The 142,070-nt window shown below is 43.4% G+C and overlaps 5 protein-coding genes and 1 long non-coding RNA gene across 44 annotated transcripts in view; 2 read left to right on the plus strand and 4 right to left on the minus strand.

Annotated features, from left to right (window-relative positions):
* Positions 1-6,991: 6,991 nt before the first annotated feature.
* LOC107203984 (leucine-rich repeat and calponin homology domain-containing protein 2) lies at positions 6,992-14,147 on the minus strand. Of its 15 annotated transcripts, none has more exons than XR_004497273.1 (6): positions 13,832-14,144; positions 12,995-13,032; positions 11,831-11,894; positions 11,153-11,325; positions 10,782-10,930; positions 6,992-8,759 (listed from the first exon to the last, which is right to left on the minus strand). XR_004497273.1 is itself a non-coding variant. In XM_033514087.1 (5 exons), the coding sequence occupies exons 1-5, from the start codon at positions 14,109-14,111 to the stop codon at positions 10,862-10,864; spliced, it is 624 nt and encodes a 207-aa protein (XP_033369978.1). In that variant the 5' UTR covers positions 14,112-14,144; the 3' UTR covers positions 7,739-10,861. The 15 variants fall into 15 exon arrangements, 4 of the variants coding, with proteins under 4 accessions (XP_033369978.1, XP_015482202.1, XP_033369979.1 ...); XR_004497272.1 differs by having other exon boundaries at positions 6,992-9,026; XR_001521433.2 differs by having other exon boundaries at positions 10,782-10,887; positions 13,832-14,143.
* Positions 14,148-16,201: 2,054 nt separating this feature from the next.
* On the minus strand, positions 16,202-28,330 carry LOC107204006 (UAP56-interacting factor-like). Of its 3 annotated transcripts, none has more exons than XM_033514084.1 (9): positions 28,213-28,330; positions 25,780-25,923; positions 21,894-22,036; positions 20,485-20,609; positions 19,574-19,655; positions 19,093-19,133; positions 18,937-19,011; positions 18,175-18,286; positions 16,202-17,418 (listed from the first exon to the last, which is right to left on the minus strand). In XM_033514084.1, exons 1-9 carry the CDS (start codon positions 28,292-28,294, stop codon positions 17,323-17,325), a joined length of 900 nt encoding a protein of 299 aa, XP_033369975.1. In that variant the 5' UTR covers positions 28,295-28,330; the 3' UTR covers positions 16,202-17,322. The 3 variants fall into 3 exon arrangements, with proteins under 3 accessions (XP_033369975.1, XP_015482238.1, XP_015482239.1); XM_015626752.3 differs by having other exon boundaries at positions 19,093-19,136; positions 28,213-28,329; XM_015626753.2 differs by lacking the exon at positions 25,780-25,923 and having other exon boundaries at positions 19,093-19,136; positions 28,213-28,309.
* Positions 28,331-36,713: 8,383 nt separating this feature from the next.
* LOC107203934 (leucine-rich repeat and calponin homology domain-containing protein 2-like) lies at positions 36,714-77,475 on the plus strand. Of its 5 annotated transcripts, XM_015626590.3 has the most exons (22): positions 36,714-37,008; positions 49,925-50,069; positions 52,163-52,289; positions 53,112-53,217; positions 53,328-53,464; positions 53,709-53,842; positions 53,967-54,054; positions 54,336-54,447; positions 54,756-54,853; positions 54,959-55,026; positions 55,257-55,361; positions 57,028-57,105; positions 60,481-60,549; positions 61,894-61,942; positions 63,064-63,180; positions 65,162-65,206; positions 65,609-65,659; positions 66,722-66,779; positions 67,438-67,550; positions 68,719-68,856; positions 69,155-69,232; positions 70,453-77,475. In XM_015626590.3, exons 1-22 carry the CDS (start codon positions 36,729-36,731, stop codon positions 70,570-70,572), a joined length of 2,316 nt encoding a protein of 771 aa, XP_015482076.1. In that variant the 5' UTR covers positions 36,714-36,728; the 3' UTR covers positions 70,573-77,475. The 5 variants fall into 5 exon arrangements, with proteins under 5 accessions (XP_015482076.1, XP_015482077.1, XP_015482078.1 ...); XM_015626591.3 differs by lacking the exon at positions 65,609-65,659; XM_015626592.3 differs by lacking the exon at positions 57,028-57,105.
* Positions 77,476-84,510: 7,035 nt separating this feature from the next.
* On the plus strand, positions 84,511-105,456 carry IL13RA2 (interleukin 13 receptor subunit alpha 2). 3 transcript variants are annotated; one of them, XM_015626450.2, is made up of 10 exons: positions 84,511-84,576; positions 93,568-93,694; positions 96,445-96,599; positions 98,627-98,780; positions 99,280-99,400; positions 101,165-101,349; positions 102,327-102,439; positions 103,271-103,415; positions 104,059-104,161; positions 105,103-105,456. In XM_015626450.2, exons 1-10 carry the CDS (start codon positions 84,574-84,576, stop codon positions 105,143-105,145), a joined length of 1,149 nt encoding a protein of 382 aa, XP_015481936.1. In that variant the 5' UTR covers positions 84,511-84,573; the 3' UTR covers positions 105,146-105,456. The 3 variants fall into 3 exon arrangements, with proteins under 3 accessions (XP_015481936.1, XP_015481935.1, XP_015481937.1); XM_015626449.2 differs by having other exon boundaries at positions 84,513-84,576; positions 102,327-102,484; XM_015626451.2 differs by lacking the exon at positions 84,511-84,576 and having other exon boundaries at positions 93,239-93,694; positions 102,327-102,484.
* Positions 105,457-108,981: 3,525 nt separating this feature from the next.
* Positions 108,982-142,070, minus strand: part of HTR2C (5-hydroxytryptamine receptor 2C) — a 140,111-nt gene continuing 107,022 nt past the window's right edge. For 3 of the 17 annotated variants that reach the window (XM_015626446.3, XM_033514023.1, XM_033514024.1), the window contains 3 exons: positions 130,188-130,388; positions 117,893-118,698; positions 114,684-114,957 (listed from right to left, as the gene is read on the minus strand). In XM_015626446.3, the coding sequence (XP_015481932.2) occupies positions 114,922-114,957; positions 117,893-118,698; positions 130,188-130,388 (1,043 nt within the window). In that variant the 3' untranslated portion in view covers positions 114,684-114,921. The other 14 variants (XR_004497227.1, XR_004497233.1, XR_004497231.1 and 11 more) reach the window with 14 other exon arrangements.
* Positions 136,809-142,070, minus strand: part of LOC117244341 — a 5,694-nt gene continuing 432 nt past the window's right edge. The window contains exons 2-3 of the long non-coding RNA XR_004497236.1: positions 139,659-139,752; positions 136,809-139,258 (exon numbers count right to left, since the gene is read on the minus strand). This is a non-coding gene — a long non-coding RNA (uncharacterized LOC117244341). The remainder of the gene's footprint in view (positions 139,259-139,658; positions 139,753-142,070) is intronic.

Below are 142,070 nucleotides of genomic sequence, written 5' to 3' on the forward strand. Positions count from 1 at the left end.
CTAGCAAAGCAACTGGGGAGGGTGTATTCATTTCTTATAATTCCTGGAGAGAAAGAATATTCATAGAAGACTTAAAAGACTATTTACTGAGGGCAGAAACAAACTTGGAATGTTTCTCTTTTCCTCAAGAGAATAAGTCTTCAGGCAGTCCTTTTGATGAACTTAACTGAAATATAAATCAAATACCAAAATAACCACATTCTTTATTTCCTATGGATTTTAGCTTCTTATACAGCCCTATTTATTTCAATATGTCTGTTTAATCCTTCTTGGCTTTTGCAGGGACCTTCAAGGTGCTTTTTTGTCATAGCTTAGTTATCAGGCTTCAACAATATGCTTTGAATTATTCCAGATCCTTTCAGTGCAAGTGCAGAGCTAATATAAATCAGGTGATGAAACTGTGAATCAAGAGGAATGTTAGCTAGTATTCTTGGGGTTTTTTTCTTTGCAGCTTCTAGATTATTATTTTGTTTTTAAAAGAATCTTAGATTTTCCTGGAGGGGTGTGGGGGGGAAGTAATCTCCTTGAAGTCCTGATGGAACAGCTGGTGCAGAATTCCCAGAAAAATAAGATATTTTTTCTTTATATTTTCTTTGCTTTTAAACCAAGAAAAGTGTTTCATGCATTAGGGTCTTACAGGAATGAAGACAAAGAATTTTTTACCTTTTGAGATTGCAATGAAAAATCAGTAATTAATAAAAAAACAGCACAGAAAAAGGAACAATGTAATTTCAAAGTACATGTTAAGGTAAAATACTGATCCTTTTGAAATTACATCAAATTTGATGAATAGAATGAATAGAGAGGATATTAGTCCTTATTTCCTCATTGCCAAACAGACAAGTAGAATGAGATTGGCCCAGTATGATGAGATAACTAAAATGGAAGGCTAATCATGTCAGGCTCTCTTTGGAATTACTAGGGAGAAAAAAAGAATTCAAACTCAATCTTTGGAGGAGCTCCTCTGTTGTTGAGCCTAATGTGACTTCATGCCCACCCAGAGACCATTTAACAGGTGTGCTTGAATTAGAGGGACTCTGACTCAAAGGTCGTAGACAGAGGATGATCCTGGAGATTTCAAGGCAGGACAGTGCCTATATTTATTGGGACTGTGAATAACTAAAATTATTGAAAATATGGGGAGTCATGTTTCTGATAACTATAGGGTGTAGAGTCCAAAAGGGGTCATAGGTTAAATTTTGCCACAAGCTGTAAAAATAAGCTTGCAGATGTGCAACTGAAAATATGATTGTTCTCTAAAGATGCACTCTCAAATTGTGAACATCTGTACTCATTTCACTCTGAGAAACTGCAAAGTCTGTATAAAGTCTTTGTGAAGACCTAAATGTTCAAAGTATATATTGTGCACTATGGTGATATTTTGAAATGGTGGGAGTGAAATATTCATAACTGAGAAAACTTTGCCTAATAGAAGAACAAGACAAATAATGACTGTCAGTAACACAACTGGTATTTAAATCCTAAGCAGGTGAGAGTGCAAGGTGGAAGGAAATGCATTTCTCAGCTTGTGGGTGCCTCTCTTGAAGCTGAATGTTGCAGGCAATGACTACAGACTTACCTAAGTAATATTTTATACATGCTGCTACTGTCCCTAGCTCCCGTAGCCTCTTGATTACATTAGTATTCTAAGTCTTCTGCACTTCCTTTGTACAGGAATTGCTAACTTTGGCAACTGCAGTTTCCCAGCTCTAAGACTAACGAAAAGGGAGTGCAAGTGAAAAACCTTTCATCTGTTGTGTTTCTGCTGCTGAAGAACCAGCAGAGGGAGCTTAAGTAACAAACCCACTTCCCAGGGCTTATTAATAATGCAAAGGTACATAAACAAATAAACAAAAGTCTGCCATGATAGCCTATTCCCTGCGGGAAATGGGAGGAAAAAGAAAACCAGTAGCTCTTGACTGAAAAATGGTAAATTCAGTAGGAAAAGAAAACTTTCCTAGTAGACAAGAATGCACTAAAATTAACATTAAAAAATATTAGTGATTTCAAATCTATAAATCTTTGTCAGATGTACAGAGAATAAGTGGTATTGCTATGTTCTTAAGCTTTTATCCATACCCAAGAAATTAATTGTCAGTCTTGTTTACTTTAGCTTTTTTATGAATGCTTGAAGTTTTAAAAAGTCTTGACTTTTTCCTTTACACACTTTAGCCTTGCAGGTGCTGTGACTTTAGGAAAAATAGTTGTGAAAGATTTGCTACACTTTCTAACACAGTAAAATAATGTCCAAGGAATTCCTAAGTCCTTTTATCTCTTTACCTATCTCAAGAGGACAATCAAGTTGGTAGAAAGTAAGCAGCAAACAAACAGGAAAATAATGTCCATTGCTTCTTCAAGAAGCTACGTAAGATACCTCAGTTGGCTTTTTCAACTTATACAAGCTCTAGGATCACTTGGCAGAGCAGTGACAGGGAAACTTTAGTTCCTGGTCAGCTGAGGAGCCTGGGGTACTTTGTTACAATGTCATGAGCACCTTATCTCAAGTGTATAAATTTTGCCTTTGCTGGCATCTTTGAGGAGCATAATTTTGGGAAACAATATAAAGGTCTGGAAAAGACACGAAGGAAATGTGTTCTCAGGTGTTTTTTGTTTCCTTGTTTTGAAATATGTATATTTTTGTGCTCAATATTTATGGCACTATTAGTTATAAAGGGTTGGGGTTTTAAGGAAATTATATCAAAGATTTCCTAAGAATTGGTGGCTAGAAAGATTGGTTAGTATTGAATAAGATTTTTGTAATAACAACTTTGCTGTTAGAGCTCAATATTGATTGTGTAGCTTGTGGCAGACAGGACATCTTACAGTGTCTTGTGTCCACAGGGCACACTGTAAGGTGATATCCTCTCAGTTTCTTTCACTTGTGGCGTATTAAAGAGCAGCTGCTGAAACAAGTGTCAGTGATCTATAGATTCGCTGAATGTATAGTTAATTTCCAGCTACACACACATTTATTTCACATTGCCACTTCTAAGTGCCAAGTTTGGGGGTGCTCTCCTTGAAAATGCAAGACTTTCAAGTTATGCACACTGTTCTGATTTGCTTTTCATCTCCATAAATAAAACTAGTTTATGGCTTTGACCACAGGAAAGCAGACCCCTCAATAAAAAATTTCAGAGTTCCTTTCTTCTTCTTGTGGGTCAATACAGCATTTGGCTGCCTGCCTCTGCAGCCAAACAATCAATCCCCTTCAGAAAAGACCTAGACCAATTTCACACTTGCTGTGTACTTTATAATTGGCCCAGTTCACTCCAGTGTCAAAATTATTTCTTTTGCCATGATGATAATATATTTCCAGTAGTCCTAAAGTGTCACCTTGTGGCTTGTGCTGGTTATGATTTTATATCTTCAAGAGAAAACATACTTAAGAATCAAATATGGAAAATCTGTAAGTTCCTCTCCAGGTATTGATAAAATTAATTTGGGGAGTCAAGATTAGTTTGTTTTAACCAAGATTGCATTATTGGAGTTTACTTTTGAAATCACTGGTGATAGTTAAGAGCAAAAATCTCCCAAGTAGTTCATAATCTATTTGGAAGCTACTGATAGATTTTTCTATGGTTAAATGCAGTCAAATGACTGCAGGATGTGTGAAAAAAAAAATGTAACAAATCATTAGATCTTTAAAATGCTGACCACTGAGTAATAAATCCAACACACTACAATGAAAGAAACAGAAATGTTTATTTTGAGTGGAACATGTATGCATTCCCTGACTGTTTTGCTGGTGGGTGGGGTCAGAGACACACACCAGCTTAAGGAACATTTACTATGGCATTTACTATGAAGTAAAACTGCAAAGAATCACAAAAGGATAAGCTAAGCAAGGCACCTAACCATGAGCAAAGATTTCCAAAGGGATAAGCTGAGCAATGCTAATCACTGCTACAAAAGAATGTCTACAGTGATGAAAAATACATCACTAGTGAAGATACATCACCCAAGTTCAAGAGACATCAGCTGTGGGGGGAAGCTGTCACAGGCAAGGGCTGGAGAACCACTCCAGTAACTGGGAACTCCTGCAGTGCCTCCACCTTTGCAGGTCACGAGGCTCCTCCACTTTGCTCTGACAGTGGTCCAGCTTTTACAATGCTAAACCAGCTGATATGATTTCTAATATAATTTTCCTGCCAGCTTTCTCCTAAAGCCTGGCCAGGGCTCAAGAAGGATCCAAGGGAATTGTCTTTGATCCTACACTGCCTAATTAGGCCGGATGTGGCCTTATCCTGTTTCTAGACACATAAAGGTGAACATGTTTTGCCAGTAAGTGAACACATATAACAATACTTTGTTAATGAACAACTACATATATAACATTTAGTTGAAATGTTCATCTAGAGGTCAGCTTTGGCTTGAGCCTGTTGTTCAGGCCTTGGTACTGCACTAACCCAGAGAACACGGGATCTAAATTCATTTGCACTAAGGGCAGTGGAATTAATGCATAGACAAGATGGTCTTTCTGAGATGAGAGTTGCTAATGAAAAATATTCCTGTTGTTTTGAGCTCATTTGTGTGTAATAATTTATACTGCATAACATGTCTTTAAAATAGATTTTTGAGTTATAAGTTGTGAATGAGCTAGCACAGATACCTGCTTTAGTGATAACTTCCAATGCTTCTGAACTACTGCTAAGGTAAATTAGATATTGATTTCTGACAAAAAGGAAGATTTGTCTCATTGCTGCATTTTGAACCTTACATATTAAATAAGAATTTGATAGCTGATGCTAAAACTTATTGTTTTGTTTGATATATCCAGAGTCCTAAACTGAAAGATGCCACTGCACAAATGCTCAGTCTAAAAACAAACAAACAAAAAGAACTGTTTACCCAGTCAACTCTGCTGGAACCTTGAGTGATGACTCTGAAGTGTTTTCTTTTTTTGCCAAATCATTTTCTTGGGGTGTCAGGTTATTTCTGCTACAAGCAGTAAATTAATGACAGCTGTGACTGGCACTGTCTGTGTTCACACACACACAATGACATTCATTGTTCACTGGCTGACATTGTTCACTTGCTGCATGGCTGTTACTGAGAGCAACATATTGAATTCATTATTACTGAAAATATGTTATTTGCAATTCTTATGTGCTAAACCAGGCTTGCTGATATAGCAAGAGATACTGCAGAACCAAGAAGTTCAAGAAAACAATTACTGACAATTTAGCACAAACAATTTAAAAATTAAATATGTAGCAAAAAATATATCTTTTTCTTCACCCTTTAGTATTTAACTTCTCTTTTAACATCAAAGTTATAAACCCTGAGTCAGAATATGTGATGAGATTCTGCTGAAAGTCACTAGCAATGTTATAACAATACTAATATTATTTATGTCAAGCAACATAAAGTTAAATGAGCTAGACCTTGGGTTCAAAGAGAAGATAAGGTTTTATGTAAATTAAAACAGATTTTTACTGGCTGCTAATCAAGTGTTTACCTGTTTCCATTAAAATTACATTGAGTTTAATCAATATGCCTTCTAATGCATGCATTTCTCCCTAAATAAGGAGCATATATGTCATTAATATTTAAATTGGATTTTAAGTCCATGAAAGTTTAATTCAAATAAAAAGTGAGGTGGTTTTCTCAGGGTTGGAAGTTAGTATCCTCAGATCCTATTCAAAAGTTGTAAACAAATTTTCAAATTAATGGTCTCCAAAGACTTCTTCTTAGCATTTGGGATTAAATGTCTTTAATTGCAAAAGGCTTAAATATAACTACAGTTAATGGAATTCTATCTGTACATAAATATAAAGGGTTTTTTTTCTTGTAACTAAAGAGAACTATTACTGAATAATTCAGAAATGGGCAGAATACAGAGTGTTCTAAATATAAAACGCGTAGATATAACTGCACCTTATGCAAATCTCTGTGGAAAGAAAGGCCTGTATATGTTGATTTCTATAAATATGTATTGTATGTACCCAAACAGAAGTGAAGCATTTCATGCTGTAAAGAGAAACCAGAACACATGGAAGCAGGAGTTGACAAATTATGAACTTATGAATGAAGAGCATAAATAATTTTATCTTCTCTAGCAATTTAGAGCACAGCCTCTCCTGATTTCTCCTGTCTTTTCACAGGAAGCAAGACAGACCACCAACACCTCAACTTCCTGTGAGTAACTGATGCTTTATGGCCTTTGAAGTTAAGCCCTTAATAAAACCCTGGCTCTGTTGAAGTTGATTTGACAGTTATCATGGACTGGAATAAAGCCAGACACCCTATTATTCCAAAAACAGAGCTATGTTTTTGTTGACCTTCAAGGTTTATCTCAGATAAGCCAGCAGCAATGGAGCTGTATCAAAGGTGTAGTATTGCTCATGATGCTCTTTAAACAAGCCCAGAAGTCCACATGAGAAAGGCTGTCAGCAGGCTGGTTATCACTGCTCGTCACTGTCACGGGTGTTTGGCAGTGCTGCTTAGTCACTGAGTCAGTTAAGTGATGCTGAAAGATGAAGGGCTGGATAGAAATGATGTAAATGTTTGTGAATGGATGCACTGTACTGTGATACTTGCTGTCACTCAGATTCAGAGTGTAGAAAATGTTATTCCTTGCTGGGGGAGCTTGGTCTCAGCAGTTTGAGGGGATTTCTGTTGTGTAGAATAAATCCTAACAGACAAGATGAACTGCAAAGACATTACCTGAGGAGAAAGTAACAAACAGGCCAGGGATAAATGTTGACAGAGGTCGTTCACACTACATGCAAGAAAGATCTGGAAAGCCGTGGAATTGAAGGCAGAATTCCCTGAGGCTTTAATGTAACCAGGGTTTCACTCTTGATTCCTAACCTGGACACTTGCTGTTCCAGGTTTTTACATGTATTCTCCCCTGCCCTGCCTTTCAGCAGTTTTGGTATGATAAACAGCCTTGACATTGTTAAATTGATTTCAAGTGTTTTGATCAAGACTTGGCTTAACAAGGTGTAGAATGTAGCCCCCCTTCTGTTGAAATGTTACCTCTGTAAGATGTGTAAAAATTGCCTTTATTCAGTAATTACATTATGTTACAGACAGGTAAAAGATGTTATAAAAGAAAGGCCTTAGAAAATCAGGCAGTGCTCTGCTACATTACCAACTGGCTTGTTACTTCTTCTGTGTGCAGCTAGCTAAGTTCTGTGAAAAAATCTTGAGAATGAGAATTTGTTTGCACAACAGTCTATTCTTAGGGAGAAAAATAAGTGGCACCTTAACAATGAAACTATACCATGAGAATCAGTGAAGGTATGTAAACAATGAAAGAACCAAAAGACTTGATGGACAAGCAAAATGCCTTTTACTAACCAATAGAGTAAGTGGTAAGAAAACTACTAACCAATTGGAGTTGAACACAGTCTGTAAAAACTGTATAAAAAGAGTTTTGTGAATAAAGAATTGGTTTCTCTTGCATGAAGAAACTCAGTCCCAACTCCTTTATTGCAACAATATTACCTCATATTTTGATGGGTAATTTCTCTCTAAAAGAACTTTTCCTGTGAGGCATCATTGGCCAAAATTGAATAGATTTCCTCCACTGGCAAGAATGATGGTGTAAGAATCAGACAGGGAATAGCAATGGAGAGGTAGGAATGTTCTTGTATTCCTGCTCTTAAATACACTCACTGGTCTCCAGCTTTTGACTCGTGTGTCTCCCACAAAAAGAAACAATAAACGGAAGTTCATTACTTTTTAACAAATAATTCCCAAAATACTTAGCATATGTTTAAGAAACACAATCTCAATTTTTGTCTCAATTTTTATTTTTGCTTTTTAAAACAAACAAACCAGAAACTACTGTGTAAAATAGCCCTCCTGTGTCAGAGAACCCTAGCAAGTTAAAAGGCAGAGAAAAGGAATAGATTCAAAACTATTTTTAATCTTGAGAAAAGGAACCTAGATTTCATAAAATGCTTCTCGTAAACATTCGTTCCCCATCCCAGTGATCATAGTTTGGTTTCTCCTGGTGACTGCCTCGCTGGAGTTGTGAGGTATGAGGTGCCTAATGCAGTCATAACTTGCCATCTTGCGGCAAGTTTGTGCATTACCACGGTTAAAATTCTTGCAATCAATTAAGGATTTTTATATTCAAGAAAATGTGGATCAGCGTATGTAGGCCCTCATAAAGGTATCTAGCCTAGCCTCCCATTAGATAGTTAAAACCTAAGGGGGACAGGGATCCATTGTCAATTATCAATTACGGCGTCTTTGATTGCATAAATGATGCAGGGATGAGCCTGGCGCGTCCCCCACCCCGCAACTCAGCGGCCCCGCGTGGCCGGTGCTGCCCCGGGGCTCAGCCGGTGGGGACCGGACTGACGGAGCAAGGGACACTCGGACCAGCGGACAAACGGCCGCGGGCTCCGGCAGCACGGCGGAGGCGTTAGCAGTGACACTCCGGCCCCGCTCCCGCTGTTACTCCCGTCCTGTCCCTGCCGGTGTCCCGCTCCCTCCCCGCCCCGGGCCGTCCCGCCTCCGCCCGGCTCTGGCCGCTCAGGCTGCGGCGCTGCTGGGCAGGCACCAGCGGAGCTGATGACCTCTGGAGCTGGCCCACTGTCCCGGGGCTTCGCCTGGCTCGCCGTCGCTCCATAGGGGACACGAGCCGCGAACACTCCCGCGCCTCCCGAGGTCCCCGGCCCGAGCTCCGCCGCTCGGCCGCCGGCACCCGATAGAGAAGCCAGGCCATGGGCAGTCGGGGGCCGTCCCTGGAGCCAGGCCGAATGCTGCAGACGCGTCTCGCCACACGGAAGCCGAAGGAAGCCCTGCAGGAGCAGTACAGAGTGGGATCCCTACTGGGGAGCGGCGGCTTCGGCAGCACCTGCTCGGGGACCCCCGGAGAGTGGCGGGGTGGGCAGCGAGCTCAGACCGATGCTTCTCTTGGCTCGCAGGTGGCCACCAAATGTGAATTGCTGGGATCGTATCTCCCTGCCAAGCTTCCTGGAAGCTTCCTTCCAGCTTGGCTTTGCAGATGCTGAGCCTGCTCCGGGCTCTGCCAGGGCTCAGCTCTCCCCTCACATTGCCCCGGTCACCTGAATCATAGGGTGATAAGGAAGGGATACTTCAAGGGAGTTGAGGTTTAAGAGTTTTTATTCAAAAAACGAGCATAAAAAACTAATTGTCCTAGCTAGCATAACAAACTAGCTGTCCTAACTAGCTTAACAAACTGGCTGTCATAACTAGCATATCAAATTAGCTGTCCTAACTACCAAAACAAACTATCCTAACAAAAAGCTGTCTTCTAGTGCTGCATCTCTGCTGCTCCCTCAACTGCTTTGCTGCAGTGATCAGAGGGGTCAGGCTGGAGAGAGGCTTGGCTGATAAAAATGGATGCTGCCCAAAGAATAAAGAAATTAAGCGTTCCTTTCCAAACTCAAGCTCCTTACAGGCCCTGTTGCAATAGGGCAACAAGGGAGAGTGGTTTTAAACTCAAGGGAAGGTCAGCAGACTCAGATAAGATGTAAAGAAAAACTTTTACAAGGAGAATGTGGTAACTGACAGAAGTTGCTCAGAGATGCACAAAGTGCCTCACCCCTGCAATCACTCAAGGTTAGGTCAGGCAGGGTTCTGAGCCACCTGATCTGCTTGAAGATGGCCCTGCTCACTGCAGGGCACCTGGTCCAGATGACCCTGAAAGGCCCCTGTCAACCCAAACCAGTCTAGGATTCATTCTGCTTGCTCTCAGTTTGCAAACCACCAAGACTGCAGATTACAGGACGGGGGTCAGACAGGAAAACCCCACTATTGCACCGCTGTTTGCCCTGCACTCACCTGCAGCAGCTCCCAGGCAGAGCAGCACCGCTCCTCACCCAGCTCCAGGCTGTGCTGCACAATTCCTGCAGCAACGCCGGGTCCCGTTCTGCCCCATCAGAGCGTGAGCTGGGGGAAAAGCCAACACAACGCTGCACCAGTTCCCTTCACACCCACAGCTGCTCACAGCAACCCCAGGTCCTGAGCCCCAGGCTCCAGGGGCAGTGTCCTCCCAGGCAGAGATGCTGCTCAGAAATCGTTTTTCTGTACCAGCAATAAAACCCAAACCCTGATGCAGCCAAGCTTCATGTAAACGAGCTTGCCCTGACAGCCAATTTCATTGAGTGCTCTGGGAAATTCTTTCCATCGTGTGCACAAACATCCAGTGGCTCATCCCAGTGCAGAGCCATCCTGGGCACACAGGCCTATGCAAACACTTGGACATCTGCCAGTTTGTCTGAAGTAAGGAGGTTCTCCTTCCACACACTGTTGGGTCACTATCCCTAAGGACCAGATGTCTACCTTGGGGCCATAAGGAGAACTGATCAAAACTTCTGGGGCCATTCAGTAAACAGTGCCCACCATGGAGGTCTGATGATCCTGCTCAGGGGTCAGCTGAGTGCAGAAGCCAAAATCAGCTGAGGACAAAAACAAACACTGTCAAGAGTTAGCTGGAATTAAAAATCAAAAGAATTCCCAGCTATAGGTCTGAGAATTTACTACTGAATCCAGCTGCAAAAGTCCTCTGAGCCAAAGAAATATGCAACTGGCCACTTAAAGATACCCTCAGGTTTGAGGCAGTGGCTTTTATTTATTCACTTGAAGCTTTAGATTCTTACTCCCTCCCCTCTGGAAGGGACATACACAAAGCCAATCCCCTCTTGACACCCTGCTCTTTTCCAGACCTCTCTGCAACGTTGCAGCTGCTCTCAGCTGGCAGCAGGGTCCAGGCACTCTCACCAGCACCACTGGTCATCACTGGGACACAGCCCCACACCTGCATCCTGGGAACACTGTGCCTGACCAAGGATACCTACCCTTGACAGTGGTTACAGCACTTGACAGGGCCATCCATTCCCAGAAGGATGCTGGAGCTTTTCAGATTTCTTTGGATCACCTAGTTCAAATGAAGGAAATCCAGGGCTTGCAGACACAAAGAAGAAACACGAGGGTAAAAATTAACAACCTGAATATACAACAGAAGAAAGGACAGTTTACAATTGTACCATCAGCAACTTTGCTTTGACCAGCAAGGAGTGCAGTGCAGACAAGCTCCAGGCAAAGCTGGAGAGGCTGTGGCACGAGACCAAACAAACATGCAGCAAATCTTTCTGGAGCCAGGCTGTGCCAAATTGCCTTGGGATGCACACCAGAGCTCAGTGACATTCCCCATTCAGGGGCCACTTACAGGACACATATCCAGAGACATCTGGCCTTGGAAGCTCTGGAGAAGTGATCTCTTGTCCATTATCCACAGAGCTCTAATGACATTCTCTGCACCTACATTCTCAAATGGCCTTAGTTTATCACCACTATTATTAATATTCACACACATTTTGCAAGCAGGAAGCAATTCTGGTCCTGTGATAATAGAGCAAAACAGTTGGGAAGAGTTTGGTCATTATTTCAAGTACCACTGCTGTTGTCTGGGATTGCATAAAGAGCAAGCATACAGCATACGTTACTAATATGAGTCGTGGGTTGTCACTGACACCAGACCTAAACTCAACTGTACAGTTTAGGAGAGGGCTTTGCTCTTGACATATGTCTTCTCATTTATCTTGCCCTCTCTATGAATTTGCTGAAAATTAAACCCAAAACTGATCCCAAGCAAGATTTTTCCTTAATTAGGTCTTGCAGTATCCTTTGAAGATGAAATGCAGGATGGAAAAAATGCTAAAGTGTTACTGTCCTAACCTGGGACTAAGATAAATTTGGCCTCAATAATGACAGTCTCTACCAGCTGACATATTTCACATTTTTAGAGATTAAGATCACACCAGTATGTCCTGCTCTTAAAGATATTACTGCCCTCCAGCAAAATACCTGGCCCCTGCTTGTGTAAACAACAGTATCTTGAACTTACCCTTGGCCAACTGGCTCAGCTTCAGTGTGTTTCTTGGCAGGCTCCCCCATGCTGACAGTGCTCCCTGAAAGAAACAGGAAAGGCAGTCACTGCAAGATGGAGATCCCACCTTGCAGCAGAGCCAAAATGCAGCCCCACTCTCTGGGGCTCTGTGCCCCTTGTACTCAGGTGGGCAAGAGCAATAAACTACTCTGTGACATTCAGCTGCAGAGGAACACTAAATACAGCCGATGCTCACACACACACCACACCCTGCTCTGGCAGACAAGACAGGGAGCAGACGTACTCAGCTGCATCAGGCACTTCTCTCCTCTCCCCTCTGGCTGCAGGGCTATGCTGCTGTCAGAATGCTTAGCCCATGATGCCTCAACAGAGGAAGGTTCGCTGTCCTCTTCCCAAAATGGTGGTGCTTCACCATCCTCTTCCCGAACACTGGGATGTTCATGGTGCTCTTCACATGCAGAGAGATGTCGTCCCTCCTCTCCCACATTGCTTGATGCTTGCCATCCTCTTTACACACCACTGGATGTTTGACCTCCTCCTCCCACACTGCAAGATCTTTGCTGTCCTTTTTCCTGCACTGCAGGATGTTCCCACTCCTCATCCCACACCACAAGACATTTGCCACCCTTGATCCACACTGCTGGAGCTTTGCTGTCACCTTCCAGAATGGGGAGAAATTCACCACCATCTTCAAGAACTGTAGGAAGTTCACCATTGTCTCTGAGAACAGAAGGAACTTCACTTTGTCCCTGCTCTCCAGCCTTCTTTGGAGAAGAGGAGACCCAGCTTCTGTGCTTTGTGGACAGACAGTAGACTGAGGGACAGGAAGTTGTATCGTATTTATGGCCTTACTTATCCTCAGCTATACAACCATTTGCACCAAGGAGAAATAGCATTCTGGAGTGTTTAAACTAACAGTGGGCTAAAATAGACATTGCCACTTATGCTTGTGAATTTGATACTCTAAAATGGCTAAAACCAGCACGCAGTCTTCTGGCTACAAAATCATTCTTGCAGCTGTTCAAAAGTTCTTCAAGAGAAAAGGAGAAAACAGCCAGGGATCCCTTAGCTTCTGCTGCTGCAATAAGACTGACAGGAACTTTCTCTCAGCCCACCAGGCTGCATGCGACTGGAACACACCAAAGGTTTCTTTCCACTCACCAATGGAGGAGATTCTCGGTAGCCATGCATGAGGTGCCCTGCAACGGGAGAGGGAAAATTAACCAGATGCTGTCAGGAAGATAAACTGTCTGTGTAGGAAAATCCTTGCAACAACGCAAGCCCAAGACACAGGGTTCTATTTTCACAAAATTCCTGAAGGAGTTCTTACATCGAAAGCGACGCCGCGCATACGGGGAGAGCAACCCCCAGAACACATGGAGCATCGCAGTGCGCGGTGAGCTCGGACACGCACAGCCCTAAGCCCCCGCACACACAAACACACACACGGAGCCCTGTGCCCTTCCACACTCACTCACACACTCCCCTGTGCTTTCGCTCAGAGCCGCTCACACAGAGCCGCTCGCCCCCCACCTCCCCAGGCACCTCCGGCTCCCCCGTTCCGCTCGCACACAGCGGGCTCAGCGTGCCCCGCTCACAGCCCACACCTGCACGGACGCTCGCCCCACACTCGCGCGGCAGAACCGGCCCCCAGCGCGCCCAGCGGGGCAGCCCCGACACCGCAGCCCCGCATCCTCCAGAGCCCGTCCCGGTGCCTGCAACGGAGAGCCCCGCAAACGCGGAGCCTCCTCACTGCCCTCGCACAGCGCGGTCCCCGCTCCTCACCCAGAGCGGCCCCGCTCCCGTGTCACCCCCTCGCTGCCCCCACAGCCCTCCCCTGACACCGCGGGGACCCCCCCCGCTGCATCCCCGCGCCCGCCACCGCCCGGCCCCGGCGGCCACCACAGCGGCTACAAGACCCCCGGCCTCAGCGCCGGGCCCGCAGCGGCCCCGCAGGACGCCCAAAGCCCCGGGCCGGCACCGCCAGGGCCCCCTCACCTGCTTGCGTGGTGTCGCTCAGGTCGCAGCCGCTGCCGGGGAAGTCGCGCAGCTTCCTCCCGCTCAGGCACAGGATGCCCGAGCTGCCCGCCTCCTCCAGGGCCCGCTCCAGGCTGCGCACCGTGTGCGACTGCGGCAGAGCTGCCGCGCCCCAGTGCGGCCCGGACGAGAAGGAGAGAGTGAGGTGCGCGGGGATCCCGAGCCCCGCCGCTCCGCTCCCGGGCGCCGTCCCGCTGCCGGTGCCGTTGTTGCCGCCACCGCCCCCCTGCCCGGCCGCCATCTTGACCGGCCCCTCCACAACAACGGCCGGGGCCGCTGCGCAGGCGCCGCGGGGCCCGCAGGGGGCGCCGCGGGATGGGGCGGGGCTTCCAGGCGCCCCTCGCCCGCGACAACCAATCCGCGGCGGCGACGGCGCCGAGGGGCGGGGCTTCACGGGGATGGGGGGGCGTACGGCTGTGTGCCCGACGGCTCGTGTGCCGCTAGGGGGCGCTGCGGGGGCTGAGGGAGCGGGCCCGGTCTCGGGATCCTCTTGGCGACGGGGGCATCCCGAGAGCGGAGGGAGCCCGGGAGGGAAAGTCCCGCAGCCGGGACCGGAGCGGGCGAGGGCGCGGGGGACCCGTTCGGGAGGGCGCGGCTGCGGGGAGGCTTCGGAGCCGAAGGAACACGGGGTACATCGGCTCGGCAGCCCCGGCGCCGCTGCGAGCGCGGCTCTGCCCGCTGCCCTCGGGTACCGCTGGGCCCTGCCCGCTGCCCTCGGGCACCGCTGGGCCCTGCCCGCTGCCCTCGGGCACCGCTGGGCCCTGCCCGCTGCCCTCGGGCACCGCTGGGCTCTCTCGGCGCTGCGCTCGCCCCTGCCGGGACACCTCACTGCATCGGCCGCGCCTCAGGCCCGGAGCTCTCCTGCGCCGGGAGCATCAGAGCCTCCGTGGCCTCTGCNGCTGGGCCCTGCCCGCTGCCTTTCTGCCTTGGCTCCACGAAGTGCTGTGAAATCCAATGGTACAAGTGGCTAAAGACACAGGTCATTGGTCCTGTGGGTTCAGTTCAGTGACCAAGCAGGGCCACAAATTTTTGCTGGTGTTCCTCCTGCCCTGGGATGCGCTGTGGGGACTCTCTTCTAACCCTGTGCAATTGCTTCTACATTTTTAAATTTCTCAGACACCATCAGAGATGTTACTCTGGAGGCAGTGTTGCCTGGCCTAAAACAGAGTAGAAGTTTTCCAGGTCACAGAGCGGTGCCTTCACAGTGGCCCCAGCCTGTGTTTAGCCATCCTGGCCGGGAGCTCAGCCAAAGGCAGCTGCTGCCACTCCCCAGGTGCAGAACTGCTGGGTCACCTGTCCAGCACAGGACCGTGCACAGGAACTGTCAGACACGGGATGGGCACAGGCCACATGTGCCCCTGGCAATGGCTCAGGAAGCAGCTGAACTGTGTCACACAAATACCCTCCCCAAAGGACAGGCAAGCACTGTGCAGCAGCTCACCCTGTGCACAACAGCAAGGGTAATTCTGTTAGAGACAATTATTCTGTGGGTTTAGTACTCAGTACTTAGTGACAGAAAGGGGTATTTTATGCCTGTTGGGCTGAGCTCACACTGTGCCCTCACCCTGTATGTTTTTAGTGTAATGGTTACACATTTTGTCTACTTGTGAATTCAGTGCAAGGCCTGTTTTATCTCCTGCTACATAAAAAGTCTCCCAGCACTGCAAGGGAATCAAGCTCGGGAAAAAAAAAAACAGTTTTTATCACCTAAGCCCTCAATATTAATTTAAGGAATGGTTAAAATATTATAAAGTACAGATTGCTAAAAAACATTTATTTGGCAAGTAGAATCATAGTGTGATCTGAACAGCAAGAGGATGTTTCCCACTCAGACGTTCTTTCAGGACTGAATAGCTCCATCCCTTTACAACCTGGTAGAAGTGCTCAGTTTTCCTAGTGAGTCTGCCATCTACTGTCCATATTTATAGCCAGGAGGCAACTGAAATCAGGGATGCTGCTATTTGTGATCGTGTTTCTTGCTCAACTTTTCAACTTCCATGACGTACAGATTATTTGCATGAAGGGGTGGTGTCTCCTCCAGAGTTCATTAACCTGGGCATTGGGGTGCATTTAATTTTGAACATATTCAGAGCCAGGACTGCTCTGATAATTTTGCCAGTAACATTCAAGGCATAAGAGATCACAGCAAAGATTTTACAAAATACCTATTGAAAACCTCACATTGCTTTGGAGCCAGCTTTTAAAGCAGTAAACTCCCTGCAGGTAGGCACCAATGGGGACCAGTTTCCCCCAAAGCACCAGCCCATGCAGTGTCACACTGAGAAGCTGAACTCACCAAAGAACTGTTGAAGGAAAGAAAATAACCAGAGGTGACATTTGACAAGTTAAGTTTTTTATTCAGTGCACTGGACTCATACATCACTGCTTTGTCAATTAACAACATTTCACACATTCCTATAAAACCAATGCCAAGTCCAGTCTCTTGTTAAAGATGCTCAGTGTAAAATGTAAAGCAGTCTATCAAATATTTCCTTTAAGTATACCTTAGAGCCCAGAAACAGGCTATGTCCAGCATGTTCAGTGCTGAGTTCCAGCAGTGGATAGAGAATGGAGCTATTACTCAGGTTTGATGCAGGGCTTCACTAACAAATGTCTAAACCCAGCTCAGTAACATTTCAGCCAATGTTTATCAGAGTGCTGCTGCTGGTTTGATTATGCTGCTGCTTTGAGCATGGGTGGAGCTGCAACTACAAAAACCCTAATGCAGAACTAATCAGCACTGGAAAATGTGATCTGGGCTGGGGCAGCCTGTCTGTGCTCTGTGCTGAGGACAGTGACTCCAGCAGCACAGCATGGCATGTCTCACCCCGTCCCTGCAGCAGCAGTCAGAACAGCACAGCAATCCACAGAGAAATGCAAGGTGCTCAGCCTGACTATCAGGGCAAAGCAACAGGTATTCAGGGTGGAGTGGTCTTACACTGCAAACCTCTGGGCAGGGATGCCTGCAAGCACAAGTTTGGCAATTAAGTGGATGCTGGGGAGTGTAGGCAGCTGTAGCATCCCTGCTTCCCTCTATCTCCTATGTGGGCAGGCACAGCATCCTTAAACCCTGTCCCACCCACTGGATGATGTAGGGAAGGCTCCGTGGTACACCCTCCTACTATCAGCCATCACTCTGGCTAGCACAGAGTGCCCTGGCAGGGAGACAGAGCTGGTGCTAGCCCTACAACTTCCCAGCAGAGAGCTCTCCAGCAAATCCATCTCTGCTCATCCCCTTCCACCACCCTGCCCATGCCCCACCTGCCCTGTGCTCCAGCCCAAATTCTCATCCTGCCTCATCCCTGCCCTTAATCACTCATTCACTCTGTGTGTAAGGAAGGAGACAGCACATTGCCAAATCAGCTATCTCAAAGGGAATCTAGCAACTTTTATTGAGCCCTTGTCATGGAGCCTGGACTGTCACAGGCAGTCCCTGTGACGAGCACGCAGTCCTAAGGCATGGTGACCGTCCGTCCGGCGCTCCTGGCTGCTGTAAAGCGCCTCTTATTCCTCAGACCAGAGAACCTCTCATCCAGCGTCAGGCTGGTCTGCAGGGGAAAGCGAGAGCGAGTCAGTCCCTTGTCTTGTGCCAAAGCACAGCCAAACTTGTAGCGGGGTATTGATTAGAGCCCATCAGTCAGGCTGGTGTTTCACAGCTGGTTAGTCAATTAAACCACTCAGCACACAGAGACAGGGAGCTCGACAGACTGTGTGTGGCTGGAAAACCTCCAAGCAGCTCCCAGCCCCAAGACACAGGGCGTCCTCGGCAAGAACAGGAGCAAGCAGATGGCATTTGAGCACAAGGCATCAGGTAAAACCAAACCGTCCAGACAAGAAACGCCGGCAATGAAGAAGGTGGAGTGGGATTTCTCAGCTGCCCCAGGGCTCTTGGACCATACTTCAGTGTAAAATGTGACACCAAGAAGGGCACCAAAGCAAAGAGTGAGCAAAGCCCAGAAGTGCCACGTGTCTCTGAGGAATGGGAAGCACTGACAGTGAAACAGTCCCCTCTGGCCAGGACTACTCATCAGCAGGACCTCCCTGCTCCAAGCAAGCACACGGACAGGCCAAGACAGGCCATCAGAGTGGGAAAAACTGGGCCGAGTCTGTAGTTGCTGAACAGTCTTCTCAAGTGCCTTCAGTTTTGTGAGCAACCTGGCCAACACAGCTATGGGACATTCCTCCCAGGTTGTGTTAGATAAACCCAGCTGGCAGCCCCAGAAACCTGAGTGTGACATTAACAGCTCAGTGGCAGGGCTGCTGCAGGGAGCCAGGTGCCTCCTGTCCCGTCGATAATCCTCTACCTGGTTGGCCATGGCACGGAAGTTGAATCTCAGCAGCACCCCCTTGGGCTGGGGCTTGGCCACCCGTGCCGGGGGTCTCTGGCTTCGCAGGAATGGGCGCTTGGATCCAGGCCTGGGGAAAGCACAGAGCTGCAGTCACTCAGGATGCTAAGACAGCTCACCTCCCATCCTCTGCAAACCAGCACGGAGTAAAGGACACACTCACACACTCCACCCGTCCCCGTCCCCCGGCAGAGTTGAAAGCCAGTCAGGAGAGCAGCAGTGCAGGCAGAGTTCTAGCACAGGGGACTGTCACATCCAGGCTATTGGGGGGTGTTCTCTGCACCCAGAACACGCACAGTGCCCTCACCCACCCTTCTCTCTGTCCCCAGCTGGGTGCCAGGTCCTTCAGCTGCCCCTTTCCAGCCTCTGAGCTCCTCTTACACAGCAAGCACGAGGTATCCCTTTGGGGCGCACTGTTTCTCCTAACACCCCACAAACAGCATCTCACCTCTTCCCACAACTGTGCTTCCATTTCTCCTCACTCTGCATTTCAAATGAGGGCACGGTAATTACAGATTACCATGTAATTACAGGTAAATACAGGAGATTTTTATCTCCTTCTGATATGCTGGGAAAGGAACCAGACATCATTTGCTAACCATTTTGGGTCTGAACCATTCACTGCACACTCATTACAGAAGTGAAGCTGCAATAATGCTAAAGGGATTTGCAATGGCTTTTGTAGGGCTCCCACCCTAACAAATCACCTCATTTACTTACGGGCTGGTCTGGCCCGCCTGGGGATTAACCACAGAAACCGTGAGAATTGCTCCCGGGCTGGGTTTCACTTGCCACCTGCCGAGACAGGGAGATTTATCCAGCTGCAAGCGTGAAAGAGCACATCGCATTTGCATTGTGCCTTTGTTCACCAATTACCTTCTCATCCTTGGCGGTTTCCCTTCTCCTCTAGAATCCATCTGCTGTAAAATATATTTAAAAACAATTACTTAAAAGAATTAGCTCTCAGAAACGGAGATTTCTTTTCCAGGATTTTGTTTGGTATATCTGAAAACCTCCTTCCTTGCAAGTTGTCAAGAAAGAAACGTGCTAATTTGGGGTTTCCCACTGGCACAGTGATGTGTATGGGGTGGCTTTACCTTGCCCTGCTTGTGCTGCTCTATAAACTGCAAAGTTTATTTTTATCACTCTCCCAGGATTTACTTCCCAGCTGCCAGAATACCAAGCTGCATTACAAATTGCGTGCAAATACTTTCCTACCAATACATGCAGCGTTCAGGTCATCCACGTCTCTCCCCCAGTTACTTTTGGAAGAAAAGCTACAACTGGGCAAAGGCTGATAAAATGTGTAGGTTTGTCACTACCAGCAAACTGCAGAGGAAATGTCTCGAATACTGACCCCTCTCTGGAAGCGGGCTTTGTAGAACCATTGCTGCACCCGCTTCTGCTGGAACACTGGTCCCCTGTTCAGCAGGAAAGGCCTGATGGCAAAGGAGAAAAAGAGGTGAGGATGATACCAGGTCTCTCTAATGTTAAATGCCAAAATACCTAACCCAAGCTGGTCTTAAAAAGCAGTGTAAGAAGCAAATGAGGCTGTGTGTTACTGAGTTCAGCCCAACAGGTTTTTCTGCCAGCAAAGGATTTCAGAGGAACTTGATTTTCCACTCAAATGAGGCAACAGCTTGTGTGTTCTGAGCTTTGCTCATTAAAAGCAAAAAAAACATGGGAGGAAAATCATAGAAAAAAATCAGGTCAGAAAGGACCTCTCGATGTTATTCAGCCCCTGTTCTGCTCAGAGCAGAGGAAGGATTGCAAGGCGCTTCCTTTCATGCTCAGAGAACATAACAATCTCGAGGAGACAGGAACCCAGACAGTGCCCAGCACCTGGCACACTGCCTTCCTCACAGCTCCTGGGGCACAGCCTGCTCCTGCAGCCCCTCATTGGGACAGACACCCTGTCTCTGCCCATCCCTTATGGCTGGAATCTCTATTTCCTGCATGAAAATAAATACTATTTCACCCTTCAAAAATGTTTCCCAAAGCGACGAATTTTAATAAAAATACAAAGGTCACATTTTCTGTGCTTCCTGAAATAAAATTACAGATTAATATTGGCATTATTAACTATAAGCATGAGGTTATTTTCTTTCCAGGTGCCTTCCTAACATGCCCAGGGGTATTTTTCTGGTGCTGCACAAGCACATGGCTGTAGCCACGCCCAGCTGGCACACACAGAGAGCAGAAGCCCATGAGTTGAACAGGTGAAAACCACTGAAAACCAAAATAACCTGGAGTTACCAAAGATTTTACCTTCTCCCTGGGGCTCGGACACTGGCAGCATCTGCTCTGAATCTCTTGGGGCCTGGAGATGGCTGTGGCTGTTCCTCCTGTGGCCCATTGCTGCTTTTGGCAAAAGCACTGCTCTTCTTGTTGCCCTGAAAGAGCAGTGTGAGACCTCAGCAGTTGTCACCTGCAGCACAATCTTGGTTCAAGAACAGGGGGTGAGGGCAAGGGACAGCACACACGGCTCTGCTGTCCACTGACTGCTGCTGACCCTGCTGTCAACAACCACTCAGGGGGTGTGTCTCACTTCCTGGACATGGAACTACAAGTGCCAGGGAGAATGTTTTATTCTAATGCTGCAGAAGTCAAAGAAGAAAAGAAATCAGTACACACAGAGCAAATATCGCAGAAGCCGTGCATTACAGCCCTGCCCAGGTTTCATTTTGGTCATCAGCTCTTCCTTGTCTGGACACGTGCACTGCCTGGACTGCACCCTGATGCATGAAACACACCAGAGGACTCCTCAGCAGTCCCTGTCCTGCAGCTTCCACACAAAGTGCCCCAGGCTCCAGCCTGGTGATTTCTGTGCTACAGCTACCTTCACTGTTAGTACCCACTAACTGAGCTGTGTTTCCATATTCTTCCCCCTTGGTTTATTCCCACAAAGTGGAAGCAGCTGTAGAATTCTGCCTCCTAGCAACTGCTTATTACTTTTGGTAAATACCAGCCACATTCAATATCTGAGTCATCCTGGTCTTTCTTTTCAGGAATAACCTCACTCCTTGCACAAGCATGCTCAGTTTAGGGCTTCCTTATTTATACCCCTACAACACATCCACTAAATGTGCCATTTTGTTCAGCACTTGCATTTTTTAGAAAAAGCTTACTGAATATCTATGACCTCCTGAGTGGATTTCCATCAGTGCAGGAAAACCCAGCTGCCTCTCACCCTCTGTCACAGTACTGGGAATCAGTGTCTCTGGTGGAAAGTATGTCTCTGAACCAGAAGCACCTGACAATTCAGCAAATCTGTCCTTTGACTTCACATGAACTTGGAAAATGCTCAGGGTGCAAAGATAACAAAGACTCTTAACACACCTCCTCTAAATGATAATAGTAAGATGAGATGCCATGGAATTAATTTTTATGGAAATTTCTTAAACCTTGCAAGACCAATTTTTAAAAAATAGTTTTTTTGCAAAACCCAAGGGAACCGATCAGTAAAATTATGCTAAGTCAGAAGCTTATAAAACCAACTGGAAAATTGCTATTCCATATGCATAGATGTCTGCACTCACCTATGCATACAAATGTGCACATGCATTAAAAGATTGTGTTTTCTATGTAGATTGCTCTTTGGAGTGATCCAGGATCATAGAATTGAGCAGATTTCTACATGACATTTGGGAAAAGCTGTACCTTCCTTATTCCCCTACCTCCTGAGCCGATGCCTGGCGATTTAAAGGGCTCACTCCACCGAATGCAGCAGCTGCTCTTCTCTTGTGACCAGGCAAAGTATTCCTGAATTGTCTCCGATTGAATTGTTGCTGTCCAAACCCTCTTCTGAAACGGTTAGGTCCTAAAAACAAAGCCCTCTTATTTTAGCATACTTCCAAATTCAATTTATGACTACAGTTCTGTAAAGAGATTACAACGTTAACTGAATGTGATACATGAGTATCTACACAAATAGTGGAGCAATTTCGTATTAAATAATTAATTTTTCTAATGTCTCTCTTGCATTCTTATTGTATATAGGACTGCCATACACATTATTGATGTGAAGGAACACAGAAGAGAAACACCTTTCACAATTCTGATTCCTCGTAAAAGCAGGAACACCCACATCAGGACACGTGTCAATCTGTTGTCAGAGCTCACACTGCTATGAATTAACTATGAAACAGAAAAAGCCTTGAGATACAGATATACACATGACTTGAACATCCCAAAGCCAACCCCATGGCAGCCTGAAATACCTCTGAGGGCCCACATCATAGTATAATTATTATTCATATATATACACTTTAATTTTCTTTTAGCTTCACACACCGTTACTTCTCAGGGACATCTCCTGCTGCTCTTCCATGATACTCGCACACTCGCTGTCCATCTTGCATCTCACCTTTTCCCCTAAGCCTGCTGATGATTTTGAAAAGTGCTGAAGTGTTGAGTGAGAGGAAAGCCCTGTCAGACTGAGGCACAGTGCTTCCAAACCTAATTAATCCACAGAATAAAATCCTGTAGTCGTAATGAGACAGCAAGTTTCTGAGTGAGTCACTGTGTGAGCTGACACAGGCACAGCAACAACAATCACAAACTCACAGCTGGAATGCCAAGAGGGGATTTATTTCTGTTACCTCACAAACCAGCAGATCCCTGAAGCAACACCTACGCAGAGCCACTTGGGCACAGTCACCACCCCATTAAGCTTGGCTCAGGGCTGAGGAATCACCAGGCTGCCCTTCACAGCAGTTTGTCAAGGGTTTGCCTGCACAGAGTCACCACCATGCTGCGTTCTGATCTCTGTACCGAGGCAGGGAGCTCAAGCACATCCAGAAGGATCCCCCCACACCTACCCAACACCTCCATTAGCTATACCCAGACATTCTACTTGGCAATGCACACAGAGGGTAAACAGCAGTAAATGTGTGTTGTCCTTCACTGCTACTTCAGACTTTGCGATCCCCAGCTGCAAGGTCCCTTAGGCATACAGGCCCTTCTGTTTTCAGCCCGTTCCCAGCAACAGCTGCTGCAGCAGTGAGATGTGCCCACACCCTGGGGGTGTATAAACCAGGCACAGAGCTGTGCATGGCAGAGGGCAGTGAGAGCACACTCAGACCCTGGATCTCACAGCAGAACCTCACTGACACAAACCACAGAGCAGTGAGCTCCATATATTGATCTGGCATCATCGGCTGCTATGTGGCAGCAATTTATACTGACTTGGAGCAACTGGAAATGAAGTGTTCTGAGGCATTCTGAGCAGTGGCATTGCTGTGAGGGCCACCAATGCCACAATGAATGAAGGCTCCAGCCTCAGGGTGTAACACCAGACAGCACCAGCCCGAGCTGCTTACACCTGAACATGTGTGGAGATCATTTGACCTGCTCTAGCTCTATAACAAAAGGGCACCAGGATGGGCCCTTGGAAAGCAGATCCCAAACACCATGTTGGGCTGCTGCGTGCCCCATGGCCAGAGGTGCTGGTTGGGAATGTGCACAAAAACACAACACAGTTCACAAGCTCTGGGGACAGTTATTTCCTTTGCAATGTCCTCTCATTGCAGAAATGCAGGTGTGTAAATGTTCTTCTCATGACAAACTTTCAATTTTGGCAAACTGTTTCTATTTGACCAGATGTGGACTTGCTGTAGTCAATGTCCCTTTGATTTTTTCTCCTGCTTCTATTCCCCCAGTCTGTTTTTGCCCTGTCTTGTTTCTCTTGAACCCCCACCCTAGGTCTGTCCCTATCTCTTGCCTATTTGCTGGGCTGCTCTCCTGCTGGCCACCAAGCCTTGCTACACAGCTCTCCTACACCCTGGAGAGGACAAGAGACTGAGCTCAGCTGCCTTTCCTGGATACTCCATCAGGGCAATGGGAGGGACTGCTGCAGCAGGCAGTCCTGACTATAAAATCGAGCCCCTGTCAGTCTGTTCCTATTAGAGAGCCTGTGCTCAGCAATGCACTCAGGCACAGCTCACCCAACACAAATAACACATGACAGAGCCATCAGACTGCAAGGGAGACCCCATCACACCAGCTGGGGACCAAGGCCTCGCTCTGTCATCTGTGTCCTGAAGTGTGACACATGGGAGGCTTCATGTCTGCAAAAGGTCTGGCAGATATTTAATAATGTAAGAGCATTTCAATAAAACCCCACGGTGTCAGCAGCTGGGGAAGAAACACACACCCCCTCCCCCCATCCCGTGTTTGGGTCTGTGCTCAGAGCCTGGTGCTGAGCACACCTGGGATGGCCAAAAAGCACCTCTGCTCAGCCAGTCCAGTCTGGGCACAAGTTCCCATGTCTGACAGACTCTTTTTTCCAAGGAGATTTGAAATTCAAATTTCTCGTCATTAAAAATCATCTTTCCCCCAGTAGGGATAAGGTTTAAGCCATATTCCAAGAGGGATTAGCAACACTCTTCTTGCTGGTTTAATCAGCATAATACCCTTCCCCCTCCTCTGTCATTACAGTGCTGGGCTCCTCAGATCATCATTTTGATAATGGTTATCACATCTCAGCCCAGAAAGGACTGCATTTGAGGAGGGACTGAAGTGAATGGCGCCCCTGATGAATTATGGGCTAAATTCCCAGTCATGCTGAGCTTCCCCAAATTGCTACTGACAATCAGCACCACACAGCATGGCAGTCTCTGCAATTGGCAGGGCTGAATTCAGACTCACTGAAAATCTATGAAATACTAAAACTACAAGAAATAATTCTATAAATTAACAAAAAGGTTCTCCCATCTAAGGAACAGAGAAAAATATTTTATTGGATTTCCCTTTGGATGCAGTAATTGTTTGAGTGCGGGAGAGTATCAAAGCCTGTGGGTTTTGACAGAAAAATCAATTTGCTAAGGGCATTTATCATCATTATGTTTTGAACTGGAACAATCCTCAGTAAGACACTGTGTGGTGGATACCAAAAACACAAAGGTGGGAAGCAGAGCAGAGACAAGCAGCATTTCTCCCAGTGATCCTACTGTCCTGATGTGTGACTGCCATTCCAATATAAGACCGCAAAGATATTTCTGCAAAATATCACTAGAATTTAAAGGGAGTGACTTAGCAGTAATTAAAAAAAATAAGTTCATAGAGATGGCATTTCATGCATCAGGTAGCTTTGGTTTGTAAGTAAAAACCAGTGGAACAAAACAAAGGTGTGATCACTTGGTATTATAAAAAAACCTCACCATAAAAATAGCATGCTTGGCAAAAGTGAAAATTTACCTTCAGTAACTGAGCTATCAAATACAGTTACTGGAGGGGTAATTTGGATAATTTAAGTCTGCTCTGGGAAATCGAGGATTAGGAAGAGGCATAATTAAAATACGCAAAGCCAAGGGGAATAGAGAATAGATATTAAGTCACTTTAAATTAGTAATTCATGAGAGAGTGGAAGGGAGAGAAATGGATGAATTATGCTCTGAAAGGGCCCAGATTTTCCATTGTTACAGGGAGAAGAGCTAATCAGGGTCTGAGCGCATCTTATACGCGCACAGGAATTGGACAGGAGAAGGATTTAAGAGCTGGATTTTGCTAAAAAAATGCGTTTTCCAGCCTGGGAGGCCTCTGCTGTCTCAAGTGCCCATCTACCTTGCAAATTCCTCTGCTTCCAGGCACGGTACTGGGGCCGCCCATACCCCGAGGCTGAACTCCTGTTCTTGACCTGCTGCCTTCTGCTGTCGCCCGCAGCGCTGGCATCTGTCTGCTCCTTCCTGTGGCGCTTTATGATGTCATCTAGAATGAAATGAGGAGAAATCCACAGAAACTGCACTTTCCACCACCAGTGATTCCCTCTTTGGTGCTTAGAATTGTCCGCGGTAAACACAGAGCTCGCTGCTCTGTGCGCTACGCTGGACAGACAATGAAAGATTAAGCTTAGCTTAGAAAGTATAGGATCAATTTACTGGGCTCCTGCAGGCTGGAGATTAGAGTGCAGCAAATGATTCACAAACGTGCCAGCATCCAGCACGTTCCCACCGCGGGCAGGCCAGAGATTTCAGACCCCGTCCACCGAGGGATCTGATCCTGCAGGCTTCCCCCAAGCCTAAGGGAAGATGTTTTTGCAGAGGCACCAGGAGCTTAGTGCTGGGCAGAGACCTTTTCTGAGAAAGTCTGACTTGAGTGGCTGTAGGAAAGGTGGCCAAAGGGGGGAGGATGTGACAGCTGTTGAGCTACTTGGATGCACAAAGTTGGAGCTCCATCAAGAAACAGCTCAGGCCCCTCCATTCTCAGTCAGCTGGTCTGCAATCAATGGGATCTTCTTAATTCAAGCTGCTCTGATGAAGAGGAATGGCAAAAGCAAAGTGATGTCTCTTCATTAATTTGTATTTTCCAACATTTTCTTCTTTTAACCTCAATTCTTCCAGAAAATACTTTGCAAATAATAAAGGCACATCTGTGAAGCTGCAGGCAGAATGTTTTAACTTAAACAAATCAGCAAGAAATTAAGTGTCCAAAACAGGCCAGGTAGCAGGCAGCAGCTACTCCAGCTCCTTAATGTATCACTGAAGTCAAAGGACAAAAAAGTACCATCAGCTTACCATGAATTATCAGACCTCCAGCGCTAGTCCCTTGTCATTTCCTATCAAGAAACTCTGTGTCCAAATGAATACAAAGCCCGAGGAAAAGAAACGAGAGCAGATGTAAGAACAGGCTGCTTTTGTGATTTCTCTTTCAAGTCTGCCAGGAAAAGAATAGGCTGGGAGATACTGGGCCATGTTCTTGGGATGAATTTGCTAATGGTCTCAGCTAAATGTGCCTCTGGGACACGTGTGATTTGGAGCAAAGGATGCTTTGAAGCGTTTTGGAAGCATCCTTGCATGCTCTGCACGGAGGTGACCACACTCATCCAAGGGTGGGCTGTCCACAGCATGAGGAAATGAGAGGGGCTGAATGCTCAGGTGCCTGATCTGTCGCCTTTCAGTCTTTTTTTTGGGTATGAGTTGTTACCCTGCCTTTTGTGCCCCTAAACACGATGGGGTTAACAGAGCGATGTATTGGACTACTACACAAGGCAGCAAGGGGAGACTGAGAGGTCATTTATGGTACATCTATGCCCTCGAGGCGGAATTAGATCTATCAGGGCATCTTTAAAGCAACTCCTGCTGTTTTTCTGTGACTGCTAACTCATGTAAAGCACAAATGTATGTGAAAGCACAGAAAAGCCACCTGATGGAAAAAGTTCTTGACCAGGGGTCTCTTGTTTTCCAGTTCTCTTCTACCTTGAGTAAGGTGTATTCTGGATGGAATATGTTGTTGGACCACAGAAGGACTGACTGGGAGAAGCACTAAGGGAGTGCAAAAGCAAAGGTAGTGTCACACATCAGCAACGAGAAAAAGGGTGTGCAACACCATAGGAGAAAAATAAATCAAAAATGAGGGATCCACTGTTGCTATAGCTTCTCATAGAGACATTAAACAAGGGTGCATATGCCAAGGGATCAGTTGGAGTTTGCAGTGGAAAATGTTCGCTGTTCCTACCAAATGGCTCTTTGCTGGGAAGAAATGACACAAGGCTTCAGTTAGGAAGCTGACCCAATAATAAAAGGTGCTGATGAACTTCCCTTCCACAGCAGAGACGCCAACACAATAATCCACCAAGATCTCTCGTCCATGCGTCAGAATGCAGGCCTGGGGAGCTCATGACAGGGCGGTTGTTGGTTGTTTATGCACAGTCCACGTTCCCGTGCCAAAGGAATGGCGAGCGTCGGAGCAGTGCTAAAAATAGCAGCACGGCGAGGCCATGGTTCGCCTTCCCTTGCCACAGGGGCTGCTCTGCGTGAGCCCCCTGGCCGCTCTCCCGAGAGCTCCGGGCTGCTGCCAGCCCAGCGCCGAGGCCGGGACCCCGCACACGCCTCCCCCGCGGAGCCGGCCGCTGCCTCCCGGGCACGGGCACTCGCACGGCGGGGCCCCGCACGGCCCGAGCCCGGCCCGAGCCATCCCGCACTCGGCCGCCCCGGCTCCCCGCCCGCACGGAGCCCCCGCGGGGCCCGGCCCCACCGCCCGGCAGCGCCCCGCACCTACCCAGGGACATGTCGATCTCCTCGGCCCCCGGCTGCGGCCCCGCCGCGGGGCCCGGCGCGGGCTGCGGCCCCGCCGCCTCCATGGGCCCGGAGCGCTGTGCGCTCACTGCGCCTGCCCGGAATGTGCCGGCCCCGCACCGGCCCCCGCCCGCCCCGGCTGTCCCGGCCCCGCCGGCCCCCTGTGCCCGGCTCCCTTGTCCCCGCCCCGGCTGCCCTGTCCCCCTGTGCCCGGCTGCCCTGTCCCCCTGTGCCCGGCTGCCCTGTCCGCGCCCCGGCTGCCCTGTCCGCCCTGTCCTCCCTGTCCCCCTGTGCCCGGCTGCCCTGTCCCCGCACTGAGCGGCCCCTGCGCCTCCTGCAGCCAGCGCTGCTCCCCCGCCTGCGCTCAGCCCTGCCCTGCCTGCTCTCCGCACCCTCCCCGGCAATCCCTTCCATCAGCGCCTCCCCTCCATCTCTCTCTGCCTTAAGCACCGTTCCCCAGCCTCTGGGCTGACACTCGTCCTCTTCTCCCCCCGAATCCTCCTCCTCCGGGGTTTATGCCGGCAGCACATGTATCTTAACAACCCAGCGGTCAATTCTGAGCCATGTGAACGACGGAATGACATTGCTTCGTTCTGAACACCAGAAAAACAAGACAACTGCAAACAGAGATACTCGTGGCTCGTACTTGTGCGTGAAGTCTGTTCTGCTATTTGTGAGCGCCCGGAGGAGGAAGCACCCATTTGGCATTGGTCCTGGGGCAGCATCCCGATCACTCACAGAACCCAGATTCTTCAGGGGATCTTTCCGTCTCTGTTACATTGGTCATGGCACCGAAACTATTCTACAGTTTGGATACAAAATGCAAGCTAAACCACCTTCCTCTACTTTTAAAAACAGGTGAAAAAATAAGACGAAATAGGAGAACAGTTTCTTCCAAAGGGCTGCCATGCATCAAGTGAGGAGTATACTTTTCTCTGAAGTTTCCATATGATAAATACTGTGAAATAAACTTTCTCACGACTTATGTAATAGGGGCCACATAAATAGTGAACAATGTCTGCATGTTTTGCGTTTTCAGGACAGGGTTTTTATTTCACCTTACACTTCAAATGGGAGAGAAATTTCTACATGCAGATGAATCAGGGCAAGAATTGCCTCCTGGTATGTGTACAGCTCTTGGAAAGATCAAGTGCTTCTGAAAGTGTTGGTTTAAGGGAGGTGTTCTTTCATGAAAGAAAATAATAGAACAGTGCTGGGGAGCAACAAATAACCTTTGCTGTGTTTTGCAGTGACACTGCAGAATGACCATGGAAGCAGACTGATGTGAGATGCAAGGAACCAGGATCCTTGTTTGCAGTGTCCTGTGGTACACAAGGTGTGCTGGGGGCTCTGCTGTTCTCTGAGGAGCCCTGGCTCTAATGCTGCCCTAGTCCAAGAGCTTTCCCCTGAAGAGAATCCTTGAGATTTCCCAGCAATTCAGCGAGTATGCAGAGAAGCTGCTGGGAAAGGCCTGGAGGTATCCATATAGGCCCAGCTTTTAGTAATACACTGGGAGAGGAGGTTTACAGCGGTATGATTTTGTAGCACCTAAGGAGGGTGCTGGAGCAGGGCTCTAGGCAGTGTCCAGAGACACAAGGGAAGGACTGCAGCAGGGGTCTGGAGTCTCCTTGGGTACAGGCCCACTGTGAGCTGAATAACCCAGGTTTCCACACAGGACAGCAGCTGGAGTTGGTCACTCCGTGAGGTCAGTGTTATGAAAGCTTTCCTGGCTTTCTGTAAAATCTTGCACACTTGTATCTTCAGAAACTCTGGAAGCAACAGCTGAGAGATTTCCAGCAGTGTTTCTATTTGATTACATTTAGTGAAACAAACATTTGTGACCAAAGAAGACAAAGACCGAGTTTAGAAATGGCAACTACTAAAATATTCAAAGGACATTTTTTCATGAAACTACAGCACAGCTGTTACAGCAAATTCCACTTCACCAGCTGAGAGGTTTAATTAGCTGCTTTCCTTCAAGTGCATGGCATTAAGGGCAATGATAAAACCTTTCCAAGCCATATTTCTTCATCTGGGAAGTATGAGCTGATATGTTCTCTTATCTCTCAACTGCCAGTCTGTGACCTCTTAACATCTTGGCAAGTGTCCCATTTGCTTCGTATGTCTCAGCACTGCCATCGTCGCAGTCCAGAGTAATTTCTCACATCAACAGTGTAGGTGACACATGCTGGAGCTGGTGAAAAGGCCTAAAGAGCCAGAACCTCCTCTAAAGCACAATCCCCCTGCACTGGAGGTGTCTGGCAGACAGACTTGACCCTGCATCCTAAAAAAGGAATATCAGGAATGTGACTTGCACAACTAGAAAGTGAGATTAATAAATGAACAATGAAAAAAAGAAACAAAGAAAGGGGGGGAAAAATTATTTATGTACTGGGGCACCTCTGCCAAGGGCACCAGGTATTCCTTCCCCTTGTTAGGCAGAAGCAGGATCAACTTGTTCCAAAAGAGCAAGTGTTACTTTGGAGCACTGGGCCTTTCAATTTATCAGATGCTCTCTTCATGTCATATAATGAAACCTCAAGGAACCCTAGAAGTCTTTTAATTAAAAGTAAACAAAAATAAACTCAGTGAGGGAAAGGAACGCGTGCCAGCAGTCAAACACTTGTATTATCTGAAATGTGTCCTTGGTCTCTTAGAAGATTTAGTGAATCTTCTGCATGTTAAATTACTTGTCATGATTTATTGTTGTAACAAATCTTACACTGTGATCTCAAAATTAACGCTGGTCGCTTTGTCTTTTATTCCCAGGGGCACCTCATATCACAGTAATTTAATACAAAATTGCAAAATATATGACTGTTCACTTTCAGTGAAATGGACCCAAAACTACATGACTCAATTGCTAATAAATGTTTGGGTTTTTTCTTGGAAACTAAGCTCAGGTGGTTGTAGGAATATGTGTCAAGGAAAGGCTTGGAATCTGCATGCACACATTTTTCATCTGAGGGTAAGGAAGCTTTCCAGCCTCTCCCAGAATTGCTCAAAGCATAAACAATCACTTAATTCAACGGGCCAAAACCCTGATCACTTTTGTGACACTGTATTTTGCTCACAAGGGGGATATTTAGGCCTTTTAATTTATGAGAACCCCAGCACCACCATTCTCAGCTCTTCACAAGGAGCACTGGTAGCAGTATAGCTACAATACCTTGCTCCAAAATTGGTGAACCACCACTCAAAAGAGCTTATGTTTTATTGTTAGATGCTGAACATGGCCTTTTAACCATATGGTACCACTTGAAAACCATCTTCTTGAGAAGATGGAAGAAAACCAAACACTTCTTCGGGCTCTTTGAAGATAATTCTAGTTACACCAATATTTCTTTAGGTTAGCCATTCCCAGAATGAGCTGTATTGATTATGATAATTCAGTTTTTATGCAGAAGGTTGCTGTGTATACTTCAGCCACCATATGCTATAAAGTGGCTGAGCTCAGGGAAAAAAAGATCAAACACGGATAATGACAAAATCCTTGTTTTGCTTCTTACAAATCTAGCAGATGCAACCTGCATAGAGCAAAACTGAGTTTTTTGAAAGAGGAGGTACTGGCTTTTTCTCCTCCTCTCTCTATGCATATTAGAATTGTAATCTCAGCCTGGGACACGCAAAACCACTGCTACAACACCCAGAAGCTGTACCTCTGGACTATGCAGAGTGTCCCACAGTCATCCCATAAAAAAGCACAAGTACAGGATGACAGGGAGCTGGAAGGCTCAGTGCAATCTGTAACCAGCCAAGCAACATTCCAGCAATGGAGATCCCCAGGTACACCACCCGTGGCTGTGCTGCTTGTTGTCCTGTAGAAGTAGTTTCAGTTTATGCTGCTTTTAGGGATCTCTCAATGTTAAAGTAAACCTTCACTAAAAAGACTACATTTCTAATCTCTCCAAGAAATAAGCCAGGCAAGTATGCTACTGCACAGCAAGCAAGTTACTCAAAATAGAATAAAAAGACAAATCCTGTCTGAATTCACACCAAAATGATCAGTGAAGGACAAAGGCCTATGCAGCACCACTAGAAGGTATTTCCAGTGCATGTAGCTGGAACAGGTGGGGATTTAAATAACATCTTTAAGGAGGGATGCTTCCCTCCCCACTACCTTCAGAACTGTGTTTCCTCATGCTCAATGAAGCACTGCTAGCTGTGCAATGAATCACATGCTGCCAACGGGAAACGTATCGGGAATATTCTCATTAATGGGTCGGCTCTCTTATTGTGGTCTGTACAAAGAGATGTTAAGAACACATATTGCTTGCCAAGGCAGCTAGACAGAATCCTGCTTGCTTCTTTTCTATTCAAGCATCAGATGCTGGAGTATTTTGAGCTATTTCTAGCTCTTTAAAATGGTGTTTCAGATAAATGACTGCCCTTTAGCAGAGATAGAATGGCATTTGCCTTTTGATCTAAGAAGGAATATATGTATAATTTGCTTGCTTCACTTTCAAAATGGGCCAGATGGTGCCACTTTAGTATGAATCTTGAATTCAGGTATTTGGAGATTATTTTAACTGCCTGTAGGAAGCTGTGCACACCTGCAGGTGTCGAAGAAGAAAAGCAATATCCATGACACATAGAGCATGTGCTGATAAGCAAAGTAAACACAGAGGATTTGAAGAGGCATCAAGGAGATGGCAACAGGATCATGGGAGTGTTGAAGGAACAGTGACTGTGTTACCTCAGTGTCTCACCCATGGAGGAGTACTGAGTGTGCTTACAAAGAAGCACAGCAAGAACAGTAGGAAAGCTCTCATTTGATTGCTTAGAGCAAAAGGAAGTCTCTAAAGGATGCAGAAAAGGTCCATGCTGACATTTCAGGAGGATTTAATTTCTCTAAGCAAATGGCAATTTAGACTGACAAAGCCCTGCTCTGTGTTTACCTCGAGTACTTGACTCAGGAGCATGGAAAGCTTCAGAGGTCTCCCTGCTGTCGACAATCCCTGTTGCTTGGCCATAGGTGCCCAGAGCTTGTGTGGCCTGGCAGAGACCTGCCAGCACTGTGGAGTGTCGGGAGAGCATCACTCTGCACAACGCCCTGGGCAGCCCCTCGGCTTTGTCACTGTGCTTTGATGTCCCCACCGCGGCGCTGGCCTGCCCTGGGACACAGCCTGCAGCACACGCTGCAGAGTGACAAAGGTACATGAGCACTCCGCTCTTGCTGTCCCTGCTGTCACAATCAATTTCACAGCTCTGTCTGGCTCTCTGCATTAGGCGGTGCCCTGGGGAACTCCGGCTCTGTGAGTGATGGTTGCTGAGCAGGGCTGAGAGGAGGTGCAGCAGTGCAGGCAGAGCAGCAGTGCAGGCAGAGCAGCAGTGCAGGCAGAGCAGCAGTGCAGGCAGAGCAGCAGTGCAGGCAGAGCAGCAGCACAGGCACACAGCTCTCGCTGCCTTGTTCTGAGCACGGCTTGGGCCAGCCGTGCCAAGGGCTACCTCACTACAAGGGTTGTGAGTATCCACATCTTGCATTCCATGTTGAAAGTTAGATGGATCAAAGCCTGATCTAGATCCCATTCCTCAAGGCATTAACATGAAATTTGTTGAAGTTGTATCTTTATGAGTTCTCATCTCATCTGGAGCAGATGTGGGTAATCACAAAGACTTTCAAAGTGGAAGCTCTTCATGGAAGTGTGAGATTTTCAGAAATTTTCAAACTCCTGAAACTCAGCTCTGTCTAGCATGGCTGCAATAAAATATGTTTGTCTTGTGCAGTTTCATGACAACATCTGAGTATTTCCACCTCTTCCTGTACTAAACTTCTATAATAAATTTAAAAATGCAACAATCTCTGTTTTATAGGCGAAACTGAGGGATGGCAGAGCTATGGCTTACTGGTCATTCTGCCAGGAAAGTTGGTTTGGGGAGCCTTTTGCAACTAGACTAGTAACTAGGTCTTCCTTGTGAAATGACAAAGAACGAAGGGCATGGGGAAAAGGAACTGTTGAAAGGATGTGAAATCCATTACAATTAAAAGTAATTAGACTTTAGCATTCCAGACATCTGTTCTGGTTCTGCAGCTACTGGAGGTGATAAATGACCCCCACAGGTAAATCTGCTCTACTACAGGAACACGGAATCAGCTTTCAAACTTTTGCCTGAGAAGGCAGCAATTTCCTCCAGACAGGTTGCAGATTGGGAATTTTTGGTGAGCTGTTATGAAAAACCTCAGCCATTGCTTCCAGCCTACTGTATGGGAAATCTCTGTTTCTTTGAAATTCCTTGAAGATGTGAGAATGTGTCTGAGCAGACTGAGCAAACTTGGCTTGCTTTTTGTAGGAGCAACTGCAGGTGTACAGTGAGTATTTGGTTAAAGATAAAAAGGACCCTCATACCTGAGAACTCTGGCGAAAAAAATATGTTTTAACCCTTTGGCAATTTGTCAGGCCTATTTCATACGAAGAGAGCTTAACCTCTGTCTTACTTGTGCTCTAAACAGTGAGAGGCTAAGTGATGTAGCTGAGAGAGAAGACAACCAACCTACATCTCTGAGATGGCCCTGTGCCCAGCCACATGCTTTAGAAACTCAGAGCAACTATCCCTAATGTTTAGTACAATTTATGTGCTGGAGCTGGTCCTGGCTCCTGCTCTGCTTCACTCTTGCCAGCTGCAGAGCCACCGTGGCTCCTGCTCCATGTCTGCAGGCAAAATCATCCTACACACTTGGCCCAACACCAGCCTGACGTTATTCACCCTCCACTCTCTCTACCTGGAACCTCAACCAAGGGCAGCAGTCAGCAGTGTTTATACAGGTTTGCCTTGTATTTTCTTGTTGTGAATCCAGGGAATGATTGGCTTTTTCAGAGCAAGAGCAGAAGCTCTGGCCCAAGCAGACTGACATAGATATTAATCTTTAAGCTTGAATCCCACAGCCCCCCACAAGTACCCACAGCTCAGGCCAGAGGAAGCAGATGGCCACAGTATTTGAAGGTGACAATGGGACCCCTTCCCCCGCACAGCTGCATTTTGCACACAGAGATCTTTGCTGGAAGGGCAGTCTGTGTGCCAGGACAGGCTGATCCCCAAATCCACACAGCACTGCCTGCTGGACTGAACCCTTCACTCTTCAGGACCTGCTCTCTGATCCTGGCTGTTTGGTTCTACTGGATTTCACACAGACATCAGCCAAATCATATTTCAGGTCTGCTCCTTTTGTGATCAATAATGGCTCAGCTGTCTGTCAGTGACGTGTTGCTGGCTGATGGCCAGTCTCTTCCATACCCCATGTAGAGGGAATTTCCTTTAGATCCCCAAATTAGGCATGACATATGTATGGAAAAATAAACAAAAAACCAACCCAAACCAATTCAAGAATGCAAGGACCTTAAGGAGGTTCAAGGCTTAAAAGCAGATTCTGCTCATCAAACACACTGCAATTGCATTAAAATGTGGGGTCTATGAGGCTTTCTTTGGCATTTCCTAATCACAACTCCAGAGCAATTCTTAGAAGATAAATATGCAGCATTTAACAAGGACTGATTATGTGATAGAGGAGGCAATTATCCATCCATCCATCCATCCATCCATCCATCCATCCATCCATCCATCCATCCATCCATCCATCCATCCATCCATTCATCCATCCATCCATCCATCCATCCATCCATCCAGTATCCCAGCAGTTCTGTAGCATTTCATTGAGGTAACTGGGCCCTGGACCTTGCAACGGGCTTCTGATTCTTGTCTCCGCACCGGCCTTTCGCATTCCGAGCTATGGGCATTCGCGTCTTTGGGGCTTTTGTGAGTGTTCCTTCACCCATTTCAGGGTGAGCCGCTCGCTCGCTCTTGTTGCCTTTGTTCTGGCACGGAGGATTCCCTGGGTGATTTTTGTGGCTGCCACACGCGGTGATCCGGAGTCCGAGCCCGGCTCCGCCGGTGCCGGCTTTGCAAGGCAGAGGCCACGGAGGCTCTGATGCTCCCGGCGCAGGAGAGCTCCGGGCCTGAGGCGCGGCCGATGCAGTGAGGTGTCCCGGCAGGGGCGAGCGCAGCGCCGAGAGAGCCCAGCGGTGCCCGAGGGCAGCGGGCAGGGCCCAGCGGTACCCGAGGGCAGCGGGCAGAGCCGCGCTCGCAGCGGCGCCGGGGCTGCCGAGCCGATGTACCCCGTGTTCCTTCGGCTCCGAAGCCTCCCCGCAGCCGCGCCCTCCCGAACGGGTCCCCCGCGCCCTCGCCCGCTCCGGTCCCGGCTGCGGGACTTTCCCTCCCGGGCTCTCTCCGCTCTCGGGATGCCCCCGTCGCCAAGAGGATCCCGAGCTCGGGCCCGCTCCCTCAGCCCCCGCAGCGCCCCCTAGCGGCACACGAGCCCTCGGGCACACAGCCGTACGCCCCCCCATCCCCGTGAAGCCCCGCCCCTCGGCGCCGTCGCCGCCGCGGATTGGTTGTCGCGGGCGAGGGGCGCCTGGAAGCCCCGCCCCATCCCGCGGCGCCCCCTGCGGGCCCCGCGGCGCCTGCGCAGCGGCCCCGGCCGTTGTTGTGGAGGGGCCGGTCAAGATGGCGGCCGGGCAGGGGGGCGGTGGCGGCAACAACGGCACCGGCAGCGGGACGGCGCCCGGGAGCGGAGCGGCGGGGCTCGGGATCCCCGCGCACCTCACTCTCTCCTTCTCGTCCGGGCCGCACTGGGGCGCGGCAGCTCTGCCGCAGTCGCACACGGTGCGCAGCCTGGAGCGGGCCCTGGAGGAGGCGGGCAGCTCGGGCATCCTGTGCCTGAGCGGGAGGAAGCTGCGCGACTTCCCCGGCAGCGGCTGCGACCTGAGCGACACCACGCAAGCAGGTGAGGGGGCCCTGGCGGTGCCGGCCCGGGGCTTTGGGCGTCCTGCGGGGCCGCTGCGGGCCCGGCGCTGAGGCCGGGGGTCTTGTAGCCGCTGTGGTGGCCGCCGGGGCCGGGCGGTGGCGGGCGCGGGGATGCAGCGGGGGGGGTCCCCGCGGTGTCAGGGGAGGGCTGTGGGGGCAGCGAGGGGGTGACACGGGAGCGGGGCCGCTCTGGGTGAGGAGCGGGGACCGCGCTGTGCGAGGGCAGTGAGGAGGCTCCGCGTTTGCGGGGCTCTCCGTTGCAGGCACCGGGACGGGCTCTGGAGGATGCGGGGCTGCGGTGTCGGGGCTGCCCCGCTGGGCGCGCTGGGGGCCGGTTCTGCCGCGCGAGTGTGGGGCGAGCGTCCGTGCAGGTGTGGGCTGTGAGCGGGGCACGCTGAGCCCGCTGTGTGCGAGCGGAGCGGGGGAGCCGGAGGTGCCTGGGGAGGTGGGGGGGCGAGCGGCTCTGTGTGAGCGGCTCTGAGCGAAAGCACAGGGGAGTGTGTGAGTGAGTGTGGAAGGGCACAGGGCTCCGTGTGTGTGTTTGTGTGTGCGGGGGCTTAGGGCTGTGCGGACAGAGGGCTCTCTGCACCGCCCGGCCGTGCACCGTGGTGCTCGGTGTTCCGGGCTGTGGAAGTCCCTGTCCCTCGGCGTCGTGGGAGCCGTGCTGGCGCTGTCGGTGTGCCCGGGCTGTGCGGGGAGGAGAAGGGCTCGGTACGCGGCGGAGGGAAGGTGCTGCGGTCTGTGTGCCTGCGGGGAAGCGGTCTCAGGGAATCGGCTATCTGTCCCCTGTGTCGGTCTGTACGTGCCCTCAGGATGGAGAATTGCAGCTGTTGTGGCCGGAGCAGCGTGAGGGGAGCGCTTGAGTTCGCGCTCGGGGGAACGAGAGCTCCGTATTGTGGTTGGCCTTTACCTTCTGAGGTGTCGGATCCCTTGCAGTAAAAGCTGTATCGCCTGGGGTATGATTCCAAGTGCAGGGTGCGAGGGATGTGTGAGCATCCAGCAGTGAGTGTGGAGAGCTTGATGTGTTCCCTGTGTTGGTAAATGCTTGGATATCGAGAGTGTGGGCCTGTATTTATCCAGGCTTTTAGGTGAAGTATATGTGGAGGTATTTTTGTATACGGTTCCTAGAAAACAAAGCTACATTTTCCATGGAGGTTCTCTCATATTGTGGCTCATCTTCATTTGCTTGTGGGTCTTCTTGCTGCCGGGGTAGTTGCCAAAAAGGGATAATTTAAAATAATGTGCTAGACGAAAAGATTACTGAGATGCCCAGGATCTTTTGTTCAGAAATACAGGTCGCTTTTGAAAATGTTGTTTGAGTAAATTAATGCTGTAGGGGGGGTTTGTTTTGTTTTCTTTCCCCATGGGTTATGAATAGCTGGCATATTGTTTAGAATAGGAGACTGTCCATGATGGTACCTGGAAATAAAAAGAGGTTCCATGAAATAATGGAAGCTGGAGTTTCCTTGTAGTAGTACAAAAATGTATTTAGCAATGTTTCGGTCAGTGCTTTGTGTTGATATTTAATAACCAAGACACTCGGAAAGAAAGAAGCATTGTAGGCATATAAGCAATCTGTTATTAAAACGATTTCTGTATCCTCAAGTTGGAGCATCAAGGTTCTGTACTTTTTGTTTGCTTCTAATTATTGCTGTGTGCATTTTGGTAGGTTTTTTTGTCCATTTATTTTGAATCTCAGCATTTGAGTCAGAGCTGTTTGCAGTGATCTTGTCTCTGTATTTTAGGATGTAGTAAAGCCCAGTCATTCCCATCAGGCATGAATTGTTATTGTGAGTGGTGGTGTGAAAATGTTTTAAGGGCTGTCTCTGGCAGAAATAGCTTTATTGCTTGCTGCTCTGAAATCCTGTACTGAAATAGTTAATCTGCATCTATATAAGCACCACCTTGGGAGAATCCTGATTTTATGTGACCCTGGTTTATGAATGAATCCTGGTGAAATACAAATTTTAAACATCTTTCAAAAGATGCTTGTAAACAAAAGACCTGTAGTCTGTATTTTGACCTGATCTGTAGAAATTTTTGTCAAATGGGTAAACGGTGTTCTGCTGGAATCATGGACATCCTTGATAGTGTCAGTGTGGCCTGGAGTTGGATGGGGAATTAGCAGCTGCCTCAGAGACAAGTCATGTAGGTACTGTTATTTCTTTTAGCAGTTATCCCTGTTTCCCAGGCAAATATCCCCATGAGCAAGGTTCTAGGCTGAGGCGTAGGAGATGGGGCCTTGGGTCACAAATCTTTGCAGAGTTTCACTTTCTGTTTCAAGTCAGTGACTCAGAAATTTTATTCTGTGGTACATGAAACAAATATTAAAAAAAAAAACCAGTCTCTGGCCAGTGTGGTTTTAAACAATTTCTTTTCCATATCACCAACCCTTAGGCAGTAGGATCTGCAGTATTACTGTAAACCCAGAATATTCTATCTTTGTATCAGTAAAGTCAGCAAGAGCTATGTTGAAGCACAACTTCTGTTGATTTATCAAAAATAGCTTGGGATTTTATTTTGCATCTAGCTTACATAATGGCTTGCCAATACTTGATTTGCAAATACTGAGACATATTTTTTGTATTTTAAATTATGTGTCTAAAGCATAGTAACCCTTTCTCTCTTTTTGTTTGTTTGTTTATTTTTAACTGTGAATTGTCCTTGTAGCACTTATTTTATTATTTATCTGAATTTGTCTTATGGCTGCCCAAAAAGATCTTGTTTTGCTTTTAATGAGCATCTGAAGAGAAAATAAAATAATAAAATAATTCTTGAGATATCAAGAGATGTCTTGAATTTTCCAATAATTTTATGTGTAATTTTGCTTCTGTCTGTATGAGCAGCATTAGGCCCCCTGGCAGTTAAGTAATTGAGTCTATCACATCAGTGTAATCACAGTCTGCTTAGCTGAAGAGTAGTGTGTTTGCAGTTTTATTTTTTTAAAGATAGTTCAGTCTGACAATATAGCACAGGAACCTAAGTCAACCTCTGCCTTTAGCAATATGCCCAGTTTTTAGTGAGCACCTTTTAAAAAATTAATTTAGTGAATACAAAAGGTGCATGACTGACAGATCCAGAAAAATGCAGTGGTACCGTCAGGCTTATTTGTTTATGGCTTTGTCACAACAGCTTCAATTCCCACTTTTTAATTCTAAGAGGACTCCCAGGCAATTATAAGTAGGTGAGTGATTGCCTGTAAATGGATGAATGTTGAAATTTCTGCTTTCTCACCCCTGCTTCCTCCTCATGGCATGGAGGAGTAACACCAGTGTATTCCAGTATGATTTGAGAGTGAGCCCTCCTGTCATGGCCAGTACCAGTCTTGGCATGGTGTTGTTACAGAGACCATTGTCACCATTACTTGCATGTCTTTCACTTTTTTTATATCCTATCTCTGGCCCTTCTAAGGTATATTGTCATTCTTGTGATTACAGATTAAACCCCCAAGGTTTAATATTGAGTGTGAAGTGCATAAGAATGTTAATTTATAATGCAGTTCTGCCTTTACAGTAGGCATTTCTAAACCAATTATATTTTCCTTTCTGAATAAAATTATTTCTGTTGGTGGAGTCGTTGATTAAATTGAGAACAGCAGTAACTGAAGAGCATCACCAAATCCAATATTCACCTAAAAATTAGCATTCATATATGATGTATATCCTAAGTCTCGATTACATTCTGGCAATCAAATACATTGCAAAATGTGGTTCTTCAGCAGCATTTCCTTCAGATTTGAGCAAAAAGAGGAACTCAGATTCTGGTTTTTCAGGGAGAGGGGCTGGTGTTTATGCTCTGAAATGCATCTGATGCAAAATCTGGAAGTGATGCAGTTTATAAACAATTATGGAAGATTTCCACAGTGTTCTCACAGCCTGTCTGGGCAAAGCGGAAATAAGCTGAAGGCCCCTGTAAAGGATCCTTGTTAAGGATACTTGGTGTGATGGGCAAGTTCAGTTCAATGACTTGAAGTTCAAGGAGCTGGTTATTACTACTTGCCTGCCTAAAAGGATTGTATTATGAAGAATACCACTTATGTCTTAATTTAATATTTAAAATACCCAGTAAATTTAGTGTTACAGTCTTACCTGAAATACTGACCTACAAAAACATGGAATGTATGATTTTTTGACTTTTTACCATCTTCATCCATCAAAATGATATTTGCCATTGCATTGACTATTTTTGTGTTTTGTAATATCCAACGTCTCTAATGTTTCTTTGTTTGATCAGCTGAGGAACTTCTTTTGATACATGTTTCTACTTGTTACTTATTATTTGCAAAGGTGGCAAATAATTTAGATTGCAAATTCTATTGTAAACCCTTGTGCAATAAAGAAAAATGGAGTAGCTTTTGCTTTTTGAGATACTCTTTGGTGAAGTGTGTTTTCCCATTTTAGTTGTGCTGCTTGGTTGGAGCGGATTTAAAAGCACATGCTTATAGTCGCAGTTAAGGCTGGCACTTAATGCTGAAATCTTTAGGAAAAAAGTAACTAAAACAGGACTGAAAGCTGGAATTCCACAGAAAATGCGAAGTTATTTGATACTTTTTTTTTTTTTTCCTTGAATTGAAAGTTGTACATGACAGTGTGAAGAGATTTCTGTGTTCTCTGATTTTGTGTCTGTCCACATCTGTCTGACATTCATCGTTCTTCCACTTGTTAGGAGAATGTACGGACAGGTTGCACACTTCAGGTGAAAGTAAAAAATAAAGTCTTATTCTCCAGTATAGAACTAAAATAGTTTTGTGCTTGGTAGACATGATTATTACAAATGTGTTTCCAAGTGTCAAGGTATGACTTCTGAAAAAAGGTTTGTGTAGTTAAAAGGCTTGAGGGAGCTGTGAGCCCAGGCTCACTGGCTGCTGAGCAGCAGGGAGCAAATCCCCAACCATCTGGGTATTAAACCAAGCACTCCTGCCATTTGTCCCTTCAGCACTGTTCCCACAGGAAGCAGGATGTAGTGAGGAGAACTTGTTCTGTTAAAGACTGACCTGACTGAAAGGTTTCTGAGAGTGTTTGCTTGAAGTTATGTGCAGTAATGAGAGATACCATGGAATTATTTTTAAGCTAATAGAAAAGACTGCAGCCGTTCTTAAATGCTGCCATGAGGTCTGGCATGAGTAGGACAGAGTCAGAGGGAGGAAGCAGCCAATAAGAACAGATGCTGAAGTTGCTACAGCAGCGGCCTCCAGGTCTCAGGAGAACATGCTGGAATTGTTGGTAGACCCTGTTCACTCAGTGATCATGGACTACTGGTTTACCCAGTTTCTTCAGGTTTTTTTCTGCTTTCATCTTAGTGCAGTTGCCTTGTTTTCCAGTGTTCTTTGTCTTTCAGCAGTTTTAGCTTGCTTCAAAAATGTTTCTGCGTGTTTTATCCAGTGACAAGCCATTTTATCTGCACAAAAGATAAGTCATGTAGTAAACACCGATTACTGCAGGTTGGTTGTAGCTTTGTGTTACTAAGCACACAGAGGCTGATGTACGTCCTGGGAATTTTGTGTATATTTGACAAACCCAGGCTTTGCTTCGTTGCCAAGTGAGGATTACTTTCCCTTATAGTACTTGTCTGTGAAACAGAAATTTGGAATTAAAAAATTTTGAAGTCAAAAAAGAAATTGTCATAATTAAATCAGTAAGTGATGGTGAGTTTAAGAGGGAGGAAATGCCCTGTGCTGTATAATATGCCAGCTTAAGGAGTCTTGCTGACTTGTCAAGAAAATACATTTCACTCTTTCTGGAAGGAAAGCATTTTAACAGTTATACTCTAGACTAAATACTGAAGTGCCAAAACAAAAAAGCTTCCAGTGGGATTTTCTGCTTACCAGTTCAAACTCTGCAAGATTTGCGGAGCCAAGACAGTTTCGGTAATGGAGAGGAAGATAATCCTTGATATGAAGTAATGGATTATGTCCTTTTGATGTGGTATGTGAATTTACACCTTCATTTGCCAGACTGAGGAGTGATCCTGGTGATGTGGTTTTTATTTTTCCATTTAAATCATGCTGTGCTAAAATAGCTGAACACACTCCAGTGTTGGAGCACTGTGTTACCTTGTGTTGGAAATGTCTGGATCTTTCTAATGTTGCAATGTGGTCAAGAATTCCCTGAATTCATCTGTTCAGTTCATCCTCATGTTGCAAAATGTGGATTGTGTAAAATTTTCTTGAGAAAGGATGTTCTTTGATCTTTGTGTATTTTCAAATCTGCTTGACAAGGAGGGAAACAAATAGCAACTAACAGGTAAGCCCTAAGCGATGTCCAGGTGTTAAAAAAACAAATTACTGGTTTAAGAATTGCCTTCTTAAGATTTAGTGCTTGATAGGCTTCAGTGATGTCAGATGTGGGAGCCAGCTAACAAGGCTTGGGAAGAAGGATGTAACACTAATAGTGGGCACAGGGAGAACAAAATTTATGGGCCACAAGGACAGATGGCAGGACTCCCAAGACAAGGATGAAGCCTATAAAGCCAACTCAGCATCTCTGCTGAATCAGTTCTGAGTGGATAAAAGGTAATTCTGGAGATCACAACAATGACTGATGGACCACCAACCCAAGAAACCCACTGACCAAACAAAGAGAGACTGAGCACACGGGCTAGTTAGTGTGAGAAGGGAGAGAGGTCATTAGCTGATAGAATACTGCTTATTAACAGAACTGTGTAACTTGTGAACACTAATTCCTTTCTTCGCTAAAATGTATAAATAGTAAGAAGTTTTGATAGCAGGTGTGCTTAACTTGTGGAATACCCCTGAGCACCCAGACTTGCACAACTGAAATAAATAATCAGTGCTTCTCTCAAGTAACAAATCTGATATGTATGGACAACACTGGCATTACTGTGCAGCAGACCAGCACCAGTGTGCTCCTCATTTGTTCCAGCCTTTAGGTCAGAGCTTTTGGTTTAGTTTTCTACTGGTACAGATTTCAGGAAAAACCTCACGTACCTGAACCAGCATGTGATGAGCAGAGGCTGCTTACATGAAAAACAAGAGCTGCTTGAACCAAACAGGCAATTTAGACATGTTCAGTGTAGGTGCACCTAGTGTAGACTTGGAGACTGGGTTTAGTGAGGGTGGGCTGGAATAGTGAGTTCCTTAAGACTGATTTGATTTCAGAGCCAGTGTGCTGGATCTCAGTTCTTTCTCCCTGGTAGCAGAAGTGTGAGAGACAACCATTGGTCTATTCCAGTTAAAGAAACATTTCCTTCATGTGGAAGAACTGTGGCTCAGTCTGACAGGATGTTTTCTTTTTTTACTGAAGTCTCTAAAGTAGTAAAAATGTATTTTTAAAAAGGATTTTGTTTTTCTTCAGAAGTTCTGATTAGCATGAAAAGCCAAGAACTCAGAACCTGTCAAATGGAATTTCTGGTTGCCTGTACAACCCTTCCTCTGTTCTTGATGGGAAACCTCAATTATGTGGCTCTGTACAGTTTCTTTGTTTGTCATTTTAACTGCACAGATCGAGTCTGTAACTAAACTTATTGTCAGAGATAACCATAAAGCAGGTATTTCGTAGATGTTCAGTTGTTGGATCTAGAATCCAAATTCCATTTTCATATCTGTTTGTAATACCCTTTCACAAAACCAGAAGGTATTCCATGCTGTCAAACACCCAGTTGGAAAAAAAGTAAAAGCTGCTTGTAGCCACCTCTAGTCCTGGGAGTGTTTTTTCTTTCTTTTAAACAGAAGATAAACTGCTTCTACTTGACTTGAATATACATAACAGATAAAAATCAAGTTAAATATTGCTACATAAGCTTTTAAGAATAAACTTCAAATGTATGTAGCTTTCCTTGACAATTTGTGGTCAGTTTAGTTTTGTGAGTGCTACAGGGTTTTGGCAGATGGGTGCTCAGTTTCTCTGTATTGTCCTTCACCATTGCTCTTAATGTTGGAGAGCAAATGTTGATTTGTATGTGAAATGCACAGTTACATGGATTTTTGGATTTATGGTGCTGTAATTCTTGAACATTCTTTGCCACTAAGTTCAAAATTTTTGGTCTCCTTTGCAACTGAAATGGTTACTGTTTATATCAGTATGGAAATCATCCTACATCTGGATGTATTTTAATTGTTCAGTACTTCATTTTGCAACATAATTAAGTCTGAAGAATTCTGATATTTAATATTTAATTATCCAGGTTTTTCCTTTGAAGAGAAAATTTTAAAGCATTTCTGTGTTTAACAACACTAGACACTCATTAAGATTTGAACTGTGAAACTACAAGAAGATGTGTAGAGTTTGAGGGAAATACTGGAGGGACATCCCATTTGAGGTGAGCTTGGGAAGCTTAAGAGTTCTTTTCTCCTGAGGCTTCTTCTCCAATTTGTTGAGAAACTAATCAAGGCAGGAGAGATCTGTCTGCTGTGACTAACCACAGAAATGGCCCTTAGCATGAACAAACCAGTTTCATTGATTGTGTTACAAAGCTTTCTTCAGTCAGTGGTTTATGGACATTGACAGCTGGTGTCTCCTGGAGATGCCACATGCAGGTGTTTCTGTAGCATTTGAGGCTACTTTCTTGTGCTCCAGAATCATTTTGCATCTGACAGACAAATGAATTTTACCCATGTTCTGTGGGGTGATCTCAGATTTACATTTAGATTGGCTAAAAGAGTATCTTTGAGATCAGGTCTGAACACTTGTTTTTGAGCATCAGTTGTCTTCTGTAGGACTAATTTTACAGTCAAAACTGTTCTTAGACTTCAGTTGGTTTCGGATAAAGCCTTGCTAGCTTTTCCTAGCTGGCTAGGAAAATATCTGTGATGAGTTAGGAGTGTGGTTCTGGGTTTTGTGAGGTGAAGAATCTGGGGGTTTTATTATCTGGTTTCTTAATACCATTTTGGAGCAAACAAAAGCCTAACACCAACATCCTGGATCAGCATAATATTTTTATGAAAAATATTAAAATATCAAGATGAGATTCAAGTGTAAGTTTCCTAGCTGAGCCTTTTATTTCAAACTCAACATGTAGTGTACATAATATGTGAATATAAAAGGGGTTCTACTGGTTTAAATAAAATGCCAGTCTGTTGTATCAGCACATTCCTGACAGTAAGCAGTACTGTATCCATAGGGAAAAGTGCAAAACCAAGTCAAATGTGATGTTAATGCTACTTAAATACCTGGCAGCGCACTGCTGTAACCTGACAGATTGAGCTTATTGTTTTCCCTCTTGATCATCGCTTAAATTTGTACAAGACAACTTCTCACTTCTTATAGTTTCCTTTCCAGACTGATTTCCTAAAATTCTTTCATTTTGATCTTTCTATATATTGTTTTTTTTTAATCACCATCTTATAGTAACTAAAGACTTTACTTTTTCTGTCAAAAAAAAACTAAAGGGCAACTGACTTCTTCATATTTTTGTAGTTCCTCTTTCACATTTAACCTTAGTAACCTTAGTAAGTGTACTTCTCACTTTCCTTGTTCCTGCAGAGATAGTGTCTTGAAATACCCCTTGATTCATGAGCAGGCATGGGTAGTGTCTTCTCTTTAGTCCTCACGTAACACTCCCACTGAGTTTTCCAGTCTAAACTGGTTAAGCAAAGGATTCCTATAATCACTTCTAGAGGAGTTGTCAACCTAAATCATCTGTGGTTCTGCATTTAGCAGCTTTCCTTACTTCTCCACTCTGTTAACCCTGACAAAGCCACTCTCAAGTGCTAGCAGCCTGCTTTCACTGCAGGTGGGATTGAAGCTGTCTTCTTTATAGAGGACCACTCTATTCCTAGAGTTTCGTCATTTTTTCAGACTGTGTTTTCTTGGTCATCCATTGCATTAAGGTACCTAAAGTACTTCAAAGTACCTAAATTGTGTGAGTTTCACATCTACATTTTATTTAGCATAATAGACAGTACTATGTCATAGACTTCTTGTTCGTTATGAAAACATTTTTGGGGTAGAAATCATTCTTTGGATAAAAATGTCTTTACTTGATTTTAAAAGGCTATAAGTACATAAGTACAATATGAGAATGTTGTGGAAAACTGTAGATACTCAAATCTTTCTCTTCATAAAAATCTGAACCAACCCCTGGAGCTATTCTAATGCTGTTTTGCAATGATGGAATGAAAAATTGCTTGGAATAGAAGTCCTTCATTTGCCTTTTTTTATTTTATTGTTGAGAGATAGTGGGTGTCATTTCCTATTTTAATAAACTTCTGGGTTTCATAATAAAAAGGTGTAATCCTTGCCCTGCAGTGTCTTCAAAGGCATTGTGTCCAGAGAAGTGGTTTCTACAGTAATACACAAATAAAGTGGCCTTGGTATGTATTTTGATGTGCAGCTGTATGGGTTCTGTACGAGGGTGCACTGAGGGGCTCCAGCCAGACTGTGCTGATGTGATTTGTGTCAGGCCAGGCTGGAAACCACAGCTGGTTTATGTTCCCTGTGGAGTATTATACCTCTTGTCCAGGGCAGAGAGTTGCTGCATCCTCTGCTTGTTGTCTGGCCTTGCCTCTGGGTTTTATTTCTGCAGAAGAACTAGCAAAGCTGTTTTTAACCTGGGACTTTCCAAGATGTGTGCTTGAGGTGTGGCTGGAAGCAAATACAGCAGCAAAATTTTCATGGTGCCTTGAGCCTTCTCATTCATGTACAACCCACAGTGCTGCTCCTGGGCCTGGTGGCTGTGGGGTGGGATTCTGTCACTTGTTTAGTGGACTAGACCTTTGTACCAGTGTTCAGTCACCATTCCAGCTGCTTATGAAACCAAATCAGGAAGAGGTTAAAGCTGTTTTTTTTTCCGAATAAGTTTGTATCAAAGACTTCAGCATGTGGTAGAGGTTTTAGAACCGGGCCAGGAATAAAACTGTGAGCATCTCTTCTGCATGCAGGTGTTGCGCTCTGCTGAATATTAGAACAAGAGCATTTGTTTAAGAAGGGTTTTGCAGAAAACTTCCATGTGAAAGCTGTCATTTTTCAATAACATTTTGAAAACTGATGTCATGGAGAACAGAAAATGAACTTCACTGGTTGTGAAAACTTTCTCAAGCATGGAGATTTTTTTTAATAAGCTTTTTAGGTTTTGTTGAAAAGTTTTAGTTGACATTATTCCATTTTTCTCACAGTTCATTAGGAATGCCACTCCTTCAACCTAGGAATGTATTTTTCTGCCTCTTGCAGGTAGAGATTGCAGAATTCTGCATCAGCAGCGGATACCCTGATTTATAGGAAGACTTTGTGATACTTGAGCTTGAGAATGTTTTTTGGAAATAATGGAGTTACAGCCAGATAGCACACAAAATTTCACATATTTTAGACTTCAAGAAGTAAAGTTATAGCTACTGCCAAAAGTAACTCCACAGGAAGATGGTGTTTCATTGTGCCAGTCCATTTTGTTTGCTGATCACCTGCAGCACACTCTGGAGGCCATTCCCTCTGCTCAGCACCCTGATGTCCTGCACTCAGCCTGTTGTATAGCAGCATCACAGGGTGTTCTCTGCACAGCTTTCCTCTACCCTTCTGTCCTGCAGCTCACACTGGTGTGAGCAGGGATCTTCCACACGTCAGCCTTTATTCAAACTGGGTGTCTGCCAGGTGAGGTCCTGGCTCTCATTCCATCACTCCAACTGGGTGCTGTCTGCACCTCCTGAAGGCACATTCTGTCCTGTTTGCCAGGTTGGTGATGAAGAAGCTAAGCAATATTGATTCCACTGTTGGCCCTGGGAAATGCTGCTCATAGCTGGTTTGTCAGTTAAACTTCAGGTTGTTGAGCTCTCTTTGAACCTGACAATGCCTTGGAGCCAATTTTCCAACCCTTTTCTAGACTTTTTGCAGAACTATTTGTTACAGTGATAATTTGATGGGAGTTAAGCAGAAACATTTATTCCATAGGAGTGTTAAAAACTGAGAACTAAATCCTGAAATAGCAAGGGATCTGTATTACTTCTCTGTTAAAAGAGTTGGTTCAGCACTTCTGAGAAACCACATCCTTTTGAAATGTCTTGGGTTGGCAACCAGAGTTCCTTTCATAAGACTAGGCAGTTGTTCTCAAGTAAATATCTCTTTCTTCCAAGGTAGTTTGGTAGACTTTCGATGGCACAGGTTTTGGTAGTTTAGCTGATAATTTCCAAGAATTTTGGGTCACATTTCATTTGTATTTTCTGGTTTTTTTCAAGGTTTCATATAGTCAGAGGTGTTGTGCGTTTTGGTAATGCTCTGTTTTGTCATAATTCTTGCATGCAGATTTGCATAATGCAGTCATGCAGTGTCAGAATAACTCTAGCTCAAGAATTGTGTTTCCATACTTAAAGATGCCTCCTCTTTCTGCTTTTAGGCCATGCAAAATTGCATCTTGACTTTTATAGAGAAATACTTGTGGCATTGGGTTTTGCAACTCTTTTTCGTTAAGCTACTAATGTGTAGCTGGAGAATGTCAGTTACTATGTAAGGGTGCTTTGGGAGCTTGGTTTTAGCATTGGAGATACATGGTACAATGTATCAAACATTGTACCATGTTTGGTACACACAAACATCAAAATGTCTGGAGAAATAACTTGGAGTTTTTACCTTGGTTTACTGTTGTGCCTGGAGTTGAAGGGGAAGAAAGCCAAGAATTGCACAGAACAAAGACTTGATAGAGGAGGGACAATCATGATTGATATTCAGTGTCATTGTAACTGTAACTATGTAGTAGGAAATGTATTTTTGAATTCCTGTCACTCCTCTACTTTCTGTTGTAATTGCATATTGAGCAATAATCTTTTAGTATTTTAAGACTCTTTTGTGTATTAATTATATGCAGTAGCATCTGGTAAAACGGAATTATTTTACACTTCTTTCAACACCTTAATTTTTAGGAGCATGACAAGAATAACAGTGGGTACTTTTATCTCCTTTTACTGCAGGGAAAGTCTTGACTAAAAAAGGAATTTTTTTTCTGTTTGCTTCTAGATCTTTCAAAGAACAGATTTACTGAAATTCCTCCTGATGTCTGGCTGTTTGCACCACTGGAAACTTTAAATTTGTATCACAACTGCATCAAATCCATTCCAGAATCTATTAAAAACCTGCAAATGCTTACCTACCTTAACATTAGGTGAGTAATGGTGGTTGGTCTTGGTCTTTATATAACTTACCTCTTTAGGGAGTTGGTGTTTTGCTTCATCAGGTCATTGTGTTTGCAGAGTTTTCTTTGTTTCTGATGTTATGTTGACAGACAGTGTTCAGAAACTACAGCTATAAAAATTTGCTGCTATCAAGAGGCTAAATTACTGGTCCAGAAAGTCCTGCTCATTTTGCACATCATTTACATTCACTGCTGTACTGCTCTTTTTAAACTTGGAAAAGTTTGTGGTTGGATTTTCTCACTAGAACAGAAGATGGATATGAGCTTTGGAAGGAGAGAGAATCTAGGAAGCTCTCCTGACCCTGCTTTCCACAGTACTCCTTGTTTCTGATATTGGCTGCATCAAATCCAAAACAGTTTTTTCAGTTAAGAGCTATTTAAATCCCCCAAACCTGCTGTGTCTCAAAACCTGCAAATATCAGTTCTTAGAGTACAAATACATAAGTAACGTGCTCTGTCACAGTTTTAAAGGGGATTAATCTGATACAAAACCACAGGATTTTCTGAAAGAAATATGGCCAAACTTTCTTCAGCAACATCCCGTTTCTCTTTTGATGGTGTTTGAGGTGCTGAATACATTTCTTTACCCAGAAATGCTGTGTAGTTCTAACTTCTTTCAAGAGCTGACTCTCCTGATGATCCTTTGCCAAACAGTGCTTTGTTCCCATTTCTGAGCTTCTGGCCAAGGACCAGTTTTGCAGTTCAGGAACGTGTGGGCTGTAGCACTGGAGAACAGGCTAAAATTCTGCCTTCCTAGCTCGGGTACTTTGTTGCAGGAGAAAACCACATGGTCTCACATTCTAATTTGGGCTTCATATGATGGAAGAAAGGTATTGTGCATTTCACAGTAAAGCAGGCAGCTCCTAAAAAACTCAAAACCCAGAAAAACCAGAGGAAATCTATGTAAGTGACATGACTGACTGCTTCATTCCCACGTTCTTATAGTCAGGTCAAAAAAAGTTTACTTGCATGTTATATTTTTGCTTCTCATGCCTTCAACCAAAAAAGCCTGGCATATCTGCTTGAAATGCAACATAAAAAGAGACTTTATGCATACCTGTATAAATAACTCACCTGTATTGTTCACTTAGAATTTAACAGAATGAATACATTACTTTAATAAAGGTATGGTTTGAAGTTTCCTTTCATTTTATGGTGCAATGTTGCAGTTCTGTAAACTGTAATCATGGAGAAAATATTAAAAAAACCCCAAGATTTTTAGATTACAAAAACAATGCTCTGAATACATATTAGCTAGGCACTAAAACGTCTGCTACTTTTCTTAATGTAGTATGAACCCAAGTATCAGCACTTAAAAGTTGGTGTTTTTTTGCAGAAGTAGAGCTAGCTCTACCTAAATCAACAGCAATTACAGATTTTTATTTTTTTACTTTTATATGTGACAGGATTTTTTTTTCTGTATCACATCTGAACAAGCTTGTTTTCCAATGACTTCGTAAAATGTACCTTATTAGAAACATATTATGTGCTTCTGGCAGTGGAAGTCCATCAATATGGGTAGTTTTTTCAGTATAGATTTAAACCCAGTAGTGGATAGCAGTGTATTTTATGTGTATAAAGCAGGTATACGTGCATGCAGCTGGAAAATAGTATACAAAGAAGAAATACATTTTAATTAAGACTTACTTTCCAGCCTGTTGCTCAGCAAATCAATTAAATGTTTAGGGTCTTTTGTGGTGGCTCAGGAGGGACACAGCAACATGACATGATTGGCAATGGCCTTTATATAAAATTCTGGCTTGGTAGACTGTCAGATCAGGTGGTTCTTCTGAAGGTACCAGCAGGATAAAAGCAAGTGGCAAACATTATTTTTTTTAACAGATTTCTCTGAACATTTTGGTATTAGATTCTGTCCTGTGAAATGGGGATCTAAAATTCACATACCTGAAATAGGCTGTGTATCTGATAAGGAATTTGTGTTGGACAGTGTAGATGAAGTTGTTACAGGCAGAGAAAGTCATCTGGGATGGGAGAAAAGTTACAATATTCATAAAAAAGGTATTATAATCCAGGTTTGCTTGTCCCTTTTTCTTGCTTTCAAGTCGAAATCTTTTGTCAACATTGCCAAAATACCTGTTTGATCTTCCACTGAAAGTTCTGGTTGTCAGTAATAACAAGCTGGTCTCCATTCCAGAAGAAATTGGGAAGTTGAGAGATCTAATGGAGTTGGTAAGTACAGCTGCAAATCTTTGTAGTAAGTACTCTTACAAGCACTATATATATATTACATATTCATTATATATTCAGTATAATAAATTATTAATATTTTTGAAATATAGAAATACAACGTTTAAATTCAGTTCCTGTGTTTTATTGATATTTTTGGTTATATTTCAAGTTTTTCAAACCCAGAATACATGCTTGATGATGATTTAGGACATAGGAGAGAGAGTTTCATTCCATACCTGTTTAGAATATAAGAAGGCTAGAAAGACTCTGTGTGATTGTTTAATCACTCTGGTCTACATAAATTAATATTAAATTAGTGTCAGAAATAGCTGTAGCCTGTGTTCACTTAATGCAGCTTTGTCACCCTCTAGTGCTTGTATTCAAAAGCTGGTGAGCCTGCTATTGCTGTCAGTACATTTTTAGTTTTATGGGTTGGTTCAAGGTTTATTAAGGAAAAAGAATTTTTAGAAGAGGAGCAGGATGCCAGTCAATTGCCAGCAATAGCACAAGAAGTTTTTGACAGATCTGGGAACTACACCAGGAACTCCAGATTCCTAGGCTACAGTGTTCATTTCAAATCCATTATTTCATCATTCATTGATTTAACTTCTTGAATTGAATTTCTGGTATCACTAAATACTACATAAACCAGCAAGATCTGTTATGGTACATCTTCTCCATGGAAAAGCCAGGATAGTTAGATTTCTTTTCTTGGATTTCTTTTCCTCTAATAGTATGCTTTATAATAGTTTTGATCACAGTATTCCTCTGTGTAATTCTATCTAAGATGTTCAGTTGATTTATTAATTATATCTTTCTTAGGATATTAGCTGTAATGAACTTCAAGTTCTTCCTCAGCAAATAGGAAAATTGCAGTCACTTAGAGAATTGAACATAAGAAGAAATAATCTCCATATGTTGCCAGATGGTGAGCTACTCATCTTCTTTCCATTGATGTAGGCAAATTAGGTAACATGTTAAGAAGATAACTGATTCTTTTTTGTTGTTAATGTTCTTTGTTTTTTTTCCTGAATGCAGAATTAGGAGACCTTCCCTTGGTAAAGCTGGATTTTTCTTGTAATAAAATTACAGAAATTCCCATTTGTTACAGAAAGTTACGTCACTTACAAGTTATAGTTTTGGATAACAATCCAATGCAGATACCACCAGCACAGGTTAGTATTAAAGCACACAACTACAGAAATTGGCATTAAGATCTTAGAGGAAGCTGTTCTAAGTTATACCAATCAAGTTGGGGTTTTGTTTTTTGGGGTTTTTTTTGCTTTTTTTAATCTGTATTTCTTGTATTTCTCCTTTTGAGATGTTGTGGCTGTAAATACAGTGCAGCATTTCTTGGGGTGTATTCTCAGCAGACATGCTGTGTAATTAAGGCTTCTTTTTGTTCCTGTTTCCCAACAGATATGTTTAAAGGGCAAAGTACATATATTTAAATTCCTCAGTATTCAGGCGTGCCTCAGAATAGACAAAAAACCAGATTCTTTGGATCTTCCATCATTAGGTAAACGAATCCCCTCCCAGCCACTCACAGACAGGTGAGTAGTGAGGTTTTTGAGTCTAGAGAGCATATTTTGAAAAGTATGTTTATTTTCTTATGGAAAGTGAAACTACTGTTTCTTTCATTCTTGTGTGGGTTGTGTCTTGTTTTGCTTAATGTAGCATGGAGGACTTTTATCCCAATAAAAACCATGGACCAGACTCTGGCATTGGAAGTGATAATGGGGATAAAAGGTTGTCCACTACAGAAGTAAGTATTTTTCTCACTGTTAAACTTGTAATTTCTGATTTTTTAGAACTTTTTCCTTTGTATTTTATATAATTTGAGAAGTATCCCAGTAAGTTGCATTTAATGGGTACAGTTGAGTTTAAACACTTAGACTGCTGTGTCAGACACAAATTATTTATATATTTCTTTAACTTTTCTGGTTAAGGTTGACTCTAATTAATATGATATGACGGGAATATAGGAAATCATACAATAATACCATTTGCATATCAGTTCTGTACTAAATGTGAGTGTCTTTGCAGCCATCTGATGATGATACAATCAGCCTTCACTCTCAGATATCAGAATCAACAAGGGAACAGACATTAAGGAATGACAATCACGTAGTGGGAAGTAAACTCGATCCACAGAAAGGTAATAGCAGCTGTGCATTTGTCATTTTAGGTAACAGAGATACTTTACATAGGTAATCCAATGTAAGAAAATGTCACAAAATTACAGGATTGTGTGTTGATACTGTATTTTCATCAGTTCAGAAAACAAGGTAATCACAAGCAGAAAAGGCTTGAGAGAAAAAAAACCCACTATTTCTAGCTTAAGGCACAATTTCTATGTTTTATCTTTATCTGACATGTTTCATAAGTACTTATTTATCTCAGGAGTAACATTTGGTCAAGATAACTGTTTTAATGTCTTTCCTTTTCTTCGTAAATCATTCCTAGACCAGGAGGCGTTTGACTACATTGATCCAAACACAGAGGAGGGAGCTCTTCCTGACCAGGGAGAGGCACAGATTGGGCCCCTGCTCTCCTGTGTCAAGGTACAGAGACTGACAAAAGAAAAACTGTTCAGTAGCCTTGATTTTTTTCTTTTTTTTACCCTTAATTAAATTCTAATTTTATTTTTTTTTTCCGTTTTGTTGAAGGAGCAGGGAAAACATCCTGAGAAATCCCAGAAAATAGAACAAAATGAGGACTGGGGAGATGAAAAAAGGTAAATCATCTTTGTCTTTTTTGAGTAGGTTTTACTAGTAATGGCAGGGGTGATAGTGGGGTTTTTTAAGCTCCTTGCATATGAAGGAAATAATTCTTATATTGAACAGGGTGTTCCTCTTGGACAGAGAATAAGCTTATAGGAAGCACTGCTTAGTTACTGCCATAATGAGCCATTTCTGTGTCTTGCTTCACTGAAGTCAAGCAGATCACTAATGTTTAATTTTTCAGACTTCAGAAAGAACAGCTGCTGGCTGAAGATGATGATGAACTCAAAGAAGTGACTGACTTAAGAAAAATAGCAGCTCAATTGTTGCAGCAAGAACAAAAACACAGGTATAACAATATTAGTTAAAATAACTTTTGTTACAATTAATTTATTCTTTAACATCTCTTTTACCCAAAAGCTTTTGACATCTTATTCTGAGAACGGTTTTGTCCAGCTGCTAAAGTGACAGATTCTGTCAAGACACCTGTCTTTGTTTCTTGTCTGAATTACACAACCTCCCTACAGGTTGTTTGTGACTGGTTATTTTTATTCAAATACAAGCTAATTTAGGTGGTACTTCCTTCAGTCAATATCCTGTGGACTGAAGGGGAAATTAGTTTGAACATTATTTTGTCAAATGACAATATCTGTGTATAAAGATATATCATTTCAACTGCCTGCCTTTCTCTGCTTCATTATGGGCATCTCAACAGAAAGTTCTTGTAAAGGAGCCATGGAACAAGCAGCAGATTAAAGGAATGCAATAGAACAAATTAGCAACTGTGTAAAATGAAGAACAGGAGGGAATATCTGGAGTCACATAGAAATGTCCAGGCTGGTGTAGGAGCAGTTTCTGTCCTCTTCCTTTACCAAGAAGGCAGATGCTGTAAGATACTTCAAGACTAAGCTCCTCTGAGAGGTGAAAGTTGTATTTAATAGTATTTCATTAACTAAAACAGTTCATACCATTCATTCAGTATCCCACAAAAATGGATGTAAGTTCATATCAGCTTAAATACTGTTTTCTTTTCTTTGAAATTTCTGTGTAATTATAAGACTCTGATGCTTTGCTTTTAAGATGGTCGAAATACATATGAAGCGCTCAGAGAAACTGACCCCCCCCCCCCCAATATTATGAATTGCAGGGTCTTAAAAATTCATCAGCATTTTATATTAGGTAAATATAGTAACAGTAGTGTGCATGTGTGAAAGATAAAATAGGTTTTGCTTAGAGCTCCAAGGCCTGCATTCAAGAATTGGTTGTTCAGAAGAAGGGGAAAAATAAGAATGAAATCTTAATGCTAGTGTATTCTCAGTACCAAAAGTGCTGCAAATAAGGCCAAGAATGCATAATTTTCTCCTATTAAGGAAGAGAGAATGAGGGTGTTTTTCTTATATTAGGTTTTTATATGATGGCTATTTATGTTGCATGAGGCTCTTGTGTTACTGCATATGTCCCTGTTATCTAATCATTTGAAATGCCAAGCCACTCCTCTTCTGAAGTACTGCAACTTGAATTTTGCTTATCATATGTTGGTGTGTCTTAATGCGGTCTTGCTAATTGTTCTGCTTTGTCTTGAATTACTCAGATGTTCAATCTTAATAGTTCTTAAGTTTTACATTTAGTTTAGCATTTATATTTTAAAGCTTGCTTTTGAATCTCTAGGAATTTTAGCTCAAAATCTCCTCTAATAGGAAATTTAGCCCTGATTTTGAATTCATGGGGTTTTTTAACTGGCAATAAGAATATTATTTAGAATTTAGTGAAGATACTTCTATGCTTATTTGTGAAAAATATGGTCAATCAGTGATCAGAATCCTCAGGAAAGTTAAGCATCACAAAGTAATTCCTTACTAATCACGTTTCTGTTTGTTCAGTCTATGTTTTTGTAGTATTATACAGTCTCCTTTCCTTTTGCTTGCTGTGCTAATGACTTCCCTGTCCTCTCCCATCAACCTATCCTGCTTCCTCCTTCCGTCTTTGGCTTTGGTGTGCATGAAATGTGAATACAGACGAAGGCCACTAAACTATAGAACTTCATTCAGTGAAAAGCTCTTCCAGAGGACCAGGGCGGCAGGACGTGCATCAAGGTATAAAGAGTTCAAATGTGGACAAAAGAAATGCTCTTGGCCATTTCTTGAATGAAAACAGAGTTAAAGGGGTTGGCTGAGTTAACCTAAGATGTTTTGTTATCAAAATCAGTTTGCAGTGAAATATTAAGAAAAACATTTAATTAGGCAGTTATCCAGAGAACACTTTGAGTCCAAACATAAAACTTATTTTTCTTTAACTGTACAACCTCAGATATACTACCTCAGGCAAAGTGGAGCATTTAGTTTATTGGGGTTTTGTTTGTTTGGTGTTTTTGTTACTTTGATAATTTGTTAATTGACAAATTTGACAATTTGTTTTGCATTTGACCCATGGTGGAAGTATTTGTAACGTGAACCACACCAGTAACATAAAATTGGAGTATAATGCAGACTATACTCAAGCATTTAGGTGTTGAATGAAGTGATTTCAGACTTTGTTACCTTATAAATTTAATCTCTGTAACTTGGTCTGGATATTCCTTGTCTTTTGAAAAAGACAGTAGAGTAGTTTAGATTAAATAATTTTCATTGGTTCCAAATAAGCCTGTTTGAATTTCTGTCAAAATTAAGTCTGGGTTCTTACCTGGCAGCAGTGATTTCCTAAAACTGTCTAAATCCAGAAGAGCACAGCTTCAGTCACAAAGCAGAGCCAGATGTGAAGTCAGTGGATTGCTCTGGAACAAGTTGAAAATAAATCATCTTTGTCTCACTGCACAGTCTTTTTTACCCTTTAGAGATTCAAGGTCATACTTTCTTGTCTAAACTTGAAGATAGCTAATCTTAAAATAACACTACCATTGTTCACTTCATTTGTGTCCATTAATCATTGCATGAAATCTGAAAGTATAAGTGGCTGAGAAGATATCTTGCTCTTTAAATCCTGGAACTTGAGAAAATATTTTCCAGTATCATTTTTGGTCTTGCCATTGCCTTTTTCTCTCACCTGGTCAAGCAGTTTGGAGTAGATGCTGTGCTTGCACTATATTGAAGTAGAATATATAAATATGTGGTGTTGAGTAATTTAGATTTTAAAAAGTGTTGAGTTTTAGAACCCTTGCAGAGGATTAGTGTGTGTGCTACCTCTGTAACCACAGAATTGGTGTGATTTACAGGAATCATAAGTAGGAAATTAATAGCAGTTCTAGCACAGGCATCCTGTGCAAGTTCCTAGTTCACCAGTCAGATCATCAGTATCTGTCCCCATAATTGACCTGTGCAATAAAACTTTTGGGTTTAATGAGTGATAGTACGAATGGCAAGGGTTGCTGAAATTGTTGGACCATCAGCACCACACTTGAGTGTAACTTTTGAACTTGAGCTACTTCTTTTAAGTTACATACTCTGCTTTGAATTGTATTTTCTGGAAGACAGTAATTTACATGCCTGCAATGATCCCCCTAGATCCCCTTCCAGCTGAACAAATTATTTTGCCAATTGCCTGCAATTTAGTAAATTCAGATTAATTTTCTTCACTATTTTCCTTAGTTAAAAGCTTTCAAGGTCATTATTCCACAGGAAATTGAGATTTCTATAACTGGGCTTGCAACATGTCAGATACTGAACTTGCTGTTACTTCCCCATCAATATTCTTCAGTTTTTAAACAGGAACTTTCAAAAATTACTGGTTTTGTTTTAGCAAGTATAAGAATATACTTTGTTCAGATAATTTTAGTTCACAAACTCAGTCATTAATTATACACTTTCTGCACAGAAACGGTGAAAAGTAGCTGAAAAGTGTGTGTATATATATATATATATGTTAGAATTAGCTTGAATAGTTTTTCCTTGCATTTCATATAATAAGTATAAAAAAAGGAATAGCCTAAATTATATAAAATCACAGCATTTACACTACCAGTGTCAGTTTTAGTGCAATTGCTGCATCAAACTGACTCTAATTTTTTTTTTTTTTTAAAACTTATAATCATTGCTTGCTACAAAGTATCACTGAATTTCTTGTTGCTTTCAGTTGAATGCAAAGGTAGTTTAAATAGGGATTCTCTATAAAAAGTAATGACTTGAAAATAGCATGTTTATATTCTGGATTGATAACTCATCCTCTTTTTTTGGCTAAACTTTTTTCAGGCTGTAGTATAAATTAATTCTGGAGTGCACCCTCAAAACTTAGTTTCTGAACACAAAATATAGGAAGCAGATGCTATAGACTGAGTGCAGCAGACATTTACAGGCTTAACTTTTACAGGCTTTAACTTTTGTGGACATTTACAGGTTTACAGGCTTAACTTCTCATAATCCTGTTAAACTGGGGGTCACACAAGAAGAGGTTTATACTGAAAATGAGATTACTGAGCTCAAAGTTATCACAGTCATCAGAGAAGTTTGATTGAAAAATCATCAATCATTTAAAGTTAATGACTGTGCTGTGCTACGTAATGGTGAAGAAATATAAGAAGTGGCCTACTGATTTACTTTCTTCCATTGAATAGTTGGTTGTGTTCTGTTCTTAATACATTCTAGTTCTCAACATAATTCTCTGTAAATACATGGACATCACACTTCTGCACATGAACTTCATGTCAAAGTGTAATATTGCTACCTTCAAGAGTTCAGAATTTCTCACTTTAAGTTCAAGGTGATGATTACATGAAAACATTTCGTTTTAAGTGTTACCAATAGTTTTGTTATTATTAACACTTAAGACATCTACAGTAGCTCCTATCATCTTCCTGTGCACATGCACACAGTATGTGCTTGCTCTAGATGAAAACACCATTCTGAATCTCTGTAAGTTTAGGCTTTTTTGGCTGTTTACCATTTAGAAAAATGGAATTTCCATTAAATTCTGTGTTAAATTTTTCATTTAGTTCTTAGCCTAAGAAAATAGTTTCACAATTTTCCACCTTACCTTATTACCTACATTTCCTTTGCACTTGCAGTGTTTCTTTCTCAGCCACCTTCTCATCTGCCCCTCCTGACTGACTTTTTTGTGCTCAGTCTGTCTCAATCCTTTCTGGGCTCCTTTAGGTAGACCATCTTTTGTATTCTAATTTTAGTGAACATGGGATCTTTTGTGTTGAGAGCAGCATGACTTTACACAGGTGTGAGATCAGTTGAAATAGTATCTATTTAGGAAGAAAAATAAGAGGAGATTTCATTTTGGTTTGAATTACCACGAAGTTTTGCTTCCTTAAGATAAGGAACTTGAAATACTTCAAGAGCTGGAAATTATACTCTTAATTCAGATGGAAGCAGGAATGGGCTTGGATTTTGTGTGTGTACACACATTTTAGTTTTATGGAGGATGCCACTTCATGTTCAAAACTTTTTCATTTACAGGAAATGTGATGCACTGAAAGTAACATGTTCTAAGAAAATTGTTTTAAATATGGTTTGTCTTTTTTTTTTCTCTAGGCTTCTTAATCATTCCGTTTCAGTAAACACAAGGAACAGGCCAAAGCAGCCAATGGAATCTGAAAAATGGTATTGATATACTTTAATGAATCACAACTTTCAATCTCTTATTGGAGTCATTTTTGTTTATTGTGTCACTACTGTCACATCTCTTGTCATACCGCTTTTAAGCTGATGATGAAATTGAAGCTACAAGAGTAATATATTCTTGAGCTTTTTTTCTTTCAGATTAAAAAAAAGAAAAATCTGGTTTTTTGAGCATTTAGGAAAATTGATGTCATCCAGAAACAAATTTGTAGGTCAGATTATGGCAGCAATTCATCTGTGTTTCAGACTTCCAATTCCAGTGTGGAAGGCTGTACCTTCTCCCATAAGTGACGGTGCTGTGCAGGTCTCTTATCCTGTGTTACACAGGGTGGCACTGGAGCTGTGCTTAGGCATCTAAATTTTCCTCCTTGGCAGTCCTTTTCTGCTCTTAAGAGCTGTTGGAAAAGTGTTGCTGGGAGCTCAGCCTACAACACCTTTATTGTTTGTGGAGGGTGTGTTACTGAGGAATCCACTGTCTGCAGGAGCTGTACTTAGGCTTTTTCTTTGAATTAAAAAAACCCCAAAAAAAACCACAACATCCACACACAAAACAAAGCGAAAAAACCCCAGAAACCATCAATAATCAAAAATAACCAAAACCTTGTCTTTAGAGACTTGGGAAATTCCCTAATTTCCCCAATTTGGAGAGAAAAATGCTGTAACTGCTAGTGGTGCTGGAAAGCAGTGGGGTGGGAATGGCTCTCTGCTGTTCAGCTACAACTCAGCAGAGCATCTTGACCCAGTGCAGCTCCTTCAGTGTGACACATCCTATTTTGGCTGTCTTCCCTCTCAGTGGTACCTGTGGTTTTGCACAGCTGGCTGCACACATGTCCTGTGGTTGTGTGACTCATGCTACAGCTGTTACTTGGAACTTTCCAGGCCTTGCTTACTTCCCACATGTTCTTCTCTATGAGTTGCTGTTACCTATTCAGGTGTACACCTCTGTCGGGCTTCTTTTTTATAGGGTAATTGAGGAATAATTAAATTTACCTTTTCCTTTTTTGTTAATGAAACAGGCAGGTCTGAGACTTAAATCCAAAACAAACTAAAAAATTCAAAAGAAGCTTTATCTGAATAAAGTACTGTAGTGTGGAAGACCCATTGTCAAGTTATGTTAAGGGAGAGCAAAATATGATTTCAGATTTTATATAAATGATCATACTTTTAAGCCACAGTGTGAAATCTTATACAGATGGCCAAAAATACTGTAGTGCAGGGGAGAAACCACTTTTTAAGGATTCATTTTTTTAAATATTTTTCAGTAACTTGTTTTAAAGTACACAAAAATGTAGTGTGCTTCATAATACCTTTCATCTTACTTTTTAGTGTCTCAACAAATGAAGTGAATTCCCCAGTGTCCCCATACAGCTGGCAGGTAAATATTCAAATGTAAATGTGGTGGCTTTATATTTGAGTGATTTTGTTGTTATTATTTCCTTGATTTTGTTTCTATGGCAGAAAACTTTTGTGCATTTATATGGTTGCTTATACACATACTTCTTGAAAGTGTCTTAATTATGGTGGAAAATACAAACCTTTTGGCCATCTTATGCCTCAATTTGACTTGTTTGTAATGGAGGCCTTTTGTTTTAAAAGCATGTGGTACCAGCTTTAAGGTCTTAAAACTAACAAGGCATAAATTTTATTTTCTTGGGTTTAGTATGTCTTTCCATATAAAGGCATTGCCTCACCATAATGTTGAGTTTGGTTTATAGATGCAACTTCTAGATGAGCTGAAGTTTGTAGGCCTTTCATTTCCCGCACCTCAATGAGAAGCTTGCATAATATGACAAAATTATAATTAAACTGTAGAGAGTGCCTTATTATTTTAATCTATTAGTTATCTACAATTGCTTTATATGCCCTCATATTCTTGTAAGAAGAAACAGAAATGTTGTGGTACCCTTAGGAAACAGTTCATTAACATTGTCTACTTTCAGTTTTCATAAAGTAGAGTCATATATATTTTTTATTATTTAAGAATCAATCTACTTTACCTGTCTCCTCAGTACATATTTTATAATACAGTACTTTAAAAGAGAGATTTCTCTTCTAGCTTGTGAGGGAGTATAATCTTTTAGATAGGAAAAGCCAACAAATACTCAAACGGTCTTCTTGTAGCCATCCTTTCTCTAGGTGATGAGTATCCACAGTGAGAAATAACATGTGATAGTGGCTGACCACACTTGGAACTGGTGTATTTGTGACATCATTTGGCAGTTTCCTAACCTACCTACAAAATTAGTCTCAATGCTGAAAAGTGTTATTTTCTGAAGAATTATTTCACAGATTCTTTTTCTTCTGTGAAATATATTTTAGAATTTGAAAAGAAATTAGTGGTTTCTACCAGAATCACCATTAAGACTGCTAAACATTCAGGTCATAAATCTAGATTGAGCCAGGCAGACAATTAACAATTGTAGTTCATAATAATTTGTGCTAATACATAAAGAGGTATGTTTACATTTTACATGAAAGTATTTCTGACCATTATAGCCACTGGAAAACCAGAAGGATTCAGTGGATGAGCAGCACTGGCCAGAAACACAGCCAGTAATCTGGCAGAATGAAGAAAGAAGAAGAAGTAAACAAATTAGAAAAGAGTATTTCAAGGTAATGGGGGAATGAGGGTGGGTGATGCTTTTGTTTTTAATGAGTAGAAGAAACTATAAAACCAAGTAAAGGTAAAGCCTCAAAGGTTGTGATGCTTTTAAATTTGCATGTAACATATAGTTTTTTATTTGTCTCCTTTGATTAATATATATATATATATGTATGTATTTAGGATAATTTGAGAGTGCGAGAAAATCAAGAGAAAAAAATGATCAAAGATTTTGTTTATCCTTTAAATAAAAGAGTAATTCATTGTTTTCTGGCAAAAGCAAAAAATCACTCCTATCATTGGTCCTTCACCATCTCTTTGGAGGGATTTTTATTTAGCTATTTATGTTCTTATTTTTAGTGCAAAGAAAATATACATTGCCTTTTTTTTTTTTTTTTGTGCAGCATGGTTCTAGGAATGATGGATGCCTTTTGGGTCTCATGGCATTAGTTTGTATTACAGAAGGAAAATTTTCAGTGTTCCCTTGCTGCTGTAGTGTGCACCCGCAGTCAGCAGGTGCCAGTGTTTGCTTTCTGCAGAACAGGGGGGAATTTCTAGCAGCATTGGGTAACATTTGTTTTGGGCTGTGTAGAGAAATGGAGAGTTCTGAGCAATGCGAGATTGAATTAAAATTAAATTTATCACTTATGAGTTTCTTGGATCTTTGCCATCAAATATCTTTGTGAAATGCCAGGGAACTTCAAAGAAATTAAATTCTTGGGAGATCAGAGCATGCCATACAGTTCAGATACATTGTTGTGATTATAGAAGCCTTTTTTTTTTTTTTCCCCTCCCCTGGAGAGATTATGGAGTTGTATCCTCTTTCCAGGGTTTTCATCCTGAAATTAATCTTTTTGCTACGGCATTGGAGGAGAAAGAGAGAAAAGCTTCTGAAGTAAAACAGAATTCAATTGTTTGCCTGGTTAAAGAGCTGTGCTACCAATACAGAAGTGGTTCCTAGTTACTTAGCAGTCAGTTGTGAGTTCTGTGGTGGAAGCAGATGCCTGAAGTCACATTCCAAACAGCTCTAGATGAGTCTCCTGAAGTGAATTAAACAGCCTGTACCAGTAACAAAATACACTGTTTCATAGTTTCATTTGCAAAACCAAGGCAAAAAGCTGCTGAAACAGAGCCTGTCTGCCATGCCAAAGTAGGAAAAAAAAAAAAAAATAGGTACCAGTGCTCTTGTGAGAAACCAATGCCAGTAGTTGTCCCTTGCTTATCCTGCATTTGTGTCATGTCATGAGGAGGAGTAACCTAGCCACATACAGCCCACAGACTTAGACTTTTGTAGTGATGATCTCTTTAATTTGATTTGCATGGGACTTTTCCTACTTTTTAGTACACTTGATCTGTAGACAATGAAATAAGTTTATTTTTTAAATAACGATTTTGTAATTTTTTTCCTTCAGTTCCTCCTTAATTTCCTCCAGATTTTAGCATAATCAGGGAAGTGGGACAGTGATGAAGGCAACACACAACAAATCAGACAGACCTGTGGGAAAAGTATTGTCTTAAATGCATAAAAGGATGTGATCAGACTTTGAAGTTTTAAAGGCAACCTTAATAATTTTTAATTTAATTTTTACAATGTCAGGTCAGTCTCCTGATGTGTAAGCAGTCTTAGTCACATAAAACGTATTACAAAAGTAGCTTTCACAGGTTGCATAATTTTTTCTAAGAAATAATGCTTCATGTTAGCAGTTGTTAAGATCTTTTCACTTGGATCAGTTGTCACATGCAGAGTTCACATTATAAAAGTGTTTAGTTTTAAAATGCACTTCTCTCTTCAACTAATGAAGATCTTGTCTCACCTAGAAATGTCATGTTCTTTTCTGGTCTGTTTCTTTTTTGCTCCTTTTTTTCTGTAACATGGCTTGTTTTTCTCAGCAGCTTCATCAGTAATAAGTAACATCTGAGTGAAAGCAAGCCTTTTATTTCAAATGAAAATCATGCTTTCATTTTAAAATAATAATTGTATGTGTTTTGCAGTATAAGTCTTCCAGGAAGAGTTCAAGTGGAAATGAAAATGATGAGGTGAGATGTAGTAATTGTGTGAAATATGAAGAAATATATTTCTTCTCTTGTCTTTTTTGAACAAATTAACTTTGCATTCCAAAGCCATAGCAGAAATAACTATTATATTTCTTTATTTGAAAATAAAAAAATCATCATGATTACCTGCTGGGGAACAGTAGGACATTTGCTTGCTTTGGTAATAGCAAAATTAATTCACCTATTAAGCAGAGGTGATGTAAAACTAATATTTGACATACACAGTGAATAGTGGTTCCTTAGCTTACATATTTTAAAATTTAGTTGCTGCCAGTTTGTAGCATACTTAACAAATGGTACATGTCTTGTGTGTTTCATAATTTCATGTTTATTGTTTAATCATCATTTTCATTTTTATAATTTCATCTCTTTGATTTCTTTTAGCAAGACAGTGATAATACTAATGTGTCCCCACAGTCTCCTGTGTCGTCTGAGGTACAAGTTTGTGGGTTTGTTTTTCATTCAACAAACATTTCTTTGTGTTCATTGCTGTCACTGGGTTTTCATGAAGATATGAAGCTGTTAGTTTCCTTTGAAATTACAATTAGAAGTTATTTCATCATAATAAAAATTCAAAAAGAGGTAGAAACTAGAGACAGATACTACCACTTGTTTTACCTTTGCAACTCTGATCTCCCCTGGAGTTCATCTTTTTGGTTGGTGTGAGGAAAGGTATATTGCTTTGTCTCTATTATCTTTCCTGATGAAAATACTAACGAAACAAAAATCAGATTTGCCATATGTGATAGGCCTTCCTAAGGCAGACTGTTCTTCAAGGCACATAGTCACTGAGAGGATTTGAAGTTTATGGTCTAGTACTTTATACATCACCAGGAACCCAAAGGTGCTGACACTTCTCAAGGAGTTTCATCCTTCTCAATCCTGGGTGTCACCTTTGTGGTACAGCCTTCCAGCTTCATTCAGGGGTGGCTGTGCATGGAGTGTCACTGTGAGAACACTGCACTGCTTAGCTCAAAATAAAGCAAATATTAACATTTCCACCTCGTGTCAGTAAGGAGCCCGAGAGAGCAGAATTAAAACATCTCACAAAATACACTGGAATGAAACAAGAGTATCTCATGTACATACCAAGGTATTGAGTGTATTTCTTTTTTCAGATGGTGAAATGAGAAAAACCTGGTCTTCATAGTTGGAAGTAGATGTTTCTAAGAAATGTTTTGATGCTAAACATTGGGAGAATATTTGCATCTGCTTACAGCTGTCTTAAACTGTTTACAGAATGGTTTGCAGTAGTTTGAATTATTTTGTAGTAGATTTTAGATAATCTGGTGCTGCTTTTCTTTCTCATTATGACAGTTTTATCTGTATGTAGTAAGGTTATGTTCATTCCATTTATTTTATATTGTCCTCTTCAAAAGACTTTTACAGTTAAGCAGAAGGACTCTCCTTAGGCAATAATTTAAACAGTGTCTTGATGGGAACAAAAGTTATTTGTTCTAATGAGTGGAAGAAAACTGACTTCATCTCTTTCAACAGGATTATGAAAGGACAGATAGTAACACTCATGGTCCATTTGGTCTCAAACCAAGGTCAGGTAAGCTGCTGTTCTCTAACACAGTGTGTTTATTTCCCAGGCTGCAAGAGGCAGTAAGCATAGCAGATGTCACAGTACAGCAGTTCACTCAATTTACTTATCACTGCATAGTACTGGGAAAGGCACAGACAGCTCTGCTTTGGCAAGTAAATAATTGGAAGCTTCTCAAGTTGCAGAGTGATTTGTTTGGGTTTTTTTTTTGGGGGGGGGTTGTTTACTTGACTTTTTTTTTTCTTCCCACTCCTTTATTTTCTGCATACTTAGTCACTGTCAAGGAACAGGGAAATGGTACACAATTGTTCTTGAGGTTTGAGGGCTCAAAGGCTTTATACTTGATTGAAAGTAAAACACAATTCAAGTAGTTTTGAAGCTAGATTGAGATTCTTGAAGAAGTGCAGATGGAGTTGTATGTCCCTTACCGATACGTCAATATTGAAGTCAGTTCAGTCTCCATATTTTCTAATTATTCATTTACACTTAAGTAAAATGATCTCTGCATTTTATTTGAAAGATGTTTCATAGGCATCATCTTTTCTTAAATATATTTGTTCTTAAAAGTTCCAGAGTTTTTTCCTATTTTTATCCTCACTTACAGATCTTTAGTTTTTGAATGTTGTTGATCTGAATTCTGCTGACTGACTTCCCTCATGTTTGATAGCTTTCAGCCGTGCCTCACGCCAGGACTATGGTGCAGTGGATCCTGGGTTTACTATGAGGAGGAAAATGGAACATTTAAGGGAAGAAAGGGAGCAAATCAGACAGCTTCGCAGTGTAGGTACCATCATTCACTAAAATGGGTGCAGTGCATTTAGTTTGTTCTGTACCACAATTTAAACTTTCATTTTAAAGGCTCCAAATTGTTGCAGTTGTACAAGCGCATTCCTGTAGTGGTATTACTTCCTAAGGAATTTTATGTAGCAGCCTGCACTGGTACTTGTTTGGGTCCAACAAAAATATAAACTGGAAATTAGTTGGGGTTGTTTTCTTTCTAAAAAATAAAGAGAAATTAATTTTTTTCCTAAGGTTTTAAATTTTCCTAGGGAGACAATAAATCTGCTTGTGTTTGGTATTGTTTGACCTGAGATCTGAAGAAAAATGATTATTGTTTTCTAAATGGCTAAATGCTTTTTGATTGTAGGAAGTTGCTACAAATGTTATAATACTGAATGGGATCTGCATTTCAGATTTCCAGTAAATTGTTTTTTGTGTAGTTCTGTTTTCAAGGCATTTAGCAGTTAGAGTTAACTAAATCATAGTTAACTCTAAAGAATTAAAATTTTCTAAAGAAAATCTGCTTTTCAGGGCAATGCTGATTTGTGGTGTCATTTCTATGAAGGACTTTTGTTTTGTCTGTTTCACTTCCTGAGAAGTGAAGTCTTGTTGGGGTGGGAAAAAATCATTGTTTGCATTCTCTGTTTTGCATGGGCCCTTGGCCACCCCAGCTTAACTTTCATCTGTACAAGTGAAATAGCCTTTCCCACAGTTGTGTTCCCTTCTTTTTCTTTTCCTTCTTCTCATAAAATCCTGTGTGGTTTCAATTCACAGATTCTACACTGATGACATATTCAGCATAACATTTCTGTCCTTAAGTTCTGTGCTTTCCTGTAATGAGCAGTGAGATTATTGTATGGGCTTGAGAGCTCTGTATTCTGGTCACTGTTGACAGAATGTCTTTCTCAATGTATGTTGTTGTGTCATTTAAAAAAACCCCACATAATAACATAAAACACAAGAAAACTCCAACAATACAAACAAAAGGAACACAGAGACTATAAGGAGAAAAGGATGTTTATACTGAGTACACTGTAAATTTATTCTGTTTATTTCACTTTAGTATTAAAATGTTCCTTTTAAACATCTACATGCTTTAAAATACCTTGAATTTAAAATGAAAAATCGGCTCATGTTGAGGGTAACTTACTTACGGCCTTTTTCCTAGAATCTTGAGTCCAGGTTGAAGGTAATTTTGCCAGATGACATTGGAGCAGCGTTGATGGATGGGGTGGTTCTTTGCCATTTAGCCAATCATATAAGGCCACGTTCTGTTGCCAGCATTCACGTCCCATCGCCAGCAGTGGTAAGGCATAAATCATTTATCTCATTTTTGGTTCATCTTACATGAAAACAAGCTTTTGAATTTCAGTACTAAAACATTGTGACTCATGTTTACCGCATTAATTTTCTACATTACTCACTTTGGTTTTTCTGTGAGAAGCACTAAACAAGGCTCAAAAGTTTAGTTTGAGCTATTTTTCTCATACTGAGTCTTCATAGAATGTGTCTTGTGTTTTAGTAACTGTAAGTGAATTTATATCAGAAGTATGCAGCACTCTTTCACAAATGTCTGATGAAGATCTAATATCCTGTCTTCACAGCCTAAACTCAGCATGGCAAAGTGCCGAAGAAATGTTGAAAACTTTCTTGATGCTTGTAAAAAATTGGGCGTTCCACAGGTACACTAATTGCTTTATTGATTTATTTATAACCACAGAAGATGTCAGCACATAGTGAGTTTGGGGGGTTAGGGGAGCTTTATTTAGGGAGCAACAGTGATTATGACACTGACCAGAAAACTTGAAGATCTGAAGAGAAATTCCATTTGAGGCTTATGAAGTGAACTTGAGGAACTTTATGGGTTTCTAGTCAGTCCTTAACAGTAAAATAACACTGTATAGCGCTTTTACTATACAGTGTATTTTACTTTCACTATAAAAGTTTTTACTTTTTAATAGTAAAAATAACACTGACCTCCTTATAAAATATATTGTCATCTAAACAAAGGAATGGACTTGAGAGTGATGTTTTATTACTTGAAAGTCTTGAGTTTAGCAACTTGCTTGGCATGAATTCATGCCAAATGAATTGGCCTGGGAAACATCCTGCACTTACAGAAGTCTGTAGCCTGAATGATTAGCTGTCTTTTTTAGCATGGCTGTAGTTGCAGCCCATTACTTGTGCTGTTGCTGCCCAAGTTTATCCTCTTACCTCCTTTGATGAGGGGAAAAAAACCTAGAAATTCAATTATTTTCTACATATTATGAGACAAAAAATTCCCTTGATCTTCTTTAGTGCAAGAAGAAAATTAGAAGATAGATTTAGAAGCTGGTTTACTGCTCTGCCATGGCTTCTGTCTCATGTGGAGCCACAGGCCATTCAGAAGCTAGAGGTGCTGAGATTTACCTCATAAATTACTTGTAAACGCTAGCTGGCAGTTGCGAAGATTGTCCAGGTTGTGCTGAATTTTGAGACTGAATGATGACTTTCTTGGAGAATGGTTTATTATTGAGTCTATCAGCACTTCTAAGTTATCCCAGGAGAAAGATTGGTAACAAGTCTGCACAACAGGGGAAGGGGGAAGAAGGCCACTGAGCCAACAGCACCCACCAGCTTGTTTTTCGTACTCTGCTTATGAAAAAAAAGTTTTTACTTGATGAATTTAGCAGTCTTTTATGTATCTTCTGACATTGTTGTAGTTTAGCACTTTATACAGATTATAGCTATAACAAGTTTCTGCACATTCTGTTGCTGTAGAGAGCCACATATGACATTTAATGCCAAAGGTCTTTTCTCTGCAAGTGCCTTCCTGATGTGTGTGTGGCTTCAGAGAATGTGTTTGTTACCTGCCCTGGGGACAAGACATGGAACTGCTTAAATGTCCTGTGTTCTTTTGCAGGAGAGACTTTGCTTGCCTCATCACATTCTGGAGGAAAGGGGTCTGGTGAAGGTTGGCCTCACAGTTCAAGCTCTGCTTGAGTTGCCTGCGTTGAAAGTATCTCAGCTTTCTTCTATGTGACACAACTCCTTGGCAGCTAGACAGCTTCCCATTTGCTCTGTTGATATGGATTGCTCTGAGGCACTTCAGCCTCCCACATGGGAACACCCAAGCCATCAAAAACTAAAATCTGTCCAGATGCTGTAGAGAGCCTTACTTTGGAGCTGTGTGTGAAAACCTTGGAGTCAGTTCAGAGTTAAAAGAACTTACCTATTCTTTCTTTTTTCTCTTGTAATTGGATGTATAAAGAGAATGTGGTAGCATCAGGTTCTCTTTTTAGTTAAGTTAAAAGCTGCCATTTAACATCTCAGTGTTAGAGTTAAATGCTGGATTTCTTTTTTTACATTGAAAATGTTTGAATTACTTTGGAAAGTACAAAGCACACCCCCCGTCACTTTAATTTTTTGAGTCAATAATTGATTTAAAGATAAGACAAAAATGTAGCGATGGTATGATGGTAAAAATGTGAGCAACTGATCACTTGTAATCCCCTTTCACTCTCTGAAAGCTTAATATTTGCGTTTTTTTGTTTTTTGCACTCATGATTGTAACTTACGCACTTCTAACATTGCCAGTATTGAGTCTGAGTGTCTGGTGATTACACAGAACAGGATACAGTGAGAAAAGGACACAGTTTATTGAGTTTTTCCAGTCTTCTAGGTTGGTGCCAAATATTTTTTTTCAGTTTTACTGTAGATTGTTTACCTGTGAAGTGCCTGTGTAATTGATAATTCTTAATAGTCTTAAGCATTTTTGAAATTTATTTGTTTAAAATAGATAAAATGGAAATTTTTTAATATTTTAATAGTTTTTTTGTAAAATCAGTATGTGAAGATTTAAGTAATACTTCACATTTTTGATGTTGGGTGTTTTAAGTTTGTTGCACAATTTAATTGGTTATCTGTTGTCTAATAATTAGAAAATACTGTAAATACTTTTTATTTATGATATTTAATTTGATAATACCTAATTACTTTTGGTTTAATGTATTGTTGGACAAAAACAAAGTTGTCTACTTTTCTTTGTTTGGGACAAACAAATACACATGATGAATAAGACATGAGGACTAGTGATTCGTACAGAGTAATTTAGGACATTTTGATAAAACTGCCAAAATCTCAGGTTTACGCTGTGATGTTCAGGATTTTGTGTAATTGCTCCTGATCTCACATTACATTTTTACAACAGGTATATCCATAATTTAGCTGGAAGTATCAGTGTTTATCTTTTTAGTGTTTGCAGGGTTTATTGTATAATTTACATGAGTGTGGCATTAGCACATGGGTCAGTTTGTACAAATGTCACTGTGCTGAGACATTAGATCAATTGATAAATGTGAAAACAAAACATTTCCACTGTGGTGGTTTTCTGAAACTCCCGAGTTCATTTATTTGCTTCTGCACAAATTCTTGGTGTTTTGAGAACATTTTGAAACCATACACAGTTGAGTTCTTCTCTAAACAAGTTGCAAATAATTTCATACTTTTGGTAGTAAATCTGTTTGTATTAGTTAGTTCCTCATGAGTAGGTAGCTCAATTAAAAAAAATGTTTTGACTGCCACAGATTTTCTATTTCAGGCTAAGTTATTTTCAGTTGAGGGATGTGTTTGCCAAGCATGTGACAAGATTTGATTCGGTTCTTTCCAATTGATCAAGACCCCATGTAAGATAATTCATAAAATAATAAGGGAGGAGTACTGTCTATTCCTTCTACTGTAGTCCTTATAGGCAATAGCTGACAGGAAAAATAACTTTTTTCTGATGATAAGTTTAAAATTACTACTTATTTTTAAATCCATTGAAACGAGATAGTGTACATGAAATAGTTTAAATCCACTATTGTTCATATGGTGTTGTCTTAAAACACACCTTATGGAGAGGCTGGTGTATAAAATAATTTGCAAAGTCCTAGCTATAAATCTTAGGTTAGATAAATATGTGTTTAAGGAAACTGGATTGCTTTGACATTTGAAATATTGTATTTCAAATCTATCTCTAATTGGTTCTTGTATCTCTTCTTAATGGTTATTTTAACAACTTCCATCTCTATTTTCATTAAAAGCACTATCTGAAAAGTCATGCAAAAACTTAGGAAAAAGCTATAATTCACTAAGCAAAATGCTTGCCTGCTGCATTTAAAAATCCAGCCACTCAAAAAGAATTAGTCCTTGTTTTTCATGTCACTGTTGTTACTACCAGAGCAAAGTTCTAGTTCAGTCTTAGCCATGGAAGTGCTGACTATAAATTGTCACTTTCAGTTGGTGAAAACTGATCTCTACTGCTATTTCATTGTCATATTTAAAAACATTTTCTGATCTTAAGGTAACATTTTTCCTTCTTGAACTAATTTTATTAAGTTACATCACAGTGTAAACATTAAGAATTCCCTTTGATGTAGCATGGCAGCTGCTGACTACTTAGGGGTTTTTCAAACTCCTTTGTAAGTTGAAAACTGGATATGAAACTTAAGTACTCATTTTAAATTCAAAACTACTAAAACAACTTTTTTGGTTTTTTTAGTACTCTGCAGTTCTTCCCCACAGACTTGCAAGCAACAGTCTTGCTTTGCCATTCCTTGGAAATTATTATGGCTCCCTTCTTGCTTATGGGAAGGATAATTCTGATTCTTCAAGGCTTCCCTTTTAGCATGGCAAAGATTAAAACCTTCAGGTACCCTTAGGAGCAGTCTGAGAAAAGATTCACTGTGCTTGGATGAATCTTTTTGTCATCTCTAACTGGTTTTACAAATAATAATCTAAAGTTGTGCTAACATTCGCTTTGGTACCCATTGTGATTTCTTTAAGAGCAATTTCAAAAATTACGCTAAAAAGATTTGAATTTTAAGTTTTCCTATCCAAGTAGCCTGTGGAAATAGTTGTGTCTTCTCTGTACAAGAATTTGCATACTCTATTCCTTTCTCTCTTTCTTTTTGTTTCCCAGCATCTTACTTACTTTTGTTCATTCTCAGATCTGGTGATTGATGTTGTTGGTTACTTTTACTTCTTGGGTCACTTTCCGCCTTCCTCTTTAATTTTTCTAAGAAATTGTTCTGTGGCACTGGTGAACTATTGTGGTTCCAGAATCCCTGCTCCCGACATTTCCAGGGTTTGAGATGCCCATTTTCCATTTTGTTTAGAATGTGATGTCATTACTTAGTACTTGATACAGCTGATAGGGTAGTTAAAAACAGAGGCCTGGTCAGTTCCTGTTGCACTTACTCCATTTTCACTTAAAACATGAAGGGAGATGCATTAAGTTTTCCTAATAAACTTTGCAATAATGTGGCATGAACTGTAGATTAGAGTGAATCAGCATAGTGGCAGGGCTTCTGGCCTTGTGTATTTTTTCTGTGTTTTATGTCACTAGATGCAGTATGTCACACATGACTGATCTTTCACTTGAGCAATAATGTCCCAGCTATGGTGAGGTCTTAAAGCAGTGACAGGAAAATAATTGTTGTGAACTGTAGTGTCTTCCCAGAGAGTTCTCAGAAATGCTTTACATCTGTTCTCCAGCACTGCTAATCCAGTGTGCTCACTGGGACACTGCCAGGGATGCAGAAACCACCCAGACCGCTGCAGCTGGAGGCCTTTCAAAATCTAACCAAGAACTATGAGCATAAAATAGGGAGAAATTAATTTGAAACAATAAACAACTGACATAGATTATAAGATTTTTTAATTTTTTTTTAATCCTAGCCTTTACTGAAGTCAAGGCAAGTTTTACCTTTGACTTCAGTAGATTCTTGCCTTTTTGATTTGTGAGACACCTGAGCTGGAGACCATAGCAAATGTGACTTGTTTGACACTAGCAAACGTAAGTGTCAGATTCTTGACTAAAATAGTGACCTCTGGTAAGTCAAATGAAGTTTTAAAATGTTACGTGGATTCATTTAATAAAAATCTTCTGATAAGCAAACGGTATTTAGATGGTAGGAAAAATTACATTGAAGTGAGGTGGGAAGGTTTGTTACCTCAATAAAATTGTAGGTGAGGACAACTGTTAGGTTTTTACTGCACTAAAAACTGTATTTCAAATACCAAATCATTTAGTGGTAGTCTCCTCAGATTTTGACATAAATCTGTAGCCAAATCCAAACAAAAATGAAGACATCTGCTTTCACTAAAATGGAGCTTTTATATGTCATATTGGTACTGAAGAGAAGGATGAAGGTCTGGCACTTCTTCCTTTTGCTGATTCCTTAAATGTTTATTTGAAAGGCTGATTCCACTGATTTCAACTGAAAGCAACCTTGTGGGAGTTTTTTCTGCAGACAGGAGATGTGGTTTGGTATTGGCAAGTCAAATGTCACTTTTCTCTCACCAAGTCAGGCTAATGTCTGTGTTTCTGTTAGAGGATCTCTACTCGAAAAGCAAAAACAAATAAACCCCAACACACACAAATTTGGAACTAAAAACCTGTCATTAAGACCAGCAGTGGGAAAGGCGATGTAGCCTTGCCCAAGCAGAGTGCTCTGAGTTGATTTCACATTGAATCGCTTCACCAGGAAAAGCCTTCAATCTTAGTAAAGAAATGCGTGTTTTGTAGCTGAGGGATGAGGATTCCTGAGTGCATGGAGCTTCCAGTAGAGTTCAGAACAAGGAGGAATTTGCCATCTGTGTTTCCAGAGCCCGTTTGGTTTGGGCAGCTGTGTCCCAGTGCTGCAGGGAGCACTGCCCGTGCCCAGCCCTGGGCAGGGGACCTGCCATGTGCCACTCGTGCCTTTGTGCCAGTGACGCCTGTGCAGGACAGCTGCTGGCAGAAACACCTCCTTGCCCTTAAAGAGATGCTGCAACCTGAGCAGAACCACCAAAGGATAATTTGAGAGTGTTCAATAATAGATACTCACCAATACTTAACTTCCAACAGCAGTGGGTGGTGTAGTGAGGCAGAGGAAGAAGCTTTTGCTCTGGGAACTACTGACCTTTTCTGACTGAAAATTGCACCGTGGCTCTGAACTGATTAATGTGGCCCTCGAGCACTTCCATGGGGGAATGCAAAGAGTGTTGCTGGGTTTGTTCCATATGCAACACACTGGGTCATGTGTAATTCATTTACAGACAGAGGGAAAGGTGAACTGTCTATTCTTAATGAGCAGTGTTATGGTACAGGTTTGTTTTGTAAAATATGAAGATAATTTTTTTTTTCCTGTGAAGAAAAATTCTGCTGATCTTCACTGCTTAAATAGAGAATATATGTGATTAATTGGATTTAAGTTTATACTTCCCACTGCACAGGAGAAGTTCTGTGTTTGTTACATAATAAAATGCCCTTTTCTTTATTTGTCTTTAAATATTTCACATGGTACATTTTTGGCAACGTACTATCTTAAAATTGTACTTATGTGAAGAGTTTGTTCCCTCATTGGGTCTGATCATTATTTTTTCAGCATGAGAGGCAAAGGGCAGCAAAATTGCTGCAAGCTACTTGGTCAGTTTCTAGGGAAGGAATACCAGTTATCGTAAAATGACATCTAATAAATTGTTTTTAGTTCAAATTATATATAACAAGTTGCATTTTCAAAAAAGAATATTCAGATTTTTTTTTTTTACATTTTAGAATCCTAAACTTAAGCAAAAACCAAAAATTTTTTCCATGGCTACTCTAGTATCTTAGGAAATTCTAAAGGAAAAGAATAGCTCAGACTGACAGCAAATTTAATTGTTTTGGAAAAGTTTTGATATTGGCAGTGTTGAATTTTTAGATGAATTTGATCCATTTAAAATCTTTTGCAACCTAAATAAGTCTATGATTGTAAGGTTTCAGCGAGACCAGATTTTCCCTCCAGAGTTTTGTAACTCAGTTGCTACATAAAGTCAGTCATTTAAAGTAAATTCTTGGCACTAAGGAGGGTTTCCTCACTTCATTCAAAGTTACAGGAAATAAGGCAAACATAACTTTTTCCATCATAGTTTTATGAAGTCAGATTGTAAAACAGAATATTTGGAAATGCCACAAGGATACTTTTTTGCTTTGTTTCATTTTAAAATGAGTGAACCAGTGAAATACTTCCAAAATTACTGCATTTGCGTAGGGTTTGGTTGTGCCATCCCAGGCACGGGAACTTGCAGTGAGTGTTCAGTGTTGATACACAGCTGCAGCTGTGCAGGACTGTGCTCCTCTCATGGAGCTGTTGATGCAGCTGGGTTTGCTGAAGGGATGTGGTACCTGAAGCATTCCTGCAGCCGTGGGAGTTCCTGCCTGTGGCTGCTCTTGGCACCAGCAGCAAGGCAAGGCTGAGATTCCCAAGAGGAGCACACAAGGTGTAGTGAAAAAGGGTGGGTTGGTGGAATACATTGGGAGTCATGTGAATACTTTTTGCTGTTATGGAATGTCTAGAACAATGAAAATGTGCTTTACAATTATCATTCAGTTGGTATTCAGTTATTTTATTTTGTAACTTGTGGTTATAAAACTCAGAAGATGCCATGTAACCAAATGGTCAACATGTAAATGTGTGCAGAATGTGGCAAAAGTAGTTCTGAGGGCACAGCAGAATGATTATTTAAAATAGATGCTCAAATTGTGTATATACTTGCAAAATTTTTGATAGTGCATTTCAATTGATTTTGCATTTCATATTCTTGTAAAGTGCATCTTTCATACTTTTGAAGATTGTCTGCTTGTACTATACTGTATTAAGCCTTTTTTCAGGATTTCCATTATTGCTGGAGCTTCCAACATACATGTTTATTTCAAAAAATGTTCCTACTGTTGTTTTTTTGGTTTTTTTTTTTTTTGTAAATAGTGTTTTGTATTAAATTTGCATGGATAAAACCTACATTTCCAAAACCATTGTACATACACTATGTATAAAATACAAACTGTTTCATAATTTTCATGTAGTCAAGTTACTCGGTTTGATTTCATTTCAGTTTATATATTTGTAGTAAATAATGAGAATTTGTTGTATGTTCTCTCAAATGTCTGTGTTGTCATTTTGATAGATCAGTGACTGCCTCATTATGTCAGGAAATACATCCTCTGACAAACAAAAGAAAAGCTAACTCCTGGTTCAGGGAAGTAGGACACACCCACATATGAAGTATGTTGGGATTTCAGTTTTGGCCAACAGTGGTGAGAATATATGAGGATCAAGATGCCCTCACTTGTAGCAATCTTTATACGTTTCAACACTTTCCTGTGAGAACCGTGTCTTCTTGCATATATATTTGGAACACCATAGATTTTTGAGTCTTGCTAATGATAACCTTAAACCAGCACAGAAATTCCTCCTGACAGAGGTGATCTGTTTCCCTTCTGTTCCCTGGGCTGTGTCTGGCAATAGCACAGATAATATGTGTACTTTGCAGTCATCAATTGCTTGATCCAGCATTGGGGAGCACAACTGCCACGTTTTGGAGCTGTTGTTAAATTGGGTTATTCAGATGTAGGTTAATAGAGTGTTTATATGACCAAGTTTTTAACCTTAATTTCTTTTAGATTAATTAAAAATGTAGACAATTTTAGTCTTAGACCTGACTATTGAAAACAACTCTCTTTTGAGAGGTATTTTTTCCTGAGAGACCTTGTTCTGCACGTGCACACCCAGCTGCTTTTGTTTTCTGCTGAGGTACATTTGAGGACTGTAAAGCAGAAACTGAGGAACAGAGTTCCAAAGGAAGTGAACACCATTCCTTGACAAAAGCATCTCAGCAGCTGGATTTTTTTTTTTTTTGTAGTTGCCAATGAGGGGTTTATAGTTAAAATATTCTGTGAGTCTGTTGTTCATTTTTCATCTCTGAAGAAAGCTTTCAAGCTTTCCTCTTATGAAAAGGCTTTTTGGCTGTTTGAGGGCAATGATCCCACGTTCAGAAGCCTCTGTTCCAAGCTGAACCCCATGAAACCCTGGAATGAGGAGGAGCAGCCTGGAGAAAAGGAGGCTCAGGGGGGACATTATCACTCTACAGCTCCCCGAGGGGAGGGTGGAGCCAGGACCGAGCTGGGGATTGGTCTCTTCCCCCAGGGAAGGAGCAGGAGAGGGAACAGCCTTAAATTGTGCTAGGGGAGGGTTAGATTGAATATTAAGAAAAATTTCTTCTCTGAAAGGGTGGCCAAGCTTTGGAACAGGCTGCCCAAGGCACTGGAGGGATCACCATACCTGGAAGTGGGCAAAAGCTGTGTGGATGTGGCACTGGGAAAAGGGTTTCATGGTGAGCCCAGTGGTGCTGGGCTAATGGTTGAACTCAGCAGTCTCAGGAGTCTTTTCCAACCTTAATGGTTGTATGATTCTAAGATGAAAATTAACTCTGTCCCTGTTGAAACCAAGACAACGACATACTACCATTTTTATCTCCCATAAAACTGTCAAGAGTTAAATTTCCTACTCTTCAGCAGTCCAAAGATGTTTGCTTTCTCTCCTAATGCATTTCCAGATTTTTTTCTTCTCCACAGCCAGTGGAGGCTGAAATCCTTTTGCAGCTTGAGTGAGAAATCCTGATATCTTCAGTGTAAATGTTAATTTGTGTTAATAAGAATATGACATTCCAGATAGGTATAAATCCATGGCTGTTGTTCATTGCATTCACTCCCTTTTGATCTCCAAATCTCCAGCTCTCAGAAAGAGGAGGGCAAAGCAACAACCAACACTGTATTTCCTAGCAGAAGCTTCCAAGTGCATGAACTTCTGAAGAATACTTAAAAAGACAAACCCCTCCCTGTATTCTCCAGGCCCTAAGAAACAGAAGCAAAAGAAAATGGGATTATCTGTAAAAACTCTCAGAGGACTAATTTAGAAATAGATTACTAGTACTGAATTCAGTTCCAAATAATGTTTATGTGAAAGCTCTTCTCCACAAACCACTGGGTGATATGTCTAGCTTGCACTTTTCACTGTGTACTGAAATAGAAAGTGCATTCTGTTCCTTCTCCAGTAAGAACAGTGATCACTCTGTTCCTTCTCCAGTAAGGACAGTGATCATTTTGCAATTTTTGGCTCAAGCAACATAAACTTCTATTTCCCAGGAATATTAGTTTAAATGATGGCTTTTTTTTTTTTTTTTTTTTGTCTTGTGAAATGACAGGGAGTTCCCAAAGTCTTCTTCCTCCTGTATATGCAAACAGGATTACAAAAGAGAGGTAGCAGATAGACCCCCCAGTGAATGAACCAGGATTTATTGCTCAATGTACTGCCCTTCTGTGAGCAGTGCCATGCTGCTCTGATCATCAGCTTTTGTGTATTTCCTGCATATGGCATCACTGAGCCTTATTTGAGTATCTGGGAACTTTGAAATTCCCATTCCCAATTTTTACTTTTGCTACTGGCTTAGAAACAGCTTTTAGACTGCTTCTGATGTGTGCTCTTTTTGATAACTTACGAAACATTTCATTCAAAGTGCTTTCATTGCAAATTCAGGAGTTGTGTTTGATGCATAAATTGAAGTGACAAACATTTTATTTAGGAAATATACTTGATTCTTCCAGGATTTATGTACCCCCAAACTGGGGTATATTATTTTTTTTTTTTTTTTTTTTGGCTAAATTATTTGCCCTTTCAGGTATCAACAAATTGCAAGGAGTTCTGTTTTGACTAAAAACAAACTCAGAATTGCTATAATGTGCTTAGAAAACAGAGCAGATCTTAGCACTTCTGTTCCCACAGGTACAGATGGGGAAAGAAACCTCACCACCATCTGGCTTTTGTCACTTGGAATTTCACATAAACCAAGAAAGCCTAATGCACAGAAGGGTAAATTTTGTTTCTGTAAATACAAATTTTTAAAACTATATTTATTAGTGTCTTTTTAAAAAAACACAATAAATTCATGTCTAAATTGGCGGTTTATTCAACAATGATAAAAACATGAGGTATTTTTCACTTTCTGACAGATTTCATCTGCTTGACAACGTTGCAACTTGAATTAATCCCGTGTTCCTTGTGAGTGCAGGTTGTGATCTGCCTGCAGACTGTGAAGCCCCTTTATTTTGGCCAGAGAACTGCTCCTGAGAACACTGATCTCCAGAACTGCAGAGCATTCTGCTGTTTGCCACTTTTACAGCTTGTTTATACAAATAAAGACTCGAAGCCCCTGAAGCTGTTACCCATCCAAGCTCACAAACATGAAAAATCCATGTGGAGTTAAAAATGCACATCTGGGTGGTGCTCAGGGCTGCCTACAGGAGTTTCAGCTCTGTGTTAGCTTCCAGCAGTGTCACTGAGCCTTGGCAGCCCTCCACCCCTCACCAAATCAGGTGAGCTCCACGCCTGCCTCCCCTACAGGGCTGAAACCCGTTCTGCTTCCACTTTAAACCATTGCCCACCTGTCGGTGTGTTCAACCCAGCTCTGCCAGGAGGGTGGAACAGACAATGTCCTGCAGTCCCTTCCAGCCTCGGCTCTGACCTGCAGTGTCGTGCCCTGCTTGCAGGCTCTGGGCTCCCCAGGATGGTGCCTCGGGCACTCCTTGTTGGCCAGCAGGCTTTAGACAGCTGAAGGTGCTCGTTTGTGACAAACCCCACGGTTTTTTTAGGAAAATGGCTGGGGAGCACACAGGTCCTCATGTCAGCTGGCAGAACAGAGGGTGGGATATTTCTTCACAAGCAGGAGAAACAAATGCTCTGATATGTTCAAAATGAACAGCTGGAGTGACATGAAATGTATCTCAATTGCTGGTTAATTTGTCAGGCATGCTGTGATTCTGATGGAGCAAAGGAGGAATCCAAAGGCATTTTTACCCTGCCCCACACTATACTCTCTAGTTGGGCTCAGTCTGGAGTTCATGCACTGTGGTGCCATGAAAAGCACCCACAAGAAGTGCTGCTGCAGATCAGAAATGTTTTAGATAATGTAGGAAACAAACTGCAAGTCAAAATAAGGCGTTTGAAATCAGGCTGTCAAAACTGATTAAGGCTGGGGAGTTTATTTACTTGCCTTCCACTCAGCAGGAAGGAGACAGAAGTGATTAACTTGTGTTCTGTTGACCAGTCCTTCTGACAGGGACAAATTTCTGACCTTTGGTGAATGTTTTCTGTTCCAGACATTCACAGAAATAAAACGTGCAAGTATAGGAATATTTGTTTTGTGCTTGATACTCCCAAATTGGGAAATAAGAAACCAGTGAGGGACAGGTGCTGTGGACTGGAAGACAAGCCGAGGCTGTGGCCCCTTAGCTTCAACTGGAGCAATGTTTTGTTGTGGGCAGTGCCCTCTCCTCTCCCGTGTCCTCTCATCTCCACACTCACAGCCAGCACAGGATCCCCAGTGCTCACCCTGTGCCCAAGGCAGGGCAGGGTGGGCACCAGGCTGAGCTGGCAGCTCTTGCCCCACAGAGAGCAGGTCCAGCTCTCTTCTGCTTCCTGCAATCCCAGCCTCTGGAATTAAAGGTGGTGCCCTGGAGCAGCAAAGCTGTTGCCACTTCAGTGGCTGAATGTCTGTGGAGACTTTTCCTCCTTATCCTTTTCCTGACATTATATGAGTTTATTTAAATATGTTTTGGGTTGTAATGAGCCACGTTATTTATTTTGGGCTGAGCCAATGCATGGAGCAAGGGAATTCAGACCTTCAGGAGCTTAGTGTGCAGTAGGACTTCACAAAGAAAACATCACAGGGTGTCTCTGTTCCCATGGCATCTTCCCAGGGGCTTTCAGGCCACACAGGTGGTGTAGGACCTGGAGATGCTTCAGAAGAAGGCAGCTCTTCAAGTTTCAAGGGTAGTAGCTGGATTTAAAAAGCCAATGCTCAGTCACCTTGTGGGGAATTAAGGAGAGCACAACTCAGTTTTAGAAGAGTGCAGATTGCTGCACCCACAGGGTTAAGAAATGTCTTTCACAAAGCAGGGAAACTACTGAGATCCTTTCATTAAAATAAATATTTTTCTTTTCCCTATTAAGACAAATTTTCCCCCACCAATTAAAATCCATCTTGTAAGTGGCAGTTGATGAATACATTAATTAAGGATTTATTGGTATATTTCTTAAAGTCTGTGAAAATATACTTTTTCCTGTTGTAAATATTTTGAGTCATATTACTCAAATCCACCTCTAATGCAATGCAAGCCCCAAGAACAGAGCATGCACCAGTGAAAGTCAGAAAAGGGAACAACTAGAAAATAACAGGATGATCTTTGGGCTTAATTCTGCACCCCCACAAGAGCCTGTGCTCATGGGGTCTCTGTATTTCTCAAGCATTACATGTCAGATATTAAGTGTTAGCCAATATTTTTGTTTGCAAAAGGAGTCTTTAAACCATTTGAGTCCTGCCTTCAAGGTGAAACTGGAGCACTCATTCTTTCTTACCAGCAGCTGATCTGCAATTAAACCATCCCAGCTTGGGTTTGTTTTGTAAGTGCTGATTCACGGCAGAAATGTAAATCCTTAGATCCCTTTAACCCAAGATAAGGTGCAGTGGTTAGTGCAAATGCTGCTTGGTGAATTTCTCCAAAAGGAAAACCCAACACAGCCTCTGTTGAAATGGATCCTCAGGACACTTACATGGGAATGGTCCTCTCAGGGCTCTGACTCTGGAAATTTGTAGAGGTTTGAACAGTGTTAACTTCAGGTCTGGCCACATTGACCCAAGCCTTTGTCAGTACTATAAATCATTGGTAAATTATCTGGCAAAAACATCTGGCCCCAGCATCCCAGGGACAGCTTTGGGCAGAGCTGGTGTCTCCCACTACCCGAGGGCAGGGACAGCTCACCTTTCCAAGCTGGGATTAGCCAGACCACCCCCTCTAGAGGGTCTGGGGTCCCACCCTCGCCCCCCTGCAGACCACAGTCCTGCAGCAGCTGCTGGACAGGGGCATCCTGCCTGCAGAGCCTTCCAGAGGGCAGAGCTGCACAGCAGCTCACCCATCCCCCTGGATTACTGCTTCTCTGCTCCCCCTTTCACTGCTGCCTGATGTGTGCATGCTCCTGGGCTGCACAGGGATTTCAGTGCCACCAGAACAGCCTGGTCTACCCTTTTCCCCTCATCATATTTCCTAATCGTATTTCCAGCTGCGGAACAAACCTATGTAAGAACATCCACAAACCTGGTGAAATCAAACCTCTTCCCAATGTCACTGGCCAGTTGGTGCTGGGAAGACCCAGCTGTGCCTCTGAGAGTACAAGTCCTGTGAGCACATCCTTCAGCACAATGGTTCATAGCTGGAGAGCCAGCTCGGGATCTCCTCAGGATGGAAGTCTGAGCTGTCAGTGAATCAGCTGGATCCCACCAGCATCACATCCCGCCTGAAAGTGCTCGAGGCAGCTTTTTCCATGTGCTGAGTTGCTGTCTGAAAGCTGCAGTCATCTGGTCATGACCATGATCAAAACATATCTCACGTGAAATAACAATGGAGCAAGGCTTTTCTTTGGGGAAGGAGCCCCATCCAATTTGAAAGAACCCAGTGAAAACCAAGAAAAAAAATTCTGATTAGATAAAAAGTGTTTTGCTTTCTGACACTTGCACTGTTTTTTTTGGGTTTTTCCCCCATAAATGATGGGGAAATGTCCAGCTGCCATCTGCCTGTGGACACCTGTGCCCAGCTGAGCTGCTGCTGTCAGTCCAGGCAGAGCTGCAGCACCACATCGCAGGAGATGGGAGCGGGGAGACCCATGAGCTCCAAGACCAGCCAGGATTGCCAAGCTTTTCCCACCTGCAGGACACAGAGCCCCCAGCCAGAGCCCAGACCCCAACAGCAGGAGCCCCTCCCTGCTGGGGTCTCCTGTGGCACTGTCCCACAGCCAGGCAGGGCTCCTCAGGCCACCCCAGCCCAGGGTTTCCCAGTGCAAAGCAGCCTGTGGTGATGGGAGGTCCCTCTCACACGGTGGAGGGGCTGTGTGCTCCTGCCCACACTGCCTGCCAGGGGATGTGGAGCTGGACAGCTGCAGCACTTCGTGCCTGCCCTATTTCTTCACGAGCATCCTACACACAGAACACTTCCAGGCTGCCTGGTCAGATGCAGCTGATCAAAGCTCACTCTCTAGAAACATATGCAGGAGGGTTTTTTTCATTTTGCTCTTCCAGCTTCCCTTTTTTTTAAGAGCTAATAAGTATTTTGTCTTAACACATTACCTGGCTTCAAGGAAAATCCCAAAGTGTGATGGTAAGTTATAATTACTTTATATTATGATTTTATTTTGTGTCTGTGTGTGTGTTTGAAACTCTCCATAGCTGTTCAGTTGTAGTGCAGAATATGGATTTATGCATACCATAATTTCTATATAAACTTGAAAGAGTTTTCCAGCACCTCTTTATTTTTAAGTGGCACTGAAAATGTTCTTATGTTCTTGAAATAACTTTGGTTGCATCTGCTCAAAGTGCAGGGTGATGTTAAAATTGCAGATTTTCAGACAGTTATGTATGTGTGTGTGTGTTTACACCATTGTTGCACCCATATGTGTCCCATCCCTTTCAAGCCACATTCTGGCTGCTCTGAAATTCTTCCAGTGATCATTCCTTAAGTACCTGCCCACATTTTTGATTTTATGGGAAGATTTAAACAGCTTTTCATATAATGAGCAGCCTTTAGGCTTGTCCTAATCCAGCACTGGCTTGCTGATAAGAGCTGTCAGCAGATACCATGGAAGGGCTGTCTGTCCCAGCCAAGCAGTTATTCTGGGCTAACTCTTCTCTCCCGGGGGAGGTGTCAAAGATCTGCCTCTGAAAAGAACAATCCATTCAGCATTTTTGGACTGTCTTTTATTTTTTTTTTAATAATTTCTTGTCAGTTTGTTCACTGTCAGGCCAATTTGTGCTTGTAGCATTTCACGAAGCAGCTTTCAACACCAGTAAGTTGCTGATGTGAGCAATAAAGGCTTGGGCTGCTGTTTGCATTGGTGATCCCTGGCATCAGGGACAGGGAAGGCACAGGAGAGCAGCCCAGCCCTGCTGCCCCCTCAGACTCCAGGAGAACCTCCTGTCCCCAGGGAAAAAGCTGTTTCATATGCCCAGGGTTGTAGCTCAGGGTTCTAGGACCAGTTTGTGAGGATGACCTGGACCTTGCCCTTTCTCCTGCATGTGCCTGCTCAGGCACTGATCCTGTGCCCATCCCTCGGGGGGCTGCCACATCCTGCTCTTGGCAGGATTAGTCTCTGGCTCCAAGGTGCTCCAGGGCTCCCTGGCTGACCACGTCTCCCAGCCATCCTCCCCGGGGTGCCTGGCTGTCCTGGCAGCCCTGTGGATGTCCTTTTTCAGCAGTGACTGTGGGGTGACGGCTGCTCCACCCTGGCAGACCCTGCCCTGCCCTGCCCAGCAGCGCTCCAGCCCCACTGGAGACAAAGGCAGGAAGCAAAACTGAAGACTGGGAATAGCCAGTTCCCCTGGCAGCCCAGGGCAGGGCATTCAACTGTACAGAATATCTGTTTTTTTCACTTATTAGTCTCATTGCACAGTGTTTGCACCAGAACACCTCTGCCAACATCTCTGTAAACTCTCTGGTGCAAGGAGTTTAAAGGAGAAGAAAAGGGATATTTATTTTTCTTATCCCAAGGGCTTGGAGGCTTGTGGAGGACAAATCCATTTTAAAAGACAAGGCAGAGAAGAAGAAACCAGGAGGTAATTCTCACTTTAAGATGGCCTGGACGGAGCATTGGCTCCCTTTGCTGCCTGTGCCAGAGCCACCAGAGGCAGCTGATCCCTGCCTGTCAGGGTCCCTGCTTTGCCCATCATGTTGCCTTCCCCATCACCCACCCCCAGGACCAGCCTGCAGAGTGCTGCCAGCCTTCTTTCCATAGTTACTGGGACAGCATTTCACGTGAAATGTTTCTGCCTTAATAACTACTCTCAACCTGGTTTTTTGTATGTCTGTCTAATTCTGGAGCAACCTGAAAATGAGATTGGAAGTGCTTAACACTGGGGATAATTACTTTTACCACAAAAGTAATTACTTTTGGGGGCAAATGCTGCTGGGATCAAATTGGTACAAGGGAGGGCAGATGGCCAGTGGAGATGGTGGTTGCCTGGCAGCAGGATGTGCTGGAAGGAGGCTGGGCTGAGACCTGGGTGTTCAACACAGGAAAAAGGCTGAGCGTGGCCCTGGCAGGAGAGAGGTGTCAGCACCTCCAGGATTTAGCACTGAAGGAGATTGAACACCTGGCTGCCATCGGTCACCTCACTCTGGTGACAAAACTGCTCTCATGGAAAGGAGCAGGTTCCTGGCACGGTGCCACACTCTGGTTTTCAGCTACAGGATGGCAGCCAGCCTGGGAGCTCACTCTGCCCACTGTGGCTGCACCTCAGACTGCTTCAGGGGTGCACCACCATTCAACACTTCTGCCTTTCCAGGTAAACTCAGTCTTGAGGCCACGCTCAAAGCCATGTGGTGGGAAGATTTTAGTCTTTCCTAAGGCAGCCTTGGGCCAGGTGAGGGACCATTGTATTCATCTGCCCCCTCAGCAGGCTGGTGGATTTGGTGGGAGGAATAAAATGGAGAGTGTTTTCTAGCTCTTAATGAACACCCACAAGGTCAGAGCCTGGTGCCCAGGAGGCTGTGGTTGGCTCCTGCCCAACCTGCAGGACAGGCAGGGGGAGATGGTGTGGGTGAGAAAGATCTGTCTTTGGATGTCTTCAATTTCTGTGCTCCAGAGTGGCTCAGTCCATTGGATACAAGGTGTTATTTCTGCCTGCTCTTGCCTGAAGAGCAGAAAGTGGTCCTGGAGCAGCCTTGGGCTTTCCTGCGTGGGTTCAGCAGCTCCCCCTGACACTGAGCAGCTCAGATCCGAGTCTGCAGGTAGGGTGGAACAGGAACAACAGGGAAATGGTCCCTTTCTCAGGACAGGGATACACAGATCTTCCCTGTACACTCCATTTCCCCTGGCAGGACCCATTGCAGCCAGTGCTGATGGTGCTGGGACCAGCCAGGTCTGCCAAGAGCAGCCACATGGCAGAGCTCTGTCTGCAGGAATGGGAACGGTGGCTCTTTCCCCCCACACTCCTTCTGGGAGCTGTGGCAGAGCATTCCTGTTCTGGAGATAATTTATACCTTCTTTTACATCTCCCTCTGGGTGTATCCATGGCCTGTTGCAGTGGTTGCTCTGCCAGCTTTGTGTCTTCAGTTCTTTCTGTAATGCCTTGCTGCATTTAATGGCAGAATTTGGGCCCTGGAATTCCGGGCTGTGCTCCTATTCCCCTTCCAGCATCTCCCCAGCCTGCCCTGCACACCCCCAGCTCCTGGAGCCCTTCTTTTCCTGCAGGCTGATTCCCAGGCACTGCTATGCACTTTGGTCAGCGCTGTCTAATTCCTCAGCCTGCTTTGTAATTCTTTTCTACAAAAGTTTTACGTGCTCTGCTGTTCCAGGGCAGAGTCACTGAGTTCTTTATTAAACCTGACACTGTGCCATGACAAGAACTACATTATTCTCATGGTCTCTGATAAACCTAAGCCCAGCTGCATCAGAGGGAGAGGCAGAGCAAGTCCTTGTGTGGGCAAAGGGTACGTGCAGGCTGCAGAAGAAATTTCCCCAGGAGCCAAAGATGACTCAGTGTGAAGACAGGAGCCAGCAGGTTGTGGATACTTGGGTCAGGGTGTGCTCCCAAGGCAGCAGACACAGCAGACACAGCACATAGAAACCATTCCATCAGGAATTGCAGGAAACTGATGATGGATTTGGGTAAGGGGTGCCTCATAGGCAGTGGAGAGGCTGCCACAGAGTCGTCTGAAGGGCAGAGGGGGTGTGTGACATTTGACTTTGGGCTGGATGGGTCTTTCTGGAACTGAAAGCACTGATTACAGAAAGCAAAGATTTCAGAGGAGTCAGCTCCATGCCTCTGCCTTGTTGGCTCACGTGATCCAGGCATATTCAAACAGCTGCTGTCCCTTCACAAGATGTCATCTAAGTCAGGATAGTAGCCATCAGCAAAGAAATATGGAAAACTGAGCTCTCCACTCACCAGAAAAATAAATATTGACACTGGGCATTGCTAGAGAGTCTGGATTCCTTCCATCATTTCCTGAAATCCCATAACAGCCATAAGTGTTTAATTTATGAATGCAAAGAAGGGATTTCTTTTCTTGCAACATTCTGTCTTGCCAATGCCCTGTGCTCCTTTTGCTGGCACTTGTCCTTGTGGTGATGTCCCCTCTCCAGTGCAATCCATAACCCTGTGCTGGAGGCCACGGGTCTGCTTGGAATTACCGAGTCCTTCATCCCGGCGCCTCGGAAAGAGCTTGTTTAATGCAAGTTCTGTAAAAGAGACTGATTTCCCTGAAACATGAGGCAGTTAAGAGGCTTTTATAAATCATCCATTTTCCATGCCACTGGCAATTTCAAAACTATCCTTCTGGATCAAATGAAACACGCTATTTTATACCAAATGGTCTGTTCATAGCTGGAGCCTTTCAGTTCTTATTTTGGTGATTAGGAAGCTGCTTCTAAACACAGAGGTTGCAAAGTTGAAAGCTTTTATTTTTGTTGGAAGATATGGCATCCCAATATTTTAACCAAGGTTTACAATGCATTGCTTGACAGAATCAATTTAGCACAAATGGCATGAATATATCAAATATATTTCAACCCAAAAGGATTTGGCCCATTTTTTATATTTAGCTCCATTAATGATCTTTGCCAACTGCTTTGCCATTTTGCAGTGAAGTATTTCAGCAATGATGCTGCTGTTCCTTTATTTCCTCAAACAGAAGCAGTTTTTTACAGAAGGGCTTTTTAATTTCTGCATGCAGCTGCATATCTGTCATAGTCCAGGAACCCAGCTCAGGGGTTTCTCATCTCTTTGAAATCTCTTATTCAGCATGGTGGTCCCTTTACACGCTTGCATTCCCTCAGCTTTAGTGCTTTCATTGATCTTGCCCCCACAGAGCCGCTGTGGGGCTCGGGGAGCTGACCAGGCTGTGGGAGGAGGAGGAGGAAATATTCCTGAGCACACAGGGACTCCAGGACTCAGTCACCCAGCTGACAAATCCTAAAAAATCTCATTCATGAGCAAACCCCACGAGTCAACTTCCAAATGCTGTTGCAGCAGGGAAGGCAGACAATGAAAGGGGAACAATCCTGTGGCTTTTCTCGCTGCTGGGCTCAGGGGAGCTTTGCTGCTGACACCAGGGGCCTCCAAGGAGGGGTGGGCACAGGGACACAGGAGGGGCTGAGCCCAGCCAGCAGTGATGCAACTGGGCTTGACTCACTGCACAGAGCTTTGGCAGGGCTTGCTGGTGAGCCAGAGTTGGTCTGGTTTTATTTATGTCTTCTGCCATGAGCTTGTCGTCACCTTATGATGGATTTTTATTTTTTTTTTTTTGCAACTTAATCCCATTTACAGAACAGTTAATTATATGCAAATCACCTGCCTGTCCCCGCCCTGACCTCGGGGCCCTGAGGCTCTGTTCCAGCACACATAGCAGGGATTGTCCCTGCCTGTCCCACAGCTTGCTGGGACCCTGCTCACAGCCACAGTCACTGAGGTTGGTACCAGCCAAGCTCTGAGCCTGTGCTGAGCTCTGCTCTGGGCCTCTGATGTCTCTCCCACCCATGGGCAGTTCCTCCCCTCAGCTTTGCTGGAATGGGCATGGATCCTCTCCAGTGTGCCCTCAGCTGGAGGATGCAGCAGCACTGGCAGGGGCAGGAACAGAGCAGGGAGAGCAGGTGCCAGCACAGTGACACAAGGAGAGGAAGGGAAAAGCACCTGTAGTATCTAGGGAGGACATGGCCAGAGAGCTGGACCAGGGCACTGCTCAGCACAGAGCTGCACTCTCTGCTCCTTCCCGGGTGCTCCAGTGCTGCTGGATGTGTGCAGGATGTGTATTGTTGCAAATCCCAGCTATGCATATTTTCCAACCTAATTTTCTCAAGAATTGACCCAGTTCTTGCATTTGGAAGCTGACATTCTTCACTGTACTGGCAAATGTTTCTTATTTGTTTCAAACAACATGTCCAGTGTGATCTTTTCTGCTTAAATAGCTTACACAACGGGAATACGTGAATGCTAAATTCTAATCTTGCATAACTCTGAAAGTAGGGCCATACATACCAGCAGTAAGGGACTTTTTTCCCCATCCTTTGCAGGAAGTAAGAGGGAAAAGCCAGCAGTGTGTAATTTCAGTGAAGGGACAGCCCACCCATGATCCCCTTACCCCCAGAATTCACAGGGCTCTCAAGGTGACAGTGTTAGCACCACACATTTCTGTGTGTCTGCCCACACGCACATGGAGAAGACACCTGGCACCTGGGAAGGGGCCTGATCCTGCCTTTGCTGCTCCAAAGCATTCCCACTGGCAACAACTGAGAAGTGGAAACACATTCCTTCAGGCCTTAAATCATAGAGGGACACCCTAAGTCTTGTACAGGCGCTTGGAGGACACTTTTTTTCCTAACAAGAAACCCTCCTTCAGTTCCTGGTGCCATTTCTCATGCCCTTTGTATGCCTGAAGTCTTTCTCAATATGCCTAAATTTGGCCATGGGAAGAGTCAGCCTGAGCCACAGCTCAATGCTTGTCAGGGCATGAGCAGCACAGCCCTGCTCTTCCCGAAACACCCCCTTGTCCCTCCTGGAGGGGCTCACTGCAGCCAGGTTCCTTCAGCTCACAGGAGGCGTCACGGCCATCAATGACTCCTGCAGGACTGGCCATGACCTCGGATGATCCTCAGCGGATCAGCAGGAGCCATCAGATGCTTTTTCAGCAAGGTGTATTTGGTGACAGATTTCTCACTTGGGTAAACCAGGTGTGGTTGAAGCACTGGCCCCTTGCAGAGCTCTCCAGGCTGGGGCAAGGGGGGCCTTGCAGGAAAGGAGGGATGAAGTGAAAGGTGAAGAGCGAGGCTGTACAGAGCTCATGGCTGAATGCCTGGCCACAGCAGAGGGGCAAGGAGAGGAACAATTCACTGGATTTCCTGCAGAGCCCCACGAGCCAGGACAGGCTGGACTTGTCCCAGAGGCAGCAGCTTTGGGGAAGGCTCTGCAGCGGCTCTCACTGGGGGTGTGACACACACACTGGGACACCCCGCTGGAGCCACATGGGCCGAGACCCTGCGTGGGGCTGCAGGGAGCAGTGGGGCTGGGGCTGCCAGCTGCTGGGGACAGCTGAGCATCACCACCTCCAGCAGACATCCTGCACTGATTTTGCCATTTAGTTGTCATCTTAATGAATCACTTCAATATTTCAAACACGCCTTTGACTCACTTGAGCACATAACAGCAACAATTAACACCAGCACCTCATAAATCCCAGCAATGTTCCCTCTGGTGCTTAGTAAAGCCTCTGGCTTTGTGGCCAATGCAATGCAACATCTGATCCCTGGGGAGAACAGAGAGGAGTCTTCAAAAACACCACAAGATTTCTGTGAAATGCAAAGCTTTGAGCCATGGAGCTGCTGCCCCACACTCCAGGGATAGATGGGCTCCCACGCACTTAGAGCTCCAGGTAAGAGCACTTCGATGGTTTTAAACCTCTCTGTGGAAGCATTTGTTTATTTTTACTTGCCTTGTGAAATCATATGGCTATATTCAAATAACTATACTGGAAATGAAAAGCTTTCTGCGCTAACATGCACGCGCAGTCCTTGGATGCTGCTGCTCACCAGCTCTGAGTTAGAGCTGCTGCTTCTCCCAGCTCTGTAAAGCAGCTCTCCTTGTCACTGCATCCTCAGAACTTTCTGAAACAGACTCACTGCCTACAGCCAGGTTTGTACTGACACTAGTTTTATCCTATGTTTGATAAGTTAAAGAAGTAATTCCCATGATTTCTTCTGCCTACACATTCTCGCTTCACAATGAAACAGAAAGATTACTGCTAGTGTTGTAATAATAATACTTATATAATAACTATACTTATGTGATGGATTTATGTGATGTAATAGTTACAATTATGGGATGGGCTGGGGGGATTTGTTATTAATTTAAATTGAAAATTTGCTGTTAAAATCGTTGTGTATTTTTAGTTGCTGCTATGTGTGGCCAGCTCGAATTTCTGGTTTATTTTAAACACATACAGATACCCTGGCCAGCACCACCTGCCTCCTTCTCTGGCTCCCCTGAGCCACTTCTTTCAGTGATGGAGGGTTTTTGTTGGCTCCAGTCCTCAGATTCCTAAAGATCCCTCTGACTTGAAGTTCTGTCGCTTAGCAGAGCCCCAGTTTCACATTGCTGCATGGCAGCTGTGGATGCTGAGGAGGAAGCAGCTGTGCCAGAGTCTGACCTGGGATTTCACCTTCTTGAGCCAGGCTTGTGTGGGTTGAGTGTGGGTTAAGTGTGTGGGTATAAAGTGAGTTCATTTTCTGAATAGATCTCGGTGATAAATTGCATGCTCACATTGAGGTTGCCAAGTTCTTACTCAAGTGGAGCTCAAGCAGTGGCCTCAAGGTTTCAGGAAAATTAATGTCTATATCTATACCTACTTATATACCTAGATCTGTATATATATCTAATCTATATCTCTGTCTTCATCCTCCATCTCTATCTAATCTATACCCACACCTGTATCTATATGAAGAAAATTAAAACCCTGTCAGAATCCACGTGCTTTCTGGCATAGGGAAGCATGGGCTGTCTGTAGGCAGTAATTTGTACCCACCTTTAGCATGAAATCTGAAGGAAGGAGCAGCACCCTCCCTGGAAACTGCTCCTCTCCCTCTCAGTCCCCATCTTCCCTCCAGCAGATTTGCACAGGAATAGAAATTTGTCCCCTTCAAATATTGCCATGACAACTAAGAAGGATTCTCACAAGCATTCCTGCCATTCCTACCAAGGCCTGAAACAGCAAAGGCAAAAGGTGGGAATAGTTGTATAAGATGTATCTCTTTATTGGATAAGGCAAGGCTCAGGCATTCTGTTTTCATTCTTTTTAAATGAAAAATATCATTGGTCCAAGGCACTTCCTGTGGCAGGGGTTGAATCACTTCCACAGAAGACGTGAGACAGCGGGCTGGTGATTGAAGTACTGACACACTTCTGGAGAGTGTACTCAGCTGGCCAGAAACCATTTCAAATGAAATTGTGCTTGGCCATCACCAAAAGTCTGAAAGAGAAGTCCTCTGGGAAATGATTAATCAGCCCTGGTAAACAAGGAAAGCCAGGCTTATTGTCAGTGCTGAGCCTGCCGAGGGACTAGCAGGGCAGTGCTGCAGCTTTGGACTCTGCTGTGTCTCCACAGCCCCTCCACCCGTGCCACAGGACCGCTCTCCTGACCAGCCCTGACCTCATGGCTCCCTGGAGGCTTCCCGTGCTCCCCATGGCTCTGCTGTGGGGCTGCCTGCTGGCCTCCTGCTCCCCCAGCACAGGTAAAGCCCAGCGTGCTCTCGTGTCGCTGCTTCGTGTTCACTTGGGCCCTTTGGGGTTTGTCCTTCAGCCAGAGCTTTTCTTCTCTGTGTGTGCATTGCTGTGTGAGTGGCTGGTTTGTAAACCTGCAAACCATTGTCTAAAGATGTGATGTGTTTAGTGGCTGTTTTTCTGAGTGAATTTGAAAGGAGAGGAGACTGGTGCACGGCAAATATATTTTTTGTTTGATAGAGAGTTATCAAATATAAACACTGCCCATAAATGCTTCTGAGCATGGTCCCAGACAGACAGACTGTGCAAAGGGGTAAGAAACACAAGGCTTATTTGTACTTGGAGAGTAATGCTTCTAAGAGAATACTGCTGTGCAAGCTATCATTCATGGCAGTGGCACTTCAAGCACCCTTTGCTTCAAGCCCTGGAGCACCTCTTTGCTGCACTGCACCTGCTGGCTCCTCTGGCACCTGGCACTTTGCACCCAGAGAGATGGTGAGCAGCTCTGGCCCTCCCTGATGGAAGCAGTGCATGGTGCAGAGCTGAAAACCTGCCCAGGGTTCTCCCCTGAGGTGAGACTGCCTGTCCTGCCAGCCAGCAGGCACAGAAAGCTGCTGGCAAAGCCCCTGTTGGTGCTGCTGCCTTTGAAATGGGCTCCAAAAAACAAAAGTGCCACCTCCACCCCTCTGAGCAGCACAGGGAAGTGCAGACATAGAGGGGGGACATAAGGGGGGACAGCTGGCTGGCTGCTGGCTTTCCACTGGCAAGGTAGGTGGAAAGTTGCAAAGCCCACCTGCTGCAGAGGGCATGGGGTGGACAGAGGGGGTGGTGGCAGCTGGGGACAAGCAGGGTTTGTTACCAAAGCGGTGATGGTGGTGGCAGTGTGCCTGGGAGCCAGGAGGGGTGACTGTGAGGGCTGTGGCTGTCTCACAGCCAGCTCAGCATTACCTGACTCACCACCACAGACATCAGGGGGAGAAGCTGTTAGTTTGGCTTTTTCCAAGAAACATCCAGGAGCAGCTTCCTTCAAGGCTGCATGATGAAATAAAGTGAAATTTCTAGTCCTGTATGTTCTGTTTCTAGTTCTGTGTGAGTGATGTGAGTGAGACTGGGAATGTATTATTGTGAAAATTAGAAACTGCAAGAGGCAGTGCTGGCATTTCAAAAACAATCAAATCCCAGAATGCAAGCAACATCCCAAAGAGAAGTTTTTCTCTTCCCTCTGAAATCCAGTCAAAATTTATTTTGCAAGAATTGCTGTTTACAATTGCAACTGTTTTAAAATATATTGCTGTTTTGCTCAAGCTCATGATGTAAATAAATTTCAGAGCATTCTCCTATCCAGTCAGAAATTCCAGTTCTGACCAATCTAATCCTCTCTTGACATCTTATCATGACAAAGGCTAGCAACTTTCTCTTCCTTGTTTGCACTTCTGTGAGGCTCAGCATTTATACACTGAGGAGGAGCCTCCCAAGCACTTGGTTCAGTATCCTCCTAAATACGTGTCCTAGATCACCATCTACTGTAGTAAAAAATCTCCCATGGAGCTTCATGTATTGGCAAAAGTGGGATTTTCAAACTGATGCCTGGAGTGTGTTTTATTTGGGAAAATTTCTGTAGAAGAAACAAATCCTCCAGCAATGTACCCTGAAAACTTTCCAGGGAGCACGTTAAATCTGGATTTATGTCACCATCTTCCACTGAAAAATATCCTATGGTTTGCTCTCACAATGGATTTATTAAAAGAATAAAAGAAAAAAATGGTGTAAATCCTGATGAAGACATGAAAAAGGTGTTAGAAAAGCCAGTAATCTGCAGGCCAGATTCAAAGGGAGAATGGTGGTAATTCTGGACTGACACTGCCAGGACATGGGCTCCAAATTCCTGTAAAATAAACTATATCATGCAATGAATAATTGGTAGAAACCAAATGGATAATCTCAGCTCTAGACAGTGTAAAAAAATTACCTTAGATGTTGGCAAAAACTGGCTTTGTTCAGCTAATAAAACTGAGCAGCGAAACAGTTTTTTCATGTGAATGACAAATCCATATAGAGCTGGACCTTTAGGACATGTCTTAGTATGGAATTCATCCATACTTTCTTATTTATTGACATATATCAGCACCTTAAAATACCTTTATAAAAGCCAGATCAACTGTAAAGGCACATTTTTGTATAGCTGATAGATGTCCAAAATAAGAATTATTCTGATTCTCTGCTTTCTGCCTTTTTGTTTTGCCCTGTTTTGTTTTGTTTTTTCTAAATACCTTTAACATGAAAGGAATATTTAAAGCAATATTTGTGATGTGTGTCTGTTATGGCAAAGGAATACAAATCCTCCTGACAGCTTTGATCTGTCAACCTGTGTTGGTGTTTGTGCTGAACACAATGTTTGCAGAGGTAAGTGTCCTGAAAGTTGGTAAATATCAGGGGTTGAAGGTAAGCAAACAAAGGACATGAAAGGTCATTCCAAGACAGCAGTTTTGCTTAAAATATCTTGGAAAAGAGTGTCAAAAAGTGGCATTCTGTGTGCCTTTTCAATGATCCTTGAGTGCTTTCTCTGAGCACCAGCTAAAGCTGTTTTTGGGGGTGGGCAGGAGCAGAGCTGGTGTGTGTTTGTTGAGGAGAGGGCATTAAAGCATGAAACACTTCACATCCAGCAGCTGCATTTCAACAAATCATATCAACAATTTCATCACTGCTTTGGTTTGTTTCCTTCACTTTGACACTGTTTTACCCTCTGCTTTGTTTTTTAAAGTGGTTGCTCCCCCACGAGACCTTCGGATCACTGATCCTGGACTCCTGGGCTCTCTGGATGTCGAGTGGAAATCTCCGCCCCACGAGCAAACCTTCAACGAATGCACAGTGAAATACAAGTTTGAGTATCGCAACACTGGAGACAGAGACTGGAAGGTAGGGCAAAGCATGAATTAATCCTCCCAAACCAGAGCTACTGTTCTGCCTTTACTTCATGGACACATTTATGTTTGCAGTTCAAGGAGGAGTGGAACCGAAGCCATTCCAACCAGACTGTTTCAGTGGTTTGAACTGGAATGTGTTCTGAAATGTAATAGCAGCAGCAGCCAGGGAAGGGGTTCTTTCTGTCACAGGGCTTTTGCTTTTGGGTGTTTGCTGCCCAAAAGAATTCAATAACATTCCTCATTGTAATAGAAAAAAAATAAATTACATTTTTCTAAAGCATCTTTACGGGGCTTGAACTGAAACAACAGATCCTTAGGGATGCAGAGTGGTGAACAAATTAAAGTTAAATTTCATTAATTATCCTAACACTCTAAAAATCCCTCTATCCAGAATTGTGTTCCTGATTACCATTTGCTTCTCTCTTTTAGATATGGTTGACTCTGACTTGGGTCTTTGATAAAATTGTCAGTCATCTCTCACTGATGTGTAGCAGGGCAGTAGCAGGCACAGCACAGGAAGGGTTGTTGGAATGTATTCTGTGAGTGCTTAGAAGATGAAAGCTGCTGCAGGGTTTAGGAAGGTAAATGGAGTGGGGAGAGGAGAAACCCAGCAGTGGGGGCTGTCTGGTTGGCACAAAGTACTGAGGAACACATGAAAAATATGCTGAGGATGTCCCTCAACAACCAAAAATACAGATTGAAATCTTGAAAGAAAAAGGGATTTTTTTGCACATTCCTAAGGCAGGAGAGCTAGAGGGCTTGCCAGCTCAAGAGAGTGGGAAGAGAGAGGAGCAATCAGTCTGGCTGGCAGTGCTGGGCAGCCCAGCTCACCTGCTGCACCCACCTGAGGCAGCAAAGCTGGGGCTGCCAGGCTGTGCTCAGCCCCCACAGAAATGAGGTTCAGCCCAGCCATCCCACAGGAGCCTGCAGAGGGGGAAAATCCAGTTTCAGCTACAGATTGTGATTGCAAGGGCAAAGGGAACATCTTGGACCTGATGCTGGTCATGACACGATCTCAGTTGTGCAAATCCCTCCAGGATGATTTTAACTGCAATTTCAAAGAAAAACATAAGCAGTTTCAAAAACCACACCAGAATTCCTGAAATCACGAGTAACAAAAGTTTTTCATATGAGGCAGATGTACAGGCTAGAGCAAAATCACCTCTGACACCTTGCCAAAATCCTGACCTCAGTTAAGGTCATGAAGAACAGTCGGGCTGAGGAAAATCCTTTGGACATCAGCAGAAGCAAACATCATTGATATCTGTTAGAAATAGCTGGCTCAACACAGCTCTGTCACCTGGGGAGTGCTGAGGCCAGCCTGACTGTGGGCTGTGCCACTGCTGCTCCCACTGCACCACATGGATGCATTTTATGGCACAGATGCATTTTATGGCACATTACCTCTGTCCTACATGGGCTAACACAACACTTTGTCTCATCATTTGTTGTAAACCTTGTCAACTTAATTTTCCTTGCATAAAGTGAAGGGGAGTAAGTCTGAGATAAAAAAAAAATAGAAAAACCTTTGAAGGGGGTGCTCAGAAAGTTGCCCCAAAGGCCAAGGTGGGTGGTACACAGTGGTGGGTGAGCCCATGCTGCAGTGCCTGGCTGCTGGTCCACCCTTTCAGGGGGTGCTTGTGCTTCCCACAGCAACCATACAGGACTCATTGTTCTGTTTCTGATTATTTAAAAAAATGCCTTTTATGTGGATTTGTGGTGGAATCCTCCTCAGGTCATCCTCAGTGCTCCCTGCTGCTGGGGGTGCCAGTAATCAGCTCGCTGTGCCTCGTCCTTGCTGTGTCCTGTGGGGTGAAGGGACTCACAGCCAGCAGGGCTGGGCACAGCAGGTGTAAATTAATGCTGGAGGAGCACTGGGCGAGTGAGGCAGGACAGAAATATAGAGAGACAACAGAGCACACCAACGAGGCTTTGCAGCTGGAGTGAGAGCAAGGGTACCTAATTCTGCAGCCCACTTAGTGACAGAAGAGGTGCTTAAAAAGTCTGTCTTTCAACCAGGTTATTTTTACTAGGAAGCTAAAATTCAGAGTTGGATTTGACCTCAGCAGGACTGCTGAAGTGAGGGTGCAGACACTGCTCAAAGGAGGGTGTACAGATGATGTGGAGCTGCAGAGTGACTGGATCTATGCAACCTTTCAGATCCCACCACAAGGTCAGGAGCAGTCTGGGGTACCTGGTGCAGTTTTGTGCTTTGCATGAGCCTGTTGCATGAACCAGTGCTGGCTTGGGGGTTCCTGGTTGGATAAGTTATTGCAGGGCTTTCTGATGTTTACGACACTGGAGCAGCTCTGCCATCAAAGGCTGTGGTTGGGGTTGCTGGATAACTGGGGCTTGTGTCCCTCTGCCCATGTCCAAGCTCTGCTCAGCTGCCCTGCAAGAGCTCCACTGCTGAATGAAAAGGTCAGTTAAGCATCTTTCTGCTCTAGGATGGACTGGCTTTTATGAGAAAAAGAGCACTTGGCAGTAAAACTAATAATGCTGACTGGCTGCCTTTTCCTTTCTTTTTCCTTTCTTTTTCCTTTCTTTTTCCTTTCTTTTCATTTTCTATCTTTCAATTGCAGCACATGGTTATTCAGAGGCATAAATCTGTATTTTTGCTGCGTCTTACCAGTGCACTGTTAAATAGTGGTTATTTCCTTCTCATTTGACAGGAAAACTTGAATCAGCAGTCCAGAATTTCCACTGCATCTATCATGACTGGGAATACCTGAAGTGCACCTGGGAACCAGGTCTCCTCACACCTCATGGTGTACATTATGGGCTGTATTATTGGTATGTAACAGCAAAATAGGAAAACATCCAGGCAGCAATCAAGTGAACCACTCAGAGTACAAAAATGCCACAGTAAATATGCTTTTATAGTTGGCAGTGCTATTGTCCAATTCACCCAGAATGAGCCAAAATAATATCCCTAGCAATATCCATGGCTTCTAACAAGAAAACACCTAAGCCTTTCTTACTTTCTTAAAATCAGGCCCATGCTGATCTTTGCCAGGAAATGTCTTCTCACTTCCTCCCTTCTCTTTACTCATCCCCAGATGATGTTCTCTGCATGTTGTCCACCATAAAGACTTGCATTTGTTTTTATTTTTTTTCTGAACACACCTGTTCTGGCTGCACATTTCCTATGATCCTATGATCACAGTGCATTTATCTCAACTGGACAGGATTTAGCATGAGGATACCAAGCTCAGTGAACCCTAGATACAGAATGGAACTTCTCAGCAACTCGGAGTTTTAGTGTTCAAATATATTTTCATAGCCTCAGCACATCTCATACAAGCAAACATTCTGCCACAAGGTAATAATAATACATATTTTTCACCTGTTTCTTTTAAACTGGTGCCTAAATTCTGTTCTGCAGGATAAACATAGCTAGAATTAGTGGTTTGGGAAAAATTAAATACCATATTTGTGCTTCAGCTCCCATGATGTTATGGAAAGGATGACTTAGACTGGGTTTTGTGCCACTGGGCTGTGTGGAGAAAAGCACAGACACATTTTAAAGAGATTCTGTGTAGTTCTTGGAAATAGTCTTCAAAGAGAAACAGCAGCTCAAAACCATTTTGCTAAGTGCAAAGATCTGCTTGAAGGAAACCATGGAAATGCATGATTCATGCCAAAATAGAAAACAAACACCAAAAAAAAAAAAATCCAACCTTGATTTAATTGCCAGGCATTTGGATCTGGGTCCCATTTTATCACAAGATTGGGTGGACACCACAGCATCTTTTGATCCCTGTGAGCAAATTTTTATAGTACTAGAACATGAAGTTTTTCCCCCAAACATAATGTGCTATGCAGGGAGACTTTTATTAGGTCTGGAGCACAGGGGCCAAATTCAGCCCTGCCTTGAGGGCACAAAGCAGCAGGAGCCTTAAAAGGTAGCATGAAACACCAGTCAGTATTTCCAGGGTACAGCCAGCAGCTCAGCTTTGGGGAGGGGCCCCCAAAGGCAGAAGGGACAGGGTTGTGGTTGCACATTTAGAGCAAACAGCAAACCCCTTCCTAGCTCCCATCCTGAGTTTCCATGGAGAGCCATGGGAACTACCTGCAGTCAGCCAGAGCAGCTCAGCAGCACTCAGTACATCCATGGCACATGTCACCTGCCTAAAAACTGCCTAAAACCACTTTTTTTTGGCTTGGGAGGTGACCTTTCTGCAACTCCAGTCTCCATGACCGATGGTGCAGGAAGGGCCCTGGGGAACAGGACTGTCCTCATGAGTAGAGACCAGACCTTTCCCCAGCTCCAGTCACACAGTGGTACCTCTTGTGCTCCAGGAATGGGCTTGGGGAGAGCCTGGAGCGACCTTAAAACCAACCTGAGAAGCTGTCTGTACATGTTAATTGGGTTTTTTTATCTTCTCCACACTTTTGCCATAGCAGGAGTCCAGGTGACTGATCCACAGCACTGTACTTTGGACAAAGGCTGGGATATAGGCAACACTTGAGCCTTCAGTCCAATCTTAAAAAAAAATCTCCTACTAAGTAGTGATTTGCTTTGGTTACATTTTCTGTTTCCCTTCCCACCGCTAGGTACGAGGGGCTGGACCACGCGGTGCAGTGCGATCACTACATCCAGGAGCACGGCATGAACGTCGGCTGCGTGCTGCACAACCTCAGCCAGGCAGAATACCAGGATCTGAATGTTTGTGTCAATGGGTCAGCAGCAGCCACCCTGCTACGGCCACTCTACACCACCCTTCGCCTTCACAACCTCGGTAATGATGGCAGGGAAGCCACAGGGGACCCTGGGGGCCACCACACGCCCCAGGCCCATGTCCTGCGTAGGGGTCTCAGTGAAATGCCTTTCCCCTGGGGAGGGGCTGTGCTATGTGCCAAGCAGGACTGCAGTTTCCAGCAGTGTTTGCAGGCAAGCAACAGCACCCAGCACAACCCTGGAGGGTCAGTGGGTGCTGCTGGACAACCCGGGACATAAATGGCCTGCTGGGCATGTGGCAGAGCAGCTATGGGTTTTTTGGCTCTAGCAGCACAGACACAGAGATATCTTCATTTACTCCTGCTGGAATTGAAACTGCTGCACTCCTTGCAAACACAGGAGAGATCTCTGGGCTTTGCTGTTCAAACCAAGCTAAGGTCTGGGGTGATCTGACTGCGAGGTATGATGGGGTCTGTCTGAGCAGAGATGGAATTCAAGCCCATGAGAGACAGGGAAAGGGAGCAAAAAGCACGGCATGATGTGCAAACATTACATGCACTCAGTGTTTATTATGGGCACTCACCGTGCTGGTGCATTTACCTATGAGCCAGGACAAATAGCCACTTGTCCAGCTAAACCACTGGGCTAATGAGCAGGATTTCTGAATTCAATTAGTGCTGCCACGTGCTTCCTGTGCGGCTCTGAGCATCGGACATGAAGCTCTGTGGGCTGCAGGAGCCTGGGCCAGCAGAGCTGGGGTGTCACTGCAGGGACCGAGGCTGTCACAGCACGGCGGGCCCTGGGGGCACAGCGCTCACCCCACCGAGCTTCCAAACCCCAACCCAGGGCAAGGACCCGCCCGGGTGTCAGGGTAAAATGAACATCCCACCCTGCGGACTCGCTGACATCTCGCTCCTCCATCGCGGCTGGACGCCAGGCTCAGGGGAAAAGGGACGGGGGCTGGCCGAGACCGGCTGAAGCCTTTCCACCAGGTCCGAGCGAGCCTCTTGAGCTTCTCTCTTTGTTCTCCCCTCGCAGCAAAGCCCTCAGCCCCGGAGCAGCTGGTGGTGTCCGTGTCTGCAGCCGAGGAGCTCCTGGTGGCCTGGAGCCCCCCGGGCGGGCGAGTGCCGCCGCACTGCCTGGAGTACGAGGTGCAGGTGGCAGAAGATGCGGGGGAAGCAGCGGCCGCCTGGGCGGTAGGGACAGCAGCCGGGGAGGGCCGGGGAAGGGTCGGGGAAGGGCCGGGGAAGGGTCGGGAGCCCTGGCCGGGGGCACAGGCTGCAGCAGGGCTGAGATCCCCGGGCACGGGCCCCGGCGCTGGACAGCGCGGAGCGGCTGCGGCTCCGCACGAGTTCCTCCTTAACCCCCTGACCTCCAGCCGCAGCTCTGCTCTGGCAGGAACAGAGCCCGGCAGGAGCCTCCGAGACAGCATTTCTTCGGATCTCCTGCCTGTTATCGCAGAAAACTGCCATTGAGGAAATATAAGGCTTGCTGTGGTTTGTTTCCCTGAACAGGGTGGCATAACTTGGACCAATGGAACTATATTTCTAATCTTTCAAAAGGAGTGGCCCGGGTCAAAACATATCTTTTATGTGTGGTGTTTTTTCCTAGTATATTATCCAGGTGCAGTTTGGAGGCAAAAACAAAAAGGACTAATTAATCATTGGGGACATCTCTTTTTTAATTGCCATGTTCCACTCATGAGTTTTCTTAGGTAATTAAAAGATTCCAGAAATTAACAGGCATAAACTGCAACATACATGATGACGCCTCCAGAAGGTATTTTCAGTAGATTTGTCTTCACAGACATGTTATTTGCATTAGCTTGTACAAAACTATTGTGAAATCATTTAAAACTGCCAAAAGATAATCCAAAGGTTTACAGAGCCTGGACAGTGTGCAGCAACATCAGGCTACACCAAACAGATCCTGTTGGTGGCACGTAATTCCTTGATATTTCTTCTTTCTGTTTTGTTTCTCAGTTTGTGTCGACTCAAATGGAAACTGCTTTAACAATTTCCAGAGCAAATCAAAGCCACGTTTCATGTGTTCGTGTCAGGGGCAGAACAAACATTTTTTGTGCTGACCAAGGCTTTTGGAGTGAATGGACGCAGGATTGTTTCTCTGGTATGGAGCTCAAAGAAAATGGTGTTTCTTTAATAACCTTTCTAAAACCTGTTTGGGTGCAAGTGCTGATGGCTGCCCTGGGGATCTGCTGGTGTCCAGCACTGGAGATGGGGTGCTGGCTTCATTCACCTTCAACCTGCTCCAGCACAGCTGTTCCTACAGCTTTGCATCTCTAGTGCACTTAGCAGGCAAGCCCCAAAATATTCCTGCTTCTGCAGCAGCCCCTTTCCCTGCTGCACAGGGACAGCTGGCACAGAGCAGTGACTGCTGGGCAAGAGAGGGCACGGGGTACTTGCAGTGTCACCACAGGGCATCCTCCTGGCCCTCCTGCACCACAGATGAGCTCCTTTGAGCCCTGCAGGCTCTCTTGGGCTGTCCTGGTGTGCACTGGCTCTGCTGCAAGGTGCAGAAGGCAGGGGAGAGGCACATAGCAGTGAGAGAGGCACATGCCTCCATGTGCTGGAGATGTAATACCCTGGAGGACGATGTGACCCCACCCAGTAACATATACCTGTAACAAATAAACAAATAAAAACATGTAGGGTAATGTGGACAAGATGAGTTTGCATCTGAGCCCAAGCTTTGTAGGCGGTAATTTAATCTGTTCTAACATTTTCTTGTTTCCTGCCATTTATCTTTGCAGTGTCCACAAAAGAGGACAAGAAGCTATTTATCCTCATTCCAGTCATCCTGACTTTGTCAGTTAGCCTCATAATATTTATGTTGATTGGCCAGTACAAGAAAAGGTAAGCACCAAGGTAGCCTGTCCAAGCAATGTGCTTTTTTGTTGATGTCTGTAACTATTTATAACTACAGTTGTAACTGAAACGTCGCATTAGATGTCTAAGGGCCAAATATTAATAGGTGCTTTAAGATTGGACACCAAACAATAGTTCATTTTCAGTAAACAACCTTCCTGAGTGTGTCTGTTTCTGATATGAAATACCCCTACAGCAACCCATGAACTCACTGCAGAGACTCAAATACTGCTCATAAGAGCTCAGACTGCTTCTGTTAAATGCAGAAGTTACTTGCATGCACAGCAGCATAAATAAATCTATTACCATGCCCCAAACCACTTAAGAGCAGAGATTTGTCCTAGCTGTGTTAAAGCAGTGCCATTTTAATGGGATAAATCCTCATTCCTTTGGCACTCACATCCCAGCTGTTTACATTCATGTCAGTGATGGCACGAGGGGAAAGCAGATGAGTGGATGAATTTTTTACTGATGATAATTTCTTCAGGTGTGAGGGGTCACTTGGAGAGAACTGATCCCCCACAACTGACACCTGCTTTCTTTTCCTGATGGCTACGTAGCATAAGCAAGCAGGAAGCTTTTCTAACATGCCTTTTAAGGCATCACTCATGAGGGAGAACTGTCTCTAGAAATACCCTGGTGTGGTCCCCAGAGACGAGCTGACACCTGTTTGGCAGTCGAATGCACGGAGTCCCAAACACAAACTCCTTCATCTTTGCTTTTCACCCACCTTCCAAATGTTTTGGTTTGTGAAATTTGAACAAAACACAGATGCTAGTAGAGAAATCTGTGGAAAGCAAATGCTTCCTGCATTGCTACTGGGATGTGGCAATGTCTGACAGGGATGCTGGAGCAAATGTCTGACAGGGATGCTGGAGCATGTCCTCAGCCCTCTTGGAACTGGGAGTAACAGTCTGTGTCCCTTTCAGATCCCCAGCAGGAAAGCCATTGCATGGATCTGTGGGATGCTGACTCTGCCTGTGCCTGCTGCACTGCTTGTGTTCGGTGGCTGCTCATGGAACACCATCCCAAACACAGCCAAGGAGCCCTGAGCTTACTGCAGCCCAGATGGGCCTTCCCTGCCTGCTGCCACTTGTGAAGGCAGGTGTTGCAATCCCAGTCCTTAACGGGCTTAGGAAAACTGGAGGGGCTTAAACTGACTGCAGGAAAACCAGAAGAGATCCAAACTGACTCTGAAGCAAGGTGTTTCTGGTAACAGGACAAGGGAGAAAAAAAGAGGCAGTGGAAACTTTCATGAATAAAGATAACCACGTTGTTCTGTGGGCTTGTTTGGGTTTTTTCTTTTGTAAGGACTCCAGAAATCTGTCAGCAGGACACACACAGTGAAGGGCAGCACCTCACACAATGTGTGTGCATGCAAACACTTCTTTCCAGCCAGTGCCCCACCTTACTCTCACCAAGTCTCCCCTGTTCCCAAATGCTCAGCCTGCTGAGAGCGTCTAAATGCTGAACAGGAGCTACCTGAGCTATTTATTTCATCAGCTGATATGTCTTATCTGTTGAAAAGCTCAGGTGGAGAGGCCTTGAGAGAAACTTTTGCTATAAAGGGGCCTGACCACAGCTACTGCAAAGGACAGATGATTCAGAGAAGTGAGGGTCACTCCAGCAAATGTGACATGGGAATTTCTCTAGGGAGTAGACATTGGCACCAGAATTCAACCTGATGTTCTTCAACACCATGTGTAGTCAGGTGAGGAAATTGCTGACTGATTTTTTTAGGAATCATTCTCTATGATGATGATAGAAAAAAAAATTTAGAAGTGTCACTGGCTGAGTTATTCTTTTCCAAGCCCATTCTGGGTTCTTTAGCTTGAAGAACTAACCAAGTAAAAGACAGGGGTTTAGTGTGGTTTCATTTCATCAGAACAATCCTGAAAATGAGTTTTCTTGAAGGAGTATTTATTCAAAGTGGGAATTTCTAATGAACAGTGGAAGCTCAGAGAGAAAATCTAGTTTGTGTCAATCAGCCATGTAAAGAGCCGTACTAATCCAATCAGAAACAATGCAGCAAGTGCTGTCTCACACATCCAACTGCAAAATTGTTCAATTACTATCAGCTGCTTCCACTGCTAAATGGGCACCAGCCCAATGTCATTTGGGGAGGAACCTAAGGAGGAAAGAACCAGGAAAAAAATGGTCAATGCACAGACTGAAGCAGAAAAGAAGTTTCATGGTTGTTTAATTCTGCTGAGACGCAACCACTGCCTCTACTGTCTCCTGGGCAGTCACCATGGGATGGCTTTACTTTGAAAAATACCCATGAGCATTCACTGGGCATGGATTTTCAGGCCTCTGATGTTCTGCCAGACTCTCCAACAGTTAAAATGTCTACTAAAAACACGTGAGTGCATTGTGAATGTCCCCAAGGGAAAAAGTAGGGCAGGCTGTTGTACCTCCACAGCTAGAACTCACCCCAAAAAAGATCAGAGCTATTTCAGTAACCACAAAATATAAAAGTTAGGCTGAAGCCTGCCTAGAAACCTGCCTAGTAACAGAGTGATAAATTAAGTACATCTACTTATGGTATCTGTACGCTGCAGCTTTACAGGAGTATTTAGGTGAGGAAAGCTGGGCTTGGCCCCTGTGCAGGGCTCCCTGCTCCCCAAACTGCCCCCTGCACAGGGTCCTCAGTGCAGCAGCAGCAGAACACCTGCTTTCTCACAGTATCACATCTGAAGCATTTGCAAAATTCAGCCCTAATAGATGGCCACTCGCCTTCCTAACATCCTGAACCTCACTAGAATTTCACTAGTGATTTTTTTATCCTATGTTTTTAGAATTACACCAATGTATTTCTTTCACACAGTAGTCTCATTAGAGTGTTTTAATTCATTTTCTGTAGTTCATAATTAATATTTTTAGTAAAGCACTTTTAAAATCCCTCCTCTGCTCTTATTGTTCCCAGCTCATGTCTGGGTTCCACGTATTTTTACCAACTAAGCTCCACATGTTTGGTGAGACATGTCTTTGTCTTTGCATACCCATGAGTTTAGAGCCTTCTTTCTGTCTTTCACTGATAAAGTCTTAGAGCCATTTGTTGAAGAATAAATCCAACTTTTCCTACACAGCTTTTTTCTCTCTAGAGAATGTCAATACTTGTCACACATACAAAAGCATGATCCAGTGCATGCTGCAGGGAAATGCAAAATCCATTTAGTCTGTCATATTCTAACTGCTTTTGGGAAGCAGCAAAACAGGGAAGATGAAAGCCAAGGTCCCTGAACTCAAAAATCACCCTTCTTCTCTCACTGAGGTATATTTTCAAGCTGCCAGCAAGAGAATAATTTGAAAAACATATCCATCCTCATATTTTTTAATTTTTCTGAGTGGCCTCTCAGAACAAGTGTTTCAACCACTATAACTTGCCAGTGGCTGCAAGACACAAAGCAAGGCTGGCATCTTGGAACATAGGAATTTCCACCTGAATATGAGGAGGAACTCCACTGCAAGGGAGAGAGAGCACTGGAACAGGCTGCCCAGAGATGTTGTGGAGTCTCCTCTAGAGATATTCAAAGGCTGTCTGGACACAATCCTGACTAAAGCGCCCTCGGGGACCCTGCTTGAGAGGGGTTTGAACAAGATGGGCTCCAGTGTTCCCTTCCAGACTTACCCACTCTGTGATCTCTCAGGAACTCTTTACTCCTCGTGCACTTGAGGAAATGAAAAGGTGGGTGTTGTATCTTACCAGCTGAGGCATCTCTGCTGAAATTTTCCATCTTGTGCAGGCGCTAGAAATCCCATGGCCACTGGGTGTCAGCATCTGTGCTTGGATGCAGAGGACATGGAAAGCAGGTGCAGCATCGGTGCCGCCAGAATTTGGTATTTAGTGCATGAAAATTAAATAGAGGGGATAACATCTCTGTCACATTAAGAAAGAGAAGTCTTGTTCTTTCTGTACTGTGAAGCAGAGACGTGTCACAGCTTTGCTCCATCGTCGGCTCTGGTGAGACGGGGGAGTAACATCACCTTGTGCCTCTTGGCATCATGACCACGGCCCAGTGCTGCTACACTGACCAGATCTGTGTCCCCCAGGCCATGTGCCAGCCAAAACCAGCCCCTGCCACTGCCCTCCCCCATGAGCAGCCACAGAAAGATCCCATCAGCCCTGACTGGAGGTTTGACTGTGCCCTGCTGTGTGTCCCTGCCTCGCCCTGGCACCCTGTGCCCCCGTGGATCTCAGCACCCATCCCTGAGCCATGGCAGCTCCAGGCAGTGCCCAGCTCTTGGAAGGACAGCACAGCCCTTCTGGCTGCAGCTTCTAGATGTCAAGGCTTTGGGACTGCAGTAGCTAATGATATAATCCAAAATCCAAAGAGCTTCGCAGGCCATGGCAGGTTTGCAGCTCACTGCCTTGTGTGGCATTTGTTCATTTGAGAGCATTGTCAACCTCTTTATTTCTATGTAGAAGCTAAATTTTCTCAGGAGGGTCTCTGGTTTTCACAGCTTCAAGGCAAGCAAATACAGCTGATGCATGTGCTTGACAGAACAATTTGAGGCAACATATTGTGGCTGAGCTGTCTGAACAGCTGAAATGGCTCTGCAAACTGTCTGTGTCAAGATACCCTTCCCAGAGTACAGAGAGATAAAACAACCAGCTGAAAAATGACAGACACCACAAGGCTTAGCCCAAAATCAAGGATTCATGTCCCTGCCATCCTGGGCTGCTTGCCTCCTATGTGGATCTGCATCCAGACACAACATGGAACTGTTATATTCAGGAATTAAATGCCATTTCAGCAAGTCTCACAACATCAGACGCATTAAAAAAAAAAAAAAAAGGAAAGTAATTTAAAAATATTAAACGTGGCTTTAATATTTCCTTTCTCGCTGGGTCTGCCCAGGAAACAGTGTCAGTGTTTAAGTGGGTCTCAGTCCAGGGAGAGCTGAGTGTGTCAGTGCTGCTGCGGTCCCCGTGGTGCTTGCACTCATCTCGGACACCGAGGACAGCCTGCACAGCACCTCTGACTTCTCTGAGATGCCAAATGAGGTTGCACTGCCCAGCCTTTGATGGGAGGTGCGAAAGGTTCCTGCAGCAGCAGTGAGGGGATTTGAGCCATGGCCATCAGTGATCATCCACAAGGGATGGGTTTTGTTTCCTTGCCTGGGAAGCTGTGAATGGAGGTGACAAAGCCATATCGCACCTTTGGCGTGCTGGGATGTCTCACCTCGCCAAAGCACCAGCAACCTGCAGGAGTTATTTTCACTTGGGAAAAAAAAGTACTTAATATCATGGGGGTTTTTTACAAACCAGGGAACACCTTCCTTTGATGTTATCTAGATATGGTGAATTAAAAACAAAGGGTGGCAGAATACCCTTCACTGGAATTCATGCAGTAATGGAGAAGACATGCATAGCAAACAAGCATGCAGAGCCTGATCTTCCTGGGCATTAGAGCTTCCCTGCTCCTGGCCATGCCACCCACCCTGCATGGGTGGGTCACATGTACCCCAGGCACGGGTACCTGTAACACAAGAAACAGCAAACAGATGCCAACAGTGTCTTAAACCACCCAGAGCAACAGCTGTCCTGCAGGAGACACAAACTTCAGCAGCACACACAGATGTAAAGCTGCTCTAAATTTTAACAAATGCAGGCAGTGGTCTAACATGTAGGTGAGAGTAACGTGACATGGCTACAGAAAATTTACACAGGAGGAGGAAACAGAGACAGAAGACACAGGATCCCATCCTCTCTCTAGGTACCCAAACATCCTTTGGATACTCACAGGTCTGACTACAGAGCCAGAGCTGCCCTGGGAGCTTGAGAGAGTCACTGTTCCACCAAGAGGTCCCCACCTGATGCATGAAACCCAGAAGAGAATAGTTCTTGGCTTTTATCTGATGATGTTGCAGCTCTTCACTGTTGAAATGGAAATACATCCCAACCTTCGGGGCTCTCATATTGATCTTGGCTGGTAGCTGCCCAGAACTTTGTGCCCATGATGCCAATTTATTTAGAAACACTCACACTGAGAAGACAATAACCTTGTTGCCTGCAAGGTTCAGCAAAGTTCACTTTTAACAACTGAGAGCTTAAAAGGCCAACAGCACAATTTACTTAACTGAAGAAAAAGCATGAAGTTCCTGGCTGCAGCAACAAAGAGAAGTGTTTTTAAAAAGTCAGGCAGTGCAAGCACAAAGCAGGCTCAGCCCTGAAAGCTTCTCACCAGCGTTTGCTCAACCACACCAGCTGAAGGCAGCCCAAAAGGACATTACCTCAATGTTGTTGCTCTCCTGAGCAGACAATCTCCAGTAACAGTGAATGGCAGTGAAAATGCTGTTGTATAACACAAAGGACTCTTACGTGCCTGCATGCAGCCAGGCTTGTGCTAGCCAGGCTGGCTGATTCTGGATGCTCCTGAGAACACAAATGAAATATTGCTTCATAGAATTGGGGCTGGCTCAGGGCTGGGAACACACAGCCTTTGCCATGCCTTGACTTCATGTTGTCCTGCGTGTGGGAGATGCACTGACTTGGCATGGCCTCTCCTGCCTTCCTCCAAAATTGTAGCATTTTTCATGGCTTTGCTAGGACTTGGAAGGACCGTAGCCCAAAAATAGTGTTCTCTCGGGGATGTTTGTTCCTCCCACACTTTGGGATGTGTCTCTGGGGCAGTGCTGCTGTACAGATGGCTGGCTTGGTGCCTGAGCTCTGCCAAACCAGAGGCTGAGGACAAATGGGCCGACCTGGGCCCTCCTGCTGCGCCCATGGGATAGATTCCTGTGTGAACGCAGGAGCTGAGCCCTCAATAATCATTTCAGTTGCTGTTACTGCTGCCTCATCAGGAAGTGCAGTCCCAGACCTTGAAGACCCCAGCTGTTAGAAACCTGCTTTAATTCCTACATTATTTCCACCTTTTCTGTATATCTGTTCCCTCCTCTAGCTTAAATAGCTCCTCTCTCTCCTTAATCAGAACAAGCACTCCCTGATATACTGATGGAGAGTTTTTTCACCCATCTTTGGCTGCTAGGTGGAAAAAGCCAAGGTTTCTATTCTCTTCTCATAACGGGCCCTGCCTGGCCATGTGTCCCCACATCATGCTGCCACCAGGGCTGTTGCTCAGGCCAAACACACAGTCCCATCCATTCTCTAAAACAAAAGTGTCAGCTGCCTACATACCAACAGGGAATCATGTCCATTTACCCTCAAGGGACAAAGATCTGCCAAAGGAAATCCCCAAGTCCTGAGCATGGTCTGCTGCATCCCTGTATGGCTGTGCTGCACAGGCAGTAATTCATCCCTGCACTTTGCTAAATGGGACAGCCTGGTGCAGGATCCGGGCACTTTCCTTTTCAGGTCACCTAGAGGAGGTACAAGAGAGAGCAAATGCTCTCTTCAGGGTTATCCTGCCTGTGCTCCAGCCTTGTGGCTGTGCTGCAAAAAGAAAAGGTGGGGAGTACCCTCTTAGCTGAGGGGCCAGACCTTGCCATGGGTGAGTCACTGTGACCTGTGGATCTTCTCTGGAGACACAGAGGGACATGAACTCCTGGTGCCTGTAGGAGAGGGGCCCCCAACAGAGCTGAGCTCTCTGCTGGGCTGTTGCACTTACCTGTTGCTTTGAGCAGTGTCATGATCTTTGGGAAGCACAGGCTCCACAGGAGAGGCACTGAAATCTTCCTCCCCAAATGTCACAGAAGATCTGCTCTAGCTGTCAGTCAGGAAAAAGATTAAAATCTTCAGTGTCTTTGATGAGCATCCATCACTGGCACCCACCTGTCCTTCTGTAAGAGGAGACATCAACATCAGGGGCACACACAGATGGGAAGCTGCTCTAAATTTAAACAAATGTAACCAGGCAGTTACATTTGTAACAGGAACTAGTTTACAGATTTTTTGTGTGTGTATCCGAAATTTAAATCACTCAAAATGCCACAATTAGATCCTATTAAAAATATACATTAGATAATCCAACTGTATTTTAATAAAACATTAATTTATCCAATTTATCCAATTCAAGCACAGGAAAATTCAGATCAGTGGATTTAACATGCCCCTGTGTGGTGCTGCATGATTCATTTTTCAAGTCACCTAAATGTTGGTACCCACCAGAGTCACAAAGCAGCTACCATTGTCCCAGGAAACTGCTGGGAAAATTGCATTTATCTGCTAGGAGATCCTTTGGTTTTTGAGAAAGCAGAACATAAGACAACATTAATGAGAGATGTAATATAGAAGAAGGATTGCTCCAGAGTCTCGATTTTCCACAATAATCTGTCACCCATTGCCTGCTCTGAGCACTCTAAAATTCTCTTGTCACCACCCCAGAGCCACCAGAGTTATGTGGCCTTTGTCACCACTGGAACTTGCCAGGGCACTTGCCAGGCCCCTCCACAGACCCTTGGAGCCGTGGCCCAGCAGGATGGGCTCGTGCAACCTTTTCTGGGGCTGGAAAGGGTGGAGTGAACCCCACTGGGCAGGGAGCTGGGACACACTGTGCTGGGTCCTGGGACAGGAATCCTCGTGGAGGGACCATGTGGGAGATCTGCCCAGAGCAGAAACCCTGCTGCTCCACGCTCCCTCCACATGTACCCACACACCCTCCTGCTGCCACCCAACCTGGGATTTAGGACAGTCTTATGCAAATTTTTACAGCGTGTAAAAAGAGTGTATAGCTCCTGCACTTGACTGTTCATTAAAGATGTTCTGGTGTGGTTCTTTAATCAGCAAGTGTGTCTTGTTGCATTGTTTGTCTGTCTTGTAGAGATCTAAAATCCCTCACCTGAAGCCTCTCCATCTCCATGTTTTGGGACTGCAGCATCCCTGCACAGCTGAGAGGGAATGGCACATCACATGGATGTTTTCTGACAGCTTCAGAGCACAGGCTCCTGTGTGTGTAAAAGCAAACAAGCAGAAGACCTGAGACTTACAGAAAAATGTGGGAGAGACAAAACAGACAATAACAACTTCACAGTTTAAACTGAAAAAAATAAAAGCTTTTTTTTTTTCTTGCTATGCACCCCCACAAACTACTTTACCACTGGAACAGCCCCATCTAACAATCACACCAGCAGGTATATTTGATGTCCCCATCACAGGTTTCCTCTCCAGATTTTCAGATACTCCCATTCTTTTCAGGGAAGAATAAAGTGTGATGACATCTGTGGCTCTCTGGGGTCTCTGGGATGTGTGTGTTCATGTGCACAGATGTGTGTACACATCTGTCTATCTCTGTCCTTCTGCTTCGCCTGCACAAGGCTTGGTGCTCTTTTGTGTGCCTTTTCCTAGGAAAAAGCCTCTGATGCCTTTTCTGCCCTGAAATGGAAACAAAGCCAAGTGCAGTTCTTGGCACGTAGCTATCCTAATGATACTGTGACACAGGGAGGAAAGCCATCCAAGAGACATCTGCTCCTTTATCACATGATGGGCTCTGCTTTTGGAATGCACAATTTGTCTGCCACAGTATCAGACACCCTTCAGTAGCTCAAAGTTAAATGGTATTTCTGAAGGGCTGATTGCAGTTTGCTTTTCTTCCTGAAAAGATGTTTCTTCTTTGGAATTTGTGTCTCTCCAGGGCCCTCATGGCTCCAATGCCTTGGATGCTGACTGGGAAGGGCACCAGGCACCCTCCACACCAGTGATGAAACTTTTCACAGGACTCTCCAGAAGAAAGGCTCTAAGGATTGACACGAGTGTCTCTGCAGAGAAAACAGCAAGAACCACACTGTTCACAGTGCTTACTCACACATCACCTAACATTTACATCTTTAAATTATCACTCTGATGAAAACTATTGCAGACTCACAGTTACTCAGACATTAAAGAGCCGTGCTGAGGTGGGATGCCTTAAGACTCCTCAGCATTGGCTCTGAACCATGTCACCTCCCGAAATGCCACAGCCTCTGGGTAGCTGCTCTTATCTTCAGCAAGCACAGGATGGGAGGAGCTGATCTTCTCCTCAAAGCACAGACTGTGAGGCACACACAGGTCCCCAAAGCCACCACAGCTGATCCCCAGACCTGGCTGTGTGGGGCAGCGTGGAACAGATGCTCAGGTCTAGAAACCAGGCTGCCCAGCCACAGGGGTTTGTGCCTGAACACCAGAGCCAGCCTTGCTGCTGACCTCGGGCAGGGAAGACTGCAAGCCCCTACAGCTCAGGAAGAAGCCAATTCTGACCTGGGCTGCCCCCAGGAGCAGATTGCCCAGTTCCAGTCAAAGGGGGTGGTCTGTTTGCTGGGGCAGAGCCTCTGCATGTGTGCTGTCCCATGGGCAGCCTGTCTGCACAGCTCCATCTGGTTTGGGAAACAAAGCAGCCAGCACATCTCAGCCTCCAACCATTTCCAAGGAATTCTTTTCTTCAGGCCAAATCAAAGCAAAACACCACCACAAACACTATTTGTAAGACAAAACCATACCTGAGCTGGGATTTGAGGACTCACACCAAGCTTCCAGCAGGTGTTCCCACAAGCCAGCCCCAGGCAGGGCTTCTGGAGGCACCACCACAGTTAATGGTTACATCTCAGGAGAACCAAAGGAGCTGTGGGGACAACCTGACTTCGGTTAAGTTTCAGAGAACTAAATCAGTTCTTCAAACTCACATAGTTTAAAAAATGTAAATTTTAGCAGTTGTTCCTGGAGGGAGTGATTTGAAGAGGAAGAATAGTCTATCACTGCTTTCACATTTCACAGTCTTGGGGTTGGGAGTGCTGGGACATCTGCTGACACTGATTCCTGTGATAAAGCAGCTGTGGGCCATGCTTCAAGGATAGGTCCTTATCCTCGCTTTTTGTTATTGGTTTGGTTTTTTGGTCAGGACATATTTTAACTGGGGACAGATGAAAGAAAGAGAGGGCATGTTCACTTATTTATTTTTGGATAAACCATGAAAAAAAAATAATGAAGAATGACTAAATCAACAAACTTTCTTTAATAAATTAATAGCAGCATCACAAAACCCTGATGTGAATGACCCAAAGAAAGTTGGGTACGTGACAGTATTTAACCATTCAGAGAAATGTTCTCCCCTGCTGGCTGGGAGGAACACAGGTGCTGTAAGGCAGTCCCCTTGGCTCTTCATCCAAACAAGAGATGGACATCAGAACGGGTCCAGCTGAGGTTGGCATATTTACAGTTCTGGTGCTGAATTTTTTTAAAAATGCTTATAAAAATTCTGAAAATTCTCTGTTCAACTCATTATTTACATCCAAATATAGCAGGTTCCCTTTTTGCCCATACAACAGAACCGGCAAGGGTGAGACGTGAAGGCTCCTATGCGAAGACAATGCCTGTGTGAGCACTTACACTGAGCTCCAGGATGCTGTGGAAAATGAGCTGTTCACACAACTTACACGTGTTAGAAGCTACTGTAATTCAACTTATTGCTAAATGCTTTCAAAGTCTGTGGTTGGTTCTTAAAGATATACACGTGTGTGTGTATATATATATACACACACATACAGGTGTCTGGAAGAGATGTGCTATAAATTCACCCAAAGGGGAAAAAAATTTAAAATACACTGTGATTTTTCTGATTTTTCTGTACTGTTTGAAATAATAAAATCTGACTCAGGGTAAAGGGCAGTCACTGAAGTGCAAGTTTGTGTCTCTGGACAGAGGCTTTCCTACAGATTACCTGACCTTTTTCAAGAGGCAAGTGGATTCCCAAGCATTCAGGCCTGTGGTGGTATCTGCAGGCTGGCACATGGAGCAGCTCTGCTGCCTTCTGCCAGCAGTGAGTTGCACTCTGCACTGGGATGCCTCATCTGCCTGCAGGAAAGTAGTATGGATTTATCCCAGGAGGGGATGAAGGAGAAAAGACCTTCAACTTCAGTGCACCAGTCTGGGATCAACCCAGCAGCAGATACAACCCAAATGTTGTGTTTTAGTATTGGCCTCAGCAAGGTTGTAGCTGCACACAGCCAGTGCAACCTCAAGCACTGGCAGAATTTTCCAGTTCTTCTACAAGTTAATTTTAATGGAATAAACACAACAAGCTGAGAGTACAAGCAATTCATGTAAATAAAATGCAATTTATCCATGCCCAGTGTAAGCTTCTCTGTTCCGACAATTATCTTAGCCAGAGGCTGTCAGTGATGCTAAATGCATCCATGTTAGATGGGCACTGCAGCATCTGTGTAGTAGTTAATGAAGATATAAAAACCTTATGGGTGATATCTGGCATCAGACAATACTCCACATAAGGAAATCTGCATGAGAGGCATCACCCCAGAGGCACAGTGCCAGAAAGACACAGTGCCTTGGAGGGTTTGTGTACACAGGAATGCAGAGGAAAATTAATTCAAATTATACATGGTGTGTATTAAAAGCAGATTACTTAAAATGCACTCAATCCCAATGTGGATGCTTTCATTAGAGATGTAAGTGGCATTAATATGATATACTCTAATTTACTTTGGGAGTAAAATGGAATAAATCAAATTTAAAAGTTACTCCAGATTCATATTCCACGCAGACTACCTCCAGGCCTGCTTCCCTGCTGTCCTTGGTCACCATTTGCTTTAGAACCATGTCACCAGCAAATGATTCCAATGCTCTGTTCAGCTCTGCCCACCCCCTCCTGAGACAGGAGCAGGGACCCTCGCTTACACCTCTCTCCAGCATTCTGCAGGGAGGCACATCCTGCTCCTCACAGCTCGACCCTGGCCAGCACCACACACTGAGAACCTTCTGCTCTGTGCCCACAGCAGTGCTCTACCACCAGCACTGTGCTGGAGAATAGAAGCAAATGATAAACCAGCTAAAGCATAACAAGATGTGAGGAGTGAGAAGAGCAGAGATTTGGGCTCTTCCAAGGCCAGAGAGCTCTCCTTCAGGAGGCCAGGGCCCCTGATCCTCCAACAATCTGTGAAGGCAGTGATGGCCACACTGAGCACAGCCTGCTCCATCCCAGAGCTGATGGTTAGCTGCAAGACCAAGGGAGGGCTTTTAATAAATCCTAGGCCTTCCATTTATTGAATGTTTGAAATAGATAACTGGGGATCGCTCTGTTTCTCATGCTTCTCCAAGTCTGAAAGTGATCCTAGCCAGGACTGCAAAACCATATTCCCTACCTTTCTTAGGGGAGCCAGAGCCTCCTGAGGAATGGAAAGAAAACAGCAGGATTGGAGAGGGAGCCAGAACCTAACAAAGGTCCCTTGAAGTGCAAGATTGACCCAGTATGGCAGAAGCCACTACACGTAACAGGACATGTCTGGCCAGGTGCCTGCACGGTCACTACGCTGTTTTCATATCTCTCTGCCAGGTTTCTGTAAAGTCTTTACACGGCACAAATAGGGGTGAGGATTTAAAGTATATATTTACTGTCAACTTGAAAAAGAAAGTTATACTGACCAAGTCTAATAGCATGTATTTGATATATAACTATTAACGTGCCATTCTGGACTCCAGCAAATTCCACCTGAGATAAATAATCAGCATTTTTGTTCATGCACTGGAAGAAGAATTCAAACATTTTGTCCATGACATATGCAAAGTAACTAATAGTTCTGATCTAGTATTAACAGTAAATATAGAACCTTAAACTTCACTGCAGTATATTAATATATATTATTTTAAGTACTGGACTGGAAAGACAACTCTTTTTTCTCTTTAAAAAAAAAACAAAGCTTTGTTCAGAATGCAATATTTACATTGTCCTTTGACCGACGCTTACATTTTTACACAATATATTTTGGCTACAGATACACCGTAGCAAAGGTCTGTGAGAGTCACTTTTACACACAGCTCACTCGTTCACTTACAACATTACAGCTGTTTATGGAGAGCTCTGAAGTCCCTGGTTGCATCTCAAGGCCCTCCTCAGCTTCATCTAGTTCCATGCTATTGAAGTCATTGCCATTTCGATAACTAGTTAAAGTCAGGTCTTTCCCATATAACGCTGTTGAAGCCACATTCAGACACTGATTCTGCTGCAGTGCTGATTTTTTACCGGGCTTGTATTGGCAGCGGATGTAATTGGAGAAAGCCCTGCGGTAGGTTTTGTTGAAGAGGGTGTACACCAGGGGATTCACGCCGGAGCACACATACCCCACCCAAACAAACACGTCAAGGAGTTCACTCAGCAGGTCTTTATCGCAGGCTTCCTTGCAAAGGACAGACATGACATTTGTGATGAAAAACGGGCACCACATGATGAGGAACAAAAAGAAGACGATGCCCAGGACCTTGGAGGCTCTCCGCTCGTTGTTGATGGACTGCATCGTTCCTTTCCGGAAAAGCACCGCCTCCTTATTTACAGGGGAGTTCAAGTGGGATGCCCCCTCGTGATTGTGAAGCATTGAGATGTTCTCTGTGTTGTTTTCCTTCTTGAGGCAGTTCACGCTGCTCCTCCTCTGCTTGGGCACCTCTCCACACATGAACACCGTGGCCTGTCTCTGCAGCACCTGCACAGTCAGGCAGTACGTGATCACCATGATGATGAGAGGGATGAAGAAAGCCATGAAGGATCCAATGAGGATGAAGTTCTCGTCGTTAAGGACGCAGGTCCCATTTACAAACACCCGGGAGTCATCCTGCAAACCAATGACCGGAATAGGCATAGATATCCCTAGAAAATGAAACCAGAAAGGAAACTGTTACCTGGACAGATGGGGCTCCAAAGAGGCAGCAGAGATGATGCAGGTCCTGCATGCATTCAGCCCGCTGCCTAAAGCTATTTGGAAGAGAAGTTGCTGCTTCCAGGTGAAAGGGAAAACATTCAACAACACTCCTGGGAGCACAGCTCCAGGGTATGACATCCTCCTCCAGGAACAGCACCAGCTTCACTGTACTCCACAGCTGACTCAGTGAATGCAGCCTAACTCCTATTTTTCTAGCATTAATTGGAATTTGTGGGTGTGGGAAAGGCAGCCACCACTCTGCTGTGTTCCAGCTGACCACTCCATTCCTGGCAGTTTGGGGTGAGGTTTGAAATCACTGACATAGGGTAGAAAGGAGCAAATCTAAAAGAGAATTTTTTTTTAAATATGAAAGCATTACAGCCATGAAGATTCAACAGCAAGATTCTTACAGTAATTAAAATAACCCTGACAGAAAAATAGCCACTTTTGCCAGGGCATCAAAGACACGTGGAAGCAAAGTTCTGGATCTCAGGGCTGCTGTAGACAATCTCAGTGCAAACAGAAAGTGGTGTCTGCAAGATGTCACTCAAATATTTTTCCCATGTACCGGGATCCAAACTTCATCCCTTGATCTGTGAAGTTTAGTCCCACACCTGGACAGATCCAAAAACTTCCAGAAGCAACGACATATTGGAATTTTGGACATATTGGACATTTTGGAGTACTACAACCTGTGTGTACAGGAAAACACGTGGTGGGCCAGATCTAGTTAGAGCATCATGAGTTCATCTAGTCCCATCTTGTGTCTTTGGCAAGTACCACAAGTTTAGGGCCATGGTACAAAATGGGGCAGCTGTAAGCATTATACCTTAGAAAATCCCAAAGCCAGAATTTGCATCCAGATCTTGTTTTTAAAATAACCTTTGAGAGATTTATCTTCATGATAAATCTTACAAATCCTTGATCTCATTCCTAAATCCACAATATTCAGTGGCATTCAGTTCCTCAATCTATTTCTTTTCATCTGAACAAAGTGGTTTTTACTTATTTAAATCTGCTGCCTGATAATTTCCTTTGACTCCTCTCAGTTCATCTACTATGAGAAACAGTGAATAATCACTATGTGGTCACCTTTTCCACTTTCTTAGTGATTTTATAGACCTGTTATCATCTCTCCTGTCTGACATCTCTTTTGGAGCTGTAGAATACCATTCTGTTCACTCTCTCTCTCATCACACCAAACTCATTCTATACCTTTGATTATCTTTTTTTATTTGTTTTAAAGTTCCTTTCTGCCCTTTTAAACAAAAAACCCCTGCACATCTGAGCAGCTAGAGAGCAACAGAATGAATTCTGTGCTCCCCTCTGGGCACCTGGCTGTCACAGAGCACCACTCCTCAGACACGTCTGTGGCTGGCCATGCTCTCCTTGAGCTCCTCCACACAAGAAATAACCAACACTGAGGCCACTGTTGTGTCTGAATTATTTTTTTGGAGTTGCTGTGAACATCACAGGTAATAAAGCTAATCCTGTGGGATTCTGATTTTCTAAAACAGGAAGAATTACATGTTAAAGAGATTAACCAGGGCATTTTTTCCACTCCAGCTAAGTGTTTGGTAGGATTCTGGGAATTCATCTGCAATTTGTCATCACCAGAAAATTACCATTTGGCAGTAATCATGTGACAGAATTTCTTCTGAAAATTAATGATTATAAGTGCCTTCTGTGACTGTAGCATGTGTTTTCTTAGCTCAAGTAGTAGTTCCAGGATTTTCTTTTCTTTCCCTCTACATGCCAATGCTCATCAGTTCACCTTTGGCAAGGCAGCTGCCTCCTTTCTGATATGTTACCTTTTATCTTGCTGTGCCAATTTCCTGCCACCACAATAACCTTCACCCTGTAAATCCATCATTAAAGACATCATCCTAATGCCTTGACTGCATTAAACCACAAACATTTGGGAAATGGTGCAAGTTAGACTGAGCACTCTTTACATGAAGAAGAAATCTGAATTAGGTCAATGGCATTACACTGGGATTATATTTGCATGTAAAATTTTATGCTTTAGTGCCCTCTATAACACCTGCCCTTTGAAATAAAACTCCAAAATGAATGAAAGTTCATTCATGAAGTAGTCGTCATTTAAGCTGGTGTTACTGCTTTAGCCAGGGGAAATGAGATGAGGTTTCAGGATATCTTCACACATAAACTGACATTTATGTGACACACATAAAGTACATTTGGGAAGAATAAGCTAGTTCTGGGATATGATGGATATACAAATCAAGAGCACTGATGGCAGCCTAAAACTCTGCATGAGCATGAGATAGCTCAGCATTAATGACAGGGAATGAGCATTACAGCATTACAGCTGCTGTAATGGAAAAGTGTCCTCGCCTCTCACATAACAAAGTGGGATTTCAAACTGAGAATTCACAGAAGAAAGAGACCACTAAGTTTTTATTTGCACTTTCTTCCAGTCTGGGAAAAGCCCATCATTAACAGCAGTAGGAAGAAAGATGCCCTCAGATAAGCTGGCAACAGGCTTTGATTCAGCTGTCAGCTGGCTTCAGCACTGCTCAGGGGGCGGCACTACCCTCATCTCAAAAGCCTTCTTTCACCTCACACCTCTCCTTTGAAACTCCTTCTTTAATATATGATTTATCACCAATCCACTGCACAATTGAGGCTGGAAGGGAACTAACTCTGTGCATATCTTGGGCAACAGGGACTGACTTGCAATGAGAAGTGTGAAAGGTCTCAGACAGCTCAGAGGGGCTTCCTTCATGGGGGATTCCTGCAAAATCGCTGCTGCCACAACCCCAAATGCACTAATACCTGCTTGCAGACACAGCTCACAGCCTGGCCCTTGTTTCAGCAGGGGTGCCTTGATCACCCCTAGGCATTCCCAAGGCTCCTGGATGTGGATTGTTACAGATACATATAAAATAATTGGCTTTTTGCAAATATTAAAATGAATATTATATGTATAAGGTTAGAAAAAATTTCTGTATTAATATAGTTTCTTCTATTTCTGTTATTGATGAAACTTAGAAATAGTAGTATTATATATATATGTTAGGCTGTAACATGGTATTAAAATAAAAACTATTTTAGTTTATATAACCCAGAGACTGAAAAGATAGTCAGAAACCCCCCTGCATTCTTAGATTATTTTATCCAGATGAAGTCAGTGGTGACCAGTGCTCCAAGGGAAGAATTTATTGAACCTCTGTTATCAGGGAGTGTGAGACTCAATGGAGCCAAGAAGATTGATCTATTGGGGAAGGGGAGAGTTGAAGCTAAACAAAGGAACATCTAAAACTTAAGAGGAATGTTTGAATCATGTATGAGAATTTATGAGTATGTAATAGGGTTTTGTTTTTAAGGGACATCCTTTGTTAGTAAGGTGTACTCTCTTGGCTGAATGCTGAGGCACCCGGCCATATTTATACATTTTGCTTTATTTCTGTCTCCTAACTGTCTTTCTATTAAACTTTTTAAATTTTATATAAAAAAATGTGAACCTCGTTTCTCACAGGATGAACACGGATGCCTGCCTGACGAGTTCTGCTGTTTGAACAAGTAGAGAGAAGGCATTCAGCTCCACTTGACTCAAGCAATCCACAGCACTAAGAATGCAGTTTTAACTGTCCATAATTTAAAGAACTGAGGTCAGTTGGTCAGAGAATACCAAACTTCCCATAGCAGTGCAAGGAGGGTGAGTGTCAAATCAGGCAAGAGGCTTAGAAGCTGACTGCTGTCCACAGCCTTTTGTCAGGGCAGCTCTCTGAGCCCCAGTGCAGAGCATTTCCTGAGCTTCTCCCTGACATACTCTTCATCAATAAACATCAGGCTGACTTAGTGAGCTGAAGTCTCCAGCCCCAGAGACATTTTCCAGTTCTGTCAAACAACCCTTTCTTACTGAGGTGGCAGCAAATTCCCCAAAGGAGGCCGTGCCGCTCCAAGAACCTGCCAGGTGAAAGTGTTGCATATCACAATGCTCTTCAGTCTTCTTGTCTGAAGTCCTCTTGGTTGAGGTCTGAGCACTCAGACTGGTTTTGCCCCAGCAAGAAAAGACAACCAGCCACTACCAGCAGTAAGCCATGAACCAGGTCCCTGCTAGACTCAACACTGGGAGCTCTGGGCACCCCTCTGCCAGGCAGCAGCTTGAGCAGGACATCCCTTTACACCACAGCAGAGAAGGTGAATGTGATCTTTTTCCTCCTCTACCCTCCTTTAGCTTCTGTTTGACAGAGCAGCAGGAAGCCACAGAGAGACGGATGCTCTGGATTACAAGTCCAAATACAAGTGTTATCCTAAGTGCTGCCTGTCAGCTTTAAAGATGTCCCTAAGCCAGCAGAAATGTTCACCAAATGGGGCTGAGATGATACTGTGGACACAGAGTAACAGATGCTCTTCACAGATTCCAAATTAATAAAACAAAACCCAAATGACTACAAAAATAGATTTATAAAATATTTACTAGAGAAAAAATTGGCTAAAAAGTCCAAAGTGACATTCACGGACACTTAGACTTAAATGAAAAATTTATTAAAAATATATATTTAAGATACATTGTAAAATATATTTTTTGTGTTTAATACCTTGTTTTCTTCAGTGAAAGCTCAGGAGACTGACAGAGATTACAGAGATTACTGAATAGCTGTGTCTTATGGTTATTTCCACTAAAAAAGGGAGTAATTTACACTCTTCTATGAGAGCACATTTTCTCCAAGGACAACTACCTAACTAAAGAAAACAGGCTTGTTTATGGGTTTACTCTGTCTTTCCATGTGTGGAATTCTCAGGGCTGAATACAAAAAGGGGTCACATTTTGCTGTAGCTACATGAGCTTGGGAAGGCCAGGGACCTCCTCTCCTGTGCCAGCACTGAATTCAAAGTCTGCTGTGTCCATGGGAAGAGTTCTGCTGCTGCAGGTGGCTTTGGACCTCACTGCTTTCAATTGTCCTGATATTTACAGACAATTGAAAACAAAAAAGCAAAGAGGAAGCTGTGTGGCTGCCACAAATACACCACTGTAAAAACTGCTGAACACTACCTGTTCAAATCCATATATTTAACCCCATATTTAAACAAACATAAATAAACCTCAAATTTAAACTAAAAAAAATAATTTGGTTTCTTAACTGAAATGTCTTACAAAATTCCTGCACATTTCTCTAATTCAGACCATGAGAAGCAAACCCCAACAGTTAGCAGTCTCCTGACTGGCAGTGTGCAAGAAAAGGCACTGAGTTCAGAAACCAAAGCTCTTCAGAGGAAAATTGAAGAATGTTGGCTTCTGAAGTGTTCAAAATGAATAAAATTCCATATTATCCCCATATTTCAGCAGACTAACTGCAGTGCCTTTCATGTACTAATATTGCAACAATGCCCCTTTGGGGCTGGATTAGGTCTAGTTTTATCTGACCATTCCAATAAAACAACTGTGCCAGCCTTGTATTGGTTTAAAGCCAAAGATAAAAGGGGGCTGAACTTTGAAGGATGTCCCTGCCCGCAGCAAGCACAACTGCAAACAGATGAAAGCCATTACTGACTGTGCCTGGATGAGCTGCTGACCTTTACTCAAACCTTGGGAGAGCACTGAGCAATGTGAGCCCAGATGGAAAAACAGCAAACAACAGTATAAGACAGAAGAAATAAATTATTTTCCCACCCACCCTTCTGTTTTGCTGAATTACTTCTGTTGGTCTGCCCAGTGTTTCCAATTGTGGGGAGGGTGATGGGGCTCCTGCTCACACCATAGCTGCTGCAGGGCTGGGCTTCCCCAAGCTCCACTGATGCTCAGGAGCAGAACCTCAGACACAGCACCAGCATCTCCCTTGCCCATGGGAACAGATCTGGTGGGATGGTCAGTCTAATTTCTGTCCAAATTCTTCACACACTGTCACCATCTTCTGCTGTCCCAGGCAAAACTTTTCACTGACATCTAATGACAAGATCAAACCAACCCAAGCTCCCTGAAATCACCTGAAATCTCAAGGATGTTTCCTTACTACAAATTCAGCTTGTTATCAGCCAATATGTTCTTCCTCACCTTGATAACTCTTGGTACTGTGCTAGGGAGATCAATGACCCTCTTGGGAATCATGGAACAAACACTCAATCAAAAAAATGTCTTTAAATAAAATATTCTTGTAGACAACTCAAGTGGAAAATGGGCAGATGACACCTTAGTGTTTTGCTCTGGGTCATAAAGAAAATGTTTCTGTCTCACCCACGACCAGCAAGCAGGTCTGAAAAGGTTTTATGAGCAGAAGCCAGCTCTACTGCTCCACCAGAGCAACTTGCACCCCAGCTTGCAATGCTAATGCCACCTCTGCCCTCTGGTGAGGCAAACAAAAGTTATCAGATCACCAGCAGCACAGCACCTCTGCCTATAGGCCAATCAGCTAGAACCCTCATGCTCACAAGAGAAGAATTTTAGTCAAACAGACACTGTCAAACATTCAGTGTCAAGTATAAAAAGGAAAAAAAATTAAAAAGTAATAAAATAATACATGAATACAGTAAATTTTAAATCTCCCAGATCTGGAGAGATATTACTTCCCTTGGGCTTTATTAGTATGCAACCATTTTTCTCAGCAATATATGTTGTTGCTGTCCCTCTGCCAAGGCAGTGCTGGTAGTCAGCAATCTGTATGCTTTTCCAGGAGATGGAGGGTGCCTGTCTAACCTTTGCTTAGCCAGAAACAGTTGTTTTAGCACTGCTTCCTTGTGTCCAAGGGATGAGCCACAGAGCCAGCCTGCTTAGTGGGAAAGGCTTGAGCAAAATCCCAGGAACACATTTTGACCTTCAATGTGCTGTCTTCTTCATTAGCAGTGTTTTTGCCCTTTTTCCCATGAAACGTGCCCAGTTTTGTGTGCTAACCTGAAGCCTGCAAAGAAATTCCTGGGGTTTTGGTCTTAGCCCAAAGCATAATCTCCCAGGAGCCCAGCACAGAACTAAGGCTGCCAGGAGAAAATGCATCTCACATGAGCCATGGGAATGCCTTGCTGAAAAAGGCCCTGATCCCAGAGACACATTGACGAGCAGAAGTGCAAACCAGAACCCTAAATGTGCTCTGAAACTGTGACCTGAGGGAAACTGTGAGTGAGAGCTATTCCAGGCCCCCTTGGTCTCCATGCACAACCTGCCCTCAGCATATCTCCCTGCCCCAAGAGACCACAATTGCTTTTATATCACTGGTGCCACTCCAGGCACGTTCCTCAGACTGAGGATTATCTCCAGGCAGAGAGGGGAAGGCTTAGCTGGTACCTGGAGGATCTTGAAGGACACCATGAGAAAAGCTCGTATGCATGAGGCTGCTCAGCGCCTGTGAGAGACAAACACTCTGGGCAAAAACAAAAAGCTGTTGGATGTAAGCTCACTTAGTCTGAGATGAGTGTTTACTGATCCTTGCAGCACACATTTATACTTTTCATACTCTTTCATATTTCTATAAATAGATCTCCTCAACAAAACAATGAAGTACTATGAAAGTTAAATGGGGATTTAAATTTCATTTTAAAACTTGAATGGTTTATTGTATACACAAACCTCAGGTACTGATCTGAAATCAAAATGATAATATCATTAGTGAGTCAGAGAAGGAATGAAAATGTTTTCAAACACACACACAGACACACACACACACAGCCTGTGGCATCTGCCTATGGCACTGACACACAGAGCAAAATTTAAAGGATGGCCTTATCTCAGTCACCTATGAACTAAATTTAATTTACACTGCTTCTAAGGATGTAAAACTGTGAGCTGGAAAATTGGTAGCATGTGTAATTTCAGCACTCTATAGCAAATGACCAAACCTTGAACACTCCATGAAGCAGAGGAAAAGCCCTTCCAGGCATATATCTGGGTCACAAGGAACTTCAGAATCAAAAATGTTTCAGTTATTTTCACATCAGAAGCAATGTGTGTGTACCTCCACATCAGTGAACTGCTTTCATTCCGATTTTCAAAGGGATATTTTGTTTATTTTAGTATCACCCAGTTAACACTTTCTCCTGTATGACCCAGTGTGCACCCAGGGTTTGACTGGTTCCTTAGCACTCACTGCCAGAGTGGCACAAGGCCACCTTCCTCACAGCAGGGCACAGGGGCTGTCAGATGGTCAAGTCCCCAAGCTGCTGGTGAAAACTTTGGAACAACACAAAGTAGGAAATCTTGAAACAATACCAAGATTCTGCCAGCAGGCTCACACCTAAAATTGATTTTCATTTTCAATTGAGAGGATATTTCTGTTGCCTGTGTTTTTATTTTCAGCCTCAGCACAGTGCTATCTATCACAAAACTAATTTTTACAAGCCCAGCCCTTCACAGCAGCCACTTTTTCTCTAGCTGAAGACAAAAGTCTTGCTCAAGTTGTGTTTGCTAAAGCAAAGGACAGATGTCTATGATGTACTTTAATTTGGAACAAAGAGGACTTTGGAAAAGACTTATTCACAAAGAAATTGTCAAGACAGGAGGACTTTGTTATGTTCCCCTACTTTAAAATCTAATCATAAGTTTAGGCTTGTGCAACTTGACAAATTTGTAGCTCAATGAGCAAAGAACCTTTTTTATATTTTGCTGTCAGCATTAACATTTCAGAAAAATGGAATGCAAAAGCTACTGAATTAAGATAAATTACATGCTTTTTACTTCTTATTTTGAATTCTAATTCAGAAACTGAATTCAGGATTCTTTGCATGGAATGCATTTAAAAGTCTCTTAATCTGTAGCAAGATTCAGGAAATGCAAGCTGACTAGCCTGCACTTAAGTGCTCTGAATTTGATACTTAGCCACAAACAGAAATACACAAATTCTTTCATGATAAACACCAAATTGAGGATGAATTCATTTAACCTATTTCATCCTCTTGAAATTAGCATAGGGTTTCACCAGGCCTTTCCAAGTGACAGGTAAGGTGGTTAAGAGCCAGAAAACAGCAACAATACACTTTGAGTGAGTTCTCTTCCATTCCATGCTCGGTTTATTCCCGTGTCTGCCACATTTCTAAATTCATTCATGAAGTACAAATAGTTATGGTAAAATGAGCTAGACACATATCAAGAATACTTTTCTTTCTCCATTAATGCAGCATACTGCAGAAAGCCTGAGTAAAAGGGTAAGCCCTATCACATGCACTGGGGAGGGTGGAAATCCAGCAGCATTTCAGTGCCCTGAACAGCCTGTCTGGGGAGTATTGATCCTGCCTGTAGCTTCAAAAAAAGGGATGCAAGCAAAGACTCTTCTGGGCCATCAGTAGCTGCATCAAAGAGAACAAACAGAACATAAACAAAGCCCAGATGTGCTGCACACCATTCCAGCTGTGATCCTGACACAGGAGGGCACGCAGGTACAGCTGCACCCTGTGTCCCTTCCAGCCCGGGGAGGGAAGTGCTGCCCAGGACAGTGCTGTGCACTGCAGACATCCCACACAGCAACTGCTCACAGCTTCTTCCTAAAGACTTTGGGATGCTGGGGAACAGCTGCAGCATCCACTGCCTAATGGAGGGCTGACAAACCATGTGCCTGGTGGAAATGTGCTGTTCCATCTCCTTTTAAGTCTGTCTTTCAAGCTTCGTTATTTCACCTGTTTGATATCGTAAGTGCAGAGTGGTTAAACATCTCCTGAGGCAGCTGGGTAGCGGTGAGGTGTTTGCACTGTACAGCAGCACAGAGTCATCTCACCTGTTCTGGCTTGTGTACCTCTCTCCTTGGGGTACAGCAGAGGTCACAATCTGCTTATTTTCCATCATCATGAGCCCAATCCTTGCCAAACAGCTCCTTGAAGAGACAGGCCTGTGTCTACATCTGTTTGGTCAGGCACCAGATAGTCTCACCAGTCTGCTGAATCAGTGAACCATGCATGAAGTACTTACTTTATCCCTTGGACCCAGAGTCCAAACCACAGCTTGATCCTCAAGGCACTAGTGCAGGCAGCCACCTTCAGCACTAGACAAAATTTCTAAGGATATGTCTGCAACATCTAAGGCAGCACAGGCAGAGATCTGCTAGTTAGCTCCAAAACTGGAAGCAGAACAGTTTCATTGCCCAGGTTTTGCAATGTGATTTATACATCTCAGCTGGGGGGCGAGGGGGGTGCTGTCTGTCGGTTCTCCATCCGCATTCCAGTACAATGTGGAGCACAAATTCTGTGCTGATTCTGAGCTGCCTCTTCAAATCGAGCCCACATGAACTTGTCCTCATGTGACTGTTTATGTACTGAATTCAGTAGCTTTCTTTCCCATGTCAAATAGAGACCATAGAGAGTTTAAAATAATAGTAATATAATTTTTAAAAATATTAAATTAATTGATTAAACCAAATCAAATTTCACTGTTTTATTCACTATTTTTACTATTACCTAGGAGAAATGTAGCAGGCCTGTGACACATGAAAATATGCTTTAATAGATATTCTTACTATGATCACGAGGAGAGAAAGTATATTTCCCCTAATTTATCTTTTTTTTCGTTTTTTCCCATAGCCTTTTCCCAAGGCAAGCATTTTCAAAATCAGTCCCTGTAGCACCAAGACATCCAGAATCATATTCCACTTCTGAAGCAGGCAAAAACTCAAGAGAAATTCAAATACCTGGAACATGCTTTTCCTTGCAGTACAGCACTGAAAGCAAAAACCACTTTATAAAATATAAATTAAATGTTAAATCCCTGTAAGACTGCATTTTAATCAAGCATAAACGGCAATACAACAGATGGAAATGATCATACAATTCTGCCCCTGCCTCAAATGTCTCTTAAAAAAAAACAAAACACATTTACAGAGTTCTACAAAAGAAAATCTTTTTCTTCACATAATTCTCAGTATTACAGAGTCATCTTGCTATCATTTTGTGTTTTCTTCTTATTTACTGCTGCTTTATATATTGCCTTTTATCAAAGTAATACAAATGTGTCTTCTGCTATGCCTACTCCTCATTTACTAAGACTTCAAACTTGCTAGCTCAGTACTAGCAGCAATCCAGCTGTGGCAGAGTGGTTCAGGCTATAAAACCTGAGCAGGAGCAGTAAATACCTCGCTGATAGCCTTCAACTCTGTGCTGCTGCACTTAACCCATTACCAGGACTCGAGAGAGTTTAACTGCAGTGCCCGCAGTGCAGGTTTGTGCTGGCCAAGCTCTGCTAATGCTGTTCTGTGCTTTGTTTGCACAGCAGTTTTACAGCACCACTTGTCCGTGTCACTCTTGTTATCGGCTATTGATAGGGACACGGCAGCAGTGCTCTGGTGTGGAGAGGGCTGGTGCTCTGAAAAATGACTGCTCACTCTGGTCTGGGACCAGCTGCAAGGAAAGGCTTCCATTTCCAGTTATTCTGCTCAGGCATGCAGGCCAGGTAAATTAATTTGAGTATCCTCTTAAAAAAAAAATAAAAATCCTAAATGAAAATTGGAGTAACGCTATTATTCATTCAGACACAGTCAAGACCGTGAGCCACGTTGCTTACCTATGGATATGGTCCAAACTGCAGCAATTTTCATAATGGCCTTGGTGCGGGAATTGAAGCGGCTGTGCTCAATGGGATTGCGAATTGCTACGTACCGATCAAGAGAGATGGCACAGAGATGCATGATAGATGCAGTTGAAAAGAGCACATCTAGGGAAATCCATATAGGGCACAACTGTTTAGGCAAAGGCCAAGCATAATCTGAAACATAGAGAGAAAAGAAATGAAAGGAAAAAAAGGAAAGGAAATAATTTGGGAAGGTAGGCCATCATTTCTGAGAAACCATTGGGATATTTTAGCTCTGTGACACCACTAAGGGCATATGCATGAGGAGTGGAGAAGAAACCTCTCATGGGACTTCTCTGTGGGCAGTTCCTGGCTCTGGACACTCCCAGAACTCCAGAGCCAGTTCCCACACTCCTGGATTCCATGACCAGTAACTGAAGGGCAGTGCCTGCAAGTGACCATTTTAGCAGTTTCCCACTCTTAACCTTTCTTCCATATCTTTACAAAATCAAATATTACATTCCTTTATAACTTGCTCATCGCATTTTTTTCACGGATTGCAAAGCACTTTGTGGCATTAACTTCAGATCCTTTCTAAAACTCCCTTGACATGTCCGTCTCAGTTTCTGTCTGCTGATGAGAAAGGCAGCAGACAGTTTTTGTGCACAGTCTAACACATAGCTAAATGACACTACCTCACCTTTTCTCCCCAGGCAGTGTGCCTTGATATCAAAGGAATACTTGCCTCCTTACAGAGCTGCTGGGACTGAGTGGCCACAATTCAAAAACTGTTTTGAAGGCAGACAGAGTGGGATGTTATTCTTCGCAGGAACTATGTTAGCAAACAGAACAGACTGGATAGCCACATCTGACAGCAGCTGGCACGCAGCTCATTTGGGTGCCTGCACTTATTAAACTGTTTACTCAGTGGTGAAGTACAGCTTGAGAATAAAAGTGACCCCAAAAAATCCTCAAGGGTCTTTATTGATATTTAAATGATATTTAAATCAAAGCTCAGAGAAAATTGATTCATGAATGATACCCCCACATCAGTGCTCAGAATGGATTGTATGAGATCAATAACACATCCTGCCAAGCTCTAGGCTTCTTATCAAAACAAGAGTATCTATAGCAGCTGAAAACATGAGAGACTTCATAATAGTTGAATAATGAGATATTCTTGTGTCTTTATTCAGAATATTTAGTGGATATCTAAAGCAATCTTGAAGTTTACCCCAAGGATCAGAATCATCACTGCAGAATCAATGTTATATTAAGAATGGTGCAGCTTCTTCCCACTGATCTCAAATGGAAAGGATGAAACATTAGTCTCAGAAATCATAGTTTGAAACAAATTACCCAGCCAAGAGAGACCCAGGATACCTTCATGCAGAAACCTGAGGTTAACTGAACCAGAGTAAATTATTATGAAATGTCCCAGAGAAGCCCAGGAACCTTTCACAAAGAGCACAGTGGAACGAAATGGACACATTAGTTCATTTTACTAGTTGGAAACAAGCAGATGAAGTGCTAAGTACTCACCAAACCCACACAGCCAGACCTCAGCTCTGGGGAGATAAGCCACTCATTTCGGGGAGTTTGCATCACGGCTATTAAATGGACTGCGAGTGGACTGAAATCCACAGCAGCAAGCATTTAAGAGATCCCTGTCAAAGGGAACTAAGTAAAGCACTTTGTGGCTGGAGCATCTTTACTTTAAAAGGCAGTTCTGCTGTAGAAATGAATAGAGCTTAATTAAATATGACTCAGCCCCTTTATAACACTACGATCAAATTCTCTGCCTCCTGCTCACCTTCACACTTTGCAGTAGCTGAGGACATTGTTGCCATCAGCTGCAACTGAGCTCAGGTTGCAGCTAAGCACACCTTGGATTTGCTGGGTGTTTAATGATGCCTCAGTGAAAGCTCTGGGGAAGAACAAGACAGAAATCCTACAAGTGGTAGCCGTGCTCCCTGTACAGCCCCAGGCTTTCACTGCCAGCCCACACTAAAACACATTCAGCACGCTTTATCCCTCACTACTTTGAGTTGCCAGAGCCAGCTTTGTGCTGATGAACCATGAGCACAAAGGCCCTGAGTGTGCCCTGATGGAGGAAGCGGTCCCTGGGAGCTTGTGCAGCGCCATCACGACTGTGCAGCAGCCTCTGCAGAGGGGAACAGTGACAGTGATGGCTGCTCCCCACATCAGGCAGGTGGCCAGGAAACCTCCAGTGTGTCCAGAAAAAGACAGCTGGCCTCCACGCTTCCTGTGCGTGGGAGCCTCTCCAGTCTGATCATGGTGCTGCAGTGGGTACAGTCTGATGCCTGACATTTGCTAGACCTGGAAGAGGTTTCTACAGCAACCACCTTTTCAGCATTGTTGAATGACGAATAACCTCTCTCACTTCTTCCTTCAAGCTACCCAAACACTTCCAATGACTGATTCCCCCTGGAACAACTTCTGCCATTGGAGTGAACTAGCACAGCATCACAACCAAAAACCTACCAGCAGCAAAAGTGTGAGGACAGGAGACATCACCTGCTGTCAGCCCTGGCACTGCAGGAACCACAGACACCAACACATCCGAGCCATGCTGCCCAGAACTACTGCCCAGGCAAACTGGCAGGATGTTTTTGAAGATAAAGGTGGGATGAGAGTTCTCCTAATGCCAAATCCTGTTAGTCTCTCCTGTCCCAGGGCACTCCATTACGCTTCTAGCTGCACAGCCAGTTGTACAAGTAGACATTTTACTTTCTCAGGAAGTTTCCTAAAATGATCTGCAATAACAAAATGTCACTCTGGAAATTTGTAGAATGGCAGCTTGTACACATCACTGTAGCTCGACAGGAAGGGCATAATATATGTTCTATCTCAAAATGTAATTATTTTTAAGTAAGCATGGTGTGTGCCTTTGAAAAACACCTACACAGCCTACAGAGCCAGTAATTTGTAAAAAAAGAAAAACAGCTTTATTCTAATTCTGTTTTGAATAAATGTACAAAACATAGGAAATGTGCCCTGTGACTGTGCCAAGATGCAAACAAGGATTAAAAAAAAGAATCTGTTAACGATGTTATACCTTTAAAACAATTTTATCCTCAGAAACACTCTAATTACAGAGGGTAACATTTCTCTAACTTGTTCTTTTTTCTCTTATTTCATTTACAAAGAATAGCAATTACCCTATATTTAGAAGAGCAGATGACTGAGTGAAATGAATTCTTGGACCCCAGCACCTCTAAGATGTAGTAATTGCATTTCCAATGGAAAACATTCATCTCAGTCCAAATTTTGCTCCAAGAATGAAACAGTGCTAAATACCTGCATAAGCAAAAAACCAAATTTTTTGTACAAAACACTGATTTTTGTACCTTGAATTAATCTGAGCCCTTAGAATCATATATTTAATACACTGGCAGGTAGACCAGATAGGAGAGTGCTGAAGGGAATTAAATAAATGCAGCAGATCAGAACAAAAGTTGGTATTTCTTTACCCAGCATGTATTCAAACCACAGATTTTTTTTGCCTCCAGATATTTTGTGGGTGGTAGAAGTTTACACTGGCCAAATTCACAGAGAAAAGTATTGCAGTGATATTACTCTGATATCAAAGTTAGCTTCTGGCTCTGGTCACAATAAAACCAGAATGTAAAAAATCCTTACAGGAAGGAAACTTCTGCAGAATATTGCTTCAGCCTCTAGGACTGAATAGCATCTCATGGCATCGGTGGTTGATGTGGTTCCTCACAGGACACATGGGACAAACACTCATATTTAACCAGGAGTCATGGTCCCCAGGTGGGATTTCCTCTCCTGCCCCAGGAAGAAAAAGCAAACCACAGTTCCTGTGTGTCACTGAACAGCTGAGATGAGCACAAACTGTTGGCAGACAAATAAACTCAAAGGCATTTTGGCAAAGTCACAGACCATCTCTGTGTGTAGTTACTTTGCTGTCAGATAAGAGCTCCTTACATTTTTTCTGTTTTCTATCAAGAAAGATGGCAGCTATGAAACTGAGTCACTTTTGTCAGAGGCTTTATGCATATGGGTAAAAAAATGTTTTGCTTATTAGCGTGGTTATGGGCATTGTACTGTTCAGTGCACAAGAGTCAGAATTACCAGCTCCTGTAGAAGATGGTGACTGAATAATCCAAACCACAGCAAATGGAAGCAAAATTAATTATGTCAAATAGTAAAAGACAATTACTCCAGATCATAGGAGAATGGTTGTACAGAAAAAAAACAAACATTAAAATGTCTGTTTCTTGTACATATTCAGTACTTCTACAATGCAATCTGCTCAGGCTATCTCCTGGGAAAATCTACTATAACACCTAGGAAAAATCTGGAGTAACAGCAACAAAATACCTGTTTTTACAACAATAAAGTGAAGAATTATGTAAAATTCATCTCTGTATCTTCAAGACTCTTTCATGAGAACTCACAACAATCTGCATCAATAGTTTCTTTTCCAGCCATGAACAGGAATTTGGAAAAGGTTTCAGCACACATTGTTGTGTTAACCAGTGCCTTGTATCTATTGGGATGAATAAAAGGATAAAAACCATCATTCAAAATAACACAGGAAGAAAAAAGGTATATTTTGTTTCATTATGACATTTGACATATATATTATTTATATAAATGAAACAGCTAACAGGTGTGAAATAAGTACTAAAGATGCTTATGTGTTCAAAAGCCTCTTTTAACATTGTTCATTGGGTTGGCTAAAAACTAAAATACATGTAATATTTCTCATTTTAGGCTTCTGATATTTACAATTAACTTTTAAGTACTTTAATGAATTGAATAAAAAAAAAAGGGCAGGAGTTTTAATAAATCCCAGCACAAAGCACAATTTCCCAGCAGTTAAAATGGCCACACCATGTGTGTTTGAAGCACCTTTTGATCATCCTGTAGCTGGCACAGGTCTGGTTCTGGCCATACACTAACCCAGTGCTCTGACTCTTGGAAAGGTCAGTGGAACAGATCCAGGAGACACCTCAGATAATTCCCTGGGAATTCCAAAATGAGCAGAGTGCCCTATGCAATGACAGGGCTCTCTTGGGTTCCCTTGCTGTGACAATAGAGACAGCAAACCAGAACATCCCCCAAACCTGTCACCTTCTGATGGGTTCTGCAGCCTTTGAACGCTCTTTCACACATTCCAGGGAAACCCACTGTTGTGGTTTGTAGAATAAAGCCTACACTTTCCCACTGCTTTTTACCCCCACTGCACCATTGATGCAACTGAAGAATTTTGTACACACCAGACTTTCCAGTGTTCACTTTAAAGTTTCATAGCTGCCACAGGCTTTTCAAAAATAGAAAGCAATTACATACAGTTTTAACATTATTGCATTGCATTATTCCCAAGGGAAGGAAAGAGCTTAAATTATTCTCTTCTCTCTCTCTCTCTTATCTAGGAAGTAAAGCATTTCTGAGTCTGAAATACCACATCAGGAAGTGTAAAGCTACGTTATCTCCTTTCTGCTAGTTTGTTTTCCTCAGATTTACATAGACAAATGACTCAGAGACATCCATATCACTCTGAGAGTCACACACCCGAGGGTGCTGAAAATCTCCATCGTGCCCTAGAAGTGCAGAACGTCTTGGTTGATTCCCCCCAGTCATCAGTGTTTACCAGCATGTCCACAGAGGGGCTCAGGGACATGCAGCCTCCTGGCTAAAGAAACAGCTCAAGGGCTGCACTGCCAATCCTTTTGATTTTATCATCAATAGACTGGAATTTAATGTTTTTCCAATATATTGAACTCCTGGGTACCAAGTTACATGAGAAATTATGTTTACCTTCAAGTTTCTAGTCTGCATTTTTCTAGAGGAAGAAAAGGCTATCTGGATCCCTTAACTAGCACATGTTCTACCACAGCCAAACACACAATCTACACACAAAGGATGATGGTGACTTTTAGGAGAAGGACTGTGTTCTTCAGTGTTGCAAGTTCAAAAAGGCTTCAGTGTCCCAAGAGGTGCTGAGCAGAGGATGGGCTCTCAGGTGATGTGATGGCCAAGGGAATGGAGGAGACCACCAAGCAAGAAAAGCAGGTGATCCTGTGTCCAGGCACAGCGTTGGAGAGATCGCTGCTGGCACCCTACTCTTGACTTGAACGTCTGTGAGCAGAAGGCACTGCTTTGCCATAGTGCAACACCACACAAAGGATTTATTTGGATCTGTGCCACTGATCACATCCAGCTGGGCTGTGACACTGTTCCTGAGCTTCAGTTTTCCTCTGAGCTATTTGTTTTTCCACTCCTGGAGCTGTCAGCATGGCAGAAGCGGCCCCCAGGCAGGGAGCAGCAGGAAATGGGCACGGAGCAGCGTGGTCTCCTTTGGAAACCCCCACCACTGAGGGAAACTCCAGAGGAGCTGAATGTGCCTCTAAAGATATTTTGGTTCTTGTTTGACAAGTTACAGTGATTAATTGATGTGACTGTATTCTATTGCAAATTAAACAATTGCACTCACTATGCTGTTATGAGAATTTTAACTGTTAGATTTTCCTTTCTATCCAGTACTTGCAATGACTTGCAGTCTTGACAGGACATGTAAGAAAGAGGGAAAATTAAAGCTAGAACAGATATAATTATCTGAGCTAGGGAAAGGTTGCTTGAATACCATTTAAGTAATATTTTAAATGCAAGGAGCCAGCTTTCCATATACTATACTTAAAACAACCCTGTTAATAAAATGGGATGTTTGCTAAGAAGCAAATCTAGTGAATGTTGTTTTCATCCGAATGCCAGCATCTCTTCTCTTATGGAAATATAAAATTATTCTGGTATGATTTGTCATTCCATAAATCCATGTATTATATTGATTTTTTCATTTATTGGTGGAGACTAAAATTGTGTTTGAAGCCGGAGGAAACATTTATAGGCTCAATGCTGTTCTCTGCTCAGTTTAAGCATCTGTAGTGGCATCTGGAATTTTTGCATTGAGTGATATGGACAGTTAACAGACCAATGGTACAATAAATTGAATTGTTTCAGCAAGTTCATATAAAGGGTTCCTTCCAGCATTTTAACTCCAAGAGAGTTATGATCTCTTTGCACACTTCTGAGCTACATGATCTTCATAATAATTTATCTAAATGAAACTACTGTTTAATAAAATATTCACAGCAGTAAACATTTTCTATTTGCTGATGTTCTGTATGTCAGCACAGCATCAGGACAGCGTCGTCTCCTTCAATTTCCTTCACACAGGTCACACATCAGCCTTCACCTGTTATTTAAACACCTAAAAAAGCAACAGTTGAAAGAACACCACACTGGAAAGTAAGCCCACAAGCAAACAAGGACCTCACACAAATACCTTTTAAACATGAGAATATAAGGATTTTCAAATAATCTGTCTCATAACAAAGTGCACAAACACATGTCAGTAACAGGTGTTTTTTCCCCAGTTTTGATGAAATTGAGAAAGATCCATTATCACAAGAAATAGCTGCCAAAGCCTGCAGATCATTTGAGGAAACTAAAGCTCAGAACTGAAAATGATGTGGCATTATTCAATTATAGCTGACTGCTGAGGAGTTACCTTAACTGCAACAGAGAAGCCATCTGCTTGAGCTCAGAGTTCCTAATACCAAATCAAGTTTAGACTCTGCCTTCATCCTAGGACTGGCTCTAGGGCTAGTGAGAGGACACAAAACCATAAAGAGGATTTTTTTTCTGGGTATTTGGTTTTCTTTCAGCATAATTCAGTGGCAATTCAGATGTCTGTGCTATGCTGACAGCTGCCTGGGAGCCTACACGGGATTAATCCTCTTTCTCAGCTCGGGCTCCCTCCTGATAATGCAGCTGGACAAATTGGCCTCCAAATTGTGATAAAATACCTGATATCAGTAAGAGCTAAAATATTCTTTGGATATAAAGGGTTCCTTATTCAGAGAACACAGATCTGTCATCTTTAACTAGCCAACATTTTTATTAAATCTTCCAGGAAGATGACAAATTTGATAATAATTTGCATACTCACTGTAAACCATGTTCTGCAAACCAGCAGTGTTGGCTTTGAGCACACAGATGCAGATGTTTGGTCTGCTATGCCTGGCATGTCCACTCAGTATTTTTTCCCTGTCTTGGGATATGCTGTGAGCATGATGTGAGATCTGCTGTTTGAAAAGTGTCAGTGCTTTTGCCTCCCTCTTGCTGCATGCTGCTTGATGTGCCCAGGATGTGATCCTTGTTTTGGCCCCTATTCAGTGCAGCCCTGCACCTGTCCTGTGCCAAAGCAGAGTGTAACCCACACTCAAGAGCTTTGGGGAATTTAGGGATGTTGAAGGAGTTCAGTGAATCATCTTTCCCATTAGTGACAGTGGGTTAATGCTCTGGCTGCACTTCATGCCAGTGTGAGGCACCATTTGTTGTCTGACAAGATCAAAAGCCAGTACAAGCAGTTGGTGATACTGATACTGGCAAGAAACCACTTCAACCAAAGGAAAGAAGCCATATTTTGGTCATGCTTAGAGATAGTAATTTTCATTCTTGACATTTCTTAGGATTTGCAAAGCACATTCCCTGTTTAGCTTCCTCCAAGGTGATGGACACCTCTGATTCTACGTGATGATACAGGTAGGAATGCCAGTCTGAGAGTGCTCCACAGCAGCCACTATCAACACCAATTATTTGGGGGTTGCTACGAAGCCTAGAAATTCTGCTGCTCATCCTTAGTGCCATGTATTGTCCTGCTGCCACTGCACACCTTAGGTGCACACCTCCCACTTGCAAAGCATTTCTGCCCCTGTGCCCAGACCTCTCCTGACTGGGAACAGACACTTTCCAGTACAGCAGAAACATCAGGCTGGAGCTCAGCACAGGGACTCTCTCGAGGGAACAAGTTGCTAATGAACACTGTTCCATGTGCAGTAATTCCAAGGAAGTGTGTGAGCACGTGAGCAAGTGTCACTTCTCTAGGAGTTTGTTGATCACTGTACCAACTCAGCATAGAAATCTGTCCATGTGCAACCTGCCCCAATTAAAAGGCAGCACAATGAAGGATCATGGTCATTTCCTGAAACAGGAGTGGAGGACAATTCATCCTATATGTAAACAAGAGACAGACATTTAATTAAGGAACTCTAACAGCAATCTAGAAAATGCATGTATTTCTAATCAGTTCTATACTCTATAGGAATAACTTGCTGAGCCATGTAAGTATGCAAAATACTCCCAGTTTGCACCCAGAAATGCACAGTTATCCACTAGGATTGTTGATGTGTGGTGTCACCTAGACAAAAACTTAGGGATTTTGCTGATAAACTGTCTTTTAACTGAAGAATTAGACATAGAAATGAGAGGAAGGAAACAAGTGCCACTAAAATAGACCAAGTTACTTAACTACTTGATCTCTCCTCAAATCTTGAACAATACTTGAAAAATATTTCAGTAGCCTTTATCTTCCAGTACAATATTTCAAAGTGTGAAGTTAACATCCGTTACCTAGCAGTTCTTCTCCACTTCTCCATTTTCCCATAATTCAAGATGTTTGCTCATTTTTCCAACCATGGAAACCCTGGAGGCTTCTTTCACAGGCCTGGAAAATAATTTTCCACACGAAGACTAGGTCTGAAAGCTTTATTGGCTGATAAGCCTGCCAGGGAGCTCATTTCTCTCAGCAGCTCAGGAGGCCTTCCTAGACAGCCCAGACACCCACAGGACATGGGTGTGTGAGCAGAGAGCCCCTGCTGCAATCTGCCCCACTTCTGTGCTAGCAAAGAAGTGCCAACATTAAAGGCTTGTGTTTAATCCAGCACCTTGGTGGGGAATGTGGTCAGAATCATGGTCTGGGGATCTCTGCATCAAGCCTTAGAGGGAAGAAGGCCTGCAGCCTTCACCTTGGCATGTTGTAGTACTTCCCTTTGTACCTGTCAAGGTCTGCAGGGTAACTCTGTCTTCAGCCCAGGAGCAGCTGGTGCTACAGATGAAAGAGGGCTCAGCTGCTGGCCCTCCTGTAGGATTCTCCATTCAGACTAGATGGGAATCAACCTCCCACCTAGATATGATGCTCAGAGAAGGCTGGCTTGTCCCATGCCCCCTTCTGTGAACAGGACAGGTCACCCTGTCAAAGCAACCCTGGGAAAGCAGGGGTCTGGGAAGGCTGTCTGTGAATGAAGCTGCAGTGTCTATCTTGACCAGAACAGGGCTCCTGCAACCCTGCTCATCCTGTGCCCTCCCAGAAGAGCCCAACCAGCCTAATGAAACATGATTTCAAATCAACACTTTACTCCAAGCAACAGATTTGTCATTTAATGTCACAACCCAACTCATAAAACCACATAATATGATGTTAAGGATTTCCATTATTACAAGCATTTTGTGCACAACTTGTTACTAATTAAAATTGTTGTCTTAGGTTGCAATGCAAGATGTAACCAAAAGTATGTATTCTATTACCATCTGTTAAAACCAGGTGGGGCAGTGTTCTTTATCTCTTCCACCACTCATCCTCCCTCCAGAGGAATATCCTCTGTTAATGGGCCACTGAGTCTCACTGCATGACTGATAAAATGACATCATCCCATTGGGAGATGCTCCACCCAGGGGGAGGAGCCAAGCATTCCTACCTGGATATAATCTGGGGTTTGGAACACCACAGTCAGGCATTCTCCACTGGATTCCCAGAGGAAAGCCTGGAGCCAACTACACCACTGGACCTTCAGAAGAAAACTACCTTCTACAGGATCACTGCTTCAACAGAGCCATGTCTGGCACTCCAAGAGGACTGCAGCCACCATTTAATCAGACTGCTGCCAGCACCCTGACCAACAGTGTCAGGTTATATTCCGATTCAGTGTTTTGGGGGTTTTTTGTACTACATTTTTATTTTAAATTTCCTAATAAAGAACTGTTATTCCTCTTCCCATATGTTTACCTAAGAGCCCCTTAATTTCAAAATTATAATAATTCAGAGGAGGGAGGTAGTTTACATTTTTCCATTTCAAGAAAAGTTTCTGCCTTCCTTAGCAAACACCTGTCTCTTCAAACCAAGACTGCTTGTTTCTCTGAGTCCACTATAAAAGACTTGAATTTGGAATGTGATTTAACCTGAGGTTATGCTGTTTTCCTACTGCAGTGTTTACAGCCTATAAAATGCCCAATTGTTGTCAAACTGTTGGATGAGGACACACAAGAATCAACTCAGCACAGCTTTTCTTACAGATCCAGAGGTTTAGAAACACTTCAGACTCAGCTAACACATGTACCTCCATCCTCACATCCTGAAATTCAGGTGACATTCTTCAGCCAAAGAAAAAGCAGACGGAGAGCAACACCAGTCCTGCCTGACTTTCTGTCTCTCTCTGACAAATGATGCAAATACTCAGTTTTCAATCCTGAGAAGATCTATGTTGAAAACTGCAGTTCAGGACAGGCAATCCCATTTCCCATAACAATGTTTTGGCACATGGATCCTATTCCTAGTGGGTAACATCAGAGAAAGTGAAACTTAACATGTGACCACCCTCTAGGTACAGTTGTACTCCTCAGAGTTGTGCAGAAATCGTAGGCCTATTGTAAGTTCCATTAACATGAAGTAGAAGTTTAATTTAACACGGATAAATGAAGCGTGGGTGTACTGATATATTAGAAAGAATACTATTACCCAGAAAATTATAGTGGTCTCATGAGGTGGTAAAGGAAACTAAAGAAATTATATTTAGTTAAGTTATACCATTGGGGGTTTTGATAGGCTTGTTTTTGCTTTGTAATCAAGTGCAACATTATTTTATTATCATGGTTATACTATTATTACAGTGTAATCTTGAACTTGATTACAAATCAAACCCAGTGATAACTACAACAATAAAATAATGTGTTAACATAATAATCTAGCAAAACATAATAAAATAGGTA

The sequence above is a fragment of the Parus major genome, chromosome 4A (genome assembly GCF_001522545.3).
Source record: "Parus major isolate Abel chromosome 4A, Parus_major1.1, whole genome shotgun sequence".
NCBI lineage: Eukaryota > Metazoa > Chordata > Aves > Passeriformes > Paridae > Parus > Parus major.

Bases quoted from the DNA above. Each gene is read 5' to 3' on its own strand.
- LOC107203984 (XM_033514087.1), bottom strand. From the start codon at position 14,111: ATGGCGGCCGGGCAGGGGGGCGGTGGCGGCAACAACGGCACCGGCAGC. The intron at 11,326-11,830 runs GTAAGTTCAAGA...CTATTATCACAG, and splicing joins GCTGAGCCAGTTGGCCAAGG to GACCAGAATTGCTTCCTGCT. The intron at 10,931-11,152 runs GTAAGTGGCCCC...TTGTATATTCAG, and splicing joins TGTCTCTGGATATGTGTCCT to GTTGTTAATTTTTACCCTCG.
- LOC107204006 (XM_015626752.3), bottom strand. From the start codon at position 28,294: ATGGAGGCGGCGGGGCCGCAGCCCGCGCCGGGCCCCGCGGCGGGGCCG. The intron at 20,610-21,893 runs GTAGGGGAATAA...CTGCTCTTTCAG, and splicing joins GCCAGGCATCGGCTCAGGAG to GGCAACAAGAAGAGCAGTGC. The intron at 17,419-18,174 runs GTAGAGGATTAT...TTTCCCCTGCAG, and splicing joins TCCGTGCCATGGCCAACCAG to ACCAGCCTGACGCTGGATGA.
- LOC107203934 (XM_015626590.3), top strand. From the start codon at position 36,729: ATGGCGGCCGGGCAGGGGGGCGGTGGCGGCAACAACGGCACCGGCAGC. The intron at 37,009-49,924 runs GTGAGGGGGCCC...GTTTGCTTCTAG, and splicing joins GAGCGACACCACGCAAGCAG to ATCTTTCAAAGAACAGATTT. The intron at 54,854-54,958 runs GTACAGAGACTG...GTTTTGTTGAAG, and splicing joins CCCTGCTCTCCTGTGTCAAG to GAGCAGGGAAAACATCCTGA.
- IL13RA2 (XM_015626449.2), top strand. The intron at 101,350-102,326 runs GTAATGATGGCA...CTCCCCTCGCAG, and splicing joins CCTTCGCCTTCACAACCTCG to CAAAGCCCTCAGCCCCGGAG. The intron at 102,485-103,270 runs GTAGGGACAGCA...TTTGTTTCTCAG, and splicing joins AAGCAGCGGCCGCCTGGGCG to TTTGTGTCGACTCAAATGGA.